Source organism: Amblyomma americanum, chromosome 2, assembly GCF_052857255.1.
Source record: "Amblyomma americanum isolate KBUSLIRL-KWMA chromosome 2, ASM5285725v1, whole genome shotgun sequence".
NCBI lineage: Eukaryota > Metazoa > Arthropoda > Arachnida > Ixodida > Ixodidae > Amblyomma > Amblyomma americanum.
In genome coordinates this window covers 227,758,935-227,903,113 of record NC_135498.1, presented here as the reverse complement: position 1 = coordinate 227,903,113, position 144,179 = coordinate 227,758,935, and the positions used below count along the sequence as shown (strand labels likewise).

Genomic DNA, 144,179 nt, shown 5'->3' with positions numbered 1-144,179 from the left:
TGAGATTTCAGCTGAAAATGTGGATCCGAGGAGCAGTCCAGGTACTGAACAAGTGGCACTTTTCACGCACCGAAATCAGGGGATACAATCGTCGCGGAAATGCGCTCGCTCAATGCGCTGCTCCTTCTTCTGCTCAAGCTGCTCGTGTGTGTGATATTTCAACTGAAAATGTGGATGCGAGGAGCAGTCCATGTCCGGAGCAAGTGGCACTTTTCCGCACCGAAATCAGGGGATACAATCGTCGCGGAAATGCGCTCGCTCAATGCGCTGCTCCTTCTTCTGCTCAAGCTGCTCGTGTGTGTGATATTTCAACTGAAAATATGGATGCGAGGAGCAGTCCAGGTCCGGAGCAAGTGGCACTTTTCACGCACCGAAATCAGGGGATACAATCGTCGCGGAAATGCGCTCGCTCAATGCGCTGCTCCTTCTTCTGCTCAAGCTGCTCGTGTGCGTGATATTTCAACTGAAAATGTTGATGCGAGGAGCAGTCCAGGTCCGGAGCAAGTGGCACTTTTCACGCACCGAAATCAGGGGATACAATCGTCGCGGAAATGCGCTCGCTCAATGCGCTGCTCCTTCTTCTGCTCAAGCTGCTCGTGTGTGTGATATTTCAACTGAAAATGTGGATGCGAGGAGCAGTCCAGGTACGGAACAAGTGGCACTTTTCACGCACCGAAATCAGGGGATACAATCGTCGCGGAAATGCGCTCGCTCAATGCGCTGCTCCTTCTTCTGCTCAAGCTGCTCGTGTGTGTGATATTTCAACTGAAAATGTGGATTGCGAGGAGCAGTCCAGGTCCGGAGCAAGTGGCACTTTTCACGCACCGAAATCAGGGGATACAATCGTCGCGGAAATGCGCTCGCTCAATGCGCTGCTCCTTCTTCTGCTCAAGCTGCTTGTGTGCGTGATATTTCAAATGAAAATGTGGATGCGAGGAGCAGTCCAGGTCCGGAGCAAGTGGCACTTTTTTCGCACCGAAATCAGAGGATACAATCGTCGCGGAAATGCGCTCGCTCAATGCGCTGCTCCTTCTTCTGCTCAAGCTGCTCGTGTGTGTGATATTTCAACTGAAAATGTGGATGCGAGGAGCAGTCCAGGTCCGGAGCAAGTGGCACTTTTCACGCACCGAAATCAGGGGATTCAATCGTCGCGGAAATGCGCTCGCTCAATGCGCTGCTCCTTCTTCTGCTCAAGCTGCTCGTGTGCGTGATATTTGAACTGCAAATGTGGATGCGAGGAGCAGTCCAGGTACGGAGCAAGTGGCACTTTTCACGCACCGAAATCAGGGGATACAATCGTCGCGGAAATGCGCTCGCTCAATGCGCTGCTCCTTCTGCTCAAGCTGCTCGTGTGTGTGATACTTCAACTGAAAATGTGGATGCGAGGAGCACTCCAGGTCCGGAGCAAGTGGCACTTTTCACGCACCGAAATCAGGAGATACAATCGTCGCGGAAATGCGCTGGCTCGATGCGCTGCTCCTTCTTCTGCTCAAGCTGCTCGTGTGTGTGATACTTCAACTGAAAATGTGGATGCGAGGAGCAGTCCAGGTCCGGAGCAAGTGGCACTTTTCACGCACCGAAATCAGGGGATACAATCGTCGCGGAAATGCGCTCGCTCAATGCGCTGCTCCTTCCTCTGCTCAAGCTGCTCGTGTGCGTGATATTTCAACTGAAAATGTGGATGCGAGGAGCAGTCCAGGTCCGGAGCAAGTGGCACTTTTCACGCACCGAAATCAGGGGATACAATCGTCGCGGAAATGCGCTCGCTCAATGCGCTGCTCCTTCTTCTGCTCAAGCTGCTCGTGTGTGTGATATTTCAACTGAAAATGTGGATGCGAGGAGCAGTCCATGTCCGGAGCAAGTGGCACGTTTCCGCACCGAAATCAGGGGATACAATCGTCGCGGAAATGCGCTCGCTCAATGCGCTGCTCCTTCTTCTGCTCAAGCTGCTCGTGTGTGTGATATTTCAACTGAAAATGTGGATGCGAGGAGCAGTCCAGGTACGGAACAAGTGGCACTTTTCACGCACCGAAATCAGGGGATACAATCGTCGCGGAAATGCGCTCGCTCAATGCGCTGCTCCTTCTTCTGCTCAAGCTGCTCGTGTGCGTGATATTTCAACTGAAAATGTGGATGCGAGGAGCAGTCCAGGTCCGGAGCAAGTGGCACTTTTCACGCACCGAAATCAGGGGATACAATCGTCGCGGAAATGCGCTCGCTCAATGCGCTGCTCCTTCTTCTGCTCAAGCTGCTCGTGTGTGTGATATTTCAACTGAAAATGTGGATGCGAGGAGCAGTCCAGGTACGGAACAAGTGGCACTTTTCACGCACCGAAATCAGGGGATACAATCGTCGCGGAAATGCGCTCGCTCAATGCGCTGCTCCTTCTTCTGCTCAAGCTGCTCGTGTGTGTGATATTTCAACTGAAAATGTGGATTGCGAGGAGCAGTCCAGGTCCGGAGCAAGTGGCACTTTTCACGCACCGAAATCAGGGGATACAATCGTCGCGGAAATGCGCTCGCTCAATGCGCTGCTCCTTCTTCTGCTCAAGCTGCTTGTGTGCGTGATATTTCAACTGAAAATGTGGATGCGAGGAGCAGTCCAGGTCCGGAGCAAGTGGCACTTTTTTCGCACCGAAATCAGAGGATACAATCGTCGCGGAAATGCGCTCGCTCAATGCGCTGCTCCTTCTTCTGCTCAAGCTGCTCGTGTGTGTGATATTTCAACTGAAAATGTGGATGCGAGGAGCAGTCCAGGTCCGGAGCAAGTGGCACTTTTCACGCACCGAAATCAGGGGATTCAATCGTCGCGGAAATGCGCTCGCTCAATGCGCTGCTCCTTCTTCTGCTCAAGCTGCTCGTGTGCGTGATATTTGAACTGCAAATGTGGATGCGAGGAGCAGTCCAGGTCCGGAGCAAGTGGCACTTTTCACGCACCGAAATCAGGGGATACAATCGTCGCGGAAATGCGCTCGCTCAATGCGCTGCTCCTTCTGCTCAAGCTGCTCGTGTGTGTGATACTTCAACTGAAAATGTGGATGCGAGGAGCACTCCAGGTCCGGAGCAAGTGGCACTTTTGACGCACCGAAATCAGGAGATACAATCGTCGCGGAAATGCGCTGGCTCGATGCGCTGCTCCTTCTTCTGCTCAAGCTGCTCGTGTGTGTGATACTTCAACTGAAAATGTGGATGCGAGGAGCAGTCCAGGTCCGGAGCAAGTGGCACTTTTCACGCACCGAAATCAGGGGATACAATCGTCGCGGAAATGCGCTCGCTCAATGCGCTGCTCCTTCCTCTGCTCAAGCTGCTCGTGTGTGTGATATTTCAACTGAAAATGTGGATGCGAGCAGCAGTCCAGGTCCGGAGCAAGTGGCCCTTTTCACGCACCGAAATCAGGGGATACAATCGTCGCGGAAATGCGCTCGCTCAATGCGCTGCTCCTTCTTCTGCTCAAGCTGCTCGTGTGTGTGATATTTCAACTGCAAATGTGGATGCGAGGAGCAGTCCAGGTCCGGAGCAAGTGGCACTTTTCACGCACCGAAATCAGGGGATTCAATCGTCGCGGAAATGCGCTCGCTCAATGCGCTGCTCCCTCTTCTGCTCAAGCTGCTCGTGTGTGTGATATTTCAACTGCAAATGTAGATGCGAGGAGCAGTCCAGGTCCGGAGCAAGTGGCACTTTTCACGCACTGAAATCAGGGGATACAATCGTCGCGGAAATGCGCTGGCTCAATGCGCTGCTCCTTCTTCTGCTCAAGCTGCTCGTGTGTGTGATACTTCAACTGAAAATGTGGATGCGTGAAGCAGTCCAGGTCCGGAGCAAGTGGCACTTTTCACGCACTGAAATCAGGGGATACAATCGTCGCGGAAATGCGCTCGCTCAATGCGCTGCTCCTTCTTCTGCTCAAGCTGCTCGTGTGTGTGATATTTCAACTGAAAATGTGGATTGCGAGGAGCAGTCCAGGTCCGGAGCAAGTGGCACTTTTCACGCACCGAAATCAGGGGATACAATCGTCGCGGAAATGCGCTCGCTCAATGCGCTGCTCCTTCTTCTGCTCAAGCTGCTTGTGTGCGTGATATTTCAACTGAAAATGTGGATGCGAGGAGCAGTCCAGGTCCGGAGCAAGTGGCACTTTTTTCGCACCGAAATCAGAGGATACAATCGTCGCGGAAATGCGCTCGCTCAATGCGCTGCTCCTTCTTCTGCTCAAGCTGCTCGTGTGTGTGATATTTCAACTGAAAATGTGGATGCGAGGAGCAGTCCAGGTCCGGAGCAAGTGGCACTTTTCACGCACCGAAATCAGGGGATTCAATCGTCGCGGAAATGCGCTCGCTCAATGCGCTGCTCCTTCTTCTGCTCAAGCTGCTCGTGTGTGTGATACTTCAACTGAAAATGTGGATGCGAGGAGCAGTCCAGGTCCCGAGCAAGTGGCACTTTTCACGCACCAAAATCAGGGGATACAATCGTCGCGGAAATGCGCTGGCTCAATGCGCTGCTCCTTCTTCTGCTCAAGCTGCTCGTGTGTGTGATACTTCAACTGAAAATGTGGATGCGTGAAGCAGTCCAGGTCCGGAGCAAGTGGCACTTTTCACGCACTGAAATCAGGGGATACAATCGTCGCGGAAATGCGCTCGCTCAATGCGCTGCTCCTTCTTCTGCTCAAGCTGCTCGTGTGTGTGATATTTCAACTGCAAATGTGGATGCGAGGAGCAGTCCAGGTCCGGAGCAAGTGGCACTTTTCACGCACTGAAATCAGGGGATACAATTGTCGCGGAAATGCGCTGGCTCAATGCGCTGCTCCTTCTTCTGCTCAAGCTGCTCGTGTGTGTGATACTTCAACTGAAAATGTGGATGCGTGAAGCAGTCCAGGTCCGGAGCAAGTGGCACTTTTCACGCACTGAAATCAGGGGATACAATCGTCGCGGAAATGCGCTGGCTCAATGCGCTGCTCCTTCTTCTGCTCAAGCTGCTCGTGTGTGTGATACTTCAACTGAAAATGTGGATGCGTGAAGCAGTCCAGGTCCGGAGCAAGCGGCACTTTTCACGCACCGAAATCAGGGGATACAATCGTCGCGGAAATGCGCTCGCTCAATGCGCTGCTCCTTCTTCTGCTCAAGCTGCTCGTGTGTGATATATTTCAACTGAAAATGTGGATGCGAGGAGCAGTCCATGTCCGGAGCAAGTGGCACTTTTTCGCACCGAAATCAGGGGATACAATTGTCGCGGAAATGCGCTCGCTCAATGCGCTGCTCCTTCTTCTGCTCAAGCTGCTCGTGTGTGTGATATTTCAACTGAAAATGTGGATGCGTGAAGCAGTCCAGGTCCGGAGCAAGTGGCACTTTTCACGCACTGAATTCAGGGGATACAATCGTCGCGGAAATGCGCTCGCTCAATGCGCTGCTCCTTCTTCTGCTCAAGCTGCTCGTGTGTGTGATATTTCAACTGCAAATGTGGATGCGAGGAGCAGTCCAGGTCCGGAGCAAGCGGCACTTTTCACGCACCGAAATCAGGGGATACAATCGTCGCGGAAATGCGCTCGCTCAATGCGCTGCTCCTTCTTCTGCTCAAGCTGCTCGTGTGTGTGATATTTCAACTGAAAATGTGGATGCGAGGAGCAGTCCAGGTCCGGAGCAAGTGGCACTTTTCACGCACTGAAATCAGGGGATACAATCGTCGCGGAAATGTGCTGGCTCAATGCGCTGCTCCTTCTTCTGCTCAAGCTGCTCGTGTGTGTGATACTTCAAATGAAAATGTGGATGCGTGAAGCAGTCCAGGTCCGGAGCAAGTGGCACTTTTCACGCACTGAAATCAGGGGATACAATCGTCGCGGAAATGCGCTGGCTCAATGCGCTGCTCCTTCTTCTGCTCAAGCTGCTCGTGTGTGTGATACTTCAACTGAAAATGTGGATGCGTGAAGCAGTCCAGGTCCTGAGCAAGTGGCACTTTTCACGCACCGAAATCAGGGGATTAAATCGTCGCGGAAATGCGCTCGCTCAATGCGCTGCTCCTTCTTCTGCTCAAGCTGCTCGTGTGTGTGATATTTCAACTGCAAATGTGGATGCGAGGAGCAGTCCAGGTCCGGAGCAAGTGGCACTTTTCACGCACTGAAATCAGGGAATACAATCGTCGCGGAAATGCGCTGGCTAAATGCGCTGCTCCTTCTTCTGCTCAAGCTGCTCGTGTGTGTGATACTTCAACTGAAAATGTGGATGCGTGAAGCAGTCCAGGTCCGGAGCAAGTGGCACTTTTCACGCACCGAAATCAGGGGATACAATCGTCGCGGAAATGCGCTCGCTCAATGCGCTGCTCCTTCTTCTGCTCAAGCTGCTCGTGTGTGTGATATTTCAACTGAAAATGTGGATGCGAGGAGCAGTCCAGGTCCGGAGCAAGTGGAACTTTTCACGCACCGAAATCAGGGGATACAATCGTCGCGGAAATGCGCTCGCTCAATGCGCTGCTCCTTCTTCTGCTCAAGCTGCTCGTGTGTGTGATATTTCAACTGAAAATGTCGATGCGAGGAGCAGTCCAGGTCCCGAGCAAGTGGCACTTTTCACGCACCGAAATCAGGGGATACAATCGTCGCGGAAATGCGCTCGCTCAATGCGCTGCTCCTTCTTCTGCTCAAGCTGCTCGTGTGTGTGATATTTCAACTGAAAATGTGGATGCGAGGAGCAGTCCAGGTCCGGAGCAAGCGGCACTTTTCACGCACCGAAATCAGGGGATACAATCGTCGCGGAAATGCGCTCGCTAAATGCGCTGCTCCTTCTTCTGCTCAAGCTGCTCGTGTGTGTGATATTTCAACTGCAAATGTGGATGCGAGGAGCAGTCCAGGTCCGGAGCAAGTGGCACTTTTCACGCACTGAAATCAGGGGATACAATCGTCGCGGAAATGCGCTGGCTCAATGCGCTGCTCCTTATTCTGCTCAAGCTGCTCGTGTGTGTGATACTTCAACTGAAAATGTGGATGCGTGAAGCAGTCCAGGTCCGGAGCAAGTGGCACTTTTCACGCACCGAAATCAGGGGATACATCGTCGCGGAAATGCTCTCGCTCAATGCGCTCCTCCTTCTTCTGGTCAAGCTGCTCGTGTGTGTGATATTGCAACTGCAAATGTGGATGCGAGGAGCAGTCCAGGTCCGGAGCAAGTGGCACTTTTCACGCACCGAAATCAGAGGATACAATCTTCGCGGAAATGCGCTCGCTCAATGCGCTGCTCCTTCTTCTGCTCAAGCTGCTCGTGTGTGTGATATTTCAACTGAAAATGTGGATACGAGGAGCAGTCCAGGTCCGGAGCAAGTGGCACTTTTCACGCACCGAAATCATGGGATACAATCGTCGCGGGAATGCGCTCGCTCAATGCGCTGCTCCTTCTTCTGCTCAAGCTGCTCGTGTGTGTGATATTTCAACTGAAAATGTGGATGCGAGGAGCAGTCCAGGTCCGGAGCAAGTGGCACTTTTCACGCACCGAAATCAGGGGATACAATCGTCGCGGAAATGCGCTCGCTCAATGCGCTGCTCCTTCTTCTGCTCAAGCTGCTCGTGTGTGTGATACTTCAACTGAAAATGTGGATGCGAGGAGCAGTCCAGGTCCGGAGCAAATTGCACTTTTCACGCACCGAAATCAGGGGATTAAATCATCGCGGAAATGCGCTCACTCAATGCGCTGCTCCTTCTTCTGCTCAAGCTGCTCGTGTGTGTGATATTTCAACTGCAAATGTGGATGCGAGGATCAGTCCAGGTCCGGAGCAAGTGGCACTTTTCACGCACTGAAATCAGGGGATACAATCGTCGCGGAAATGCGCTGGCTAAATGCGCTGCTCCTTCTTCTGCTCAAGCTGCTCGTGTGTGTGATACTTCAACTGAAAATGTGGATGCGTGAAGCAGTCCAGGTCCGGAGCAAGTGGCACTTTTCGCGCACCGAAATCAAGGGATACAATCGTCGCGGAAATGCGCTCGCTCAATGCGCTGCTCCTTCTTCTGCTCAAGCTGCTCGTGTGTGTGATATTTCAACTGAAAATGTGGATGCGAGGAGCAGTCCAGGTCCGGAGCAAGTGGAACTTTTCACGCACTGAAATCAGGGGATACAATCGTCGCGGAAATGCGCTCGCTCAATGCGCTGCTCCTTCCTCTGCTCAAGCTGCTCGTGTGTGTGATATTTCAACTGAAAATGTGGATGCGAGGAGCAGTCCATGTCCTGAGCAAGTGGCACTTTTCCGCACCGAAATCAGGGGATACAATCGTCGCGGAAATGCGCTTCCTCAATGCGCTGCTCCTTCTTCTGCTCAAGCTGCTCGTGTGTGTGATATTTCAACTGAAAATGTGGATGCGAGGAGCAGTCCAGGTCCGGAGCAAGTGGCACTTTTCACGCACCGAAATCAGGGGACACAATCGTCGCGGAAATGCGCTCGCTCAATGCGCTGCTCCTTCTTCTGCTCAAGCTGCTCGTGTGTGTGATATTTCAACTGAAAATGTGGATGCGAGGAGCAGTCCAGGTACGGAACAAGTGGCACTTTTCACGCACCGAAATCAGGGGATACAATCGTCGCGGAAATGCGCTCGCTCAATGCGCTGCTCCTTCTTCTGCTCAAGCTGCTCGTGTGCGTGATATTTCAACTGAAAATGTGGATGCGAGGAGCAGTCCAGGTCCGGAGCAAGCGGCACTTTTCACGCACCGAAATCAGGGGATACAATCGTCGCGGAAATGCGCTCGCTCAATGCGCTGCTCCTTCTTCTGCTCAAGCTGCTCGTGTGTGTGAGATTTCAGCTGAAAATGTGGATCCGAGGAGCAGTCCAGGTACTGAACAAGTGGCACTTTTCACGCACCGAAATCAGGGGATACAATCGTCGCGGAAATGCGCTCGCTCAATGCGCTGCTCCTTCTTCTGCTCAAGCTGCTCGTGTGTGTGATATTTCAACTGAAAATATGGATGCGAGGAGCAGTCCAGGTCCGGAGCAAGTGGCACTTTTCACGCACCGAAATCAGGGGATACAATCGTCGCGGAAATGCGCTCGCTCAATGCGCTGCTCCTTCTTCTGCTCAAGCTGCTCGTGTGCGTGATATTTCAACTGAAAATGTGGATGCGAGGAGCAGTCCAGGTCCGGAGCAAGTGGCACTTTTCACGCACCGAAATCAGGGGATACAATCGTCGCGGAAATGCGCTCGCTCAATGCGCTGCTCCTTCTTCTGCTCAAGCTGCTCGTGTGTGTGATATTTCAACTGAAAATGTGGATGCGAGGAGCAGTCCAGGTACGGAACAAGTGGCACTTTTCACGCACCGAAATCAGGGGATACAATCGTCGCGGAAATGCGCTCGCTCAATGCGCTGCTCCTTCTTCTGCTCAAGCTGCTCGTGTGTGTGATATTTCAACTGAAAATGTGGATTGCGAGGAGCAGTCCAGGTCCGGAGCAAGTGGCACTTTTCACGCACCGAAATCAGGGGATACAATCGTCGCGGAAATGCGCTCGCTCAATGCGCTGCTCCTTCTTCTGCTCAAGCTGCTTGTGTGCGTGATATTTCAAATGAAAATGTGGATGCGAGGAGCAGTCCAGGTCCGGAGCAAGTGGCACTTTTTTCGCACCGAAATCAGAGGATACAATCGTCGCGGAAATGCGCTCGCTCAATGCGCTGCTCCTTCTTCTGCTCAAGCTGCTCGTGTGTGTGATATTTCAACTGAAAATGTGGATGCGAGGAGCAGTCCAGGTCCGGAGCAAGTGGCACTTTTCACGCACCGAAATCAGGGGATTCAATCGTCGCGGAAATGCGCTCGCTCAATGCGCTGCTCCTTCTTCTGCTCAAGCTGCTCGTGTGCGTGATATTTGAACTGCAAATGTGGATGCGAGGAGCAGTCCAGGTACGGAGCAAGTGGCACTTTTCACGCACCGAAATCAGGGGATACAATCGTCGCGGAAATGCGCTCGCTCAATGCGCTGCTCCTTCTGCTCAAGCTGCTCGTGTGTGTGATACTTCAACTGAAAATGTGGATGCGAGGAGCACTCCAGGTCCGGAGCAAGTGGCACTTTTCACGCACCGAAATCAGGAGATACAATCGTCGCGGAAATGCGCTGGCTCGATGCGCTGCTCCTTCTTCTGCTCAAGCTGCTCGTGTGTGTGATACTTCAACTGAAAATGTGGATGCGAGGAGCAGTCCAGGTCCGGAGCAAGTGGCACTTTTCACGCACCGAAATCAGGGGATACAATCGTCGCGGAAATGCGCTCGCTCAATGCGCTGCTCCTTCCTCTGCTCAAGCTGCTCGTGTGCGTGATATTTCAACTGAAAATGTGGATGCGAGGAGCAGTCCAGGTCCGGAGCAAGTGGCACTTTTCACGCACCGAAATCAGGGGATACAATCGTCGCGGAAATGCGCTCGCTCAATGCGCTGCTCCTTCTTCTGCTCAAGCTGCTCGTGTGTGTGATATTTCAACTGAAAATGTGGATGCGAGGAGCAGTCCATGTCCGGAGCAAGTGGCACGTTTCCGCACCGAAATCAGGGGATACAATCGTCGCGGAAATGCGCTCGCTCAATGCGCTGCTCCTTCTTCTGCTCAAGCTGCTCGTGTGTGTGATATTTCAACTGAAAATGTGGATGCGAGGAGCAGTCCAGGTACGGAACAAGTGGCACTTTTCACGCACCGAAATCAGGGGATACAATCGTCGCGGAAATGCGCTCGCTCAATGCGCTGCTCCTTCTTCTGCTCAAGCTGCTCGTGTGCGTGATATTTCAACTGAAAATGTGGATGCGAGGAGCAGTCCAGGTCCGGAGCAAGTGGCACTTTTCACGCACCGAAATCAGGGGATACAATCGTCGCGGAAATGCGCTCGCTCAATGCGCTGCTCCTTCTTCTGCTCAAGCTGCTCGTGTGTGTGATATTTCAACTGAAAATGTGGATGCGAGGAGCAGTCCAGGTACGGAACAAGTGGCACTTTTCACGCACCGAAATCAGGGGATACAATCGTCGCGGAAATGCGCTCGCTCAATGCGCTGCTCCTTCTTCTGCTCAAGCTGCTCGTGTGTGTGATATTTCAACTGAAAATGTGGATTGCGAGGAGCAGTCCAGGTCCGGAGCAAGTGGCACTTTTCACGCACCGAAATCAGGGGATACAATCGTCGCGGAAATGCGCTCGCTCAATGCGCTGCTCCTTCTTCTGCTCAAGCTGCTTGTGTGCGTGATATTTCAACTGAAAATGTGGATGCGAGGAGCAGTCCAGGTCCGGAGCAAGTGGCACTTTTTTCGCACCGAAATCAGAGGATACAATCGTCGCGGAAATGCGCTCGCTCAATGCGCTGCTCCTTCTTCTGCTCAAGCTGCTCGTGTGTGTGATATTTCAACTGAAAATGTGGATGCGAGGAGCAGTCCAGGTCCGGAGAAAGTGGCACTTTTCACGCACCGAAATCAGGGGATTCAATCGTCGCGGAAATGCGCTCGCTCAATGCGCTGCTCCTTCTTCTGCTCAAGCTGCTCGTGTGCGTGATATTTGAACTGCAAATGTGGATGCGAGGAGCAGTCCAGGTCCGGAGCAAGTGGCACTTTTCACGCACCGAAATCAGGGGATACAATCGTCGCGGAAATGCGCTCGCTCAATGCGCTGCTCCTTCTGCTCAAGCTGCTCGTGTGTGTGATACTTCAACTGAAAATGTGGATGCGAGGAGCACTCCAGGTCCGGAGCAAGTGGCACTTTTGACGCACCGAAATCAGGAGATACAATCGTCGCGGAAATGCGCTGGCTCGATGCGCTGCTCCTTCTTCTGCTCAAGCTGCTCGTGTGTGTGATACTTCAACTGAAAATGTGGATGCGAGGAGCAGTCCAGGTCCGGAGCAAGTGGCACTTTTCACGCACCGAAATCAGGGGATACAATCGTCGCGGAAATGCGCTCGCTCAATGCGCTGCTCCTTCCTCTGCTCAAGCTGCTCGTGTGTGTGATATTTCAACTGAAAATGTGGATGCGAGCAGCAGTCCAGTTCCGGAGCAAGTGGCCCTTTTCACGCACCGAAATCAGGGGATACAATCGTCGCGGAAATGCGCTCGCTCAATGCGCTGCTCCTTCTTCTGCTCAAGCTGCTCGTGTGTGTGATATTTCAACTGCAAATGTGGATGCGAGGAGCAGTCCAGGTCCGGAGCAAGTGGCACTTTTCACGCACCGAAATCAGGGGATTCAATCGTCGCGGAAATGCGCTCGCTCAATGCGCTGCTCCCTCTTCTGCTCAAGCTGCTCGTGTGTGTGATATTTCAACTGCAAATGTGGATGCGAGGAGCAGTCCAGGTCCGGAGCAAGTGGCACTTTTCACGCACTGAAATCAGGGGATACAATCGTCGCGGAAATGCGCTGGCTCAATGCGCTGCTCCTTCTTCTGCTCATGCTGCTCGTGTGTGTGATACTTCAACTGAAAATGTGGATGCGTGAAGCAGTCCAGGTCCGGAGCAAGTGGCACTTTTCACGCACTGAAATCAGGGGATACAATCGTCGCGGAAATGCGCTCGCTCAATGCGCTGCTGCTTCTTCTGCTCAAGCTGCTCGTGTGTGTGATATTTCAACTGAAAATGTGGATTGCGAGGAGCAGTCCAGGTCCGGAGCAAGTGGCACTTTTCACGCACCGAAATCAGGGGATACAATCGTCGCGGAAATGCGCTCGCTCAATGCGCTGCTCCTTCTTCTGCTCAAGCTGCTTGTGTGCGTGATATTTCAACTGAAAATGTGGATGCGAGGAGCAGTCCAGGTCCGGAGCAAGTGGCACTTTTTTCGCACCGAAATCAGAGGATACAATCGTCGCGGAAATGCGCTCGCTCAATGCGCTGCTCCTTCTTCTGCTCAAGCTGCTCGTGTGTGTGATATTTCAACTGAAAATGTGGATGCGAGGAGCAGTCCAGGTCCGGAGCAAGTGGCACTTTTCACGCACCGAAATCAGGGGATTCAATCGTCGCGGAAATGCGCTCGCTCAATGCGCTGCTCCTTCTTCTGCTCAAGCTGCTCGTGTGTGTGATACTTCAACTGAAAATGTGGATGCGAGGAGCAGTCCAGGTCCCGAGCAAGTGGCACTTTTCACGCACCAAAATCAGGGGATACAATCGTCGCGGAAATGCGCTGGCTCAATGCGCTGCTCCTTCTTCTGCTCAAGCTGCTCGTGTGTGTGATACTTCAACTGAAAATGTGGATGCGTGAAGCAGTCCAGGTCCGGAGCAAGTGGCACTTTTCACGCACTGAAATCAGGGGATACAATCGTCGCGGAAATGCGCTCGCTCAATGCGCTGCTCCTTCTTCTGCTCAAGCTGCTCGTGTGTGTGATATTTCAACTGCAAATGTGGATGCGAGGAGCAGTCCAGGTACGGAACAAGTGGCACTTTTCACGCACCGAAATCAGGGGATACAATCGTCGCGGAAATGCGCTCGCTCAATGCGCTGCTCCTTCTTCTGCTCAAGCTGCTCGTGTGTGTGATATTTCAACTGAAAATGTGGATTGCGAGGAGCAGTCCAGGTCCGGAGCAAGTGGCACTTTTCACGCACCGAAATCAGGGGATACAATCGTCGCGGAAATGCGCTCGCTCAATGCGCTGCTCCTTCTTCTGCTCAAGCTGCTTGTGTGCGTGATATTTCAACTGAAAATGTGGATGCGAGGAGCAGTCCAGGTCCGGAGCAAGTGGCACTTTTTTCGCACCGAAATCAGAGGATACAATCGTCGCGGAAATGCGCTCGCTCAATGCGCTGCTCCTTCTTCTGCTCAAGCTGCTCGTGTGTGTGATATTTCAACTGAAAATGTGGATGCGAGGAGCAGTCCAGGTCCGGAGCAAGTGGCACTTTTCACGCACCGAAATCAGGGGATTCAATCGTCGCGGAAATGCGCTCGCTCAATGCGCTGCTCCTTCTTCTGCTCAAGCTGCTCGTGTGCGTGATATTTGAACTGCAAATGTGGATGCGAGGAGCAGTCCAGGTCCGGAGCAAGTGGCACTTTTCACGCACCGAAATCAGGGGATACAATCGTCGCGGAAATGCGCTCGCTCAATGCGCTGCTCCTTCTTCTGCTCAAGCTGCTCGTGTGTGTGATATTTCAACTGAAAATGTGGATGCGAGGAGCAGTCCAGGTCCGGAGCAAGTGGCACTTTTCACGCACTGAAATCAGGGGATACAATCGTCGCGGAAATGCGCTGGCTCAATGCGCTGCTCCTTCTTCTGCTCAAGCTGCTCGTGTGTGTGATACTTCAAATGAAAATGTGGATGCGTGAAGCAGTCCAGGTCCGGAGCAAGTGGCACTTTTCACGCACTGAAATCAGGGGATACAATCGTCGCGGAAATGCGCTGGCTCAATGCGCTGCTCCTTCTTCTGCTCAAGCTGCTCGTGTGTGTGATACTTCAACTGAAAATGTGGATGCGTGAAGCAGTCCAGGTCCTGAGCAAGTGGCACTTTTCACGCACCGAAATCAGGGGATACAATCGTCGCGGAAATGCGCTCGCTCAATGCGCTGCTCCTTCTTCTGCTCAAGCTGCTCGTGTGTGTGATATTTCAACTGAAAATGTGGATGCGAGGAGCAGTCCAGGTACGGAACAAGTGGCACTTTTCACGCACCGAAATCAGGGGATACAATCGTCGCGGAAATGCGCTCGCTCAATGCGCTGCTCCTTCTTCTGCTCAAGCTGCTCGTGTGTGTGATATTTCAACTGAAAATGTGGATTGCGAGGAGCAGTCCAGGTCCGGAGCAAGTGGCACTTTTCACGCACCGAAATCAGGGGATACAATCGTCGCGGAAATGCGCTCGCTCAATGCGCTGCTCCTTCTTCTGCTCAAGCTGCTTGTGTGCGTGATATTTCAAATGAAAATGTGGATGCGAGGAGCAGTCCAGGTCCGGAGCAAGTGGCACTTTTTTCGCACCGAAATCAGAGGATACAATCGTCGCGGAAATGCGCTCGCTCAATGCGCTGCTCCTTCTTCTGCTCAAGCTGCTCGTGTGTGTGATATTTCAACTGAAAATGTGGATGCGAGGAGCAGTCCAGGTCCGGAGCAAGTGGCACTTTTCACGCACCGAAATCAGGGGATTCAATCGTCGCGGAAATGCGCTCGCTCAATGCGCTGCTCCTTCTTCTGCTCAAGCTGCTCGTGTGCGTGATATTTGAACTGCAAATGTGGATGCGAGGAGCAGTCCAGGTACGGAGCAAGTGGCACTTTTCACGCACCGAAATCAGGGGATACAATCGTCGCGGAAATGCGCTCGCTCAATGCGCTGCTCCTTCTGCTCAAGCTGCTCGTGTGTGTGATACTTCAACTGAAAATGTGGATGCGAGGAGCACTCCAGGTCCGGAGCAAGTGGCACTTTTCACGCACCGAAATCAGGAGATACAATCGTCGCGGAAATGCGCTGGCTCGATGCGCTGCTCCTTCTTCTGCTCAAGCTGCTCGTGTGTGTGATACTTCAACTGAAAATGTGGATGCGAGGAGCAGTCCAGGTCCGGAGCAAGTGGCACTTTTCACGCACCGAAATCAGGGGATACAATCGTCGCGGAAATGCGCTCGCTCAATGCGCTGCTCCTTCCTCTGCTCAAGCTGCTCGTGTGCGTGATATTTCAACTGAAAATGTGGATGCGAGGAGCAGTCCAGGTCCGGAGCAAGTGGCACTTTTCACGCACCGAAATCAGGGGATACAATCGTCGCGGAAATGCGCTCGCTCAATGCGCTGCTCCTTCTTCTGCTCAAGCTGCTCGTGTGTGTGATATTTCAACTGAAAATGTGGATGCGAGGAGCAGTCCATGTCCGGAGCAAGTGGCACGTTTCCGCACCGAAATCAGGGGATACAATCGTCGCGGAAATGCGCTCGCTCAATGCGCTGCTCCTTCTTCTGCTCAAGCTGCTCGTGTGTGTGATATTTCAACTGAAAATGTGGATGCGAGGAGCAGTCCAGGTACGGAACAAGTGGCACTTTTCACGCACCGAAATCAGGGGATACAATCGTCGCGGAAATGCGCTCGCTCAATGCGCTGCTCCTTCTTCTGCTCAAGCTGCTCGTGTGCGTGATATTTCAACTGAAAATGTGGATGCGAGGAGCAGTCCAGGTCCGGAGCAAGTGGCACTTTTCACGCACCGAAATCAGGGGATACAATCGTCGCGGAAATGCGCTCGCTCAATGCGCTGCTCCTTCTTCTGCTCAAGCTGCTCGTGTGTGTGATATTTCAACTGAAAATGTGGATGCGAGGAGCAGTCCAGGTACGGAACAAGTGGCACTTTTCACGCACCGAAATCAGGGGATACAATCGTCGCGGAAATGCGCTCGCTCAATGCGCTGCTCCTTCTTCTGCTCAAGCTGCTCGTGTGTGTGATATTTCAACTGAAAATGTGGATTGCGAGGAGCAGTCCAGGTCCGGAGCAAGTGGCACTTTTCACGCACCGAAATCAGGGGATACAATCGTCGCGGAAATGCGCTCGCTCAATGCGCTGCTCCTTCTTCTGCTCAAGCTGCTTGTGTGCGTGATATTTCAACTGAAAATGTGGATGCGAGGAGCAGTCCAGGTCCGGAGCAAGTGGCACTTTTTTCGCACCGAAATCAGAGGATACAATCGTCGCGGAAATGCGCTCGCTCAATGCGCTGCTCCTTCTTCTGCTCAAGCTGCTCGTGTGTGTGATATTTCAACTGAAAATGTGGATGCGAGGAGCAGTCCAGGTCCGGAGCAAGTGGCACTTTTCACGCACCGAAATCAGGGGATTCAATCGTCGCGGAAATGCGCTCGCTCAATGCGCTGCTCCTTCTTCTGCTCAAGCTGCTCGTGTGCGTGATATTTGAACTGCAAATGTGGATGCGAGGAGCAGTCCAGGTCCGGAGCAAGTGGCACTTTTCACGCACCGAAATCAGGGGATACAATCGTCGCGGAAATGCGCTCGCTCAATGCGCTGCTCCTTCTGCTCAAGCTGCTCGTGTGTGTGATACTTCAACTGAAAATGTGGATGCGAGGAGCACTCCAGGTCCGGAGCAAGTGGCACTTTTGACGCACCGAAATCAGGAGATACAATCGTCGCGGAAATGCGCTGGCTCGATGCGCTGCTCCTTCTTCTGCTCAAGCTGCTCGTGTGTGGTACTTCAACTGAAAATGTGGATGCGAGGAGCAGTCCAGGTCCGGAGCAAGTGGCACTTTTCACGCACCGAAATCAGGGGATACAATCGTCGCGGAAATGCGCTCGCTCAATGCGCTGCTCCTTCCTCTGCTCAAGCTGCTCGTGTGTGTGATATTTCAACTGAAAATGTGGATGCGAGCAGCAGTCCAGTTCCGGAGCAAGTGGCCCTTTTCACGCACCGAAATCAGGGGATACAATCGTCGCGGAAATGCGCTCGCTCAATGCGCTGCTCCTTCTTCTGCTCAAGCTGCTCGTGTGTGTGATATTTCAACTGCAAATGTGGATGCGAGGAGCAGTCCAGGTCCGGAGCAAGTGGCACTTTTCACGCACCGAAATCAGGGGATTCAATCGTCGCGGAAATGCGCTCGCTCAATGCGCTGCTCCCTCTTCTGCTCAAGCTGCTCGTGTGTGTGATATTTCAACTGCAAATGTGGATGCGAGGAGCAGTCCAGGTCCGGAGCAAGTGGCACTTTTCACGCACTGAAATCAGGGGATACAATCGTCGCGGAAATGCGCTGGCTCAATGCGCTGCTCCTTCTTCTGCTCATGCTGCTCGTGTGTGTGATACTTCAACTGAAAATGTGGATGCGTGAAGCAGTCCAGGTCCGGAGCAAGTGGCACTTTTCACGCACTGAAATCAGGGGATACAATCGTCGCGGAAATGCGCTCGCTCAATGCGCTGCTCCTTCTTCTGCTCAAGCTGCTCGTGTGTGTGATATTTCAACTGAAAATGTGGATTGCGAGGAGCAGTCCAGGTCCGGAGCAAGTGGCACTTTTCACGCACCGAAATCAGGGGATACAATCGTCGCGGAAATGCGCTCGCTCAATGCGCTGCTCCTTCTTCTGCTCAAGCTGCTTGTGTGCGTGATATTTCAACTGAAAATGTGGATGCGAGGAGCAGTCCAGGTCCGGAGCAAGTGGCACTTTTTTCGCACCGAAATCAGAGGATACAATCGTCGCGGAAATGCGCTCGCTCAATGCGCTGCTCCTTCTTCTGCTCAAGCTGCTCGTGTGTGTGATATTTCAACTGAAAATGTGGATGCGAGGAGCAGTCCAGGTCCGGAGCAAGTGGCACTTTTCACGCACCGAAATCAGGGGATTCAATCGTCGCGGAAATGCGCTCGCTCAATGCGCTGCTCCTTCTTCTGCTCAAGCTGCTCGTGTGTGTGATACTTCAACTGAAAATGTGGATGCGAGGAGCAGTCCAGGTCCCGAGCAAGTGGCACTTTTCACGCACCAAAATCAGGGGATACAATCGTCGCGGAAATGCGCTGGCTCAATGCGCTGCTCCTTCTTCTGCTCAAGCTGCTCGTGTGTGTGATACTTCAACTGAAAATGTGGATGCGTGAAGCAGTCCAGGTCCGGAGCAAGTGGCACTTTTCACGCACTGAAATCAGGGGATACAATCGTCGCGGAAATGCGCTCGCTCAATGCGCTGCTCCTTCTTCTGCTCAAGCTGCTCGTGTGTGTGATATTTCAACTGCAAATGTGGATGCGAGGAGCAGTCCAGGTACGGAACAAGTGGCACTTTTCACGCACCGAAATCAGGGGATACAATCGTCGCGGAAATGCGCTCGCTCAATGCGCTGCTCCTTCTTCTGCTCAAGCTGCTCGTGTGTGTGATATTTCAACTGAAAATGTGGATTGCGAGGAGCAGTCCAGGTCCGGAGCAAGTGGCACTTTTCACGCACCGAAATCAGGGGATACAATCGTCGCGGAAATGCGCTCGCTCAATGCGCTGCTCCTTCTTCTGCTCAAGCTGCTTGTGTGCGTGATATTTCAACTGAAAATGTGGATGCGAGGAGCAGTCCAGGTCCGGAGCAAGTGGCACTTTTTTCGCACCGAAATCAGAGGATACAATCGTCGCGGAAATGCGCTCGCTCAATGCGCTGCTCCTTCTTCTGCTCAAGCTGCTCGTGTGTGTGATATTTCAACTGAAAATGTGGATGCGAGGAGCAGTCCAGGTCCGGAGCAAGTGGCACTTTTCACGCACCGAAATCAGGGGATTCAATCGTCGCGGAAATGCGCTCGCTCAATGCGCTGCTCCTTCTTCTGCTCAAGCTGCTCGTGTGCGTGATATTTGAACTGCAAATGTGGATGCGAGGAGCAGTCCAGGTCCGGAGCAAGTGGCACTTTTCACGCACCGAAATCAGGGGATACAATCGTCGCGGAAATGCGCTCGCTCAATGCGCTGCTCCTTCTGCTCAAGCTGCTCGTGTGTGTGATACTTCAACTGAAAATGTGGATGCGAGGAGCACTCCAGGTCCGGAGCAAGTGGCACTTTTGACGCACCGAAATCAGGAGATACAATCGTCGCGGAAATGCGCTGGCTCGATGCGCTGCTCCTTCTTCTGCTCAAGCTGCTCGTGTGTGTGATACTTCAACTGAAAATGTGGATGCGAGGAGCAGTCCAGGTCCGGAGCAAGTGGCACTTTTCACGCACCGAAATCAGGGGATACAATCGTCGCGGAAATGCGCTCGCTCAATGCGCTGCTCCTTCCTCTGCTCAAGCTGCTCGTGTGTGTGATATTTCAACTGAAAATGTGGATGCGAGCAGCAGTCCAGGTCCGGAGCAAGTGGCCCTTTTCACGCACCGAAATCAGGGGATACAATCGTCGCGGAAATGCGCTCGCTCAATGCGCTGCTCCTTCTTCTGCTCAAGCTGCTCGTGTGCGTGATATTTGAACTGCAAATGTGGATGCGAGGAGCAGTCCAGGTCCGGAGCAAGTGGCACTTTTCACGCACCGAAATCAGGGGATACAATCGTCGCGGAAATGCGCTCGCTCAATGCGCTGCTCCTTCTGCTCAAGCTGCTCGTGTGTGTGATACTTCAACTGAAAATGTGGATGCGAGGAGCACTCCAGGTCCGGAGCAAGTGGCACTTTTGACGCACCGAAATCAGGAGATACAATCGTCGCGGAAATGCGCTGGCTCGATGCGCTGCTCCTTCTTCTGCTCAAGCTGCTCGTGTGTGTGATACTTCAACTGAAAATGTGGATGCGAGGAGCAGTCCAGGTCCGGAGCAAGTGGCACTTTTCACGCACCGAAATCAGGGGATACAATCGTCGCGGAAATGCGCTCGCTCAATGCGCTGCTCCTTCCTCTGCTCAAGCTGCTCGTGTGTGTGATATTTCAACTGAAAATGTGGATGCGAGCAGCAGTCCAGGTCCGGAGCAAGTGGCCCTTTTCACGCACCGAAATCAGGGGATACAATCGTCGCGGAAATGCGCTCGCTCAATGCGCTGCTCCTTCTTCTGCTCAAGCTGCTCGTGTGTGTGATATTTCAACTGCAAATGTGGATGCGAGGAGCAGTCCAGGTCCGGAGCAAGTGGCACTTTTCACGCACCGAAATCAGGGGATTCAATCGTCGCGGAAATGCGCTCGCTCAATGCGCTGCTCCCTCTTCTGCTCAAGCTGCTCGTGTGTGTGATATTTCAACTGCAAATGTGGATGCGAGGAGCAGTCCAGGTCCGGAGCAAGTGGCACTTTTCACGCACTGAAATCAGGGGATACAATCGTCGCGGAAATGCGCTGGCTCAATGCGCTGCTCCTTCTTCTGCTCAAGCTGCTCGTGTGTGTGATACTTCAACTGAAAATGTGGATGCGTGAAGCAGTCCAGGTCCGGAGCAAGTGGCACTTTTCACGCACTGAAATCAGGGGATACAATCGTCGCGGAAATGCGCTCGCTCAATGCGCTGCTCCTTCTTCTGCTCAAGCTGCTCGTGTGTGTGATATTTCAACTGAAAATGTGGATTGCGAGGAGCAGTCCAGGTCCGGAGCAAGTGGCACTTTTCACGCACCAAAATCAGGGGATACAATCGTCGCGGAAATGCGCTCGCTCAATGCGCTGCTCCTTCTTCTGCTCAAGCTGCTTGTGTGCGTGATATTTCAACTGAAAATGTGGATGCGAGGAGCAGTCCAGGTCCGGAGCAAGTGGCACTTTTTTCGCACCGAAATCAGAGGATACAATCGTCGCGGAAATGCGCTCGCTCAATGCGCTGCTCCTTCTTCTGCTCAAGCTGCTCGTGTGTGTGATATTTCAACTGAAAATGTGGATGCGAGGAGCAGTCCAGGTCCGGAGCAAGTGGCACTTTTCACGCACCGAAATCAGGGGATTCAATCGTCGCGGAAATGCGCTCGCTCAATGCGCTGCTCCTTCTTCTGCTCAAGCTGCTCGTGTGTGTGATACTTCAACTGAAAATGTGGATGCGAGGAGCAGTCCAGGTCCCGAGCAAGTGGCACTTTTCACGCACCAAAATCAGGGGATACAATCGTCGCGGAAATGCGCTGGCTCAATGCGCTGCTCCTTCTTCTGCTCAAGCTGCTCGTGTGTGTGATACTTCAACTGAAAATGTGGATGCGTGAAGCAGTCCAGGTCCGGAGCAAGTGGCACTTTTCACGCACTGAAATCAGGGGATACAATCGTCGCGGAAATGCGCTCGCTCAATGCGCTGCTCCTTCTTCCGCTCAAGCTGCTCGTGTGTGTGATATTTCAACTGCAAATGTGGATGCGAGGAGCAGTCCAGGTCCGGAGCAAGTGGCACTTTTCACGCACTGAAATCAGGGGATACAATTGTCGCGGAAATGCGCTGGCTCAATGCGCTGCTCCTTCTTCTGCTCAAGCTGCTCGTGTGTGTGATACTTCAACTGAAAATGTGGATGCGTGAAGCAGTCCAGGTCCGGAGCAAGTGGCACTTTTCACGCACTGAAATCAGGGGATACAATCGTCGCGGAAATGCGCTGGCTCAATGCGCTGCTCCTTCTTCTGCTCAAGCTGCTCGTGTGTGTGATACTTCAACTGAAAATGTGGATGCGTGAAGCAGTCCAGGTCCGGAGCAAGCGGCACTTTTCACGCACCGAAATCAGGGGATACAATCGTCGCGGAAATGCGCTCGCTCAATGCGCTGCTCCTTCTTCTGCTCAAGCTGCTCGTGTGTGATATATTTCAACTGAAAATGTGGATGCGAGGAGCAGTCCATGTCCGGAGCAAGTGGCACTTTTTCGCACCGAAATCAGGGGATACAATTGTCGCGGAAATGCGCTCGCTCAATGCGCTGCTCCTTCTTCTGCTCAAGCTGCTCGTGTGTGTGATATTTCAACTGAAAATGTGGATGCGTGAAGCAGTCCAGGTCCGGAGCAAGTGGCACTTTTCACGCACTGAAATCAGGGGATACAATCGTCGCGGAAATGCGCTCGCTCAATGCGCTGCTCCTTCTTCTGCTCAAGCTGCTCGTGTGTGTGATATTTCAACTGCAAATGTGGATGCGAGGAGCAGTCCAGGTCCGGAGCAAGCGGCACTTTTCACGCACCGAAATCAGGGGATACAATCGTCGCGGAAATGCGCTCGCTCAATGCGCTGCTCCTTCTTCTGCTCAAGCTGCTCGTGTGTGTGATATTTCAACTGAAAATGTGGATGCGAGGAGCAGTCCAGGTCCGGAGCAAGTGGCACTTTTCACGCACTGAAATCAGGGGATACAATCGTCGCGGAAATGCGCTGGCTCAATGCGCTGCTCCTTCTTCTGCTCAAGCTGCTCGTGTGTGTGATACTTCAAATGAAAATGTGGATGCGTGAAGCAGTCCAGGTCCGGAGCAAGTGGCACTTTTCACGCACTGAAATCAGGGGATACAATCGTCGCGGAAATGCGCTGGCTCAATGCGCTGCTCCTTCTTCTGCTCAAGCTGCTCGTGTGTGTGATACTTCAACTGAAAATGTGGATGCGTGAAGCAGTCCAGGTCCTGAGCAAGTGGCACTTTTCACGCACCGAAATCAGGGGATACAATCGTCGCGGAAATGCGCTCGCTCAATGCGCTGCTCCTTCTTCTGCTCAAGCTGCTCGTGTGTGTGATATTTCAACTGAAAATGTGGATGCGAGGAGCAGTCCATGTCCAGAGCAAGTGGCACTTTTTCGCACCGAAATCAGGGGATACAATTGTCGCGGAAATGCGCTCGCTCAATGCGCTGCTCCTTCTTCTGCTCAAGCTGCTCGTGTGTGTGATATTTCAACTGAAAATGTGGATGCGAGGAGCAGTCCAGGTCCGGAGCAAGTGGCACTTTTCACGCACCGAAATCAGGGGATACAATCGTCGCGGAAATGCGCTCGCTCAATGCGCTGCTCCTTCTTCTGCTCAAGCTGCTCGTGTGTGTGATATTTCAACTGAAAATGTGGATGCAAGGAGCAGTCCAGGTACGGAACAAGTGGCACTTTTCACGCACCGAAATCAGGGGATACAATCGTCGCGGAAATGCGCTCGCTCAATGCGCTGCTCCTTCTTCTGCTCAAGCTGCTCGTGTGCGTGACATTTCAACTGAAAATGTGGATGCGAGGAGCAGTCCAGGTCCGGAGCAAGTGGCACTTTTCACGCACCGAAATCAGGGGATACAATCGTCGCGGAAATGCGCTCGCTCAATGCGCTGCTCCTTCTTCTGCTCAAGCTGCTCGTGTGTGTGATATTTCAACTGAAAATGTGGATCCGAGGAGCAGTCCAGGTACGGAACAAGTGGCACTTTTCACGCACCGAAATCAGGGGATACAATCGTCGCGGAAATGCGCTCGCTCAATGCGCTGCTCCTTCTTCTGCTCAAGTTGCTCGTGTGTGTGATATTTCAACTGAAAATGTGGATGCGAGGAGCAGTCCATGTCCGGAGCAAGTGGCACTTTTCCGCACCGAAATCAGGGGATACAATCGTCGCGGAAATGCGCTCGCTCAATGTGCTGATCCTTCTTCTGCTCAAGCTGCTTGTGTGCGTGATATTTCAACTGAAAATGTGGATGCGAGGAGCAGTCCAGGTCCGGAGCAAGTGGCACTTTTTCGCACCGAAATCAGAGGATACAATCGTCGCGGAAATGCGCTCGCTCAATGCGCTGCTCCTTCTTCTGCTCAAGCTGCTCGTGTGTGTGATATTTCAACTGAAAATGTGGATGCGAGGAGCAGTCCATGTCCGGAGCAAGTGGCACTTTTCCGCACCGAAATCAGGGGATACAATCGTCGCGGAAATGCGCTCGCTCAATGCGCTGCCCCTTCTTCTGCTCAAGCTGCTCGTGTGTGTGATATTTCAACTGAAAATGTGGATGCGAGGAGCAGTCCAGGTCCGGAGCAAGTGGCACTTTTCACGCACCGAAATCAGGGGATATAATCGTCGCGGAAATGCGCTCGCTCAATGCGCTGCTCCTTCTTCTGCTCAAGCTGCTCGTGTGTGTGATATTTCAACTGCAAATGTGGATGCGAGGAGCAGTTCATGTCCGGAGCAAGTGCCACTTTTCACGCACTGAAATCAGGGGATACAATCGTCGCGGAAATGCGCTGGCTCAATGCGCTGCTCCTTCTTCTGCTCAAGCTGCTCGTGTGTGTGATACTTCAACTGAAAATGTGGATGCGTGAAGCAGTCCAGGTCCGGAGCAAGTGGCACTTTTCACGCACCGAAAGCAGGGGATACAATTGTCGCGGAAATGCGCTGGCTCAATGCGCTGCTCCTTCTTCTGCTCAAGCTGCTCGTGTGTGTGATACTTCAACTGAAAATGTGGATGCGTGAAGCAGTCCAGGTCCGGAGCAAGTGGCACTTTTCACGCACTGAAATCAGGGGATACAATCGTCGCGGAAATGCGCTGGCTCAATGCGCTGCTCCTTCTTCTGCTCAAGCTGCTCGTGTGTGTGATATTTCAACTGAAAATGTGGATTGCGAGGAGCAGTCCAGGTCCGGAGCAAGTGGCACTTTTCACGCACCGAAATCAGGGGATACAATCGTCGCGGAAATGCCTTCGCTCAATGCGCTGCTCCTTCTTCTGCTCAAGCTGCTTGTGTGCGTGATATTTCAACTGAAAATGTGGATGCGAGGAGCAGTCCAGGTCCGGAGCAAGTGGCACTTTTTTCGCACCGTAATCAGAGGATACAATCGTCGCGGAAATGCGCTCGCTCAATGCGCTGCTCCTTCTTCTGCTCAAGCTGCTCGTGTGTGTGTGTGATATTTCAACTGAAAATGTGGATGCGAGGAGCAGTCCATGTCCGGAGCAAGTGGCACTTTTTCGCACCGAAATCAGGGGATACAATTGTCGCGGAAATGCGCTCGCTCAATGCGCTGCTCCTTCTTCTGCTCAATCTGCTCGTGTGTGTGATATTTCAACTGAAAATGTGGATGCGAGGAGCAGTCCAGGTCCGGAGCAAGTGGCACTTTTCACGCACCGAAATCAGGGGATACAATCGTCGCGGAAATGCGCTCGCTCAATGCGCTGCTCCTTCTTCTGCTCAAGCTGCTCGTGTGTGTGATATTTCAACTGAAAATGTGGATGCGTGAAGCAGTCCAGGTCCGGAGCAAGTGGCACTTTTCACGCACTGAAATCAGGGGATACAATCGTCGCGGAAATGCGCTCGCTCAATGCGCTGCTCCTTCTTCTGCTCAAGCTGCTCGTGTGTGTGATATTTCAACTGCAAATGTGGATGCGAGGAGCAGTCCAGGTCCGGAGCAAGTGGCACTTTTCACGCACTGAAATCAGGGGATACAATTGTCGCGGAAATGCGCTGGCTCAATGCGCTGCTCCTTCTTCTGCTCAAGCTGCTCGTGTGTGTGATACTTCAACTGAAAATGTGGATGCGTGAAGCAGTCCAGGTCCGGAGCAAGTGGCACTTTTCACGCACTGAAATCAGGGGATACAATCGTCGCGGAAATGCGCTGGCTCAATGCGCTGCTCCTTCTTCTGCTCAAGCTGCTCGTGTGTGTGATACTTCAACTGAAAATGTGGATGCGTGAAGCAGTCCAGGTCCGGAGCAAGTGGCACTTTTCACGCACCGAAATCAGGGGATACAATCGTCGCGGAAATGCCCTCGCTCAATGCGCTGCTCCTTCTTCTGCTCAAGCTGCTCGTGTGTGTGATATTTCAACTGAAAATGTGGATGCGAGGAGCAGTCCATGTCCGGAGCAAGTGGCACTTTTTCGCACCGAAATCAGGGGATACAATTGTCGCGGAAATGCGCTCGCTCAATGCGCTGCTCCTTCTTCTGCTCAAGCTGCTCGTGTGTGTGATATTTCAACTGAAAATGTGGATGCGAGGAGCAGTCCAGGTCCGGAGCAAGTGGCACTTTTCACGCACCGAAATCAGGGGATACAATCGTCGCGGAAATGCGCTCGCTCAATGCGCTGCTCCTTCCTCTGCTCAAGCTGCTCGTGTGTGTGATATTTCAACTTAAAATGTGGATGCGAGGAGCAGTCCAGGTACGGAACAAGTGGCACTTTTCACGCACCGAAATCAGGGGATACAATCGTCGCGGAAATGCGCTCGCTCAATGCGCTGCTCCTTCTTCTGCTCAAGCTGCTCGTGTGCGTGACATTTCAACTGAAAATGTGGATGCGAGGAGCAGTCCAGGTCCGGAGCAAGTGGCACTTTTCACGCACCGAAATCAGGGGATACAATCGTCGCGGAAATGCGCTCGCTCAATGCGCTGCTCCTTCTTCTGCTCAAGCTGCTCGTGTGTGTGATATTTCAACTGAAAATGTGGATCCGAGGAGCAGTCCAGGTACGGAACAAGTGGCACTTTTCACGCACCGAAATCAGGGGATACAATCGTCGCGGAAATGCGCTCGCTCAATGCGCTGCTCCTTCTTCTGCTCAAGTTGCTCGTGTGTGTGATATTTCAACTGAAAATGTGGATGCGAGGATCAGTCCAGGTCCGGAGCAAGTGGCACTTTTCACGCACTGAAATCAGGGGATACAATCGTCGCGGAAATGCGCTGGCTCAATGCGCTGCTCCTTCTTCTGCTCAAGCTGCTCGTGTGTGTGATACTTCAACTGAAAATGTGGATGCGTGAAGCAGTCCAGGTCCGGAGCAAGTGGCACTTTTCACGCACCGAAAGCAGGGGATACAATTGTCGCGGAAATGCGCTGGCTCAATGCGCTGCTCCTTCTTCTGCTCAAGCTGCTCGTGTGTGTGATACTTCAACTGAAAATGTGGATGCGTGAAGCAGTCCAGGTCCGGAGCAAGTGGCACTTTTCACGCACTGAAATCAGGGGATACAATCGTCGCGGAAATGCGCTGGCTCAATGCGCTGCTCCTTCTTCTGCTCAAGCTGCTCGTGTGTGTGATATTTCAACTGAAAATGTGGATTGCGAGGAGCAGTCCAGGTCCGGAGCAAGTGGCACTTTTCACGCACCGAAATCAGGGGATACAATCGTCGCGGAAATGCCTTCGCTCAATGCGCTGCTCCTTCTTCTGCTCAAGCTGCTTGTGTGCGTGATATTTCAACTGAAAATGTGGATGCGAGGAGCAGTCCAGGTCCGGAGCAAGTGGCACTTTTTTCGCACCGTAATCAGAGGATACAATCGTCGCGGAAATGCGCTCGCTCAATGCGCTGCTCCTTCTTCTGCTCAAGCTGCTCGTGTGTGTGTGTGATATTTCAACTGAAAATGTGGATGCGAGGAGCAGTCCATGTCCGGAGCAAGTGGCACTTTTTCGCACCGAAATCAGGGGATACAATTGTCGCGGAAATGCGCTCGCTCAATGCGCTGCTCCTTCTTCTGCTCAATCTGCTCGTGTGTGTGATATTTCAACTGAAAATGTGGATGCGAGGAGCAGTCCAGGTCCGGAGCAAGTGGCACTTTTCACGCACCGAAATCAGGGGATACAATCGTCGCGGAAATGCGCTCGCTCAATGCGCTGCTCCTTCTTCTGCTCAAGCTGCTCGTGTGTGTGATATTTCAACTGAAAATGTGGATGCGTGAAGCAGTCCAGGTCCGGAGCAAGTGGCACTTTTCACGCACTGAAATCAGGGGATACAATCGTCGCGGAAATGCGCTCGCTCAATGCGCTGCTCCTTCTTCTGCTCAAGCTGCTCGTGTGTGTGATATTTCAACTGCAAATGTGGATGCGAGGAGCAGTCCAGGTCCGGAGCAAGTGGCACTTTTCACGCACTGAAATCAGGGGATACAATTGTCGCGGAAATGCGCTGGCTCAATGCGCTGCTCCTTCTTCTGCTCAAGCTGCTCGTGTGTGTGATACTTCAACTGAAAATGTGGATGCGTGAAGCAGTCCAGGTCCGGAGCAAGTGGCACTTTTCACGCACTGAAATCAGGGGATACAATCGTCGCGGAAATGCGCTGGCTCAATGCGCTGCTCCTTCTTCTGCTCAAGCTGCTCGTGTGTGTGATACTTCAACTGAAAATGTGGATGCGTGAAGCAGTCCAGGTCCGGAGCAAGTGGCACTTTTCACGCACCGAAATCAGGGGATACAATCGTCGCGGAAATGCCCTCGCTCAATGCGCTGCTCCTTCTTCTGCTCAAGCTGCTCGTGTGTGTGATATTTCAACTGAAAATGTGGATGCGAGGAGCAGTCCATGTCCGGAGCAAGTGGCACTTTTTCGCACCGAAATCAGGGGATACAATTGTCGCGGAAATGCGCTCGCTCAATGCGCTGCTCCTTCTTCTGCTCAAGCTGCTCGTGTGTGTGATATTTCAACTGAAAATGTGGATGCGAGGAGCAGTCCAGGTCCGGAGCAAGTGGCACTTTTCACGCACCGAAATCAGGGGATACAATCGTCGCGGAAATGCGCTCGCTCAATGCGCTGCTCCTTCTTCTGCTCAAGCTGCTCGTGTGTGTGATATTTCAACTGAAAATGTGGATGCGAGGAGCAGTCCAGGTACGGAACAAGTGGCACTTTTCACGCACCGAAATCAGGGGATACAATCGTCGCGGAAATGCGCTCGCTCAATGCGCTGCTCCTTCTTCTGCTCAAGCTGCTCGTGTGCGTGACATTTCAACTGAAAATGTGGATGCGAGGAGCAGTCCAGGTCCGGAGCAAGTGGCACTTTTCACGCACCGAAATCAGGGGATACAATCGTCGCGGAAATGCGCTCGCTCAATGCGCTGCTCCTTCTTCTGCTCAAGCTGCTCGTGTGTGTGATATTTCAACTGAAAATGTGGATCCGAGGAGCAGTCCAGGTACGGAACAAGTGGCACTTTTCACGCACCGAAATCAGGGGATACAATCGTCGCGGAAATGCGCTCGCTCAATGCGCTGCTCCTTCTTCTGCTCAAGTTGCTCGTGTGTGTGATATTTCAACTGAAAATGTGGATGCGAGGAGCAGTCCATGTCCGGAGCAAGTGGCACTTTTCCGCACCGAAATCAGGGGATACAATCGTCGCGGAAATGCGCTCGCTCAATGCGCTGATCCTTCTTCTGCTCAAGCTGCTTGTGTGCGTGATATTTCAACTGAAAATGTGGATGCGAGGAGCAGTCCAGGTCCGGAGCAAGTGGCACATTTTTCGCACCGAAATCAGAGGATACAATCGTCGCGGAAATGCGCTCGCTCAATGCGCTGCTCCTTCTTCTGCTCAAGCTGCTCGTGTGTGTGATATTTCAACTGAAAATGTGGATGCGAGGAGCAGTCCATGTCCGGAGCAAGTGGCACTTTTCCGCACCGAAATCAGGGGATACAATCGTCGCGGAAATGCGCTCGCTCAATGCGCTGCTCCTTCTTCTGCTCAAGCTGCTCGTGTGTGTGATATTTCAACTGAAAATGTGGATGCGAGGAGCAGTCCAGGTCCGGAGCAAGTGGCACTTTTCACGCACCGAAATCAGGGGATATAATCGTCGCGGAAATGCGCTCGCTCAATGCGCTGCTCCTTCTTCTGCTCAAGCTGCTCGTGTGTGTGATATTTCAACTGCAAATGTGGATGCGAGGAGCAGTCCATGTCCGGAGCAAGTGCCACTTTTCACGCACTGAAATCAGGGGATACAATCGTCGCGGAAATGCGCTGGCTCAATGCGCTGCTCCTTCTTCTGCTCAAGCTGCTCGTGTGTGTGATACTTCAACTGAAAATGTGGATGCGTGAAGCAGTCCAGGTCCGGAGCAAGTGGCACTTTTCACGCACCGAAAGCAGGGGATACAATCGTCGCGGAAATGCGCTCGCTCAATGCGCTGCTCCTTCTTCTGCTCAAGCTGCTCGTGTGTGTGATATTTCAACTGAAAATGTGGATGCGAGGAGCAGTCCAGGTACGGAACAAGTGGCACTTTTCACGCACCGAAATCAGGGGATACAATCGTCGCGGAAATGCGCTCGCTCAATGCGCTGCTCCTTCTTCTGCTCAAGCTGCTCGTGTGTGTGATATTTCAACTGAAAATGTGGATTGCGAGGAGCAGTCCAGGTCCGGAGCAAGTGGCACTTTTCACGCACCGAAATCAGGGGATACAATCGTCGCGGAAATGCGCTCGCTCAATGCGCTGCTCCTTCTGCTCAAGCTGCTCGTGTGTGTGATATTTCAACTGCAAATGTGGATGCGAGGATCAGTCCAGGTCCGGAGCAAGTGGCACTTTTCACGCACCGAAATCAGGGGATTCAATCGTCGCGGAAATGCGCTGGCTCAATGCGCTGCTCCTTCTTCTGCTCAAGCTGCTCGCGTGTGTGATACTTCAACTGAAAATGTGGATGCGAGGAGCAGTCCAGGTCCGGAGCAAGTGGCACTTTTCACGCACCGAAATCAGGGGATACAATCGTCGCGGAAATGCGCTCGCTCAATGCGCTGCTCCTTCCTCTGCTCAAGCTGCTCGTGTGTGTGATATTTCAACTGAAAATGTGGATGCGAGGAGCAGTCCAGGTCCGGAGCAAGTGGCCCTTTTCACGCACCGAAATCAGGGGATACAATCGTCGCGGAAATGCGCTCGCTCAATGCGCTGCTCCTTCTTCTGCTCAAGCTGCTCGTGTGTGTGATACTTCAACTGAAAATGTGGATGCGAGGAGCAGTCCAGGTCCGGAGCAAGTGGCACTTTTCACGCACCGAAATCAGGGGATACAATCGTCGCGGAAATGCGCTCGCTCAATGCGCTGCTCCTTCTTCTGCTCAAGCTGCTCGTGTGTGTGATATTTCAACTGAAAATGTGGATGCGAGGAGCAGTCCATGTCCGGAGCAAGTGGCACTTTTCCGCACCGAAATCAGGGGATACAATCGTCGCGGAAATGCGCTCGCTCAATGCGCTGATCCTTCTTCTGCTCAAGCTGCTTGTGTGCGTGATATTTCAACTGAAAATGTGGATGCGAGGAGCAGTCCAGGTCCGGAGCAAGTGGCACTTTTGTCGCACCGAAATCAGAGGATACAATCGTCGCGGAAATGCGCTCGCTCAATGCGCTGCTCCTTCTTCTGCTCAAGCTGCTCGTGTGTGTGATATTTCAACTGAAAATGTGGATGCGAGGAGCAGTCCATGTCCGGAGCAAGTGGCACTTTTCCGCACCGAAATCAGGGGATACAATCGTCGCGGAAATGCGCTCGCTCAATGCGCTGCTCCTTCTTCTGCTCAAGCTGCTCGTGTGTGTGATATTTCAACTGAAAATGTGGATGCGAGGAGCAGTCCAGGTCCGGAGCAAGTGGCACTTTTCACGCACCGAAATCAGGGGATACAATCGTCGCGGAAATGCGCTCGCTCAATGCGCTGCTCCTTCTTCTGCTCAAGCTGCTCGTGTGTGTGATATTTCAACTGCAAATGTGGATGCGAGGAGCAGTCCAGGTCCGGAGCAAGTGGCACTTTTCACGCACTGAAATCAGGGGATACAATCGTCGCGGAAATGCGCTGGCTCAATGCGCTGCTCCTTCTTCTGCTTAAGCTGCTCGTGTGTGTGATACTTCAACTGAAAATGTGGATGCGTGAAGCAGTCCAGGTCCGGAGCAAGTGTCACTTTTCACGCACCGAAATCAGGGGATACAATCGTCGCGGAAATGCGCTCGCTCAATGCGCTGCTCCTTCTTCTGCTCAAGCTGCTCGTGTGTGTGATATTTCAACTGCAAATGTGGATGCGAGGAGCAGTCCAGGTCCGGAGCAAGTGGCACTTTACACGCACCGAAATCAGGGGATACAATCGTCGCGGAAATGCGCTCGCTCAATGCTCTGCTCCTTCTTCTGCTCAAGCTGCTCGTGTGTGTGATATTTCAACTGAAAATGTGGATGCGAGGAGCAGTCCAGGTACGGAACAAGTGGCACTTTTCACGCACCGAAATCAGGGGATACAATCGTCGCGGAAATGCGCTCGCTCAATGCGCTGCTCCTTCTTCTGCTCAAGCTGCTCGTCTGTGTGATATTTCAACTGAAAATGTGGATGCGAGGAGCAGTCCAGGTACGGAACAAGTGGCACTTTTCACGCACCGAAATCAGGGGATACAATCGTCGCGGAAATGCGCTCGCTCAATGCGCTGCTCCTTCTTCTGCTCAAGCTGCTCGTGTGTGTGATATTTCAACTGAAAATGTGGATTGCGAGGAGCAGTCCAGGTCCGGAGCAAGTGGCACTTTTCACGCACCGAAATCAGGGGATACAATCGTCGCGGAAATGCGCTCGCTCAATGCGCTGCTCCTTCTTCTGCTCAAGCTGCTTGTGTGCGTGATATTCCAACTGAAAATGTGGATGCGAGGAGCAGTCCAGGTCCGGAGCAAGTGGCACTTTTTTCGCACCGAAATCAGAGGATACAATCGTCGCGGAAATGCGCTCGCTCAATGCGCTGCTCCTTCTTCTGCTCAAGCTGCTCGTGTGTGTGATATTTCAACTGAAAATGTGGATGCGAGGAGCAGTCCAGGTCCGGAGCAAGTGGCACTTTTCACGCACCGAAATCAGGGGATTCAATCGTCGCGGAAATGCGCTCGCTCAATGCGCTGCTCCTTCTTCTGCTCAAGCTGCTCGTGTGTGTGATATTTGAACTGCAAATGTGGATGCGAGGAGCAGTCCAGGTCCGGACAAGTGGCACTTTTCACGCACCGAAATCAGGGGATACAATCGTCGCGGAAATGCGCTCGCTCAATGCGCTGCTCCTTCTGCTCAAGCTGCTCGTGTGTGTGATACTTCAACTGAAAATGTGGATGCGAGGAGCAGTCCAGGTCCGGAGCAAGTGGCACTTTTCACGCACCGAAATCAGGGGATACAATCGTCGCGGAAATGCGCTGGCTCGATGCGCTGCTCCTTCTTCTGCTCAAGCTGCTCGTGTGTGTGATACTTCAACTGAAAATGTGGATGCGAGGAGCAGTCCAGGTCCGGAGCAAGTGGCACTTTTCACGCACCGAAATCAGGGGATACAATCGTCGCGGAAATGCGCTCGCTCAATGCGCTGCTCCTTCCTCTGCTCAAGCTGCTCGTGTGTGTGATATTTCAACTGAAAATGTGGATGCGAGCAGCAGTCCAGGTCCGGAGCAAGTGGCCCTTTTCACGCACCGAAATCAGGGGATACAATCGTCGCGGAAATGCGCTCGCTCAATGCGCTGCTCCTTCTTCTGCTCAAGCTGCTCGTGTGTGTGATATTTCAACTGCAAATGTGGATGCGAGGAGCAGTCCAGGTCCGGAGCAAGTGGCACTTTTCACGCACCGAAATCAGGGGATTCAATCGTCGCGGAAATGCGCTCGCTCAATGCGCTGCTCCTTCTTCTGCTCAAGCTGCTCGTGTGTGTGATATTTCAACTGCAAATGTGGATGCGAGGAGCAGTCCAGGTCCGGAGCAAGTGGCACTTTTCACGCACTGAAATCAGGGGATACAATCGTCGCGGAAATGCGCTGGCTCAATGCGCTGCTCCTTCTTCTGCTCAAGCTGCTCGTGTGTGTGATACTTCAACTGAAAATGTGGATGCGAGGAGCAGTCCAGGTCCGGAGCAAGTGGCACTTTTCACGCACCAAAATCAGGGGATACAATCGTCGCGGAATTGCGCTGGCTCAATGCGCTGCTCCTTCTTCTGCTCAAGCTGCTCGTGTGTGTGATACTTCAACTGAAAATGTGGATGCGTGAAGCAGTCCAGGTCCGGAGCAAGTGGCACTTTTCACGCACTGAAATCAGGGGATACAATCGTCGCGGAAATGCGCTCGCTCAATGCGCTGCTCCTTCTTCTGCTCAAGCTGCTCGTGTGTGTGATATTTCAACTGCAAATGTGGATGCGAGGAGCAGTCCAGGTCCGGAGCAAGTGGCACTTTTCACGCACTGAAATCAGGGGATACAATTGTCGCGGAAATGCGCTGGCTCAATGCGCTGCTCCTTCTTCTGCTCAAGCTGCTCGTGTGTGTGATACTTCAACTGAAAATGTGGATGCGTGAAGCAGTCCAGGTCCGGAGCAAGTGGCACTTTTCACGCACTGAAATCAGGGGATACAATCGTCGCGGAAATGCGCTGGCTCAATGCGCTGCTCCTTCTTCTGCTCAAGCTGCTCGTGTGTGTGATACTTCAACTGAAAATGTGGATGCGTGAAGCAGTCCAGGTCCGGAGCAAGTGGCACTTTTCATGCACCGAAATCAGGGGATACAATCGTCGCGGAAATGCGCTCGCTCAATGCGCTGCTCCTTCTTCTGCTCAAGCTGCTCGTGTGTGTGATATTTCAACTGAAAATGTGGATGCGAGGAGCAGTCCATGTCCGGAGCAAGTGGCACTTTTCCGCACCGAAATCAGGGGATACAATCGTCGCGGAAATGCGCTCGCTCAATGCGCTGCTCCTTCTTCTGCTCAAGCTGCTCGTGTGTGTGATATTTCAACTGAAAATGTGGATGCGAGGAGCAGTCCAGGTCCTGAGCAAGTGGCACTTTTCACGCACCGAAATCAGGGGATACAATCGTCGCGGAAATGCGCTCGCTCAATGCGCTGCTCCTTCTTCTGCTCAAGCTGCTCGTGTGTGTGATATTTCAACTGAAAATGTGGATGCGAGGAGCAGTCCAGGTACGGAACAAGTGGCACTTTGCACGCACCGAAATCAGGGGATACAATCGTCGCGGAAATGCGCTCGCTCAATGCGCTGCTCCTTCTTCTGCTCAAGCTGCTCGTGTGCGTGACATTTCAACGGAAAATGTGGATGCGAGGAGCAGTCCAGGTCCGGAGCAAGTGGCATTTTTCACGCACCGAAATCAGGGGAGACAATCGTCGCGGAAATGCGCTCGCTCAATGCGCTGCTCCTTCTTCTGCTCAAGCTGCTCGTGTGTGTGATATTTCAACTGAAAATGTGGATCCGAGGAGCAGTCCAGGTACGGAACAAGTGGCACTTTTCACGCACCGAAATCAGGGGATACAATCGTCGCGGAAATGCGCTCGCTCAATGCGCAGCTCCTTCTTCTGCTCAAGTTGCTCGTGTGTGTGATATTTCAACTGAAAATGTGGATGCGAGGAGCAGTCCATGTCCGGAGCAAGTGGCACTTTTCCGCACCGAAATCAGGGGATACAATCGTCGCGGAAATGCGCTCGCTCAATGCGCTGATCCTTCTTCTGCTCAAGCTGCTTGTGTGCGTGATATTTCAACTGAAAATGTGGATGCGAGGAGCAGTCCAGGTCCGGAGCAAGTGGCACTTTTTTCGCACCGAAATCAGAGGATACAATCGTCGCGGAAATGCGCTCGCTCAATGCGCTGCTCCTTCTTCTGCTCAAGCTGCTCGTGTGTGTGATATTTCAACTGAAAATGTGGATGCGAGGAGCAGTCCATGTCCGGAGCAAGTGGCACTTTTCCGCACCGAAATCAGGGGATACAATCGTCGCGGAAATGCGCTCGCTCAATGCGCTGCTCCTTCTTCTGCTCAAGCTGCTCGTGTGTGTGATATTTCAACTGAAAATGTGGATGCGAGGAGCAGTCCAGGTCCGGAGCAAGTGGCACTTTTCACGCACCGAAATCAGGGGATATAATCGTCGCGGAAATGCGCTCGCTCAATGCGCTGCTCCTTCTTCTGCTCAAGCTGCTCGTGTGTGTGATATTTCAACTGCAAATGTGGATGCGAGGAGCAGTCCATGTCCGGAGCAAGTGCCACTTTTCACGCACTGAAATCAGGGGATACAATCGTCGCGGAAATGCGCTGGCTCAATGCGCTGCTCCTTCTTCTGCTCAAGCTGCTCGTGTGTGTGATACTTCAACTGAAAATGTGGATGCGTGAAGCAGTCCAGGTCCGGAGCAAGTGGCACTTTTCACGCACCGAAAGCAGGGGATACAATCGTCGCGGAAATGCGCTCGCTCAATGCGCTGCTCCTTCTTCTCCTCAAGCTGCTCGTGTGTGTGATATTTCAACTGCAAATGTGGATGCGAGGAGCAGTCCAGGTCCGGAGCAAGTGGCACTTTTCACGCACCGAAATCAGGGGATACAATCGTCGCGGAAATGCGCTCGCTCAATGCGCTGCTCCTTCTTCTGCTCAAGCTGCTCGTGTGTGTGATATTTCAACTGAAAATGTGGATGCGAGGAGCAGTCCAGGTACGGAACAAGTGGCACTTTTCACGCACCGAAATCAGGGGATACAATCGTCGCGGAAATGCGCTCGCTCAATGCGCTGCTCCTTCTTCTGCTCAAGCTGCTCGTGTGTGTGATATTTCAACTGAAAATGTGGATGCGAGGAGCAGTCCATGTCCGGAGCATGTGGCACTTTTCCGCACCGAAATCAGGATATACAATCGTCGCGGAAATGCGCTCGCTCAATGCGCTGCTCCTTCTTCTGCTCAAGCTGCTCGTGTGTGTGATATTTCAACTGAAAATGTGGATGCGAGGAGCAGTCCAGGTCCGGAGCAAGTGGCACTTTTCACGCACCGAAGTCAGGGGATACAATCGTCGCGGAAATGCGCTCGCTCAATGCGCTGCTCCTTCTTCTGCTCAAGCTGCTCGTGTGTGTGATATTTCAACTGAAAATGTGGATGCGAGGAGCAGTCCAGGTACGGAACAAGTGGCACTTTTCACGCACCGAAATCAGGGGATACAATCGTCGCGGAAATGCGCTCGCTCAATGCGCTGCTCCTTCTTCTGCTCAAGCTGCTCGTGTGCGTGATATTTCAACTGAAAATGTGGATGCGAGGAGCAGTCCAGGTCCGGAGCAAGTGGCACTTTTCACGCACCGAAATCAGGGGATACAATCGTCGCGGAAATGCGCTCGCTCAATGCGCTGCTCCTTCTTCTGCTCAAGCTGCTCGTGTGTGTGATATTTCAACTGAAAATGTGGATGCGAGGAGCAGTCCAGGTACGGAACAAGTGGCACTTTTCACGCACCGAAATCAGGGGATACAATCGTCGCGGAAATGCGCTCGCTCAATGCCCTGCTCCTTCTTCTGCTCAAGCTGCTCGTGTGTGTGATATTTTAACTGAAAATGTGGATTGCGAGGAGCAGTCCAGGTCCGGAGCAAGTGGCACTTTTCGCGCACCGAAATCAGGGGATACAATCGTCGCGGAAATGCGCTCGCTCAATGCGCTGCTCCTTCTTCTGCTCATGCTGCTTGTGTGCGTGATATTTCAACTGAAAATGTGGATGCGAGGAGCAGTCCAGGTCCGGAGCAAGTGGCACTTTTTTCGCACCGAAATCAGATGATACAATCGTCGCGGAAATGCGCTCGCTCAATGCGCTGCTCCTTCTTCTGCTCAAGCTGCTCGTGTGTGTGATATTTCAACTGAAAATGTGGATGCGAGGAGCAGTCCAGGTCCGGAGCATGTGGCACTTTTCACGCACCGAAATCAGGGGATTCAATCGTCGCGGAAATGCGCTCGCTCAATGCGCTGCTCCTTCTGCTCAAGCTGCTCGTGTGTGTGATACTTCAAATGAAAATGTGATTGCGAGGAGCAGTCCAGGTCCGGAGCAAGTGGCACTTTTCACGCACCGAAATCAGGGGATACAATCGTCGCGGAAATGCGCTCGCTCAATGCGCTGCTCCTTCCTCTGCCCAAGCTGCTCGTGTGTGTGATATTTCAACTGAAAATGTGGATGCGAGGAGCAGTCCAGGTCCGGAGCAAGTGGCCCTTTTCACGCACCGAAATCAGGGGATACAATCGTCGCGGAAATGCGCTCGCTCAATGCGCTGCTCCTTCTTCTGCTCAAGCTGCTCGTGTGTGTGATATTTCAACTGCAAATGTGGATGCGAGGAGCAGTCCAGGTCCGGAGCAAGTGGCAGTTTTCACGCACCGAAATCAGGGGATTCAATCGTCGCGGAAATGCGCTCGCTCAATGCGCTGCTCCTTCTTCTGCTCAAGCTGCTCGTGTGTGTGATATTTTAACTGCAAATGTGGATGCGAGGAGCAGTCCAGGTCCGGAGCAAGTGGCACTTTTCACGCACTGAAATCAGGGGATACAATCGTCGCGGAAATGCGCTGGCTCAATGCGCTGCTCCTTCTTCTGCTCAAGCTGCTCGTGTGTGTGATACTTCAACTGAAAATGTGGATGCGTGAAGCAGTCCAGGTCCGGAGCAAGTGGCACTTTTCACGCACTGAAATCAGGGGATACAATCGTCGCGGAAATGCGCTCGCTCAATGCGCTATTCCTTCTTCTGCTCAAGCTGCTCGTGTGTGTGATATTTCAACTGCAAATGTGGATACGAGGAGCAGTCCAGGTCCGGAGCAAGTGGCACTTTTCACGCACCGAAATCAGGGGATACAATCGTCGCGGAAATGCGCTCGCTCAATGCGCTGCTCCTTCTGCTCAAGCTGCTCGTGTGTGTGATTTTTCAACTGCAAATGTGGATGCGAGGAGCAGTCCAGGTCCGGAGCAAGTGGCACTTTTCACGCACCGAAATCAGGGGATTCAATCGTCGCGGAAATGCGCTGGCTCAATGCGCTGCTCCTTCTTCTGCTCAAGCTGCTCGCGTGTGTGATACTTCAACTGAAAATGTGGATGCGAGGAGCAGTCCAGGTCCGGAGCAAGTGGCACTTTTCACGCACCGAAATCAGGGGATACAATCGTCGCGGAAATGCGCTCGCTCAATGCGCTGCTCCTTCCTCTGCTCAAGCTGCTCGTGTGTGTGATATTTCAACTGAAAATGTGGATGCGAGGAGCAGTCCAGGTCCGGAGCAAGTGGCCCTTTTCACGCACCGAAATCAGGGGATACAATCGTCGCGGAAATGCGCTCGCTCAATGCGCTGCTCCTTCTTCTGCTCAAGCTGCTCGTGTGTGTGATACTTCAACTGAAAATGTGGATGCGAGGAGCAGTCCAGGTCCGGAGCAAGTGGCCCTTTTCACGCACCGAAATCAGGGGATACAATCGTCGCGGAAATGCGCTCGCTCAATGCGCTGCTCCTTCTTCTGCTCAAGCTGCTCGTGTGTGTGATACTTCAAATGAAAATGTGGATGCGAGGAGCAGTCCAGGTCCGGAGCAAGTGGCACTTTTCACGCACCGAAATCAGGGGATACAATCGTCGCGGAAATGCGCTCGCTCAATGCGCTGCTCCTTCCTCTGCCCAAGCTGCTCGTGTGTGTGATATTTCAACTGAAAATGTGGATGCGAGGAGCAGTCCAGGTCCGGAGCAAGTGGCCCTTTTCACGCACCGAAATCAGGGGATACAATCGTCGCGGAAATGCGCTCGCTCAATGCGCTGCTCCTTCTTCTGCTCAAGCTGCTCGTGTGTGTGATATTTCAACTGCAAATGTGGATGCGAGGAGCAGTCCAGCTCCGGAGCAAGTGGCACTTTTCACGCACCGAAATCAGGGGATTCAATCGTCGCGGAAATGCGCTCGCTCAATGCGCTGCTCCTTCTTCTGCTCAAGCTGCTCGTGTGTGTGATATTTCAACTGCAAATGTGGATGCGAGGAGCAGTCCAGGTCCGGAGCAAGTGGCACTTTTCACGCACCGAAATCAGGGGATTCAATCGTCGCGGAAATGCGCTGGCTCAATGCGCTGCTCCTTCTTCTGCTCAAGCTGCTCGCGTGTGTGATACTTCAACTGAAAATGTGGATGCGAGGAGCAGTCCAGGTCCGGAGCAAGTGGCACTTTTCACGCACCGAAATCAGGGGATACAATCGTCGCGGAAATGCGCTCGCTCAATGCGCTGCTCCTTCCTCTGCTCAAGCTGCTCGTGTGTGTGATATTTCAACTGAAAATGTGGATGCGAGGAGCAGTCCAGGTCCGGAGCAAGTGGCCCTTTTCACGCACCGAAATCAGGGGATACAATCGTCGCGGAAATGCGCTCGCTCAATGCGCTGCTCCTTCTTCTGCTCAAGCTGCTCGTGTGTGTGATACTTCAACTGAAAATGTGGATGCGAGGAGCAGTCCAGGTCCGGAGCAAGTGGCACTTTTCACGCACCGAAATCAGGGGATTCAATCGTCGCGGAAATGCGCTCGCTCAATGCGCTGCTCCTTCTTCTGCTCAAGCTGCTCGTGTGTGTGATATTTCAACTGCAAATGTGGATGCGAGGAGCAGTCCAGGTCCGGAGCAAGTGGCACTTTTCACGCACTGAAATCAGGGGATACAATCGTCGCGGAAATGCGCTGGCTCAATGCGCTGCTCCTTCTTCTGCTCAAGCTGCTCGTGTGTGTGATACTTCAACTGAAAATGTGGATGCGAGGAGCAGTCCAGGTCCGGAGCAAGTGGCACTTTTCACGCACCAAAATCAGGGGATACAATCGTCGCGGAAATGCGCTGGCTCAATGCGCTGCTCCTTCTTCTGCTCAAGCTGCTCGTGTGTGTGATACTTCAACTGAAAATGTGGATGCGTGAAGCAGTCCAGGTCCGGAGCAAGTGGCACTTTTCACGCACTGAAATCAGGGGATACAATCGTCGCGGAAATGCGCTCGCTCAATGCGCTGCTCCTTCTTCTGCTCAAGCTGCTCGTGTGTGTGATATTTCAACTGCAAATGTGGATGCGAGGAGCAGTCCAGGTCCGGAGCAAGTGGCACTTTTCACGCACTGAAATCAGGGGATACAATTGTCGCGGAAATGCGCTGGCTCAATGCGCTGCTCCTTCTTCTGCTCAAGCTGCTCGTGTGTGTGATACGAGGAGCAGTCCAGGTCCGGAGCAAGTGGCACTTTTCACGCACTGAAATCAGGGGATACAATTGTCGCGGAAATGCGCTGGCTCAATGCGCTGCTCCTTCTTCTGCTCAAGCTGCTCGTGTGTGTGATACTTCAACTGAAAATGTGGATGCGTGAAGCAGTCCAGGTCCGGAGCAAGTGGCACTTTTCACGCACTGAAATCAGGGGATACAATCGTCGCGGAAATGCGCTGCCTCAATGCGCTGCTCCTTCTTCTGCTCAAGCTGCTCGTGTGTGTGATACTTCAACTGAAAATGTGGATGCGTGAAGCAGTCCAGGTCCGGAGCAAGTGGCACTTTTCACGCACCGAAATCAGGGGATACAATCGTCGCGGAAATGCGCTCGCTCAATGCGCTGCTCCTTCTTCTGCTCAAGCTGCTCGTGTGTGTGATATTTCAACTGAAAATGTGGATGCGAGGAGCAGTCCATGTCCGGAGCAAGTGGCACTTTTCCGCACCGAAATCAGGGGATACAATCGTCGCGGAAATGCGCTCGCTCAATGCGCTGCTCCTTCTTCTGCTCAAGCTGCTCGTGTGTGTGATATTTCAACTGAAAATGTGGATGCGAGGAGCAGTCCCGGTCCGGAGCAAGTGGCACTTTTCACGCACCGAAATCAGGGGATACAATCGTCGCGGAAATGCGCTCGCTCAATGCGCTGCTCCTTCTTCTGCTCAAGCTGCTCGTGTGTGTGATATTTCAACTGAAAATGTGGATGCGAGGAGCAGTCCAGGTACGGAACAAGTGGCACTTTTCACGCACCGAAATCAGGGGATACAATCGTCGCGGAAATGCGCTCGCTCAATGCGCTGCTCCTTCTTCTGCTCAAGCTGCTCGTGTGCGTGACATTTCAACTGAAAATGTGGATGCGAGGAGCAGTCCAGGTCCGGAGCAAGTGGCACTTTTCACGCACCGAAATCAGGGGATACAATCGTCGCGGAAATGCGCTCGCTCAATGCGCTGCTCCTTCTTCTGCTCAAGCTGCTCGTGTGTGTGATATTTCAACTGAAAATGTGGATCCGAGGAGCAGTCCAGGTATGGAACAAGTAGCACTTTTCACGCACCGAAATCAGGGGATACAATCGTCGCGGAAATGCGCTCGCTCAATGCGCTGCTCCTTCTTCTGCTCAAGTTGCTCGTGTGTGTGATATTTCAACTGAAAATGTGGATGCGAGGAGCAGTCCATGTCCGGAGCAAGTGGCACTTTTCCGCACCGAAATCAGGGGATACAATCGTCGCGGAAATGCGCTCGCTCAATGCGCTGATCCTTCTTCTGCTCAAGCTGCTTGTGTGCGTGATATTTCAACTGAAAATGTGGATGCGAGGAGCAGTCCAGGTCCGGAGCAAGTGGCACTTTTTTCGCACCGAAATCAGAGGATACAATCGTCGCGGAAATGCGCTCGCTCAATGCGCTGCTCCTTCTTCTGCTCAAGCTGCTCGTGTGTGTGATATTTCAACTGAAAATGTGGATGCGAGGAGCAGTCCATGTCCGGAGCAAGTGGCACTTTTCCGCACCGAAATCAGGGGATACAATCGTCGCGGAAATGCGCTCGCTCAATGCGCTGCTCCTTCTTCTGCTCAAGCTGCTCGTGTGTGTGATATTTCAACTGAAAATGTGGATGCGAGGAGCAGTCCAGGTCCGGAGCAAGTGGCACTTTTCACGCACCGAAATCAGGGGATATAATCGTCGCGGAAATGCGCTCGCTCAATGCGCTGCTCCTTCTTCTGCTCAAGCTGCTCGTGTGTGTGATATTTCAACTGCAAATGTGGATGCGAGGAGCAGTCCATGTCCGGAGCAAGTGCCACTTTTCACGCACTGAAATCAGGGGATACAATCGTCGCGGAAATGCGCTGGCTCAATGCGCTGCTCCTTCTTCTGCTCAAGCTGCTCGTGTGTGTGATACTTCAACTGAAAATGTGGATGCGTGAAGCAGTCCAGGTCCGGAGCAAGTGGCACTTTTCACGCACCGAAAGCAGGGGATACAATCGTCGCGGAAATGCGCTCGCTCAATGCGCTGCTCCTTCTTCTTCTCAAGCTGCTCGTGTGTGTGATATTTCAACTGCAAATGTGGATGCGAGGAGCAGTCCAGGTCCGGAGCAAGTGGCACTTTTCACGCACCGAAATCAGGGGATACAATCGTCGCGGAAATGCGCTCGCTCAATGCGCTGCTCCTTCTTCTGCTCAAGCTGCTCGTGTGTGTGATATTTCAACTGAAAATGTGGATGCGAGGAGCAGTCTAGGTACGGAACAAGTGGCACTTTTCACGCACCGAAATCAGGGGATACAATCGTCGCGGAAATGCGCTCGCTCAATGCGCTGCTCCTTCTTCTGCTCAAGCTGCTCGTGTGTGTGATATTTCAACTGAAAATGTGGATGCGAGGAGCAGTCCATGTCCGGAGCATGTGGCACTTTTCCGCACCGAAATCAGGGGATACAATCGTCGCGGAAATGCGCTCGCTCAATGCGCTGCTCCTTCTTCTGCTCAAGCTGCTCGTGTGTGTGATATTTCAACTGAAAATGTGGATGCGAGGAGCAGTCCAGGTCCGGAGCAAGTGGCACTTTTCACGCACCGAAGTCAGGGGATACAATCGTCGCGGAAATGCGCTCGCTCAATGCGCTGCTCCTTCTTCTGCTCAAGCTGCTCGTGTGTGTGATATTTCAACTGAAAATGTGGATGCGAGGAGCAGTCCAGGTCCGGAGCAAGTGGCACTTTTCACGCACCGAAATCAGGGGATTCAATCGTCGCGGAAATGCGCTCGCTTAATGCGCTGCTCCTTCTTCTGCTCAAGCTGCTCGTGTGTGTGATATTTCAACTGCAAATGTGGATGCGAGGAGCAGTCCAGGTCCGGAGCAAGTGGCACTTTTCACGCACTGAAATCAGGGGATACAATCGTCGCGGAAATGCGCTGGCTCAATGCGCTGCTCCTTCTTCTGCTCAAGCTGCTCGTGTGTGTGATACTTCAACTGAAAATGTGGATGCGAGGAGCAGTCCAGGTCCGGAGCAAGTGGCACTTTTCACGCACCAAAATCAGGGGATACAATCGTCGCGGAAATGCGCTGGCTCAATGCGCTGCTCCTTCTTCTGCTCAAGCTGCTCGTGTGTGTGATACTTCAACTGAAAATGTGGATGCGTGAAGCAGTCCAGGTCCGGAGCAAGTGGCACTTTTCACGCACTGAAATCAGGGGATACAATCGTCGCGGAAATGCGCTCGCTCAATGCGCTGCTCCTTCTTCTGCTCAAGCTGCTCGAGTGTGTGATATTTCAACTGCAAATGTGGATGCGAGGAGCAGTCCAGGTCCGGAGCAAGTGGCACTTTTCACGCACTGAAATCAGGGGATACAATTGTCGCGGAAATGCGCTGGCTCAATGCGCTGCTCCTTCTTCTGCTCAAGCTGCTCGTGTGTGTGATACTTCGACTGAAAATGTGGATGCGTGAAGCAGTCCAGGTCCGGAGAGGGTGGCACTTTTCACGCACTGAAATCAGGGGATACAATCGTCGCGGAAATGCGCTGCCTCAATGCGCTGCTCCTTCTTCTGCTCAAGCTGCTCGTGTGTGTGATACTTCAACTGAAAATGTGGATGCGTGAAGCAGTCCAGGTCCGGAGCAAGTGGCACTTTTCACGCACCGAAATCAGGGGATACAATCGTCGCGGAAATGTGCTCGCTCAATGCGCTGCTCCTTCTTCTGCTCAAGCTGCTCGTGTGTGTGATATTTCAACTGAAAATGTGGATGCGAGGAGCAGTCCATGTCCGGAGCAAGTGGCACTTTTCCGCACCGAAATCAGGGGATACAATCGTCGCGGAAATGCGCTCGCTCAATGCGCTGCTCCTTCTTCTGCTCAAGCTGCTCGTGTGTGTGATATTTCAACTGAAAATGTGGATGCGAGGAGCAGTCCCGGTCCGGAGCAAGTGGCACTTTTCACGCACCGAAATCAGGGGATACAATCGTCGCGGAAATGCGCTCGCTCAATGCGCTGCTCCTTCTTCTGCTCAAGCTGCTCGTGTGTGTGATATTTCAACTGAAAATGTGGATGCGAGGAGCAGTCCAGGTACGGAACAAGTGGCACTTTTCACGCACCGAAATCAGGGGATACAATCGTCGCGGAAATGCGCTCGCTCAATGCGCTGCTCCTTCTTCTGCTCAAGCTGCTCGTGTGCGTGACATTTCAACTGAAAATGTGGATGCGAGGAGCAGTCCAGGTCCGGAGCAAGTGGTACTTTTCACGCACCGAAATCAGGGGATACAATCGTCGCGGAAATGCGCTCGCTCAATGCGCTGCTCCTTCTTCTGCTCAAGCTGCTCGTGTGTGTGATATTTCAACTGAAAATGTGGATCCGAGGAGCAGTCCAGGTACGGAACAAGTAGCACTTTTCACGCACCGAAATCAGGGGATACAATCGTCGCGGAAATGCGCTCGCTCAATGCGCTGCTCCTTCTTCTGCTCAAGTTGCTCGTGTGTGTGATATTTCAACTGAAAATGTGGATGCGAGGAGCAGTCCATGTCCGGAGCAAGTGGCACTTTTCCGCACCGAAATCAGGGGATACAATCGTCGCGGAAATGCGCTCGCTCAATGCGCTGATCCTTCTTCTGCTCAAGCTGCTTGTGTGCGTGATATTTCAACTGAAAATGTGGATGCGAGGAGCAGTCCAGGTCCGGAGCAAGTGGCACTTTTTTCGCACCGAAATCAGAGGATACAATCGTCGCGGAAATGCGCTCGCTCAATGCGCTGCTCCTTCTTCTGCTCAAGCTGCTCGTGTGTGTGATATTTCAACTGAAAATGTGGATGCGAGGAGCAGTCCATGTCCGGAGCAAGTGGCACTTTTCCGCACCGAAATCAGGGGATACAATCGTCGCGGAAATGCGCTCGCTCAATGCGCTGCTCCTTCTTCTGCTCAAGCTGCTCGTGTGTGTGATATTTCAACTGAAAATGTGGATGCGAGGAGCAGTCCAGGTCCGGAGCAAGTGGCACTTTTCACGCACCGAAATCAGGGGATATAATCGTCGCGGAAATGCGCTCGCTCAATGCGCTGCTCCTTCTTCTGCTCAAGCTGCTCGTGTGTGTGATATTTCAACTGCAAATGTGGATGCGAGGAGCAGTCCATGTCCGGAGCAAGTGCCACTTTTCACGCACTGAAATCAGGGGATACAATCGTCGCGGAAATGCGCTGGCTCAATGCGCTGCTCCTTCTTCTGCTCAAGCTGCTCGTGTGTGTGATACTTCAACTGAAAATGTGGATGCGTGAAGCAGTCCAGGTCCGGAGCAAGTGGCACTTTTCACGCACCGAAAGCAGGGGATACAATCGTCGCGGAAATGCGCTCGCTCAATGCGCTGCTCCTTCTTCTTCTCAAGCTGCTCGTGTGTGTGATATTTCAACTGCAAATGTGGATGCGAGGAGCAGTCCAGGTCCGGAGCAAGTGGCACTTTTCACGCACCGAAATCAGGGGATACAATCGTCGCGGAAATGCGCTCGCTCAATGCGCTGCTCCTTCTTCTGCTCAAGCTGCTCGTGTGTGTGATATTTCAACTGAAAATGTGGATGCGAGGAGCAGTCTAGGTACGGAACAAGTGGCACTTTTCACGCACCGAAATCAGGGGATACAATCGTCGCGGAAATGCGCTCGCTCAATGCACTGCTCCTTCTTCTGCTCAAGCTGCTCGTGTGTGTGATATTTCAACTGAAAATATGGATGCGAGGAGCAGTCCATGTCCGGAGCATGTGGCACTTTTCCGCACCGAAATCAGGGGATACAATCGTCGCGGAAATGCGCTCGCTCAATGCGCTGCTCCTTCTTCTGCTCAAGCTGCTCGTGTGTGTGATATTTCAACTGAAAATGTGGATGCGAGGAGCAGTCCAGGTCCGGAGCAAGTGGCACTTTTCACGCACCGAAGTCAGGGGATACAATCGTCGCGGAAATGCGCTCGCTCAATGCGCTGCTCCTTCTTCTGCTCAAGCTGCTCGTGTGTGTGATATTTCAACTGAAAATGTGGATGCGAGGAGCAGTCCAGGTACGGAACAAGTGGCACTTTTCACGCACCGAAATCAGGGGATACAATCGTCGCGGAAATGCGCTCGCTCAATGCGCTGCTCCTTCTTCTGCTCAAGCTGCTCGTGTGCGTGATATTTCAACTGAAAATGTGGATGCGAGGAGCAGTCCAGGTCCGGAGCAAGTGGCACTTTTCACGCACCGAAATCAGGGGATACAATCGTCGCGGAAATGCGCTCGCTCAATGCGCTGCTCCTTCTTCTGCTCAAGCTGCTCGTGTGTGTGATACTTCAACTGAAAATGTGGATGCGTGAAGCAGTCCAGGTCCGGAGCAAGTGGCACTTTTCACGCACTGAAATCAGGGGATACAATCGTCGCGGAAATGCGCTCGCTCAATGCGCTGCTCCTTCTTCTGCTCAAGCTGCTCGTGTGTGTGATATTTCAACTGCAAATGTGGATGCGAGGAGCAGTCCAGGTCCGGAGCAAGTGGCACTTTTCACGCACCGAAATCAGGGGATACAATCGTCGCGGAAATGCGCTCGCTCAATGCGCTGCTCCTTCTGCTCAAGCTGCTCGTGTGTGTGATATTTCAACTGCAAATGTGGATGCGAGGAGCAGTCCAGGTCCGGAGAAAGTGGCACTTTTCACGCACCGAAATCAGGGGATTCAATCGTCGCGGAAATGCGCTGGCTCAATGCGCTGCTCCTTCTTCTGCTCAAGCTGCTCGCGTGTGTGATACTTCAACTGAAAATGTGGATGCGAGGAGCAGTCCAGGTCCGGAGCAAGTGGCACTTTTCACGCACCGAAATCAGGGGATACAATCGTCGCGGAAATGCGCTCGCTCAATGCGCTGCTCCTTCCTCTGCTCAAGCTGCTCGTGTGTGTGATATTTCAACTGAAAATGTGGATGCGAGGAGCAGTCCAGGTCCGGAGCAAGTGGCCCTTTTCACGCACCGAAATCAGGGGATACAATCGTCGCGGAAATGCGCTCGCTCAATGCGCTGCTCCTTCTTCTGCTCAAGCTGCTCGTGTGTGTGATACTTCAACTGAAAATGTGGATGCGAGGAGCAGTCCAGGTCCGGAGCAAGTGGCACTTTTCACGCACCGAAATCAGGGGATACAATCGTCGCGGAAATGCGCTTGCTCAATGCGCTGCTCCTTCTTCTGCTCAAGCTGCTCGTGTGTGTGATACTTCAACTGAAAATGTGGATGCGAGGAGCAGTCCAGATCCGGAGCAAGTGGCCCTTTTCACGCACCGAAATCAGGGGATACAATCGTCGCGGAAATGCGCTCGCTCAATGCGCTGCTCCTTCTTCTGCTCAAGCTGCTCGTGTGTGTGATACTTCAAATGAAAATGTGGATGCGAGGAGCAGTCCAGGTCCGGAGCAAGTGGCACTTTTCACGCACCGAAATCAGGGGATACAATCGTCGCGGAAATGCGCTCGCTCAATGCGCTGCTCCTTCTTCTGCTCAAGCTGCTCGTGTGTGTGATACTTCAAATGAAAATGTGGATGCGAGGAGCAGTCCAGGTCCGGAGCAAGTGGCCCTTTTCACGCACCGAAATCAGGGGATACAATCGTCGCGGAAATGCGCTCGCTCAATGCGCTGCTCCTTCTTCTGCTCAAGCTGCTCGTGTGTGTGATACTTCAAATGAAAATGTGGATGCGAGGAGCAGTCCAGGTCCGGACCAAGTGGCACTTTTCACGCACCGAAATCAGGGGATACAATCGTCGCGGAAATGCGCTCGCTCAATGCGCTGCTCCTTCCTCTGCCCAAGCTGCTCGTGTGTGTGATATTTCAACTGAAAATGTGGATGCGAGGAGCAGTCCAGGTCCGGAGCAAGTGGCACTTTTCACGCACCGAAATCAGGGGATACAATCGTCGCGGAAATGCGCTCGCTCAATGCGCTGCTCCTTCCTCTGCCCAAGCTGCTCGTGTGTGTGATATTTCAACTGAAAATGTGGATGCGAGGAGCAGTCCAGGTCCGGAGCAAGTGGCACTTTTCACGCACCGAAATCAGGGGATACAATCGTCGCGGAAATGCGCTCGCTCAATGCGCTGCTCCTTCTTCTGCTCAAGCTGCTCGTGTGTGTGATACTTCAAATGAAAATGTGGATGCGAGGAGCAGTCCAGGTCCGGAGCAAGTGGCCCTTTTCACGCACCGAAATCAGGGGATACAATCGTCGCGGAAATGCGCTCGCTCAATGCGCTGCTCCTTCTTCTGCTCAAGCTGCTCGTGTGTGTGATACTTCAAATGAAAATGTGGATGCGAGGAGCAGTCCAGGTCCGGAGCAAGTGGCACTTTTCACGCACCGAAATCAGGGGATACAATCGTCGCGGAAATGCGCTCGCTCAATGCGCTGCTCCTTCCTCTGCCCAAGCTGCTCGTGTGTGTGATATTTCAACTGAAAATGTGGATGCGAGGAGCAGTCCAGGTCCGGAGCAAGTGGCCCTTTTCACGCACCGAAATCAGGGGATACAATCGTCGCGGAAATGCGCTCGCTCAATGCGCTGCTCCTTCTTCTGCTCAAGCTGCTCGTGTGTGTGATATTTCAACTGCAAATGTGGATGCGAGGAGCAGTCCAGGTCCGTAGCAAGTGGCACTTTTCACGCACCGAAATCAGGGGATTCAATCGTCGCGGAAATGCGCTCGCTCAATGCGCTGCTCCTTCTTCTGCTCAATCTGCTCGTGTGTGTGATATTTTAACTGCAAATGTGGATGCGAGGAGCAGTCCAGGTCCGGAGCAAGTGGCACTTTTCACGCACTGAAATCAGGGGATACAATCGTCGCGGAAATGCGCTGGCTCAATGCGCTGCTCCTTCTTCTGCTCAAGCTGCTCGTGTGTGTGATACTTCAACTGAAAATGTGGATGCGTGAAGCAGTCCAGGTCCGGAGCAAGTGGCACTTTTCACGCACTGAAATCAGGGGATACAATCGTCGCGGAAATGCGCTCGCTCAATGCGCTGCTCCTTCTTCTGCTCAAGCTGCTCGTGTGTGTGATATTTCAACTGCAAGTGTGGATGCGAGAAGCAGTCCAGGTCCGGAGCAAGTGGCACTTTTCACGCACCGAAATCAGGGGATACAATCGTCGCGGAAATGCGCTCGCTCAATGCGCTGCTCCTTCTTCTGCTCAACCTGCTCATGTGTGTGATACTTCAACTGAAAATGTGGATGCGTGAAGCAGTCCAGGTCCGGAGCAAGTGGCACTTTTCACGCACTGAAATCAGGGGATACAATCGTCGCGGAAATGCGCTCGCTCAATGCGCTGCTCCTTCTTCTGCTCAAGCTGCTCGTGTGTGTGATATTTCAACTGCAAGTGTGGATGCGAGAAGCAGTCCAGGTCCGGAGCAAGTGGCACTTTTCACGCACCGAAATCAGGGGATACAATCGTCGCGGAAATGCGCTCGCTCAATGCGCAGCTCCTTCTGCTCAAGCTGCTCGTGTGTGTGATATTTCAACTGCAAATGTGGATGCGAGGAGCAGTCCAGGTCCGGAGCAAGTGGCACTTTTCACGCACCGAAATCAGGGGATTCAATCGTCGCGGAAATGCGCTGGCTCAATGCGCTGCTCCTTCTTCTGCTCAAGCTGCTCGTGTGTGTGATACTTCAACTGAAAATGTGGATGCGAGGAGCAGTCCAGGTCCGGAGCAAGTGGCACTTTTCACGCACCGAAATCAGGGGATACAATCGTCGCGGAAATGCGCTCGCTCAATGCGCTGCTCCTTCCTCTGCTCAAGCTGCTCGTGTGTATGATATTTCAACTGAAAATGTGGATGCGAGGAGCAGTCCAGGTCCGGAGCAAGTGGCCCTTTTCACGCACCGAAATCAGGGGATACAATCGTCGCGGAAATGCGCTCGCTCAATGCGCTGCTCCTTCTTCTGCTCAAGCTGCTCGTGTGTGTGATACTTCAACTGAAAATGTGGATGCGAGGAGCAGTCCAGGTCCGGAGCAAGTGGCACTTTTCACGCACCGAAATCAGGGGATACAATCGTCGCGGAAATGCGCTCGCTCAATGCGCTGCTCCTTCTTCTGCTCAAGCTGCTCGTGGGTGTGATACTTCAACTGAAAATGTGGATGCAAGGAGCAGTCCAGGTCCGGAGCAAGTGGCCCTTTTCACGCACCGAAATCAGGGGATACAATCGTCGCGGAAATGCGCTCGCTCAATGCGCTGCTCCTTCTTCTGCTCAACCTGCTCATGTGTGTGATACTTCAACTGAAAATGTGGATGCGAGGAGCAGTCCAGGTCCGGAGCAAGTGGCACTTTTCACGCACCGAAATCAGGGGATACAATCATCGCGGAAATGCGCTCGCTCAATGCGCTGCTCCTTCTTCTGCTCAAGCTGCTCGTGTGTATGATATTTAAACTGAAAATGTGGATGCGAGGAGCAGTCCAGGTCCGGAGCAAGTGGCACTTTTCACGCACCGAAATCAGGCATAACATCGTCACGGAAATGCGCTCGCTCAATGCGCTGCTCCTTCTTCTGCTCAAGCTGCTCGTGTGTGTGAAATTTCAACTGAAAATGTGGATGCGAGGAGCAGTCCAGGTCCGCAAACTAAAGCGAATGCTTCAGGGCTGGTCGGTTCAGGTTTTCAAGGCGGAATACTTTTTAACGAGTGAAGCTGAGATTTGGGCTTAACGGAATAATGGCGCAGATCAAGTGACAGGACAGCAGGGGAGCACAAACACACACAAGCGGGAACTTACAACTTTATTGTTTGGCTGCCAATATGCCGAATTTATACCAAGCAACACGCCCAAACTGTGAACAATAATCAAACAGTGACACACATGGACGCGATGTGCGAAGCGGCAACTCATGATATCGCACAAGGCAAACAACATGACGAGTGCACTAAGCTCTACCGCAGCACGTGGAACATCTCTGTCTCAGATGACTAAATGGAAAAACAAGAGGTAAAAGACGGGACGACACAAGCTAAAACCTAAACTAATCACGAACATATCACCGAAGAAAAATTATGACGGAAGGCCACGTCACAAAACCAGTGTAATGACAAAGGAGGACTAAAAGGGCTAAAAACATGAGAATGAAACCTGAACCGTCAAGAGAACAAGGCAAAGACTCAGTGTAAAACAAGACGCATAAAACAAAACTACAAAGCCAACAAAACACGGCTAAATTCGATGAAAGTGAATAGCTAGGAACCTGGTGTAAAAGCGCAAAAAAAAACACTAAGCATGCTGACACGACCTCGGGGCCCCGTATGGCGAGAAAAGGACAACAAAATCAAAACCCTTCAACTAGGTCTGCCACCTCCAAAGTGCTCTCTTTCGGTGAGGAAGGTTAATTCTTTTTTCGTTAGGCAGATTGATGCCGCACTGATACAAGTCTTCTCGGCTCGCGCTATTTCTTGCGCTTCTACAATTTCGCGGGTAAGCTGATCTTTGTGCTTGTAAATAACAGAGCATTTCTTCAGTAGCGCCCTGAACTTGCAGGACCTGCACTTGCAGATTTGGGCGAGCTGGTAAGCATCAATGGTGGGTAAACAGCCTTTGTCTTGCCTTTGTCCCGCTTTTGTTGCACGTGAACGCGAAGTATTCACGCGGGTTATCAGTGCACTCACTGGCCAGCGAAGCTGATCTGCTCGCGCCGCCCAAATGGAAGTTGATGAAGTCAACGATACCGAGAGTATGTCGCAGTTGAACAGGAGTTAGAACCCACCAGTGTTGCTCTCCCGCGTGCTCTAGTTTTGCCGTTATTATGTGCAGGTGTGAAGCAATCGATTTCTGCCGATTTTTGGCCGATCCCCCAGTATGGGTATGAGCCGCCTTTTGTAAGGCCAATGACGACAACACGTGACGAGGCATGATCGGCTGCGGCGACAGCGAGAAAGACGAAGACGGCGTTCCGAACAGTCGGGTTTTTTGCATCAGCAGGTGATATTCACGCTCTTTATCAAACCTTGCAAAATTACGTGAATGCTCTTGACAGCTAGTTAGGAAGAATTCTTCTGTCCCTCAATGTGAAGAAATGCGCATTGTCAGTATTTTCGGTTTCTGTTATTGTAAATATCTTCCTGGTCTATAGGAATAACATATTTCCTCAAGTTCAGACGGTAAATTATCTCAGTAATATACCACACTACTATATACTGGCGGCCACACATTGGGCAAGTTTCCGAAAAAGGAGTTCGGGCCATTGGCATCCTGCGCAGGCTTTGTAGTGCTCAGTCAGGCATGAGTAGGCACACACTTCTGATGATTTATAAAATGTACGTCCACCCAATTTTAGAGTTCGACTGTGTTTTATGCTCAGGAGCTCCTGCCTGTAAGCTTCGCCCTCTTGTGATCTTGGAGCGTAAGGCGTTGCGCGTCTGTCTGGGGCTTCCAAAATATGACGCCAATGCTGTTCTGAACCTTGATGCGCAAATCCCATCGTTATCAGCTAGCGAATGCCATCTTTATCACTTCACAGTGCCGCCGGCATACCATCGTAATCCGGCCCCTCATAGTCGCAAATTGCACTTTATGGAGCACAACGCCGTAGAATGTTGGCAGCGCTTCTGTAGTCCCGGCAGAAAACAGCTCAACGGCCGTGCAGCCGAGATCGTTTCGCATACGCAAAACACAAGTTTCACAATGCTCTCGTCGCACTCACGGACGGCGGTTGTCTAACAGAGCACACATGAACTACGATCGATATCGGTGATGGCTACCCCGCAGCACACGACTTGTGCTCGCCATCACTGCAACCGCTGCAACGAATGCGACTCGCTGCAGAGCACGAAGTTCATTTCGTCACGTCGAACTCACGGCAGTTCTCAATTTGAGTACACGCGCGTGCACCGGAACCAGGATCTGCTGTACAGCTCGCAGTTCATTTCAGCACTCGGAAAACAAGGCGTGCTTAGTAAGCTTTTCAAACGTAATTGTACTTGCAGGCGATATCACAGACTGACGCAAAAGCACTCGTTCCGACTGCAATCACTTTCACTACAATGACGCTTCTCCCTGCGCTGTGAAGCTTGCTGTACGCGCAGGAAATTCCCCCTGGGGAGCTGCTTCTCGCTGCTGTTCGTGAAGATCCTCGCGCGAATAAAGAAAACCTTTAACTATCACAAACGGCTCCAAATAAACACTTCGCGACACAGGCACTGTTAAGTCTTGCGTAGGCAGCGTAGGTCTGAAGGCCGCTCGGTCAACTCAGTGTAGACGGCGACAAAACAACTTGGGGGAAATTGCCGCTTGCCGCTGCTGCACACGGTGAAGCTCGAAGTCGCTGTCAACAGTCGTAATACTCGCATGCGGCCAATATTATGTGTTTCTCGGCACAGCTACCACCTACTCCACTTCGCAGGCGGCCATCTTGCCGAGGAGGCGCAGGCTGGCACCGCTGCGCTGCCACGTCACGGGACAGCAGCCAATGGCGTGATGCGACCATCCGCTCGTGTGGCAAAAAGTTGAAGTTGACCAACTTCGTGCGCACAGGCGGATGCGTTCATGCGCCCCATTGTTCTGCCCTTGCGCAGCCCTTGCGCACTGTCGCAACGACGCGTGTGCATGCGGAAAAAAAAGCGATCGTACAGAGGTCTTGAACTGGCGAGTGGGAGCCAACGTGGCCCCGCCGAGAGCTGTGTCTTTACCGTGAAAGCGGCGCTGCCTTTCGAGGTTCCCTAAGGCATCCCGCTGGCGGCAGAGAGATTGAAGTTCTCGCTAACCAGCAGCACGCGCCCATTGGCGCGTAGTGAAGCCCTCTCCTGACCTCCTCACACTTCGCCCGCAAGAAGTGCCTTGATTCTGCTTGACCGGCCGCTTTTGAGCCGATGCCAGAGCATGGAAAATATAGAAGGCTATGGTCCACGACACTATTGCCGCCCCTCGGTGCACTTGCCGCCGCTTGTAATCAAATCCCTCCAGACAACGAAAACCTCTTAAAGACGTCCTTATTTCCAGTAGTGCGTTCTCTGTACCTTTGGAGTCCATCATGGCCAAATGTCCCCAAACGGATGCCCTGAGCTTGCTCCCGGCAGAACGACACGAGGGTCAAAATTTCTGACATCTCCTGCGAACCCGCTGAGCACGAAACTTTCTTCACACACCTTCGAACATTAAGTGAACATTGTGTACCTAGAGCTTGTCGAAACGTGTGCGAGGTGTATTTCCCCCGAAGAAATACTTAGCGAGACCAAAACACGTACAGACAGGACACACGCACACAGCGCAAAGTTCCAACAATGGCTTATCGCACATAGGAAAAGGTGGTTTTCATGCCAGTCACAATCTGGCCACCGGAGGACAAACGAGAGAGGTTAAGAAAAGTATTTACGGGCGATTGATGCCGTGGAAATGCGATAGCATGCTTCATTCTATCGCCAATCTCTTCTAGTTCTGATTCTATTCCAACTCCGAGCTCGTTATCTTTCACTCCCCAGTGTACTTCATTTCTGATTGTGTCCCATTTGTGACTACGCAACTACGCAAAATGTGTCACACTGCTACATCGCTGATAGTGCTCATGCCACTACCGGTGGCTGTTTCAAACACAACCACTGGTCGGGGCTGTGAGACCCAGGTTGGGGGTATGGGGGGGGGGGGGGGGGCTCTTCCCGAGCAATGCAAGAAGGAATAACTCCCGAAAGTTTTATTTTAGCACATACAGGGAGTTTCAGTTGTCTTTAAAACAATTTCAAAAATCGGCTTTTTGAGTTAGAAGAGCGCTTTTTTTCGGCATAGCATTGTCAGCGGTGTAGCACATCATAATACGGCTAAGACGTGCTAACGAACAGGCAGGTTGACTAATATTAAGTAGTTGACTTTTTAACTATTATTATTAAGACCCTCATTTAGTGAGAGGTAGGTAGCCAACCGTAAGTAATATCCCTATCAGTTTTTAGAAACGCGGTGACCCTCGGCGCTGTGGCTTAACTAATTTTGGCTGCTACAGAATGGAATAGGCTTGGGCAGGTTGGTACTTCAATGTAACACAGTAATCATAGCGAAGGAAGAACGCAGACGAGCAAGACAAGCGCTCTCTTTTTTATAAGGAGCATATATACGCAACTGATACGGACAACGGAAAGGAGATGAAAAACCATAACAAAAGTGCGACATGCCGTCATGCCATAAAATAGCGCTTGTCCCGTCTCGTCTTCGTCCTGCATTCTTCCCGCGCTATGCTTACTGCGTTACAGTTGGCTATTTCGACGAGTTACCTGCACTGAAGACTTTCCTTTGCCTGCAAGCTTCTCGAAAGCGCCTGCATTTTGGCCCGATGTAGCCAAAATTTCTTGAGGCACAGTGCCGAAAGGTAACCGAGTTTTCGTAATTCTAAAAGCTGATATGGATATTCATTACTGAGGGCTACCCGCCTCACAATAACTAAGGAGCCTAACGGTAATAGTTAAGAAGATAAGCACTCAATATTGCTCAACCCGCCAGTTAGCACGTCTGAGGCGTATTCTGATGTATTACACAGCTGACAACGCTGTGCCGAAAAAAGCGCTCTTCTAACTCAAAAAGCTTGTTTTTAAAATTGTGTTAAGTCTTAGGTGATTGATTGATTGATCGATTGATTTAAAACATCTTTATTTACTGAATATTCGTAGAACATGTGGGTGGGCCGCTTAGTCCGGTAGTCCACTGGCTATTGCTGCTGCGCTATCCCTCCCCACCAGGTAGCCCTGGTCCTGTTGTTTTCTTTCCTTGTTGTCCTCGTCTTTTGCGCTATTTTCCCTGACGTATATGTACCAACCACCCGTCTTGTACCAACCACCAAATCGCCCGTCTTGCCATCCTCCCCACCAGCCAGTGTTGACGGTCAGGATCTTCGCTGAGCCGAATTTGACTAGAATTTGACTAATTTTGACTAACAGAGAGCAATTCGTCTATGCTAACAAATCGTCGCCCGCTCGTTCTCCGGTTACTTCAGGTGTTTCTCAAGGCACAGTGCTCGGACCCTTGCTTTTTCTCATTTACATTAACGATCTTCCTTCCAACATTACCTCTAACATCTGACTATTTGCCGATGATTGGTCAATTTACCGCCCGATTCCTACAAGCACTGAACCCGACATCCTTCAACAAGATTTAACCCGAATTGAAACTTGGTGCAAGCTTTGGTTAATGTCCCTTAATATTGCTAAAACATGTATGGTTTCTTTTCATCGCAGGCAATCCCATATTTCCTCGAAATATGTTCTTTTTGGTTCTGAAGTGTGTTTCGTTCTTACGTGTAAGTATTTGGGCATTACTTTAATTCATACCTTAACATGGTCTTCTCATATAACGATAACCCCTAGTGACGCTAACCGCACCCTTGGCTTCCTACGTCGAAATCTTCGTTTTGCTGCCCCTTCCATCAAATTATGAGCTCACCAAACTTTTGTACGGCGTAAATTAGAATTCGCTTCAGCAGTATGGGACCCTCATCAGTAAAACCTCTCAGTAATGCTTGAAAAAATACAAAATCGCGCTATCCGCTTCATTCACTCTGATTATTCATATTATACTAGTGCGTCTTCTCTAAAATGTAGAGCCTCCTTGTCTAGTCTTCAAACAAGAAGAAAGATATCTTGATTATGTCTGTTCCATAAGTTTTACCATTCATCTTTAGGAGCAGCAATAACATCAGCAGCACATTGTCTCTCCAGCCGCATTCACTACAGCAAGACCGTGTACCCTCTTCCTGCAAGAACTATATCTCACTTCCGATCTTTTTTTTTAAAGCATCTCGGAACTAGAACGATCTGCCGCCAGAAGCCATACACCTTACCAACCCCATCAAATTCAAGAAAAAGATTGAGGCCATCATCTTGTAGTCTGTCATGCCCATTCCTAATGTTATGATCCCTATCCGGGGTCTCTGAGGATATAAATAAAGAATAAATAAATAAATAAATAAATAAATAAATAAATAAATAAATAGCCTCACACTGCTCCTCTGAGGGGTTTGGAATGGGGTCAACTATGGGATTAAATTGGCATGGCCACACCACGTGGTAGAGGTTAGCTACCTCTCCACAGTGTGGGCACTGCGGAGAGTATAGTGTAGGGTACCACTGGTGCAACTTAGCTGGCGTTGGGTATGTGTTGGTTTGTAGTCTCCTAAGGGTGTTCTCTTCTAACTTATTGAGGGATTTATGTGGTGCTGGGTACTACTTTCTGGCCGTTCTGTAAGGCGCGAGATTGTCAGCAATGCATATACTGCTAAAGCTATTAGGTGGCAACACCCTTTATGGTCATCAGGGGGAGACGCCCGGTATAGAAGAGCTCGGGCATGCCTTTGAGCGGCTTCGTTTTCTCCTGGCAGGTCCAGGTGACCGGGAAACCAGATGACAGAGGCTTGGCTGGGTGGATGCTTAATCAGCAATGATAACCCTGACCTGTGAATCAATTCGTTATTGAAGTTGCGACAGGCGTTCTAAGTCTTAAGTGAAACACCCGGTACAGTTCTTCCAGAGGCTGCACATTTTGCATGTTGGCTGAGTCATTTTCTTTTTAGTCATTTTCATTTCTTGTTCATCTGGCATCTCCAGCCTCTTTCCTACAATTTAAGAGGAGGAGAGGGACGGTTGACAGATGAAAGGTGGAGAGAGGGAGATTCCCTTACACCAAGCATCTACTCGCTTGACACAGATACTCTACTCAGAAGCGAGTAGATGCTGACACAGAAGCATCTACTCGCTTGACACTGTCTGCAGCCCTCATTTCCTTGCTGGGGACTTTCGCGATGAGACGCATGTTGAAGCCAGGTACTGTGCCCGGCGTTTTTTCTCAGTACCCTTCTCAGCTCAGGCCAGAATCGTCGAAGCCGCAACGTGACAAAAGCATTGCGAAAAGAAAGCGGGAATGTTCACCAAAAAAGTCAGCGTCAACGTTGTCTATGGACTGTGCGGATGTATCCGCGTCTGACAATGGCAGTGGCACCTCTTCATGCAACAATGCTGCACGTCCCATGCCAGCCACATTTCCTTCAACTAGCGAAGAGACATTGCCACAACCTGGCATAAGTCACCAGGTCGTTTGGCACGAGCTTTCTTGCAACGCAAAATGTGGCGCCAGAAAGGAAAGGCATTGAAGGCGCAAAATGAAAGGCTCCGTTCTACGGTTGATGCATACAAGAAGGAGCTTGAACGGAGGAAGGACGAATACCATGTTGGACAAGTTTCTTACCTTACTTGGTGAAAGACTCGGAACTTGCGTGCACGAAGGCCACAATAATTTTAGATCAAGTACTCAGTTATAAGGACAAGAACCCTAAATGGTCAGAAACGACTATTAGGCAATGCACGATTTTGCGCCATCTTTCCGCCAAATCTTGCGAACACGTGAGAACCGAGAATCTGCTCTCCTTTCCATGCAGAAATACATTGAAGGAGCACCTCGGAAGTTCATCAGGCGAAGTTGGGTTCAGCGACCTCGTCAAGAAATGGCCGAGTGCTGAGCTAGAATGCCTTGCAACGCTCTAATCAAAACTAGGTAGCCTCGTTGTGGATGAGATGCATTCGGCAGAAACTTGAGAACCATAAGCAGCGAGATGCATTTTATGGAGATACTGACACGGGTGCTGAACTCAGTCATCTTTTGTCATCTGAAAAAGGTCAGCTTGCGAATTCCCTCTTGTGCTTCTTGCTGTGTGGACTGCATGCAAGCTTCAAGATTCCAGTCGGGTACATTTTTACGAACGGATGTTCCGGGGAATCGCTTGCAAAAACAGTACTGCATGTTATTAGGAAAACAGACGAGGTAGGGTACAAGATTGTACGTCTGGCAACGGACAGCAACAAAGTAAACATCGTAGCGATGGAGTCAGTGTCGTTGGGACATCTACAAACTCGCATGTGCCACTTGGCTGACCCTTCAAGGTACGTGCTTCTAGCCTTTGATCAGAGCCATATTATCAAGAATATTCGCTCCCAGTTCCTCTGTAAACACATGGCAGGTCAGCATAAATATCATTTTTCTACACAAACGACCTGTACAGAATGCAACAAGGCTCCTCAGCTAAGCCAGTATGGTTCCTAATACAGAAGCATGTACACCCGACAAACATTGAAAACATGGGTGTAAAAATAGCAATCAAATTTTTTCACTTCCTGTCACAGCTGCCCTGTGTTTCTTGAAAGGTGAAGCAGGGCAGACTTGTGATGCCAAGTATTGAAGTGTGGGACCCAAAGTGGAGTTTATTACCAACATGTCAGGTGGTTTGTTTTAATGGATGTCAGCAACTGCCAACGACATATTCACCAGAACCGAGACATGAGACAGTTTTAAGATCCTGAAGATCCTCGAGTTCATTGGCTGGAGCTCGTTTTTATAGAACAAAAACAGCCCATCAACAGGGACAACAAAGAAGACCGGACAGGCGGTGACTAGGAACTGAAGGTTTATTGAAGAAGAACACGCAAAATATACTCTCTGTACGACTAACGGCGTGCATGAGCTGCGCCAACAACACTGATAAGCTGACAACTGACAACTTCAGTCATGCTGATCGAGATGCAATAGTCCACAGTCATGAACGAATGAACGAGGACGAATATCGCGGTTTTTGTGGATATGAAATGCTTCGCTAATTTCTCTAGTTAGTTTACCTTTGTGAATGTACAAGATCTTAGAATTGTTAAAACGTGGAGTACATGGTTCCTCATTAGGCTTGCTCTTACGACGGCATTCTTTGTAGTGCAGGGCTAGGTTTGATGAAGGGGCCGCTTCCACGAAAGCGTTGTGCTCATGTAGGCGGGTATTCAGGCCCCTTCCCTCCTGGCCTATATAGCTCTTCCCGCACGTGAAGGGAACGCTGTACACAACACCCTTGGCACAAGGGACACAACTTCAAGTCATGATTTACTTGGCACGCTTTATCGTTTTCCCTCTTTTTCGTACTTTCTTTGTTTTTCTTCTCTCGTTTTCCTATCCATCATTGCGCAAATTTTGCTGAGCTTATTAGGTGCAAAAAAAAACATCAACCTCATATCTACGGCCTACCTGCTTTAAACGGTCGGACAACTGTTGAACGTAGGGCAAGACAGCAAATTTCTTTTTCTCTTTACTTGAAGCATCTGGTGGGCCGTGGCTGCAAGATGATTTGATCTTTTTAATTACCTTACTACATGCAAGTAATGTAGCCTCATCCGGAAAGCCTGCTGACCTCAGCCTCTCAATGTGTTGATTAAAACTCCAACTGATAGCATTCACACGACTTGTCAATCGCAGAACCTAAACATGAAGCATATATACCATATTTGACCATCTTGGAGTGCCCAGGACGGTCAATGAGCAGGGTTTCTTTTATCTCTGAAAGACCAGCAAACTTGGTCTGGCTGTGAAACCAACCTTATATCTCGTAATTGCCGCTCATTCCTGTCCGGTGTTTCAAATGTGAATTTTAAGCCTTGTCCGCAATCCTCAAAGATCTTAAAAATGCCATCTATCTGTCCCTGGAAGTCACTGTTGTCAACAAAACGAAGATAATCATCGACATACCAGAAGATCTGTTTTGTTTGAGAGCCCAAAATACCTTCAGTAGCTTTATCTATATAACAAAGAAAAATATTACTGAGCGCCGGTGCCACTTTCGACCCAATATATACGCCCGATTTTTTAGTATAGTCTTCTTGCCATTCAAGAATAGTATTTTTAAGATAAAAAGACATCGGTTGTAAAAAGGTTGTAAAAAGACAGAGATTCCTCATTTCGAAATGAATTCCTCTTCATCTTTTATACATTTGCTGACACATTGTAAAAGGTATTGTGCGGATGAGAGTGAAATAATTCCAGTAGATCAATGCTAAACACGTTAGACAACCCCGAATTATGGCACTTAAAATATTCAGCAACCTCCAAAGAATTACACACTAGACGTGGATCGTCTATTGCCAAAAAAGTCAGGTTCCTTTGTGAAAAAACTTGAAACCTCATATTGCCAGGTAGCGGAAGAGCTCGGGAGAGACAGTCAGCATCGCTATGGTTCTTACCTGACTTATACACGATTGTGGCGTCGAACTCCCTCAATCAGCGAGGTTCCAGCGAGCAAGCTGCCCCGATGGATCTTTCCGGTTCGCAAGGCAACACAAGGAGTGATAATCGCTCATGACTAGAAAAGAGCGACCGTACAGGTACGGACAAAAATTCGTGACTGCCCACGCAACAGCCAGACACTCATTATGAAAAAACCTGGCGCTATCACACGACGACACAGAGGGGACACATCATCGCCTTCATCGTACGTTCATCGCCTTTCACACGGGATTAAGAAAGTTGCCAGCAGGTATGGAATCCCTGTCATGTTTTCGGCTCCCAAAAAACTTTCAACGTTATGCCCTGCTATTGCAGCTAGGGTGGAGCAGAGTGCAAAGAAAAGAAAAGGAGGATGTGCTGTCAAACATTTATCACCATACGTCGCTTGCAAAGTGGGCACAGTGTACAAATTTCCGTTGTCGTGCGGAAAGGTGTATATAGGCCAGAGTGGTCGATGTTTGAATGTGCGGCTGATGGAGCATGCTGGAGCTTTGGAAAGAGGTGACACTTCAAATAGTATGGTTATCCATTGTCGTGACTGCAGCAAGCGCAAGAAGAAATGTTCTCCCATTTTTTCCAAAACGTGTGTTCTTTTTCGTCACCGAGATCGTGTAACGCGGGAGATTGTTGAAGCCTATCATATCGCGGAAACGGGGCATACATGTGTCAGTGACCCTTCAGTTGGATTGTCTGAAGGAGAGATAAGTTATTTGAAAGAGCGATTGAAATCCGTGTGTTAATCTCTTCCTGTACTTCGGTCGGCAAGTGGCGTGCGATTACTTTGGGTTGTTTTGGTTTTTGTTGTATATATAGAAGCCTCTGAATAAAATTTCTTGTAGTTGCGAGTAGCGCTGTGTCCCCTCTGTGTCGTCGTGTGATAGCGCCAGGTTTTTTCATAATGAACGTGTACCAACTAGCTCAACTTTCTGCCCTGTTGCAGCCAGACACTCCTTTTCTGTAGTGGAATAACTTGCGTACTTCAGAATGGGACGAAGTACGACTTGCGTATGCGGTCACACATTCTACACCGTCTCGGAGTTGCACAATCACCGCACCGAGGCCAACATTGCTGGCATCTGTGTGCAGTTCCGTGTCGGCCTCCTCGTCGAAGTGGCCAAGGATAGGCGTAGATTGCAGGCAGGCTTTAAGCTCTGTGAAGGCTTTTTCCTGATCCGGGCCCCAGAAAAAGGGTTCGGCGTCTTTCGTCAGGCGAGTTAGCGGCTCTGCGAGCTTGAAGTTTTGAACGAATCTCCGATAATAGACGTAGAGCCCCGGAAAACGACGCAAGCTACGTTTAACTGTTGACTGCGGGTATGCAGCAAGGGCAGCAGTCTTTTCTGGGTTGGGGCTAACGCCCGGAGCGCTCGCGATTTGGCCAATAAACTAGATCTCCCTAAATGCGAAGTGGCACTTTCCAGACTTGAGAGACAAACCTGCGGAACGAATCACCTCGGAAAGAGCGCACAACCGTTTCAGCTGCTCCTCGAACGTGTTGGAGAAAACCACGACATCGTCGAGGTACACAAGGTAGGACAGCCTCTGCAAGTCAGATAGCACGGTGTCCATCACACGTCGAAACGTTGCAGGGGCTGAACAAAAGCCGAAAGGAAGCACCTTAAATTCGTACATTCCATCAGGAGTAACGAAGGCGGTATTTTCTCGGTCACGTTCGTCGACCTCGATTTGCCAATAACCGCTACGCAGGTCGAGTGACGAAAAGTAGGTAGCATGGTGGAGGCGGTCTAAGGAGTCATCAAAGCGCGACAGCGGATCTACATCGTTTTTGGTAGCGTTGTTGAGACATCTGTAATCTATGCGGAACCATAGGCTGCAGTCTTTCTTTGCAACGAAAACAGGTGATACCCAGGGGCTCGTCGATGCTTGTATGATGTCGTGGAGCATTTGGGCAACTTGGCGGCAGACGAATCACGTTCCTTGGAGGAAACAAGATAAGGAGGCTGACATAGAGGTCTTTGGTCAGGTAGTTATTGCCGTCTGGCGAACCTTGGAGGTTGGCGCAAAGCAGTTGCGAAAGAGTCAATAGGCTTTCCACGCGGCGTCTGCGATTGATCAGAAGGTACAGGTTCACGTCGGTCTTAAAGGGACACTGAGGAGAAATTGAAGTTGGCTTGCATCGATAGAATACCAGCTCCTGATCACAAAAACGCCACTCTTCCTGAAAACAAAGCTCTTGTAATGTAGAAAATAGCAAGAACCAAAATACAGGTATCGCCGCCACAGGCCAATCTCCCAAGTACAAGCGTGATGACTTCCTTGGACAAGAGGCGCCACCTTGGAGGAATTTTCCTTACTTCATGGAAGTCCCGAATCTCTGAGGCTTGCAAAGGAAGGTTGCGCACAGCACCGCTAGCCGTCAGAAATCAGGGAGTCTGCGTTTACGTCACGGCTCACGTCACTCCGTTCTGTGACGTCATAAGAGTTGCCGTGGCGTCATAAGAGTTTCATGAGTTTGAATCAGAGGGGCGGGAAAAACTTTTTTCAACTTCGAATCCAAATTTCTTTGAAATAAATGCATCTTTCGCATCCGGACAAGCGGCAACAAAGCCATGAAATGGCGAATTGTCAGATTTTGCTAACAAAAAAAAATTGATAGAGTTCTCCTCAGTGTCCCTTTAATGGCTGCTGCCGTGCCCTGTTCCAGGATCCGTTGTGGTGGATAAGGTACATTGGAAGGCATGCTCCCCAAGTTCTTCAAAATGAGCAATCCCTGTTTTTTTTCGTAAAATGTTGGGGTTCACAAGTAAAGTTGGTCACTAAGAACTCGCTACGCCCGTGAACAGGGTCGACAACGGCACGAGCAACGCAAACTTGCCTAGACAGTAGCAGCGACATGTTCGCGTCGGCAATGCCCCGAGTGCCGAAGCTCGTGCAAAACTACACCGTGACAAGCTTGCTTGCTCTCGGCACTACGCGTCAGAGACACATAGTGCTGCTCTGTGCGACTCGGGATCAGTGTCATCGGCTCGCTGTGTCTAAAACGATACCAACTGCTCCTGCAGACTGATGACCGCCCCATACTCTTTAAGGAAGTCAATGTCGAGAGGCAGTACTTTGGAGCACTCTCGTAGCTCGGCAAAGGAGCCAATGAAAGTGGCACCGCGGATCTCTATGCGGCAGGTTCAGACGCCAATCGCTGTTACCACATCGCAACCAGCAGTGCGTATCTGCGGCCCAGGCCAAGGTGTTAGAACCTTTCTGAGGGTCGTGGCTAGTTGGCTGCTCATGACAGAAAAGTCGCCTCCGGTATCCACCAGTGCTGTCACGTCATAGCTGTCGGCGGCAACTAGAATTTCGGCGGTGGAAACCATTCTTTTACAACTCTGCAACTCATCAGTGACGACGTCGGTGTTCGAGTTGTCGCATCAAATCGTCAGATGGAGGCTGTTCACTCTCTGCCGCAGCGGCCGTCCAACCCCCGGAGGACGCAGTCTTCAGTTTTCCCGGCGGGGAAAACGATGATGTGCGACTGGGCGAAGCAGCCAGCCTTGGAGACTCTGACCTGGACTGACGTCATGGTGGCACGTGATCGGCCAGGTACTGTTCGATGTCCCGCGGTCTCACCATAGCGCGATCGAGATGCACCCGGTAGAAATCCTTTTAAACACATCCTCCGGTATGGGAAATTGCGGAGGACATGACCTGGCTCCCCGCAGTGGTAGCGTAGCGGTCGGTTGTTAGGTGTACACCACACTTCCGCTTTTCGTAGAACAGGGCACGGGTCACGCAGCTCGACAGGGGGATGGTACCGCTGCATTGGTTCAGCAGCAGGACGGAATGCATGTGGCACTGGTGCAGGTTTTCGTAGGGCTTCGCTGTAGCTCATGATGTACGGCTCCGGCTGTGGTGTCCATAGGTTCGCTGTAGATCATGAGGTCTCCGGCTGTGGTGCTGCCTGCACCACTCGCCGAATTTCGTCACGGATGCCATCGGCTACAGCTGCAACACTTGCAGGTGAAGCATGTATGCGGAGTTTGCGCAGTTCTTCGCGGACCACACGGTGCACAAGCTCCCGAAGCTCCTCGTCCCCGGCGACAGGCACTGACGCACAGGAGTTGGTGGCTGCAACACTTCCCTGATGACCGTACTGCGCACTGCATTCCTGCAAGGAACATTCCGTACCCATGGCTTCTTTGGAGCAGAAGTCAGCGATGGTTGTTGGAAGGTCGCGTATGAGGCCAGCGAAGGGCTGCTCCTTCACACCATGCATGAGGTGGCGTACCTTCGTTGCTTTGGGCATGGCAGGGTCAGTCCGAATGAAGAGATGTCTCATATCTTCTATAAACATGGCGATGCTTTCGTTCGACTGCTGTGACCTGGAGCGAAGGGCGATTGCGGCATTTTCTTTTTGTTCGTTTGTGCTCAAGCTGGTGAGCAACTCACGGCGGAACGCTTCCCAGTTGGTAAAGGAAGCCTCATGGTTCTCAAACCATGTCTACCATGTCTTTGCCGAGTCTTGGAACGCAAAATACACGTTTCGCAGCTTGCCCTCGTCGTCCCATTGGTTGAAAGTGACCACACGGCCAAAGCTGGCCAACCAGTCCTCCACATCCTCGAACCTTTTGCCGTGGAAGGATGGTGGCGAGCGAGGTGTAACGAGTAAGACCGGTGGGACGGTGTCGGAAGGCTGACCTGTCTGACGTTGTGGACGTCATGGTACCCGCCGACGTCATCAGTTGCTGAAACTCAGGTTCCAGGCCTTGCAGGGGTGTGCACTGGCACTGCTTGCTGGTCTCGCAACGTCTGATCGCTGACGTCACAAAGGCATACTCGCCCCGCGTCGCGTGCATGTTTTCTTCCCAAAAACATGCACCCCATGCGGGGCGAGTATGCCTTTGTGACGTCAGCGATCAGAGGTTGCCAGACCAGCAAACCATCCGCAAAATAAAAAAATTTCGTTTTAAAAATATCTACCGCACAGAACCAACTCAAACTTCCGAGAATTGTTGAAAACTAAGTGAAATAAGCACGGTATGCGTGCAAATGGACTGTCATAGCCCCTTTATAGGTGTCCACTTTCCCAGGCGGCAACCCAATAAAGAGGAACGGAGACAAAAAAAAAGGCGGAAGCGCTTACGAAGCACATGGAAAATAAGAAACCTGAAGAAGTTGCCTATGTAGACGCAGATAGGGGAAAGTCGGGGGCGGCAGTCTCCACGGTGGTCAACGGCCGTGGCGTACCAGTCGCCGCTGCATCAATTAGATGCCAAAACATAGCTGAGGAAGTTGCAACAGCCCTTGCTTGCGTTGGAACGAAAGTAAACATCATAATTAACGATAGCAAAACGGCTGTCTGGAGTTTTCGCAAAGGAAGGGTCTCGAAAGAGGCAGACAAAATTTTAGCAAGTTCTGAATTCAACCGTAAAATTACGATAATCTAGACCCCCACACACGAATCAGTCCCAGGCAATAAGGCGGCACACGAGTTAGTTCGAGCTCTCTACATCCGGGTAACCGTAGAGCCGCACGACTGTCGGGGACTGGACGAGCGCTCAAACCTACACTGCAATCGTTGAGAACTATAGAGTTGGAAGAAGTTTTCTGCCACCCCCAGACCGAAGTTTAAAGGGACACTGAGGAGAACTCTATCAATTTTTTTTTGTTAGCAAAATCTGACAGTTCGCCATTTCATGGCTTTGTTGCCGCTTGTCCGGGCGCGAAAGATGGACTTATTTCAAAGAAATTTGGATTCGAAGTTGAAAAAAGTTTTTCCCGCCCCTCTGATTCAAACTCAGGAAACTCTTACGACGCCACGGCAACTCTTATGACGTCACAGAACGGAGTGACGTGAGCCATGACGTAAACGCAGACTCCCTGATTTCTGACGGCTAGCGGTGCTGTGCGCAACCTTCCTTTGCAAGCCTCAGAGATTCGTGACTTCCATGAAGTAAGGAAAATTCTTCCAAGGTGGCGCCTCCTGTCCAAGGAAGTCATCACGCTTGTACTTGGGAGATTGGCCTGTGGCGGCGACACCTGTATTTTGGTTCTTGCTATTCTCTACATTAAAAGAGCTTTGTTTTCAGGAAGAGTGGCGTTTTTGTGATCAGGAGCTGCTATTCTATGGATACAAGCCAACTTCAATTTCTCCTCAGTGTCCCTTTAAACAACAAAGAGGCTGTCGCTTGGCGACGGCTGCAAGCTGGGAATTTCCCAAATCCAGTCTGCCTGTTCCTCGCGTGAATAGAAAATAGACCTGATGATGAATGTAAAATCTGCAGACAAAGGGGTGCTCTTGATCATAAAATCTGTCAATGTCAAGAACATTAAAAGTAGAGACGCCAGGCAGGCATTGTTGCTCATGGCGGCTGTTTTCTGATTGCTGAGGAAACAAATCGATGGACGCCTGCTTTGTCATTTACAATTGGAAGCACATTATCTTTATGTTACAAGTGTGGTCTCTTTTCAGCAGCCAGGCGCATATGTGAAAACCAACACATGCCGTGCGTGCCTTCACCGATGTGTGATGTTCGATTCTGGTGCTGGCTACCAAGTCCTTGCCTGTTATTTGAAGGCTCGGCAATTAAACTCAGGTTGTCACGAGGCAAAACTAGAGCAATCTTGCGGCACGAAAGGAGCAGAGAAAAGTGCCGAATGCGACAACTTCACCACTGAATGTGTGCGTAAGTCGAACATGCATTCAGTTCGCATCATATAGATCTACCCTTTTGCAGGAACCAAGCCGCTGGAAAAACCTAACGCAACTCGAATGTTTCACTGTCCGCACCGACAAATAGTCGCTGCCGACTAAATGTGTGCTTCAAGAAAATAGTACGTGATTTAGCATTACTGTGCGTGCGCAATCCCCCAGGAATATGACGATTATACAACTGCAGCCCCGCGACGAGGTTATTTATGCATAGCTGCACAAACAGTACCGCCCGGTTGGTTGGCATGAAACGCAAAGTGTCCTCTCCTTATCCTAAATAATATCTACACTTGCTCATAAATTGTAGTTTTACTCCTTTACACACTACGATAACATGTAATAAGCACCGATGATGCTATCGCCTGCTTAGGAAACACTTCGCTGGAGCAGCACTTCCCACTAATCCTTCCTGTGATATCGCCAATACTTGATTTTAGATCGCCTTACTGGGATGTATGTTCTCAGAAAAAAATAAATATTGCAGTGCTGGCTCGCGACTAAGTGACCTGGTATTATTACTAACGAATGGAGTATGAATGTTACCTAACCTTCAAACATTGCAGACAATTGGCCTTCGCAAGTGCGCTGAATTTTTTTCTTTTGCAACACCCGCGCTCCGTGAACTTTTGCTACAAAGTACATCGACACTCCTTTAGGTCAAGCGACAAGAAGTTGACAGGTTCGGCAGCACGCATGATTTCAGAACTGCTAAAAGAGCAGAAAAATTACACAAAGGGGCCATTTTAGGGGCCCTGTAATCAATATGTTGGGATCTATGTGTACACATGCAAAATAGGTGCCACGTATGCAATGTGGATTGGGGCTGTAAAATAGAACACATATTCACAGGAGAAATGATGTGGACTCGGGACACATTCTTTTACGCATAATATTGCAGGGGGAAAAAAAGCCGAGATTCCCAAAATTGACCATTTTGCTCTTTGTAGGACAAATGCGGCTGTGGCAATGCACTCATTACAGCTGCGTGCCTTACCACGACAACTGCGCCACTGCCGCTGGCGCTGTCATGTGGCACTCCGAAAGGCCGGTTTTCACACCTCCCCAATCTAGCCCCCCTACAAAAGGCTTCACCGCACGTGATGAATCGTGTAAATAGATGGAAGCACAGGAAGCATGCACCGCTACAGTGAAATTTCCAGTTCACTGTACGCAGCGCCAATCAGCTTGGTGGGCTGGCTCATGCGTGTCCGCAACCAAAACTGCGACCGCGGCACAACAAAAACCCTGCAACAGTTTGCACCAGAGCATTGGTGGTGGCCACGAAGACCATGGTATGGCACCGAATGGAGTGTGCATCTCACGGGCAGCTTGTTTTTCTTTTTGCTGTTGCGGGTCTGTAGAGAATTTGCAGCACATTGGTACTCGCTATGGGCTTACTTCTCTCTGCCAGAAGCCAGGGGTTCCTTGTTCAAACTAACTATAACTTCGAACTCAAATTAATGAGCTTTTACTGTAAACATTAAGAGGCAATTTCGTTAACTGCTGCAGTAGGTCAACAGAGTAATCCCATTGTTATGAACTGCCGTTTTATTAAGTTGTATTGTGCCATAATAACATTGAGGAGTAGAGTTTTGCTCTTTAAAAAATATGATGTCCTCGCTAATATATCACTCTGCAACCTGCTGCAATCGTGTAAAATTTTGAAATGTTCATATGTATAGCCTTGCAATGCAGAGAGGTAACAGGGGAGACCATTTAATGTTGGTGTACAGAAACCACATTTTGTGATTTGTTTGTTTTCTGCATTTCTGGAGTACCAAATGACAAAATAAATTAAACCATACCATGTCATATGTACCACCTGCTTGGATTCTGAAGCACTTACCAAGTTTAGCTGGAATAGCAAATGGGCAGAGGCTCACCATATTGCATTTTTCCCCTGAAGCACGACGAAGTGTTCACGCTCGCATGCACAATGCGCTGTGGTGTAAAAGGTGTGCCCCGTTTTATGCCACTGCCCTTTTGTTGCAATTCTGGCTGGATGCGGCTGTAATTAGCTTGTGTTAGTCTGTGCAGTGCATTTCATGAACAGCAGAGTGCCCCATTGACCAGCCAACAACGTCGTTTGCATTTGCTGATGTCACAGCACTTTTCCCAAGCTGAAATGAGGCAGGCACAGCATGCGAGCCACAAGACGCATCCATTATAAAACCAAGAACTTTAATTCCCTAAAAAACAGAACATTTATATGCTTCATGTGTGTGTGTGTGTTGCGTGCGCATGTGTTTTAGTTCGTGAACATATATATATATATATATATATCGCAGGCTCTCCAACAACAGCTCTCAGCAGCAAAGGCTTGGAAGCAGTAGCGCATCAACAGGGGTCTTCTCGTCTGAACAGTGGTTCCTCCGACCATTCTCGGAGGCATTAACGCAATAATTACTATGACGGAAGATATCATCTCCGGCCTCACGACGACAGGTAGATGGTGGGGCAGCGGTCCCACTGGCCCTGCTCCTTGCAGGCCCAGTACTCGTTCTGGTAGACGTGGATCGGGTTGCCCGTGATGGGGTCCGTCTCCTTGCGGAACCAGACGGGCTCGTACCCCACATAGGGGCGGCCCTGGGCGGCTGCGGCCTCGGCTTCAGCCTCGCGCTGCCGGCGCGTGGCACGCTGCTTCTCCTCCAGCTGAAGCTTCACCTGCATACACACCATGTGCACTGTCTCAGAGGTATGTTTAAACATCAATGACACATGAAGTGCGAATAGGAGAATGTAAATGCAAGCAGAAAAATATCAAGTTACTTCAGGTGATGTGTACTGCCCTTTCAAAGTGACACTGTATACTGCCAGGTTACTTGGTTCTGCATGTTACCTTTGGAGCAAGGCCTTACAAGAACACATCCAAAAAGAGAGAGCAACAGGCACCCCTTATGAGACAAGCAGTGAGAAGTGGGCCCGTGGCCATCGTGTCCTTGGTTTTTGTCTCTGTCTATGCAACGCCATGCTCAAAAATTTATTACACTGTATACTGCAATGCACAAGTTGACTGAAAATTAAGTGACCCCCTCGGCAATTTGCAAACAAGTCGACACCCCTGCTTTTCACTGGACATATTACTGCATATAAGTATAGGTTTGAAAAAAAAAAAAAAAAGCAGCCATCTGGAATTGTGTGGTTGACCTATATACGGAGTCAACCTATTTGGAAGCGGGGGTAGCACGTGCCTCTTGCCAGTGCCCGTTCCCAACAGGATGCATGGAGCTCCACGAGTAAAAAAAAAACCACTAATTCGAGTGCAAATCCATTCGAACTACCTATGCACTGTTTGCCCACTTGCTCACATTGGCAGTTGCTTTCCACGATGAGTGCTAGACAAAGCAAGGGCAAACTTCCAGTAACCTCCGCAGCAGATGTCAAACCAGAATCTGGAACTACAGGACCGTTGACATTTCTGTCTGCCGCTAGTCAGCAGGCCGCATGCAAGCATACAAGGCAGGACAGAGGCCTGTTTCATAGCCTTTTACCTGCATTTTCCTCTGACTGGCAGCCTTGCGATCACTTCATTCGCCATTTCTTGCTTTGAGCTACGAAGCACAATGCCATCCCCTGGTGATTGGGGAGGGGGAGCAAGAAGCGTCCACTTATATTTGAAGTAAACATTCTTTTGCCAGCAAGGGCTGCAAGTTGCAGGGCCAACTTATATTCGGAGTTGGCTTATATGCAGCAATATGCGCTAGTCAGATAATAAGGTCGCATGGCTAGTGCAGCATGTCCTTACAGGTTTAGTTCTCACCGATTCCATGCTTGCTTATTTTTTCCTTCATAAACAACCAGCACAGTCTCTAACTTTTCCTTCAGCACTTTGACAAATGCATGTTTCCCACAACATGGCATCGCGGAGTGTGCTCACTACTGAATGTCCCAAAACAACAGACACGCAACAATGGCACCGCAAGGCCAGCCCAACGTTTTTCGATAGGCTTCAGTAAGCACAACCATTCTGTCACTATTCGAGAGGTGGCGCGTCTCCTTGAAATCTACGCAACTGCCATAAGGACGTTTGGCAGCTAGCATGGTTTCAGTATGCAGTTGTATGTGCTCCGGCTTCAGTTGGCATTCAAGAACAACGTGCACGTATTGCGCTCACATTATTAACTAAATGCTGTGAAGGTACAGGAGAGGTTTTGAACATGCTCATGTGCAATAAGCCAGTACGCACTCGGGATATGCTGTGGCGGAGACAAGTTTTGCGCAGTGGCATTTTCTCAAGCGTTGCATGGATAAATGGTTTTCTATGCAAATAACTTAAGCAGCTGAGGCCATATTCTATATCTGTGGCAATGATTATGAGCCTCCTCAGAACATCAAAAGCTACTACGAACATGTTGCTAGTGGCTCCATTAGTACGGTTCCGTTGCGACTAAAACTCTGCAAGGCAGGCTGAGGAAGGGCACGAGGCAGTATTTTCATCTGGGCCACCTTGAAACACCCAAGGCAACAGAACAGGAACACCCAATGCATCTCTTCGCGCTTTCCTTTAAAGGAGTATGGACACCTAATTTTGCTGGCATGTTTTCTTCTCTACAATGATGCAGAAACACTACTAAGCATGAATCACCATGTGATATTCGCCTACGGCCGCTAAATAATTTATAATCGAATTTTTTCTGTCATGCTATCTCGGTTTCGGTTTCAAGAGCCAAACAATGGCTGCTACGTCAAAGAGTGCTTTTGTGTCATGTGCAGCATGGAAAAACGTCTATATAATCGTTGCTTCATTGTTTTAGTTCACTGCAGTGCTGAAGCTAGCCTTCCTCAAGAGCCGGAATGACGAATGTGGAAGCAGTGATTATATTGCAATTTTTCCATGTCTCACGTGGCCTGTAAGCACACATTGACATCGTAGTCCTCATTCGGTTGTTGTTCGGTTGTTGAAACCAAAACCGAAACAGCACGAGAAAGAAATGCAATTATAAAATATTTAGTAGCCGTAGGAGAATACCAGGTGGTAATCCATGCATAATAAAGCCTTACACATCATTACAAACAAGAAAACACGCACCAAATAGTTAGGTGTCTATACTCCTTTAACACGATCGCATTCCTTGTCAGTGCTTTATTCTGCCCTAATTTTTGTGACAGGCGACAAAGTAGGAAGCCGGTGTGATGCTGCGCAAGATGTCAAACATGCCAAGGTAACACAGAGACTTGTGCTATAAAATGTTCCCCCTCTTATACAGAAATAATCTAAGGTCTGCCACCATACAATATTTTCGTCCTCTTGCTGCACCATGGAGCTTACTAACAATGTTCACCTGAGTACAAAAAAAGCACCCATATGATAAGAAACCCTGGTCAGAGCAAAGGAAAGGCATGGTAATCCTTCACAAATTGCAAGCACAATTAATGCATTTCTGCAACAATTTACACCCAGCATTTCACCTGAGTGAGTGAGGGAACAAGGGAGCGCGTGTCCGTGCATGCGTGCGCTGCCATTTTATTTTGCAAGATGCTGCCATTTTTATTTTTGCAAGACGCAATACCTAAAAGGCACGATCGACCAAGTTCTGCTGGAATATACAGTGAAAAGGGCATTGTACTCCAACAAAATGCATTTTTGGAGACACACAGATGACTGCAGAGGAGTACTTGTCCTGGCAAGTAGCTTTGTGGAGCTAGGTCAGAAATTGGAAAAATAGGAAGATGCTTAAGCTTCGCCTTTAAGAGTGGAACGTGACAGCGTGTTGCAGCGCTGCCAGGGAGTCCACGGAATGACATCGCCTTGCCCGTTGGACAAATTGGTCAGAGTCTCTAGGAGGCCTCTGAGACAACACAGATGCTGTTCCACACTAGCACTCGTAGACAGCTGCGGTTCCATCACACCTGTTCAGAAATGAATGGCGCTACTCCAACGCAGAAAGGTTGCCTACGCATGCGCCATCTGTCTGGCCAGCGCCGTGCATGGCGAAGGGGGCTTTCAGTGGGTGCCACACGATGGCGCTACGACTGCACGCCAAGCACAAAAGAAATTTACCGGAAACGCATGGTACTCGCTTAATTCCAACATCTGTAATATACATGCTCATAATTATTCATGTACGCCTCAATACAGATCACGAAGATGCGTGTCTAAGAAACCCGTGCGTTCACTAGATACCCATTTAAACATGTTCAAATGTCAAGCCGTCTTGGCGGAAAGGAAGCATCCCCGTCTCGAACGCCAAAGGCCCTGGTTCGATTCCCGGCCGAGGCCCTAACTTTTTCATTCATTGAGTGTGCGTACCCTCTGATTTTTACGCAGCCCCCGAATATTTTCCGACGCACGGTGCCGACAGCTACAACTACTACTACTACGGACACCAACGGCTTTTCGACAGAATGAACTGTATACGCTGTCGCATAATAACGTAATGACATTGCTTCAACGTATCAGCTCCTGAAAGTTTGCAAGAGCAGCCACAGCGAGCTTTTCTCCAGTGTTTCAACCATGCATATCATATCATATCATAGCATATCCTAAATTGTCACAACCCAGGGCAAGCCGTGCAGGTAGGTGTAGAGGAGCACCCAAGAACGAGGTCTGTCCCGTTTAATCCCAGAGCCAGGTCTAGCCCGAGCACGCCTCTCGAGCTAACCACCACATCGTTGTCAGTGGAGGTGCGATCAATGCTCCTGTCTCAAAAAGTTGAATGGCGCAAGGGAACAAACACAGGAAGACACAGAGACAGAAGGACCGCCTACTACCAACTGAGTTTATTGCGGAAAACACCACCTTTATATGCCAGTACATAATCACCACCAGTGCGTTACCATAGCCAGGACAAGCTAACAAGAAAAAATATATGTACAGAAAGAGATTACATTTATGCATAAAAGCCAGAGAATTGCTACTCACAGAACAAGGCATGAAAAATTTACGAACATGATAGCAAGATTAAATGACAAGATCTACACATGACCATCTAAATAATCCAGTTGCTGCCCGCTGAGTTTGACCGACGAAGTGCTTCTGCACGTGGGCCCACCTTTCTGTATGTGAAGTGCTTCTATAACTTCCCTTTCAACTCGCGCTCTGCCTCTGGTGATAAACTTTGCCTCTTCCAGCCCCGGTCCGCAATCTAGGCAATCTCTGCAGTGATCGGGAAGGTTTCCCCTTTCATTGTTCTTTATTGTCCGTTTATGCTCAATCGCTCTCTCATTGAAACAACGGCCGGTCTGCCCAATGTAGACCCGCCCACACTTGAACGGTATCTCATAGATGACTTTAGACCTGCAATCGTATTTCATTTCATTTCATTTTATTACCTTAAAGACCCACGAGGGGTATTACATAAGGGGTGGGCACATATATTTTGGTAAGCAAGTGTAAACACAACGAAACATGATTGGTAACATTATTGGGAAAGTTGGATGAGCATGTGATCGCTGCGATGTCGTTGGATAGGTCGTTCCAGTCTGCTGCAGTTCAGTAGCCTCAGCTTTTCCGAATTGTAAAAATAAAATTATTATGAGAATGTCGATGAAAAAAGCTTGTTCATGTAGGGCAATATAGGCTGAAAGCAGCTCATACTTTCTTGAGTGCCCATCTCACACGCACGTCAGCAGCCATTTTCCAATGTGTTTGGGTAATATACTAACTGAAATGCGACTAAGCAATCTTGTTCCAGCAATGCGAATGAAATCAATAGTAACACTGTGTTATCTACCCTTTAGACGCTTGTTCCTTTGCATACGAGTACCTGCCTGCCGACATACCTCAGGAAGGGAGGTAGCATGACAAGAGTGAGCCCACAACTGCAGTTCTGCCGCCTAAGCAGTGGTTGTTTAGACCTGCTCATTACCCTACTTAAAAACTATAGGGATGCTTAATTACATCACATGCGGGGGGATCGCATTAGAATCCACAAATTTTATGACAGACCACAATGCCAGGTACTTTCCGTGACAAGGCTATCACATTACAATGCTGGTGGGGGCAAATAGAGATCGAAGCCTGCAGAATGGCACATGCCTTTCACAGTCGTCCCTACTGACAAGCGGGAAACTGAAGTGCCAATGTCCCGGCAGGCTCTGATTCTGGAGCATTGCATTCCAGAGCACTTGGGAGGTTTGCACTCTCGCTGCCTACCCCATGGAAGCCACCACCAGCGCTTGTGAGCTGGGGAAATGGCTGTGGCAGCGCACACATTCGGAATTCATAGCAGTAGCAATGTCCAAAAACCCGGCAGTGATTTCATACCCGAGAAGTTTTGGAGAAAGTGGTGTCAGCGCTGTGGTGTCTTGTCTCGCTTCGTCCCCGTCTTTATTCGCGCTGTATCGCATTATAGAAAAATACCAACTAGCCCGATCTGCCACTCTTGCAAGTGGAGAGAGAAGGAAATAGTGGGGATGACGAAACTTAAGAGGGGCACACGTGGAGACGGGGAGGCACTGCTCAATTTAATTAGAAATCCCAATTTACGAATCTATGCAGAAAATTGACACGGTTCAACTATGCAAACAAACCACAAGCTGGAACTACAGGAAGCAAAAAATGATCTATCAAGCACCCAGCGCCCTAAATAATTTTTCGGATGATATTGACTTTAGGGTTCCTCTGAAACATTTTAATGCAATAACCAATGGCTACTTAATCAACATGACATGTTAAATCCTCAAACTTTTGCGCACCGACGTTCTGACACAACCTTAGCTTACCTAATAATACAGCCCCTTTTTGTGTCTGAACACTATTATTAGCATTGAAAAGTCTTGCGTATTTCACCTATTTGTTTTCAGCGCGTATGCAAAGTCTGGTTTTATGTCATTTTTGTTGCTCCGCTGTGATCACGTTTCATACAAAGTGCGAGCCTCCTTCTCTTTACTTTGTTCTGTAATATGCTTAATGTTTGTTTGATTTGTAACATGTCCAATTTTTTTTACCACTGCACTGTACTGCAAACTGTACAAGGAAGCTGAGGCCCCGTCAGGCGCTACAGGCCTTTTGCCTCAGCTTCCTCTTTCTTCGTTAGGAAGAAACAAAAGACTTTGAATCTTTGAAAAACAGTGCTGTTACAGTGAACGCAAATGGGGTCTGTGAAATCGAGCTATCAGCTGGAGCGCAAAACCTTTATCGAGGCCCTATGCTTACCTTAAGGTGACCTGTGACGGTGCAGCACAAAAGAAAATAAATCTAGCAGGACAAACATTTAGCTAAAATGGCGAGAATTGGGCTTAGTAGGTTGTTCATGATGGTTCAATGCGCTTAACTTTTTACAGAAAAAGAGACAAAACAAGAACACCAACACAGACTATCTGAGCCTATTTGAGCCTCTTAAAGGCAATTTTTTTCTTTGTGTGCGCATTCCCAGTGTTCCTGCCTGACAATGTTGACGGTGCTGTCCAAGCAAGCAGATAAGCAAAAGCCGTGCATGCTGTGTTGTACTGAAATGAGGCGGTACAGGGCTGCACAACAAAAAGAGATGACGTTGGATTCCACCAATCATCTCTGTTGCCACATATGTGTAGAAGGAACCAAGAGTCAAGCCTCTACAGTAGCCTCAGCGTTATCACATGTGCCGTGGCTCTCAGTTGTTGTAATAGAATTGTGGCGTAGTTTCAGCAAAAAACACCAATTTGTAGGAGCATATAGCAGGTCTAATGTAATGACAGAGGTTGGCGCAACTGCTGCAGCATTCCCACCACTGTTTTATTCCCTTCCATTCTGCTGCGCGTACTTGCATGGGTTTTGTTTGTCCCTGAAGGCCCATGTATGTGAACTCTCAATGCTAGTAGGATGCTTGTTCCATAGTGGGAGCAACCACTGACCTGGTTAGCCTCGTCCCAGTTGCCCTCCTCCATGAGTCGCTGATCGGGCCGCAGCCGGCTGTCAGTGGGCGCCACACCTTCCTCTGGCTCATTCAGCTGGCAGGCTAGCACCGTGAAATTGTACATGCGCTCGTACTCCGCCCTGCACATCACCAGGCAAAAGAAGTGCCTGCTCTCACCATGACTGCCGAAAAAGCACCTGGAAAAACGCAGGTCTCCGGACACAGTGGATGCCGCAACTCTTAAAACAGTGAAGACTAGCTATATATGACTTCAAAACACAAGAAAAAATTTTAATGACCTCCCCCCTCCAAGAAATAAGAAGAAAATTGTCAGGACGGTTACCACTGCTTAATGCAAGATTCAGCAACAGCTGTTAAGGTATTTGTATTTTACGATATGTTGTGGTTGAAAATATGACAGTGACGTCGCATGTGCATAGTTCTAGGGCGCTCTTTTTAGTTGTCCACACATAGTCGCTGTTCGTCAAGGTCTGCTCTCCAGTTCGCTGCTCTAGAAGTGCAGTGCCACTGCCGATCCTTGATGAGTTTCCCAGCAGTTGTTGCAGATGGACCGTGCTACACTCCTCTGCTCTCGCCATACCCTTCTTCCTCCATCCACGGTAACCACGTTCCGAATGGTTACCGTGGTGCGCCTCCCTCCATTCACCTCCTCCTCCTAGGCTAGCCACTCCCCTGTTGCTTCCACAGTCACCACCATTCTCTGGTTGTGCCTTCCTACGCTCTCGCCGCCAAGCCTGCTTCCTCGTCACAGAGACAGAATGAATATGAGAGAGGACACTCCCCCAGCGGCTGGTGAGAGCCTTTCGGATTGCTCGCATGCCGCTCAAATCCATTTTAAAGCACCAAGTGGTTGATGAAGGAGGAGCTGGCCGAATCTTTCGGTTCAGTTTCGCTGGATCGAATTTCAGATTGCTTACGCGCCGCCCGATGGATTTTAGTGCAACACAGCAAAGTGGGCGAGTTGGTATTGCATCTTAGGGTATTGCATCTTAGTGCACCCAGTGGTTGGTGAAGGCAACTGGCCCTCGCTTACCGTTTCTGTTCCACTGGCACATATTTTGAAGTGCTTGCGTGTTACCCACGTTTGGCTATGGCCGGAGGTGGACAGAATGTCTCGTTTAATCCCTTCTGCGAATTTCGTCGCACGGAAATTATTTCAATGTAAGTTCTACAGAAAAAATTACCAATAATACAGGCAGGTATGGATTCATAATTCAACAAGGGCTCTTTCTATCTTGTGCACTTTTCATCTGTTTGGAGCAATTGGTCATTCAGCATGCAGTATTTAAAAATGAGACAGGATGGCGAGGAAACTGTTTTATTCCAGGGCAAGATAAAGATTGAGCACACACAGGCTAGATACAAATCAAGACCAGCATGATAGAGAAATAATGGATACAAAGGTAACCGCATTCCCTAATACAAGCAAATCTGAAAATAATAGCAGAGAGAACACAAGATAGGCAGTCAACACATCGTTAGTGCTTGCATAAAAAAAAAAAAACAAGCTGGGCGTCCTGAAACTGCAGTGTTTTGCAGCTGGCAATGAGGCACTGAGCAATGAGTGCATGCTGTATTCATTCGTGCCCTGGCACTCCCATTCCAACCCCTTACTTTTGCAAACAAACCACCCACACGGGTGCTGTGCGACTTGTGCCGTATGCGAACAGCTCACTGCAATGTAAATACACAACAACAGCCTGTGCTACTGTTTATGTTGGTGTTTTCAAGAGCACTATTGTGAAAACGTGTCTCACCTGTTGCCCAACACGTGAAAAGTTGTTCGGTGCAAAACAGCAACACCGACACAACCAACGCCCTCAATCACGTGCTGCAATGCAGACGAAAAAGCTCCGGATCGTTTTTCAATACGTTATATCTTCACATATATGTTAAAACAGTGGCGTAGAAGCATAAGATGATTCTTTAGCAGCAAGAAAATTGTGCGCTTGCTGATAAGAACATTTTTACACTCCTGCATCTTCTGGCGTCTGCTGAGAATACCAGACGCTTGCACATGTCAGCCGAGAGGACACTCTATGTTTTCTTTCTCTATGTCCTCGTCTTTCCAGGATAACTACCCTCCGGGTGGTATCCGTGGCAACCGCTGGCTGGCTGTGCCCTCTTATGTCTGCCAGGGTAAACATCCTCCGGTTGGGGATTCCTGATCTCTTGCGATAGTACCCTCCTCTTGACACCTTCCGGATGCCTTGCACGCTAACCACTCTCCAAGTGGTTCCCTTGCAACGCACCCACCAATTACGCCCATGAATACAACAGACAATCACAAAGTCGAATCCACTTATGACAATATTCAAGTGCCACGAAAATTCCATAGTTATAACCTATAATTGTTATAAACGGGGTGCACGAAAAAAACCACAAAAACTGCAAAGAGGGGTCACGGAAAGCAAGTGACATGCGAGCTCCGCTGAGGCATCGTGTTGGTGGCCCCGAAAAGGGCCTTGTAAAAAATACGAGAAGGTTGCTGCGGCTGCCTCTCAGCTTGAGAAATCCCGAAGAAACGCAAGGGTGAAATCGCCACAAGCAACTCGCCACGTACTTCTCAGTGGATTGCACGAGAAAAACCCATGTCCATCAGCCTTGCTTGTCCCATGCAAAGCTTGTCGACATCGTTCTCTATGACATCCAGGCACTCCACGTGGTGCAGCGGAAGGTCCCTCGCAGAAACAAAGACCCGGAGGGACTGAATAAACTGCAGGGCCTCCTGCGAGGATAACGTTGAAGTCGCCTGCCCTACCGCGTCATCGCTGCCGTCGCCGCCGTCAGTGTCACCGTCACTGTCCGATTCAAGCACATTCGCGACGATCACCTCATCGGTAGGAAGTTCTGATGTTACTAATGCGTCGTCCACATGCAGAAACTCTTCGAGTCGTGACGCATCCTCACCGACTGCGGACCAAAGTTCTGGCATCACTTTGTCAGTGGAAACTTTGCAGGCTTTGTCAAAGTCATTCCTGCCTCGGATAAAGCACGCTTTCTTAAAGCAGTTCCGCACCGTAGAAGCGCCAACTTCGGACCACGCACCAAGTATAAACCACACGGCCATCACCAGATTGATTTTCAAGTCTGGTCGTTCCCTGCTTCTTGTCCGTGCGGCCACGTCCATCAACAAGACTAACTTGCTCAGGACGCGGTAACGATACATCACCTTAAAATTGGCAATGACGCCGGTGTCCATATGCAGCATGCAAGCCTGCCGCAGTGTTCGGAGGCAGGAAAAAAACTTCCACGTTTGAGAGGTTGGGCATGGAGTGGTGGGCACTACAATTAACCAGGAGGAGTGCCACATTCCTTTGCAGTCGCTCGATGCACTGATCAAACTCCAACAGCCACTCTCGAAAAAGTTCTCGTGTCATCCAAGCCTTGCGATTGTTAGAATAGTTATACTGGTATCCTGGCAGCACCGCAGAAGCAGCGGGGATTTTTTGACTTCCCAATGACAAATGCGAGGCACGTGTTGCTTCCGTTCATAATGGCGTACAAAAACACAGTGACGAGCAGCTTGCTGTTTTTGCCGCCCTTGCACGTGTCTCCTTTCAGTGCATGCGTCTTGGAGGGCAACATCTGGAAAAACAGCCCCGTTTTGTCGCGCCAACGTCGGCGTCAACGTAGTTGTCGAGGATGCGGGGCAGCGTTTCCTACAGCCACTTCTCCTTCGCCTCCACGTCAAGCGAAGCTCCCTCGGTGGTGACGGCTTTGTAGACAATGCAGTGCCTTTCCTTGAAGCACTGTATCCAGCCGCCACCTGGCTGGAAGTCCACATTGTTAATCAGCAGGGCAAACTGCTTTGCCTTTGTGGCCAGAATCGGCCCGGTGATAGGCAAGTTCTGGGCACGGGCACCAAGAAACCGCTCGTAGAGGGCCTCCTCCACCCCCTAATAGACAAGCGTCATGTTTGTAAACAAAGGTGGTGCTGCGGTTGGCAGTGACGCGGGGTGTAGGCAAAAAGCAGCACGCCTACACTGCGCCAAGCGACGCTGCCTTCAAAACCAACTGGTGCATGCGCATATTTCAAAGCATGCGCGTCGCTTGTGGTTAGAAACATTTTTGTTGATGCTCGGTGAGTAGTTTTGCACTTTTTCAGCCTGTTCGCCAGAAGGAATTAGTAGGTGGTGCACTGCATCGGGTGCTTCTCCGCTCCTAGTTTGCGACAAGTAAAAGCGCAGCGCTACGTTGGGTGAAAACGTGAGGTATGGGGTGGAACTAATCGTCCACAGTTCTCAAATTATGGGGCGATAAAGCATATCCGATTGCTAGTGCAAGATATGACGACGTGATGCACGACGCGAATCAGCTTTCTCAGACGACGAACCTTGTAATGTGCTTCCTATTTTCATCGAGCCGCTTCACTCCGGAGACCTTGGAAATTAATGAACACTATAGCTGCTTTCAACAAGGCAAATGCGATCCGAGAGCTCCAAGAGCGCATGCATAGACGTTTTCCTCGAGCTCTAAACGATATTTACGCTCGATCGCTCGGCAAAGCTAAACTTTTGCTTCTTATTTTAGAATTTATTCATGTGTGTGCATTCTGCTTTATCGGAGTGGCTTTTGGTGTGGAATTTGCTGTGTTCGCCAGGTTCTGATCGACCTACAATGTGAAAATTCAAATAATTTGGGAAATAACACTGCGCGACTTTGTCGCAATCCTAGCGTCGTTGGACCAGTGTTGAAACGACACCCTTGTTGAAATTCGCGAAAAATCGTCGTGCGTGCTACTACCCGAGTCGGGTGCTTCTTCAAGCATGGCACAGAGTGAACGCTGAAGGCAACAGGCGGCAGCTTTTTGTCTTTTTTTTTTGCGCGAAGTGATGCTCGGGACGTTGTCCAGGTGATAAGCATCTGAAAATGGCCCCCTAAGTTTAATTTACAATCCCAAGCACACGTAACATCGCATCTAAACTTATGCTGAGAGCACGACAGAATGAGAACGTGTTACAGTCGTTACTTGATTTTTGCACTGTTCCCCACGCGACCGCACAGCAACGATGCGAAGTCAGAGACACGAACCAACTTATTAGACGTGAACGCAGAAACGCAATATAATAACCCAACGGGTGAAACGAGCTTGGCGCAATAACCCATGAGCTCGGCAGTTATAATTAGCAGCGAAGCCGATCTGTCGGCGAACTTGTCTTGCCCTTCAACCCCTGCCCATCGTTTTCGCGCCTATCTGACTGCAATAAACTTGTGGAAACTTATGCTGCTTCCTTTCTTCTGCATTGCAGCTCAACCAACTGCACCACAATTTGTCGGCACGCCGTGAATTGTGCCCAAAAACATGCAAGCGTGGTGAACCCAATGCAAAAGGTCCCGCTATTTTCCTACACAACGAAAGTCACTGCTGACGCTAGCGCCGCCGCATCTCTTTGACGTCACGGCTTGAAGCTTGTCTATAGGCACCTTGTCGAACACGTTTGCGCTCACTGTCAAGCGAGCACTTTTCTTTGTCGAACTGCTCAGCAGAGTGGATGATCGTCGACACCGTCGGTTGCGTTAGTGCGTACTCCTTACCAAGACACACTTTCTTACCGTCTTTGTAGTCCTTCACAATACTGCACTTCGTCTCCAAATCAATAGCCGTGCGCTTTCTTTTCACTGGCAACGTCGTCCGATAATCAGCTGGCGGATCAGCCATCTTCCGTTTCGGTGGCGATTCAAACGAGACGGAGAAGCCACATCAACACAAACAACAAAATCCGTAGGCAGAACTGCCCAGAATCAGGGGCGAGCGAGCAGATCAGCACTGTCGGCGCGTTGGCGAGGCCCATTCGTGTTTCGGAGGGTGGCGCGACGTAGACCTATGGATACCGCCCACTTGTGTTCGGAGGGGTGGAAGGGTGGCGGGAGAGAGGCGCGAGAGGCTGGCGATGCGAAGGCAGGAAAACAGGGGCTAGATTATGTAACTGTCAATTAGGAAAATTGTCATAAACTTGTCACAAAGGTGTCAATAAGCCTCGCTCCTATTGGTCGGTTGTGGCCAGCGGCCATATTGCTTTTTTGCGCCACGGGTGGCTGCTGACGACGTCACGGATATGACAGAAGTGATGACGTTGCACACTTAATTATGCAGGCGGTTATTGACAGTTTTTTGTCCCAGTTTTGAGGCTGTCAATTTGACCGTTGAGTTTGTGACAGAAAATGGCGGCGGTGTACGCAGCGATACGACTGAGGCGGATGCGCTGGCGCGATCAACGGCGAAGGAGGGCGCACGAAGACGCGTTTGACTTGCCGGACGAGCTGTTTCGACGCCTTTTTCGACTGGAGAAGCAGACTGTGGAGCGGTTGTGCGACGAACTCGGCGATGAACTGGGAGGTTCGCGTGCGAGTGCGCTGTCGGTGCGGCGGCAGGTGCTGTGTGCACTGCGGTTCTTTGCCACGGGCGGCTTTCAGGCTGCCGTTGGTAGCGAGGCGCACGTCGGCATCGCACAACAGACAGTGAGCAAATGCGTGCGGCAGGTATTGGAGGAAATTTGTAAAGTTAGTGCGCAGAAGGGGTGGGTTCCGTCGTCACCTCTTTGACACACAGCTACATATAAATAAGACACGCTTATAAGCTAGCAAAGCACTTTATTTTTCCCAGCAAATGGCACTTCATGGTCGTCTTCTATTTCCCAAGGGGAAAGAAACAAACAACCACTCATCACATACTGCAACGCCTCACCTTTTGGCATTTTTGTCATCAATCGAAGGAGCTGAACAACACAGACTTCAACAAGTTGTCTTCATCGCCTTCGTACCAAGCGCTTCTTGCAAGTTTGCTCGATAGTCACATAGCCTTCACTGCATTTATTGAAATTTTTCTGCGCACTTAGGTCAACCGCACAGTAGCTCGATTCCAGACGCCGCGCTAAAAACAATAACACGGCGTGAAACAGCTGCTTTCGTGAGAAGCGGCCTTTTTACCACCGTCAGCACACCCCTGCGGCACCGAAAGTTACCCACCAGTCAATTTAATAGCACAACTTCAAACGCTTTTTGTTTTGCTTAATATTTTCGAACGTTAAATACAATGTTTTGACAAAATAAAAGTTATTTTCATCGCTGCTTATTTCTTATTTCTTTTTACAAAAAATTAAGCAGACGGTCCCTCAAATGCTCTCAGGGCACCGTCCTGCTGTAATTGGCTGATTCCTCGTTGCATCACGTGGTGACATCTCATCGTGACGTCATTTTGACGTCACTGTCAATAACTTGTGACAGAATTTGTCACAGTTGCGTAATCTAGCCCCAGGTTCTACTGTATGAGCATGCGACAGGGAGGGTGCAGCGGCTGGAATTTCTTTTTTTTTTTGAAGGATTTCGCATTCCACTACCTTCTGGCACGAGCACTGAGCAGCCAGACTTTTGTTATAGCCTATAATGTGGCATGGGGGCACTGTAGTAAGCGGGCTATTTTATCATACAAAACATACAAAAGTGGATGGTGCAGCAGCTTTTCATTGTTGTAGCTGATATACTGTTAGAACCAGTATCATTATAAATAGGTTCGACTGTACTGCTATGACGCGAATCCCGGGCATGGGAGCTTAAAGGTGCCTTGCAACATAGATCAAGCATGATGTCTTTATTCACTGTATGCAAAGTAAGAGATATTGTGACGCCTGAACGCCCAAAGGGATCATCGAAATTGTAATATTAGGAATTTTAACCTTCTCCAGAAACGCCAATCAAGCCAATGGCGTCTCAAAGCAGCAGCCATTCTCGGAAGCGGAAATGAGGTGGCACCTAGATTGGGAGCTGTCTTTCTGTTTTGATGGGCGTCCAGTTGGAACCTACCGTAAAAACCGGACTATAGGTTGGACTGGAATATAGGTCGACCCCCCCAACTAACCAATTCTAAAAATGAAAAAAATCTTTTTCAATGAAAAAAGTACCAAAAGACACCCTTACCTTGAAACAAATGTGACTCGACAGATTGCACAATGGTGACAGTATTTATTTTCATTTATATGCTGCTCATATGTACACCCGGCCAATTCTTTAACAGTATCGCGCACCCATCGACCCGCGTGTTTGTTTCTGGCACACGCAAGTACGGCGCCGTAGAGCAAAGCCCTCCTCTTCATGAATCGCCGCAACCAGGATGGCGAGCCTTTGAATTGCACCCTTGTGAGTCTAGATGCACGCGCGATCTCTACCGCTTTCACGCAGATGCATTCGGCAGTCACAGGCAGCGATCTTGCACGCAGCGCAACCTTCCCTTCCAATTCTAGACATGCTGCGATCCGCTCATGAAATACTGTTTTCTTCTGGTTGCTGCAAGTTGTAATACGCAGCCTCTGCCTCCGCCAGTACTGAATGCTCTTTTCGGATACTCCAAATGCGTGCTGTGCCGCCAGGTTCCCGTGAGCTTCCGCGTACTCAATCACGTTTTTCTTGAACGCGACAGTAAATTGCCGTCGGCTTCCACTTTGCACCTACGAAAGCGCAAAATGGCGGCCCTGCTGCTGATGGCGATGGAGGCTGTTGACTTCAGTCGCCCATTGTTGCAAGACTTCCATAGTTTTTCCGCCAATGACCGGTAATAAGACGGAGGTCGAAATTTTCACCATGGTTTTTTGAAAAAGAGTGCGACCTATATTCCGGTTTTTACGGTAGTTCCTTTATACTTGCAAAATGGATCCAAAATATTATGTCTCTCAATGCTGTAAGCTTTTTGCATGACACAAAAACTGAAAAGAAGCAGTGAAAGCAAGCGAAAAGTAACAAGAATAACGTTAGGGGTGACACTTTCCATTTCGCTTCAAAGCAAACCAAGAAGGCAGCAAAAAAAAAAGCAAACATTTCCCAAAAATGTGAAGGGAGAAGCCAGACAGATTGGAGGAGACCTTACATCTTGGCAACAAAGAAACATCAGGGAGCTTCGTTTGTGGAGTTAGTCATCCTTGCACTGTCTACGGTGCACACATGGGGGCACGACAGCATCAAAATGTGTACCTGTGGGCAGCCCTGGCAAAGCAACAATTGCACGCAAGCTTCCGCTGCATGTGTGCTAGGCATGGTTCTGACTGGTAGCGCCCAATCTCAGCAATAGGCAGGTGAAACGCGTTTCTGTCTGGCCTTTTTATTAATGCAATAGCATTAAAGGCCCCGAAAATCCAGTGTCGGCATTGTTAGCGATAAATAGGGTTGCATAGGGTGGGTCAGGCAGCCACCCCCAGAGAAGTAGCCTAGATGGGCAAGCTAGATCACGTGACCTTTTGGTGTCTCCACCAAAACCTACCCACCGGACTGTGAGAAAACTAACCACCCTGGCAGGTGGCAATTACAATAATGGTTGATCGCGAGAGGTTGGTACAGAGGAGCAACCTGGGTCGCACAAGACCTACCGGTGGCAGCACCTGCCACCACAGGGCAGTGGTGCATCTCTCAACTGCTGCACCATTGTGCAAGGAATAGCGTGAGGGCTCCAGGGACAGGTGACTGTAAAGTTGGGAATGAAGAATTTTGCATATATGGGTATTAACTCATTAATGCTATCGCATCACATCTGTAAGGCAGAGCTTAAGGGGGCACGCAGGTTTTGAAGTGCGAAAAAAAATACAAAATATTCAGTTTTAAGTGCTCACGCGACTAAAAATGAATAGATCAGATTAATAACCACTGAGGAAAACATCATGGTGCCCCTTTAACTGTTGTCCCTGTAAAACACCAACACCGTTTGCACTACAGCCACGGTGTAAGATATATTTAGGTGTCGATACTGTGCCCGGCGGCGCAACCAGATCCCCACATTAATGGAGAGATTTAGCACAGAACAATCAGCTTCTGCATGCTGCCAGTGTGCACATGCTGAATGGTGCATTAGGGCAGGTGTGCAAACATCTGGCCGGCACCCTCTGGACGATCTGCGCATGCACAGTGGCTCACCGCAGAAGCGGATTGCGCTATGTTAAATCTCTTTCAATCGGAGACGCGTGGCTCCCTTGACTTGCGCACAATGAGTCTGAGCTGAGTGCAGCTGTTGCAGCCACTCTGCTCCGCAAGAAATTTGTTGAACAAGTGGGATAATGCAAGCACGAAGGGGAGCTAGCATGAGACACATGGAGATGGGTGCCCCTTTCAGACATTGGGCGGCATTGGGCGTGTGGTGCGTACGCCTAGCAGGGGTCATGGAGTTACCGCTTAAAAGCAACAACTGCGCAACAACGCAGTCACAACTAAGAGCAGCAGTAGGATGCCCGACACATAGGTCACACACCACACTGATATGTCCGCACTACGTGTAGGTCAGCTCCTCCAATTTCCGATGGCCACTTTTGCAGAATGGCGACACAACTTCAATGAGTCTGACAAAGCTTCAATGCATTCTTCTTTCTTTTTTTCAAGTAATGGCCTTGCGTATTAAAAATATGCATGATTTTGAAATGTGCCAAAAGTACTGGCACATGCCTACCTTGTGTGCTATCAAGGCTGCACTGCCCATACACCTCCTTCCTTCCTGCAAAAGGCGCTGTACGGAAGGAACTCACCCGGGCAGGCGCCGCTTCCAGATGACCTGCAGGCTGCCTGACTCGACGAGCGGCCTCCCCCCGGCCGTGTTGGCAGGGGTGGCGGACAGGACGCGGGCGCACTCCAGCTGTCCATCCCAATTGCCCTGCAGGAGCCAGGTGGCTGCGCCGTCGGCGTCTGACACGAGGCCCGTGACACGCCGCGGAGGCTCACGCGAGAAGTACGAGTACGGGTGGAACTTGAGACGAGCCACATGGCCTCGCGTGTGGTTACGGATCTCCATGTCCCCCTGGTGGTCCACCCACAGCTTGCCCACAATGATGTTGTGCACCACAGTCGTCACCTTGCGCCACGTAAAGTGACTGCCGGCCAGGTCCAGGTGCACCACGCCCAGCGGCACCACCTGACACCATGCGGATGTGTGCAAGGGCAGCAATGAAGTCAGGAGCTTGTTTTTGGCTGATTTGACTGTAGGTGCACTCTTTATACGGCACTACTGACAAGTGTCAATGTATGGTGCTGCCACTAGGGTGCAAACAAACCCACCAACCCGGTTGCAATTCCAAAAGCCCAAACCAACAGTGCAATGTATCTAATCTCCTCCCCATGGCAATGACTCTTGCTCCTCTGACCATGATCTGGCAGCAGCCCCATTTTCTGCCACTCAGCCAATTGATAATGGTCAGGACGGTGGTTAGAAGGGGCCACCCAACTAGCCACATAACACCACGCAAACTGCACAAGCTGCCATGTACTAGATAATTTTAAGTTGTGGGGTGCATCATCCCGAAACAGCACCTTGGGGGAAAGGGCTAACAAACGCTGATATCACACAGCCCCTCCATCGAAATGCGGCCAGGAATGGACCCAGGCCCTCAAGCTCAGTAACCAAAGCCCCCCAACGGCTGAACCACTGCGGCAGGTAAGACGAGACAAAGCAGCAATTGACAAACGCTCGTAAGTGGAGTGGTTGGTCAGGCTAGCTGGTGCTCAGCAGAAACCATTGTCGTCATCATCATCATCAGCCTGACTACACCCACTGCAGGGCAAAGGCCTCTCTCATGTCTCTCCAAGTGACCCCATCTTGTGCCAGCTGCGGCCACCCCATCCACACAAACTTCTCTATCTCAAGGAGAACTCTAGTTTGGGCTAGTTGGTTCATGACTCACAAAGAAAATGGCACGAAGTAGGGGGCAGAATAGAAACAAACACAACAGGACCAGCGCCAACTTACAACTGAATTTTTTTTTCTCGCGTAAAACCTGCCTTTTTGTAAGCCACCATGCCGTAACAACCGTGCAATCAGGCATTCGCAAAGTCAAGAAGCCAACACACGCCGTACAACAGATCACTGAAAGAGATCTAATACATGAAGCATGATAAGTAACCAATGAACACATTTTATCATGGCCATCCGGAAGAAAAACCCAAACGACACAAACAGCTCTACAAACCTCTACAGCATAACAAACAAAGCTCTACAGTACACCTCTACAAAGCTCTACAGTATAACAAACAGATCTACACAGGTATGAAAATCAAACGATCATGACCAAGCAAACCCTTAACAACCGAAAACTATACCACCGCATGAGGAGTGATGCCAGATGACCAACAAGAAATGTGGAAAAATGTGCAGAATGAAGATTTAAGACCAAAGCCGCCTCAAAGGTAAAAAAAAAAAAAGAAATTGTGACAGGCGTGAAGAGTGCCAAACCCTTTAAAAACCAGGACTGGTCAGCCAGCAACCATATGAATGATATCCAATGACCGACCAGAAACATGGAAAAAGTGAAAAAAGTGGAAAAGTGATAAAGAGGCTTGGACCAAGGCTCGGACAAAACTACCTTCTTGAGGAGTGGAAAGGACAGATTCGAGAGAGAGGTGGTGGAAGCCTATTATATCAGGAAAGAAGGGAGCAGGTGCATCAGCATGCCATCCATTACGCTTAGCAACGAGGAGTTCACTTTGCTAGAACGTTTTTTGTAGGTTTATCATTTTGTCGTGCACTCCCTTCGATTCTTTGTGACGATGCGCCATTGTTTGCACGGATTCCTGTTTGCATTTTATGCCTTTGACGCAGACTTTGGTCCGAGCCTCTTTTTCACTTTTTCCATGTTTCTTGTTGGTCATCGGATATCATTCATATGGTTGCTGGTTGACTGGTTTCTGGTTGTTAAAGGTTTTTGCACTCTTCACTCCTTTCACCTATTTTTTTTTACTTTTGATGCGGCTTTGGTGTTAAATCTTTATTCTGCACTTTTTTCCACATTTCTTGTTGGCCATCTGGCATCACTCCTCATGCGGTTGTATAGTTTTCACTTGTTAAGGGTTTGCTTGGTCATGATCGTTTGATTTTCATACTTGTCTAGAGCTGTTTGTTACATTTTTCTTCACGTCGTTTGGGTTTTTCTTCCAGATGGCCATGATAAAATGTGTTACGTGGTTACTTATCGTACTTCATGTATTAGATCTTTCAGTGGTCTGTTGTACGGCGTGTGTTGGCTACGTGACTCTGCGAATGCGTGATTGCACGGTTGTTACAGCATGTTGGCTTACAAAAGGGCAGGTTTTACGGGACAAAAAAAAATTCAGTTGTAAGTTGGCGCTGGTCCTGTCGTGTTTGTTTCTCTTTTGTCCCCATATTTCGCGCCATTTTCTTCGTGAATTCTTTACCTCATCTGCCCCTTAACTTTCTGCCGCCCCCTGCTACGTTTGCCTTCTCTTAGAATCCATTCAGTTACCGTTAAGAACCAGCGGTTGGTTATCCTGCCTTTGCATTACATGCCCTGCCCAAGCTCATTTCTTCCTCTTGATTTCGACTGGGATGTCATTAACCCGCATTTGTTCCCTCACCCACTCTGACCGTTTCCGGTCTCTTAACGTTACACCTATCATTTTCCTTTCCATGGCTCGTTGTGTTGTCCTTAAGCCGAACCCTTTTCGTTAGCCCCCACGTTTCCGCCCCGTAGGTGAGTACCAGAAAGATGCAGCTGTTGTATTCTTTTCTCTTGAGGAGTACAGTACAATCTCGGTGGTATGAATCTCATGGGGTTGCAAAAAAAATTGTATCATCCGAAATTTGTATCATACAAACGAATAAAATCTGCATGCAAAAGCATGAAGAATACAATAACGCAGATCTGTTCACGGCTGACGAAATTTATTCACTGCGGTGTGGCCACAGCACTACGCGCGGTGCGTACTGCGCGATTAGCGATCGCGACTTTGGCGATGTACGGGCCGCGCATATGCCGCTGAGTGTGCACGCAGTGTGTACCGCGTGATTAGCGATTGACTTTGGCGATGTGTGGGCAGCACTTAGTGCGAGAGGGTGCAGTCGCAGCTAGCGCGTTCGTATCATCCATTGAGGCGAGGGAGAGAGTTCGGAACATCCAAAATTCTGCACATCGTACACAATGCACTCTGGCCGGGGAATTTTGCGAATTCGTATCAACGTGTTCGTATCACTGAGATTCCACTATATTGGTAAACTGCCATTCATGATCTCAGAGAACCTGCCATATGCGCTCCACCCCATTCTTATTCTTCTAGTTATTTCCTTCTCATGATCCAGATCAGTGGTCCCTACCTGCCCTAAGTAGACATATTCCTTTACCACTTCCAGCCCCTTCCTAAAAATTGTGAACTGCTGTTCCATTGCTAGACTGTTGAACATTACTTTGGTTTTCTGCATGTTAATTTTTAGACCCAGCGTTCTGCTCTGCCTGTCTGACCCATTTATTATGCCTTGCAGTTAATCTTCTGAGTGACTTCGCAAGGCAATGTCATCGGCGAATTGATGCCTGGTAAGGTATTACTACGGATTACTGAGGTAAGAGAATAGGGGGAGCACAAAAAAACTGAAGCGGGCCAAACCAGCGATCAGTACTACATCCAAATACTTTATTCACTGAAACTGTACAGTACAGCTGTACAGCAAAACCTCGTTAATTAACTCTCGTTAGTTTAGACTGCGAGAACAGTCCAAGCCAATGCCCATTTTTCAAGTCTGTCACGTTGGACACTTGCTGACTCATTCACGACAGGTATCGCACCGCTTAATTCATGTAGGCTTCCACAAGAGGCTTTTTCTGTTTGTTTTTTTCCTTGGAGAAAAGTGACAATCAAAGTGTGTTGCATGACACCAGGAATGTGGCACCAGGGTGGGTCACAGCATGCACGACCACTGCACATGGCCAGGCACCACCAGAGGATGGCAGTTGCGCAGTGTGGGAGCACGGAGTGATGGTTCACCGCAACTGGTACAAACAGGCACACAGCACTCAAAGCAGCACTGACCTGGAGGTACTTGCCCCGGAACTTGCTGGACATGGAGAACTCCTGCCAACAGCGCCACCCACGGCCCTCACAGTACTGTGCCAGCATGGGTGGGTGGTGGCTCACCTGCACACAGTTGCACCCCTTCCTCAGGGACAGCGCAGCAGACATCAACCAACAAACCCGGATGTCGATTTTAACAGGAAGGTCCCAAAACATCTGCATTTCCCAGTGCACACAGATAGGTGATGAACAGGCTTTTTAACTCAGCTGATAGCATCAGTGTTTTCTTCCCTCTTGGTCAGATATCCTTTACATCACTAAAGCTCCTGGCCATTTTCAGAACATCCACGAACACCGCCCATCTGTTGAGTATTTTTGCCTGCATTATACTGTAGGCCAAGCCTGCTGAACCTCACGGGAATATTATACCCTTGTCATGGTTTTGATCCTAATTCAACCCCATGTGCATCGAGGTCTTCGAACAGCATCGCTCAAACAGTGCTTCTTGCTGCAGGTTTGTAAGCATTCTTTGCGCAATTATGGGAGTTTACCAACATCCCTCAAGAGAAAAGTGCACAACAGCTGTATCTTACCGGTAATCACCTACGGGGCAGAAACGTGGAGGCCAACGAAAAGGGTTCAGCTCAAGTTAACGACAACACAGCGAGCTACAGAAAGAAGAACGATAGGTGCAATGTTAAGAGACCAGAAGTGGCCGGAGTGGGTGAGGGAACAAACGCGGGTTAATGACATCCTAATTGAGCTCAGGAGGAAGAAATGGGCTTGGGGAGGGCGTGTAACGCGCAGGCAAGATAACCGCTGGTCCTTAAGGGTAACGGAGTGGATTCTGAGCAAAGGCAAGCATGGCAGGGGGTGGCAGAAGGTTAGGTGGGCGGACGAGATTAAGTCTGCAGGCATAGGGTGGCCGCAGCAGGCGAACGACAGGGTTAATTGGAGAGACATGGGAGAGGCCTTTGCCCTGCAGTGGGTGCAGTAAGACTGATGATGGTGAAGCGATTCTATGTTGTTCAGATAATTGTGGTAACTTTGCGTGCTGTATCTCAAACGTTTGCTATCAGCTTTAAACTGAGCACAGCTGAGAGCGGGCATTCTGTTAGACGACCGTCGAGCACGCTTGTTGCTATGCCACCGCCAAGCCATTCAGTTCTTTGTGGGCGCAGGTCCGCTCAATAAACAATTTCTGTTAAAGCCCTTTTTGCTGTCTTCCTGACCACTGGACTGCTGTCACCACTACGTAACAATATATTGATGCTGCATCTGCCATTGTGACACTGTCCTCTAGATAGCTAATCCACGCCCCGGTAGCACGCCCACTGGATAATGTTATGCAAGCCTCAAAAGCCTGTAATCAGCTTACCTAAGCTTTCACTAGTAACATGTAGCATCCCCACCAGCAAACTGAACTGTTCTCTTACTTAGAATAACAATGGCAGTGGCATCTTACTTCTAAGTTTTAACATAAATTAGGTTAAATTCGGACGCTGTTGATCACGAGGTTCTAACTGACACTGAGAATTTTACTACACAGCGAAAAGGTCTGGAAAAGGGGTGGTGGTGTCCCGGTCACAACTAAAACAGAGATCAAACATTTTCCTGCTAATTTCCTCCTCTTTGGAGATCTTGTGGATCTGCATTCCTTCACAAATGCACAAGTCTATCCCTGGTTTAGTGATAACCTTAGTTCAGTTCAAATAAAATTCTCGACTGCTCACATCTCCCTTTTGGGCAATTTCAACTATCCTGACACTGACTGAAACAACCTAACATCATGTTCTACAACCTAACATCATGTTCTAGCAACTCTAATGAATTTGTTGGCCTTACTATAGGTTCCTCTCTTGTGGAGATACAGTTAATAAATGTACCCGTGGTGATAATATCTTGGTTGTGAAGAAGGAAGTGCAAAAAACGGACGAGGGACAGAGTAGGGGACACAAAAACACGTTCACGAGCGCTAACTACCAACTGTTTATTCATGCTGTAGTACAGGGGATATATAAGAACAGAATATCGAGCATGCGCGTAGAGAAGGCACAAAGGCCGTACATCAGTCAAGCGCACAAGTGAATCAAAAAACGAATCTAAAAAAGCACATTCAGATGAATATACATGTAAAGACGTGTCACTGACACAACGATCGGACAGCTTTCAGATATAATAAGCCTCTAACATGAGCCTAGCCTTATCATTACCGCTCTTGCCAAGAATCGTGGTCTTATCCAATCTTGCCCTGCATGTGCACGAGGCAAGGTGCCGCACGGGATTCGCACTAGTGTCATTATTTTCTATGTTTCTGGCATGCTCCCGTAGCCGGTCATTAATACAGCGGCCAGTTTGGCCAACATATGAAGCCCCACATGAGAGGGGAATGCAGTACACCACACCTACTGCACATTTTTTTTTTTTCCAATTCAAGGATTTTATTTATGTTTCTTTCAAAATACAAAACAGTTGCTGGACCCATAGCCATTCGCTAGTAAAGAGTCCAGTGATGAAATACAATACAAATACTAACACAGCAGAGGAGGAATGTAATTAACAAATCAAAATTTATTCTTGATGCGCACATCATAGGCAATGCAATAATATTGTGTCACAATTTGATTTAAACATTACAATAAGTTTCAAAAAGGTATTTCTTTAGAACTGTTCTGAAGTTATTGGCTTGCTTGATGTGTACTGGCAAAGAATTCCAGATCAAGGCCCCGTTAAATTCTATGAGCCTTGTCCCGTGAACATTATGACATGGGGGCAGGTTAAAGTTATGATTAGTTGCAGCTCTTGTATTTCGTAATGGGAGTTTAAACAATGTTATGGGGAGAGGATCATTAGTCTCTAAGATACTATGTATAGTTTGTGCAATTTTTAATTTGTACAATGCATTGAATGGCAGCACAGGGACAAAATTACACAAAGATCTACTGGATTGACCACGACTTGAAAATGTAATAGACGGATTACAGGTTCGAGATAAGTTGTGAAAGTGGCACCCCAAGACTCAATGCAGTAAGAGAGATGACTATGAAAGGAAAAGTAAAGAATGCATATAATGGGGTATGCAAAACATTCACGAGCATTAAGTAAAACATAACAGGTGTAAGCGAGCTTCAAACAAAGGTGTTTAATATGTGATTTCCAGTGCATGTCTGATTCAAATAAAATACCTAAATATTTGTATGAGCCAACTTGTTCTATTTTTTGGCCGCTCAGTTCCTCAGTATTTATTTCCTTTTTCCTGGAATGAAAAACTGTATACTTAGTCTTACTGAGATTAAGGGTTAATTGATTGGACGTGAACCACGTAAAAACATTGTCTAGCTCTGCATTTATTTTATCCTGTATTTCATCCAAATTCTCTCCCATAAATACAAGAGCGGTATCGTCAGCATTCATTAAATGTTGGGAATACTTAAGGATAGCAGGAAGATGATTTATGTACAGTGAGAATAGCATGGGCCCAAGAACCGATCCTTGTGGCACGCCAGTTAATACGGTTTGAGAAGTAGATGTATATTTTTCAATTACTGTATGCTGCTTGCGGTCGCTAAGATAGCTTTTGAGTAAGTTCAGGAACTTACCCCTGAATCCATAATTGCTAACTTTGTTGAGTAAAATCTTGTGGTTGACTGTGTCAGAGGCCCTCTTTATATCAATATATACAACGATAGCAATTCTATTCTCATTGAGAGCTGTATTTAGCATTTGTGTTAGGTTGAGAACCGCAGATGAAGTAGATTTATTAAGTCTGAAACCGTGCTGGTGGGGGATAAGCACATTGTATACGGATATAAATTTGTTTATACGTGTATTCAGTATCTTTTCGAAAACGGTATTGATTGATTAGCGTAGGCGATCCCATGTTTATTGTTGCAGCCCCTGCCAGCACAACCAGTGATGCGAGGGCATAGCTTAGACAGCTTGCTGGGTGCTGAGAACACCACGGGCACATGGTGCCTCTGCCAGCCACTTTTTTCAGGTTGTGGGAGAGTTGGTGTGCATAAGGGACCACCACCGGCTCTGCAAAAAGGGTTTCAGATCTTTTCTGGGCACCATTATGCTTCTGCAGGAGGGTTTCAGCGACAGCGCGGTCACTTGAACGCGACATGAGCAGACAAAATAGAAAGGTTTGTTTGTTCTTGGGCAATTGTTCAGCGCACCACATATACGACGTCAAGCTGTCAAGTGTGGAGCTGAAGTTATTCCCGCCGAACTGTACCTCAATCACTGAACCCCTGGACCAAGGCATCATCCGGAGCATGAAGTCTTCCTACTGGGAGAGGTTGATCCAGCGGCTTCTCCTGAACACCGACACTGGTAGGGAGGCGAAAGCCAATCTTTTGAACTATACCTCAGTCATTCAACCCCTGGACCAAGGCATCATCCGGAGCATGAAGTCTTCCTACTGGGAGAGGTTGATCCAGCGGCTTCTCCTGAACACTGACACTGGTAGGGAGGCGAAAGCCAATCTTTTGAACTATACCTCAGTCATTCAACCCCTGGATCAAGGCATCATCCGGAGCATGAAGTCTTGCTACTGGGAGAGGTTGATCCAGCGGCTTCTCCTGAACACCGACACTGGTAGGGAGGCGAAAGCCAATCTTTTGAACTATACCTCAGTCATTCAACCCCTGGATCAAGGCATCATCCGGAGCATGAAGTCTTGCTACTGGGAGAGGTTGATCCAGCGGCTTCTCCTGAACACCGACACTGGTAGGGAGGCGAAAGCCAATCTTTTGAACTATACCTCAGTCATTCAACCCCTGGACCAAGGCATCATCCGGAGCATGAAGTCTTCCTACTGGGAGAGGTTGATCCAGCGGCTTCTCCTGAACACCGACACTGGTAGGGAGGCGAAAGCCAATCTTTTGAACTATACCTCAGTCATTCAACCCCTGGATCAAGGCATCATCCGGAGCATGAAGTCTTCCTACTGGGAGAGGTTGATCCAGCGGCTTCTCCTGAACACCGACACTGGTAGGGAGGCGAAAGCCAATCTTTTGAACTATACCTCAGTCATTCAACCCCTGGACCAAGGCATCATCCGGAGCATGAAGTCTTCCTACTGGGAGAGGTTGATCCAGCGGCTTCTCCTGAACACTGACACTGGTAGGGAGGCGAAAGCCAATCTTTTGAACTATACCTCAGTCATTCAACCCCTGGATCAAGGCATCATCCGGAGCATGAAGTCTTGCTACTGGGAGAGGTTGATCCAGCGGCTTCTCCTGAACACCGACACTGGTAGGGAGGCGAAAGCCAATCTTTTGAACTATACCTCAGTCATTCAACCCCTGGATCAAGGCATCATCCGGAGCATGAAGTCTTGCTACTGGGAGAGGTTGATCCAGCGGCTTCTCCTGAACACCGACACTGGTAGGGAGGCGAAAGCCAATCTTTTGAACTATACCTCAGTCATTCAACCCCTGGACCAAGGCATCATCCGGAGCATGAAGTCTTCCTACTGGGAGAGGTTGATCCAGCGGCTTCTCCTGAACACCGACACTGGTAGGGAGGCGAAAGCCAATCTTTTGAACTATACCTCAGTCATTCAACCCCTGGATCAAGGCATCATCCGGAGCATGAAGTCTTGCTACTGGGAGAGGTTGATCCAGCGGCTTCTCCTGAACACCGACACTGGTAGGGAGGCGAAAGCCAATCTTTTGAACTATACCTCAGTCATTCAACCCCTGGACCAAGGCATCATCCGGAGCATGAAGTCTTCCTACTGGGAGAGGTTGATCCAGCGGCTTCTCCTGAACACCGACACTGGTAGGGAGGCGAAAGCCAATCTTTTGAACTATACCTCAGTCATTCAACCCCTGGATCAAGGCATCATCCGGAGCATGAAGTCTTCCTACTGGGAGAGGTTGATCCAGCGGCTTCTCCTGAACACCGACACTGGTAGGGAGGCGAAAATTGATCTTTTCATGGCTTTAGAAATGATGGCTGTGGCATGACCCACAACTGCTTCAAGCACGCCGGGTTTTTCGACAGCAAGGCGACCAGCACGACTGCAGCCGTGGAAAGTGTACCATCGTCATCGACTCCGGGGATTAACGTTACTTCGAAATCGCTCCAGGAAGCTGGAAACGTCCCTGCTGACATAGCGCTGCACGATTTCCTCGACGCCAATGCGGACGTGATTGTCCACGAGGAACGAAGCGATGAAGACATCATCAAAAGCGTTTGCGAGCCGGAAGAGCCGTCCGATCATGAAGACGACTCCACTCAAGGTTTACCTGCCTCGGCAGCCTCATCGCAGGTACTGGATGCCTTCGACGTTATTAGAAAATTCCTTGGCACACACGATGCGATGTCGCTGTTAACAGAGTGCGAGAGTCGCGTGACGCCGCTGCTGGCAGTGAAACGCAAGCAGGTTAAGCTCACAGATTTCTGGCAATAAAACTATGTTTTGCTAGAGTTATTGCCTTACATTTTTGGTTGATTTCTCGACAATGAAATTTCTCGCGCGTCTCGTTGATTTCGTTGTAGCGGGATTCAACTGTACTGCACTTCCAACGTAAACATCCATTTTCCCATCAGCATAAAAATCCGTGAAGCAACTTTTTTTCTTTAGCGCAAGAAATTTTTGTATGATATGAGGACAAAACAGTGCAGAAAAAGGTGACCGACTATTTTTCTCGACAATAAATCGCTTTACTGTGCGTGCAGTGCAGCCACAGCACGTTTCAGAGGTTTCTTTGCATGCTGGAATAGGAGTTTCGACGTAAAGAAATTTCAATGTAATGAAGCAAAGTGCCGACTTTTAGACTTCGTTATATCGAAGTTTAACTGTATTTTCTTTTTTGCTATGAAGTGCTCGACATGAACCACTCAGCGAACAGTGATGTGTCATTCCTATATCCCCCTTCTAAACTAATGGCTAGTGGCACACTCGTTGAATAAACAAAAGTCATTTGTTATTCAAATCTTTGTGTTGGGGTTGTAGTGTACGAAAGCATACCCCCAAAGCACCGAAACTTGCCATAATGAATGGCAGCCGCACGTCAGAAAGACTAATGTGAAACTTAATTGGTGAGATTCATACCAGCGCAAGCAGCCTTCCCCAGGCACAGATTTCGAAAGCTATACCTAGTAAGCAGTTTTGTTTGCAGTGTACACGTCACACCTTTATTACCATATTCTCAGGTCACCATGCTCTCTCCAAAGAAGGGGAATTGCGTCACAGGGACTGGAAGACGCTCTTCGGTCATTGGCCCCACAGGAGGCGCGAGGTTTTCAACGGCAGCGACGATTCTGTGGCTCCTCCTCGTTCGCTGTTGCCATGTTTTGTGACCATGCTTGTTCTTTGCATCTGAGACACAGTGCCTTTGCCGTAATACATGTTCTGATGGTAGCACTGCCCTCATTCACAATAAGCAAGCGTTCGTTATAACTGCGGCTGTTATAAGTGGGCTTGATTGTATTTCCAGGGCATGCATCGCACTGGAATCCGAAAACTACAGGACCACTTGCAGTTCAGTATGTTGCTTTAAAGGGGCACTGAGGAGAACTCTATCAATTTTTTTTTGTTAGCAAAATCTGACAGTTCGCCATTTCATGGCTTTGTTGCCGCTTGTCCGGGCGCGAAAGATGCATTTATTTCAAAGAAATTTGGATTCGAAGTTGAAAAAGTTTTTCCCGCCCCTCTGATTCAAGCTCAGGAAACTCTTATGACGTCACAGAACGGAGTGACGTGAGTCGTGACGTAAACGCAGACTCCCTGATTTCTGACTGCTAGCGGTGCTGTGCGCAACCTTCCTTTGCAAGCCTCAGAGATTCGGGACTTCCATGAAGTAAGGAAAATTCCTCCAAGGTGGCGCCCCTTGTCCAAGGAAGTCATCACGCTTGTACTTGCGAGATTGGCCTGTGGCGGCGATACCTGTATTTTGGTTCTTGCTATTTTCTACATTAAAAGAGCTTTGTTTTCAGGAAGAGTGGCGTTTTTGTGATCAGGAGCTGCTATTCTATGGATACAAGCCAACTTCAATTTCTCCTCAGTGTCCCTTTAACCGATGGACTGCACGTGAGTGTAGAGGCAGGGTAGAACACCGTTTTTTTTTTTTTTTTCACTTTTGATTTCCACTGGCTCCAGACTGCTGTCCTTATGACTGCATTATTACGCGTTATGGGTTTGTTGGTCTGAGTTCACGAGCGCAGCAATGCCATCCCGCAGGAAACTACAAAACAAAATGTGGCGGCGGACTGAAGCACATGGAACGGTGAGGGAGGGGGGTATGTGCGTCACTTATATTTGGAGTCAACTCTCTTTTTGCCCAGCAAGGGCTACGAGCTGAATATTCAACTTTTACGCGGCAATATATGGTGACAATATATGGCAATTGCAAAGTTCGTCCAGTAAAGGCACCGTGTTCCCCCCCCAATATTTTTTGCCTGGGTGCATTTTTTTCCCCTAGGGTTGGTTAATTCAAAAACTGTTAATTAGAATATTTTTAGCGGTCCCAATGACTTCGAATAAACGAGGTTTTACTGTTGAGTTAGGTAAGAAGATTGCTGCGCTTGGTCTATTCCAGAAAAGAACCTGTGCCAGCATCCTACTACCCTTCCACTTGCTGAACCACATCACACATTCCATCGTCTTTATAATTAACTCACCTTTAGGCGCTTATTCCGTCAAAGGACAGTTTTTAATTCATCAGCGCTTCCGCGACCCATAAGCTACTGGAATGATCTTCCTGATCACATCGCTACCATTCATGACCTTGCTGTTTTCACAGCCCAAGTACTAATCTAGTTTTCTTAGTTTTTTATGCCCTGTCTTGTACCTCGCTGACCACCTATTAGTCACCTTTGTTTGTTATCTGCTAGTCAGCTTTTAAATCTTCCTTTAAACAATTCAAATATTGTGTAATATTCTGCCCACCCTTACATTTGTAGCTTTGTACTTGGTACACTGTTCTGGATCATGGGAAATGCTGTAATTTATCTATTGTATATTGATGCATGAGCTGCTTCTTTTGTGTCCTTCTTGTACACACCCCCTTCACATAATACCCCCATGAATGAGAAGCAGCAAATGACAGAGTGGAGTCAGGGAGAAGAACTGGGCCCTTAGGGTAACCGAGTGGATTCAGGGAGGGGAGGCAGAGATTGGCTACAGCTAGTGCAGATGGTCAGTGGGGCACAGTTTAACAACAACTCCTGAATAAATCTGGGAACAATTTCCAGGACAAGCAAGGTCATGTCCATCCACGCAATGAGGATGGTTGGTGAACCATCAGCTACACCAAAAACACAAACAGAGCCGCCTTTCTCCTGCAGTTAGAGACACTCACCTGCTCCGAGATGGACCGCCAGCCAAAGTCATCACGGCGGTCACACTCGTATGTCTCTCCAAGCAGTGGGTTGAAAGGCTTGCCCGTGCGATTGGCCGTAGTGGCGTAGGAGGACACGGCAAATGCTGCCACATACACGAGCTGCAGGGCCGCGTCCTCTCCGCACTGGGCTGCCCGGTCGAGCAGCTCCGAGTACTCATAGTCTTCCGTCAGCCGCTGGAGCGTCGACAACGGCTCATTGAAGTTCACCTGCATGTGCACGTCATCCAATGCATGCCTTTAGTGCACAATGCAAAAAAATTTATTTACTTGCTACGAACGGCTGCAGGTTAAAAGTGGGTTCAAAGATTGCTGGTAAATGTGTTCCATGTGCTTCTGAGCATTTGCACTAACTTCGAGCCTTGGAATGAAGCTGACAAAGAACGTACGACTTAGTCCGTCCGCATTCCGTTTATTTGAAACAGCCCGTTAATTCGAACGTGAATGGGCTATGCCACCAATAATTCGAACAACGCGCCACCACACCTAGCGCCAAGGAACACTCCCTCTTTGGAGGAGAAGAGGGTAGAATTGGCAGAAGAGGGGGTTCTCCTTCCGTGCTAGCAGCATCAACTAACCGAAGAAGGACATTCTGGCGGGCTAGTTGGTTCATAATGAAGCAAATGAGTACAAACTGCGGGAACAAGACGGGACGTAAGGCACTTTGTCTGTCCTTTTGTGTGCCTTATGTCCTGTCTTGTTCGCGCAGTTTGTACTCATTCGCATCAACTAACTGCATGACCTTCAAGATTTGTAGATGTTCATCTCAAAGGCTTCAGTTGCTTGCTGTGTTAGCGACCAGTGACAAGACACACACAGCGAATCAGACGCATTGCAGTGTCTCCAACACTCTGAATCCAAAACAATGCAGTCATGCCCGAAACCGCGACGTGCACGAAACGAATGAATGGAGCTTCGGCTGATGTTTGCTGCGAGTCTGCCTTGGTTTTCCAGCGCCCTTTGCGTACGATTGGTAGCAGCTGGAGCAGTCAATCTACATGGTGTGACGCGGTGTAGTAATTTGAAAATGTTGTCAGTCTGCAGTAATTACCTACCAAAACGCTTGAAGAAGATCAAAACCATGTGCGAAGTCGGCGCCGGTGCGTTGTCGAAGCAGGATATCGCCAAAAAGCATGCTCATTGGTTTCGCAGTTTGCTACTCCAGCTCAGGAAGGCTGCAAAGTCGGGCAATGTACGCGCAGCCATCCTGGAAACTTCCACGAGTCGCAAATGAGAATGGAAGCTGCACTATGTCGCTTTGGTCGAAATCGGCAGTCGCAGAACAGTTGTACGCTGCTCGATTTTCCAGCCTTGCGACCATGCTCACAGGCAGTTGCACGACCTTTGAGACTCCAGTGTGGCCCTCCGCTGCAAAAGTTTTGATGCGCTGCACGCTACTTAAAGGGACAATGAGGAGAACTCTATCAATTTTTTTTTTGTTAGGAAAATCTGATAGTTCGGCATTTCATGGCTTTGTTGCCGCTTGTCCGGGAGCGAAAGATGCATTTATTTCAAAAAAATTTGCATTCGAAGTTGAAAAAGTTTTTCACGCCGCTCCGATTTAAACTCGAGAATTCTTATGACGTCACGGAGAACTTTTACGACGTCACAGGACGGAGCGACGTGAAACGTGACGTAAACGCAGACTCCGTGATTTCTGGCGGCTAGCGGTGCGGTCTATCAGCTGCCGAAATGAAGGCTACCGCCGCCGCCAGTCGAGGGCATATCACGCACTGACTAGCCCAGTCATGCGTGCTGCACGCTACTTAAAGGGACAATGAGGAGAACTCTATCAATTTTTTTTTGTTAGGAAAATCTGATAGTTCGGCATTTCATGGCTTTGTTGCCGCTTGTCCGGGAGCGAAAGATGCATTTATTTCAAAAAAATTTGCATTCGAAGTTGAAAAAGTTTTTCACGCCGCTCCGATTTAAACTCGAGAACTCTTATGACGTCACGGAGAACTTTTACGACGTCACAGGACGGAGCGACGTGAAACGTGACGTAAACGCAGACTCCGTGATTTCTGGCGGCTAGCGGTGCGGTCTATCAGCTGCCGAAATGAAGGCTACCGCCGCCGCCAGTCGAGGGCATATCACGCACTGACTAGCCCAGTCATGCGTGCCTTTTTATTGACCGACACAGTGGTGCCCTCCAGTGATCAATAACGTCATATCCTTCCCACCCTAAGTTAATAAAAAAAACAATTATAAGGTGATTAAGTGTAACAATGGCCGCACTTGAGTTATGGGGAGTAGCGCTGTACAGGCCGACGAACCCTGGTGCCCCGTCGGGGAGGCGTGGTGACAGGCGTTTGACGAGGGGACGCTGTACCTTCTGCAGCCCTTGGCTGCCTTGGTTCCTCAGTTGATACCCCTGGACAGGAGATTTCAGAACTCTGATATCTGGATATGACGGGACTGGGCCCAGGAACATCAGGGTCTGTGACTGTGCTGGACGGTTGGTTATACTCAACCTGGGGTAGCGGGTATGCCTGCCGGAGATGATCATGATGGCGCGTCCAACGTCGTCCGTCTGCTAGTAGGAGGTGCGATGAAAATGCTCCCCGGGCTATGACTACAGCTGGCACCCATGCATGCCCTGGCCGAATGTTTCTGACGAATACCTGATCCCCAGGCAGTCCCTGAATCCGAGGTTTCGTTTGCTGGTCGCATCTGATCTTCTGTTTGAGCTGTTTTTGCTGTACGGTGGCCCTTACATCTGTTCGGAGCAGGTCCATTGCAGTCTTCATTTCTCGTCCCAGCAGTAGCTCTGCGGGACTGCATCCCGTGACTTCATGTGGTGTCGTTCGATAAGTCAGCAAGAAGCGTGCAATTTGTGCCCGAAGGTCCCCATGACCAGCCTTCTGCAACTTCTGCTTTACGGTCTGAACGGCACGTTCTGCAGCGCCATTAGACGCTGGATGGTATAGCGGTACTAGCTTCCGTCTCACCCCATTCTTCTTCAAGAATGTTGCATACAGGTCACTAATAAATGCTATACCACTGTCGGACACAACAATGTCGGGTAACCCCTGGTTTGCGAACATGACTCTCAAGCATGCAATGGTGGCTTCCGCAGATGGCGAAGAAACAGGGAACACCTCAATCCATTTGGAAAATGCATCCTCTGCAATGAAAGAATAAGTGTTCTGGTATGGCCTAGCATAGTCCACATGAAGTCTTGACCAGGGTGTGTCCGGGAACGGCCAGGGCATGACGGGTATTGGCCGTGATGCTCGCTGCTGCTCCTGGCACGTTGGGCGTTGGGCCCCCCTAGACGGCAGCAACAATATAGTCATCCATTGCAGGCCACCATACATGGCTGCGTGCTACAGCTTTCATCTTGGATATCCCTGGATGGCCCTCATGAAGCAGCCTTCAATACGTCGCCCTGGAGTGACGCAGGGACCAACACACAGTTGCCACAGAGCACGCAGTTCGTTTGCACACTCATCTCGAAGAACCTTGTTTCATACGGTTTCTCCTCAGGCCCCATGTCCAGCTGGCAGTAGTCCACAAGGCTTCCCTCACTCGCAAAACCACTGGATCTCTCAGGCAGTGGCGTCAGAAACAGCAGCTGACAACAGCGTTCGCGGGTATACTCCCGCCAGCATGAAGACGTCAGCAGGGCAGTCCACGGAAAACTCTGTTGTGGGAAGTGGCAGGCGACTCAGTCCGTCCGCATGTGCTATGTGGCTACCAGACCTGTAGCTTAGCGTATATCGGTACCCACACAACAGCACGGCCCATCGTTGCACCCTGGGGGAGCAGGACTCTGGGACAGGTCTGTCAGCTGCGAGCAAGCCTTGTAGTAGCTTGTGGTCAGTGATGGCTCCGAACAGACGACCCCACAAGTACTGTCTGAACTTTGTGACCCCAAACACGAGCGCTAACGCTTCCTTGTCCAACTGGCTGTAGTTCTTTTCTACAGCCGCCAGACTTCGAGATGCAAAAGCAATGGGACGCTCTTCCCCCGAAGTCTCGCGCTGTGCCAACACTGCCCCCAGCCCGTAAGGTGAGGCATCTGTGATCAGGACAGTCGGCCTTGCAGGGTCAAAATGTGCTAAAACTCTAGCGGACGTAAGCAGCTCTTTTTTTTTCCAGAAAGCTTACTCCTCTTCGGACGTCCAGCAACACGCTAGACAGGTTCGGCATGAACAGTCTATAAATGTTGATCAGGCCTAAGTAGCTCTGTAGCTCCTTCACATTCCAAGGCACTGGTGCTGCCAGCACGGCTTCGGTCTTGGTTGGGTTCGGTTGAAGACCAGCTGCACTGATCACGTGCCCTAGATACTCCACCTTAGGTACCAGGAACTCGCATTTAGAAAGCTTCAGCCACAGCCCAGCTCTCCTCAGTTGCTCCATGACTCGGCACACATTAGCCCAATGGTCGCTGTCGTTGGCGCCGGTCACCAGTATATCATCAAAGTATACCGTGACATGGTCAAGATTGGGTACGACTCCAGCACCGTCACTGGGTTGACTGTCATGTTGAAGTCGCCGCACAGGCGAACGCGGCCATCCCGCTTTACAACGGGAACGATGGGCGCGGCCCATTCAGACATCTTTACAGGGTGGATGACTCCCTCACGCTCCATCCTCTGCAACTCCTTGGCAACTCTGTCTCGTAGCGCGAACGGGACGACTCGCGGTTTAAAAAATCTTGGCTTAGCACCCTCTTGCACAGTAATTTGGGCAGTCAGGCCGTGGGTGCCCAGTCCCTCGGAGAATACCTCATGGAATTGACTCACCACTTCTTCCACAGACGTCACCGCATTGACTGTTTCTGGCTTGCCGATTCCTAGCTGAAATTCTTTCATCGAACTTCTTCCGAACAGCGTTGGGCACGGGCCGTTCATGACAAACAAACGCAGCACACATTCGCTCTCACCGAGCTTCACGGCTGCCAGGAACTTGCCTACCACCGGCTTCGTGTCGCCGAAAAATCCTGAGCTGTACCTCCGATGCCTCCAGTCTCGCCGAGGGAAACAGCTGCGCAAACTTCCTCTAACTGATAGTGGACACACTGGAGCCAGTATCAAGCTCCATGTCCAAAGTCACCCCATTGATGGAAACTTCAACACGCACTGGCTCTGGCCCGGCCACTTGAAGCGTCCATAGGTCATACGTTCCCTCCTTCTCCGGCCTGTATTCCGCCACCACCAGCTCGTCGTCCAGGTTGTGGACAGGTTTCGGTCCATTCCGGAACCTCGCTTTTGCAGTCTGTGATGTGCTTGACCGGCATACTCTGGCCAGATGACCTCTCTGCTCGCACTTGAAGCAAACGCTGCTCATGTGATGGCATTGGGGTGCCTGATGATTCCCCTCACAGTGAAAACAAGACCCACTTGCCTGCTGCTTGGTTTTCACAACATTCGCAGACTCCTCGGATTTTACTGGCGTCACTTGGGGTAGCTGAGTACATAATGCACGGCAATTTTTATATGCAGCCTCCATGGCAATGACGGTATTTTTTGCAGTCTCAAGCTCCAAATCTTCCATTTCCAGTAGCCGAGTCTGCATTGTGACGTCGTTGATGCCGCTCACAATTTGGTCCCGCAGCATCCGTTCTCGAAACGATGCGAACTTGCAGTCTTCGGCAAGCTTCTTTAGTGATGCGATGAAGTCGCTAACTGACTCTCTGTCCCACCGGTGTCAAGAAAGAAACTTGAAATTGGCCACAACCTCCGATACCTTTGGCAAGTAGTGCTTGTTCAGAGCGTCGAAAATTTCAGCCAAGGTGGTGCCGGCAGGTTTCGTAGGGGCTAGCAGGCTCCGCAGCAGTGAGTACGTTTCTGATCCACAGCACGTCAGAAACACAGCAGATTTCTTCGCTTCAGCGATGTCGTTCGCTGCGAAGTACAGTTCCACCCATTCACGATACTCGGTCCAATCCGACGTACCCGGTTGGAATGGTTCCACCTTCCCGACAACAGACATGGACTATACAGAGTGGGCGGATAACGCAAACGTGACCGTGGTTTATCACTTGTCGACAGTTGTGATAAGCCGAGCCGGAAACATTTCCCGGCTACGAGTGAAAGACAACATGCCAGTCGAGGGCATACCACGCACTGACTAGCCCAGTCCATGCATGCCTTTTTATTGACCGACGTGGTGGCGCCCTCCAGCGATCAATAACGTCACAAAAAGCTCACCTGATAACTATCACCCTATCTCGTTAACATGCACATGCTGTAAATTACTTGAACATATTATCGCTTACCACAATTACAACCATCTAGAACGTAAAGACTTTTTCTTTTCTAATCAGCATGGTTTTAGGAAACACTATTCATGCGATACCCAGTTATTTGAATTTACTACTGACTTGCATTTTAACATGGACAATAACCAGCAAACAGATTGCATTTTTTTAGATTTATTAAACGCATTTACTAAATTATCTACCCTTTCTCTTGATTCTCTCACATTATCTTGGAGAATAACGGGACCCGTCATTCTCCTTTCTATGTGATTCCTTGTTGCGCTTGATTTCTGGAAAGCATTCAAGAAATGCTGAATTTATAATGCTATGAATGCCGCTCAAGACAAGGTAATGTGGTCGGAGAGTGACAAGGAGCTTTCCAAGAGCGACAGAGAATGAAGTTCAGGTGAATAAACAGCCTGTTTCCATTTGAAAATATAAAAACGTTTGCATATTTTTTTTCTTTCGCAGAAATTACAGGAACATTGAAAGCGGGGCTTAGGTTTTATTTTCTTCGGTCACGGAAATAAGGTACGCATTAGAATCAGGGCTTGCAATTTTTTATTTCAGTTGTGTAAATCGGGTGCGCGTTGGAATCAGGGGCCTGCTAGACTCGGGTGAATACGGTACTGACAGAACCATTCGCTGAGGCAGTTACGGTAAACTGATTTGAAATGGTTTACTATTCGACGCATAAGAGTAAATATACGCGCAAACAGAATCACAGGTGGTAATTGGCTTGCTATAGATGTAGTGACAAGAAGCAAGGTGGACCAGAACTAGCTACTGCTACATAAAATACCTTGCCGCTAAACATTAAGAACATGCAAAGAGCCATGTAATGAAGTTTCAGACTGGAGAGCTGAGTCAACTGTTTTGATCTGTTCTAGCACATCACACCCAGCAAAATATTGCCACTCTCTGCCTTGTCCCTGGCAGCTGGACCTTCGCTTATAAGTGCTCGTTACACCTGCAAGTACGGCTCAGAGAGACAGTGTTGTTGGCTACACTTCTCATGCTTTCGCTCGTGGTACACCCTGCAGAATTTTTCAACGCACCTGAGAATGTCCCCAGCCAGAGACACCCTTGTAGCATCCATGAATGCCCTGGCTGAGGGTGGAAACACTTCTTATGGACAAAGTACTTGGGAGGTGGACCACTTGTTTGTTCTCACTAAATCCCCGTTCCCCTCAGCAGTCTTAGTATTCCTTGGGTATTCAGCCTGATGATGCAGAGGACTGTAAGCCAAGTTCTTTCAGTTGCAAACCAGTAGCACCTGCAAATGACTCTTGGTCCCAAGGACCTGCTTCACGAGAACCAACCTTTCGTCCTAAAAGAAGAAGTTCCTTGCTTTGGTAGAGTGTCTGAAACAGGTCAAATGTCTGAGCAGTGTTTCGAAGGAAAAACAACTTTGCTCGCAGTGTTTTGTGAGAAAATGCACAAGGCAGACGACTGTGCCTCACAGATGAACACCTTGGCTGTCCAGCTTTGGAGAAGAATGCCATGAGGGCACCATATGCCTTTAGCACTTGCTCAACACTACGAAGCCATCTGCTGTTCACGTGCCGCAATAACCCTAGGTGGGGCATTCAGCAGCTCCTTCATGTCTGCATGCCTTGTAACAAACTTGAAATAGTAGTGAACGTCAGTTACAGGAAACTCCACTTCAGCACAGAACATATCCAGCCCAGCAGCAAAAGCGTTGCCAACTTTATGGAGGCCACATTCACCCATGTTGGGTCTCACTTGAGTCTTTAGCCTTCACTTTCATTGCATTAGGGCTGTCGCAGTAAAAATATAGTATCATGTTCTTCTTGTAAACATCACTGAGGGCATCCTCGAAAGCAAGAAAAGGGCATCAGCGGCTGCATGGACTATATGCTCCACTACAACATTTCTAGCGTTGGCACTGTAGTACTGGACAAGCACATCCAGCAGCTGCCCCTTGGCCTTAGCGATCCTGATGCTGTGAAATGTGTCGGGCAGCATGTCAAGCACTACTTTTGGCTTGAAAGATGGCCCCAGACCATCAGAAATAATGCACAAAGGCTGCTTGCATTGACATTGGAATCTTTTTGCTGTTTCTGAAACTAGTGAGGGTATGTTTCTACATCCCCAAATGTGTAGGGGAGGTTGTTTGCTACCACAGAGAGGGCATTAAAGGGGCTATGACATGGTCGTTCCTCATATCGCAGTTTTGTGCTTCAGTAACTAATACAATAGCTTATGATTCAGTTCCCGAAATTTTGCTGCCCTGGACGCGCTGTATAATCCAAAAAAAGGCATCGAAATTGAGAACGGGAAACTCCTCCCACCAGCAGCGACCGCCATACTGAATGCGATCGTGACGTCACCAGGGCATACACGGAGCAACGTCGTCTGCTCTCGTTGCTGCAATGTGCGAAGCAAGGTCTCTTGTCCCCTGTACTTCCACGGGCGATCGAAGTAGTAGTTGTCCACATAATAGGTACACATAATAACGCCGTAGCCAGTAGCTGCAACATAAAAGCATGATTTGTTGATAGACTATGCCTTGACACCTTTAAAAGGACACTGAGAAGAAATTGAAGGGGGCTTGTATCGATAGAATACCAGCTCCTAATCACAAAAATGCCACTCTTACTGAAAACAAAGCTCTTGTAAAGTAGAAAAAAGCAAGAACCAAAATACAAGTATCGCCGCCACAGCCCAATCTTGCAAGTACAAGCGTGATGACGCCATAGGACAAGAGACGTCACCTTGGAGGCATTTTCCTTCCTGCAAGTTTTCCACAAATCTCTGAGGCTGACAAGGGAAGGTTGCGCAGTTCAATATTGAAGTAAGCTTTGTTTTGAAACCGATAGTGTGCACTTTTATCGCACAAGGAAAACCGGCGAAAGACAGCCTGAAAGTTGGAAGCAAAGAAAACCGATGCTTGGTGGTGCCCCAGGCTGCCAGGAGAGTTTCGGTTTGTTATGGCGCTTCGCGTCTATGAGCTTTACATGCCCCGTGGTTTTGTTTTTGACGCGCCTTGATTTACAAGCGCCGAACAGCAGAAGAACTCCAAGTGCCACTTCAAGTTAGCCTTTGAAGGAGCCTGTTAAGGCTGGTCAGATAATCACCACGGTCGATGAAAAACTATGATGGCATGATGGTCAGTGATCGTGCAAGGCAGTTCGCAGTATAAAGAGCACTTGTGTCTTCGCACACTCGCCCGGTGAAACATTCCCGGCTGTGCCAGTCAACTTCGAACTACTCAACGGAAATCGTTTATTAGAGATGGGAGACAAGATACAAGGCAGTTAAGAAAAAGAGATTTGGAACCTGCTGAGACCGTGACTCCGCGCTCCTCCAACTCCATTCTTTGCGGCTCCATTCAATAGTTTCGGCAGTTGGGCGGAGCTGTTCTATTCGAGCTCTCGGCTAATTTAATCCATTCAGAGTACACATCTGAAGGCACATGCAAGTGAGCGAGAGAGCCCAATCCAGTGAACACGTACCTCTGGAAACACGCTGAACCTGGTGAAGAGTCGTGCGTCGGCTTTACTTTCAAGCCGCCAACTTTAAACACGAGCGCCCTTGAGCACCCATCCATTTTTTGTGGGAAAAAAATAAATAAACTGGCCCTAGCAACCGTGGAAAACCTCCTCGACGCCGCCTGCTGCACCGTGCAACGACGCTGTTGAAGGAATCACAATCCACTGGCCCCAAAGCCTCGGACAGCCTCTGATGCGGAAGACGCTCCGACCTTGTCCTCGCCCCTCGCGACTCCCCGCAGTGGGGTTACATTTAATTAGCAACGGGTGCTAACAGCGAAAGGGGGAAGCGACCCACCGGCGCCTAGCCTAACCATGCTCCCTCAAAAGCATCGCAAGCTCTCTGGGAGCTAAGGTCGCTGAAATGCAGGCCAGAGTTTTTGTGAGAAGTTCGTTGTTGGGTTCGGGAATGGGACCCATCGTAACACTGGCAAGACGCTGGTGCAAGCGTAAACGAAGCGACGGCAGTGACCCCTGATATAGTTGAATCCCGCTACAACGAAATCGACAGGACGCGCGAGAAATTTCGTTGTCGCGAAATTTTCGCTGTCGAGAAATTAACCAAAAATGCAAGGCAATAACTGCAGCAAAACATAGTTTTATTGCCAGAAATCTGTGAGCTTAGCCTGCATGTGTTCCACCGCCAGCAGCGGCATCACGCGACTCTCGCACTCTGTTAAGAGTGACATCGCAACGTCGTCACCATGTGTGCCAAGGAATTTTCTAATATTGTCAAAGGCATCCAGTACCTGCGATGAGGCTGCCGGGGCATGTAAATCTTGAGCGGAGTCGTCTTCATGACCGGACGGTTCTTCCGGCTCACGAACACTGTTGATGTCTTCATCGCTTCATTCCTCGTGGACAATCACGTCCGCGTCAGCGTCGAGGAAATCGTCCAGCGCTATGTCAGCAGGGACGTTTCCAGCTTCCTGGAGCGATTTCCAAGTAACGCCAATCCCCGGAGTCAATGACGATGGTACACTTTCCAAGGCTGCAGTCTTGCTGGTCGCCTTGCTGTCGAAAAACCCGGCGTGCTTGAAGCAGTTTCGGATCACGCTGCACCATATTGCCCTCTATGCCGCAGCCATCATTTCTAAAGCCATGAAAAGATTGGCTTTCGCCTCCCTACCAGTGTCGGTGTTCAGGAGAAGCCACTGGATCAACCTCTCCCAGTAGGAAGACTTCATGCTCCGGATGATGCCTTGATCCAGGGGTTGAATGACTGAGGTATAGTTCAAAAGATTGGCTTTCACCTCCCTACCAGTGTCGGTGTTCAGGAGAAGCCGCTGGATCAACCTCTCCCAGTAGGAAGACTTCATGCTCCGGATGATGCCTTGGTCCAGGGGTTGAATGATTGAGGTACAGTTCGGCGGGAATAACTTCAGCTCCACACTTGACAGCTTGACGTCGTATATGCGGTGCGCTGACCAATTGTCCAAGAGCAAACAAACCTTTCAATTTTGTCTGCTCATGTCGCGGTCAAGTGCCACCACCCAGTGAGCAAAAATGGCACGGGTCATCCATGACCGGCTGTTTGCCACGTACTTGACAGGTAGGCTCCTACTCCCCTTGAAGCAGCGCAGTTTAGCACTTTTGCAAATAACTAACGGGGAGCGTTTGTCAGACCCATCCACATTTGTGCCCAGCAGCACAGTCACTCGTTTCTTGCTATGTTTGCCCCCGTGGCAACGCTGCCCTTTAAACTCAAGCGTCTTCGCTGGCAGCATCTCATAGAAGGGGCCCGCCTCACCTACATTATAAATATCAGACGGAGAGTAACTGCTCATTATGTCAGTCATGTTGTCCGCCCATGCTAATGCGCCGTCAACGTCTGCAGATGCCGGTTCACCACACAAAACCTTGCCGACGATGTTATGCCTTTCTTTAAGGCTATTCAGCCATCCTATGCTTGCCTTAAAGGGACACTGAGGAGAACTCTATGAATTTTTTTTTGTTAGCAAAATCTGACAGTTCGCCATTTCATGGCTTTGTTGCCGCTTGTCCGGGCGCAAAAGATGCATTTATTTAAAATAAATTTGGATTCGAAGTTGAAAAAGTTTTTCCCGCCCCTCTGACTCAAACTCAGGAAACTCTTACGACGCCACGGCAACTCTTATGACGTCACAGAACGGAGTGACGTGAGTCGTGACGTAAACGCAGACTCCCTGATTTCTGACGGCTAGCGGTGCTGTGCGCAACCTTCCTTTGCAAGCCTCAGAGATTCGTGATGAAGTAAGGAAAATTCCTCCAAGGTGGCGCCTCTTGTCCAAGGAAGTCATCACGCTTGTACTTGCGAGATTGGCCTGTGGCGGCGATACCTGTATTTTGGTTCTTGCTATTTTCTACATTACAAGAGCTTTGTTTTCAGGAAGAGTGGCGTTTTTGTGATCAGGAGCTGCTATTCTATGGATACAAGCCAACTTCAATTTCTCCTCAGTGTCCCTTTAAAGTCGTTCAGCCCTAGAAACAGGCATAATTTAGGGCCTTCTGCTGTACAATTTTACCACTCAGGGGCATGTTTGTTGCTCACGCATCGAAGAAACCAAGCATACACAGCCTTGTCGAGCTCTTCACACGTTGGTTGAGTCACTTTCTTGTGCTGCGCTGAAGTGCCCGATGAAAGTGCCTTCCTAATGCTGTCCTTATTCTTCAAAATTGTCGCTAGCGAACTCGGCGCGATGCGAAAATCTGCGGCAATAATTGCCTTCTTTCCCGCTTTCCGCTTCGGCGATAATTCTATCCTTTTCTTCTAGCGAAATAAACTTCCGCTTCTTCGTTAGTGGCGACATGGCAGAGGCGATCGACGAGATCAGGCTGCAGCCAAAGATCGACGATCAACACACACCAACACATGAGAAAATGGCGGCAAGGGCTGTGGAGCAGGCGGGGAGGGGAGGCTCCTCGCTGCTTCCCTATGACGAATAAACGACTCTCAATCAAATTTTTTAATAATGAATACATGAAAATATAATAAACATACATTCCATGCATTATTTAGCTGCTCCAAGCCTCTGCTTTAGCAGGGAATAATCTCGTAGAGCACCCAACTTTTGAAGAAAGGTGGGCCACTGACCGGTGAAGGCTCGCGAGAAATTTGTAGAAGCGAATACGTGCTCACAAAGTAATTTCGTCCTCGAGAGAATTTTAATACATTAACTCCTATGGGGATTTCGCGGGGAATGAAAAATACTTAGTTGTGGCAAAAATTTCATTGAAGCGGCATTCGTTGTGCCGGGATTCAACTGTAGATGCCTTCAACATGCAGCGGCGGTAGCTTTCATTTCGGCTGCTGCTAGACCGCACCGCTAGCTGTCATAAATCATGGAGTCTGCGTTTACGTCACATTTCGTGTCACGTTTCGTGATGTCATAAGAGGGCGCCGAGTTTGAATCGGAGCGACGGGAAAAACTTTTTCGACTCTGAATCCACATTTCTTTGAAATAAATGCGTTTTTCACTCCAGGACAAACGGCAACACAGCCATGAAATGCTGAACTATCAGATTTTGCTAACAAAACAAAATTGATAGAGTTCTCCTCACTGTCCCTTTAAGCAATGTGCCACTGCCCTGCAATGGCTGCCACCAGTGAGGCGACCCAGGTTGCTCTTCCCGAGTAACCTCTGCTACCAATCATTAACTGCCGCCACTCTTGGTAGGCACGTTGCGAGGTATTTGTCACACACACATACACCGGGGCAGGCTTCAGACAAAAACACAAACGCACTATGGCTAAATATGGGTAATGGCCAGTGTAAGTGCTAGTGTACTAAAAAACTTAACCTACCATCAAAAGTACCATACGATAGCATTAGAGATCCCTCCCATGCTCTGTCACCCAAGCTCTGCATACCCGCCCATATATGCAGATTTGGTCATTCTATGCCTTATGTTACCTCCCCCCCCCCATGGCTGGCTGCTCACAACCCAGTGGGCAGGTTGCCGGCCATAGTCGGCAGGTTGCGATGATGTCACAAAGTCATTTGACCTGTCTCGACCAATCATTAAATTTCCACCTGCCACAGTGGGCAGGCTGCAATGAAGTTCCTCAATGTAGAACACTGGGCCAGTTGGTACTTCATTCTTTCCATTGTCAAACTGCGCACAAAAAGCACCAGGACACTGGTTTTATGTTTATGGCACGTGCAGAAATGATGTGCGCATTCTCACCAAAGGATTGAGTGTTTTTCGCTTTACTCTTTAGTTGCTAGTGCACTCTTGTCCGTGTCGTTCTTTCTTAAAGGGACACTGAGGAGAACTCTATCAATTTTTTTTTGTTAGCAAAATCTGACAGTTCGCCATTTCATGGCTTTGTTGCCGCTTGTCCGGGCGCGAAAGATGCATTTATTTCAAAGAAATTTGGATTCGAAGTTGAAAACGTTTTTCCCGCCCCTCTGATTCATACTCAGGAAACTCTTATGACGCCACGGCAACTCTTATGACTTCACAGAACGGAGTGACAAGAGTCGTGACGTAAACGCGCACTCCCCGATTTCTGACGGCTAGCGGTGCTGTGCGCAACCTTCCTTTTCAAGCCTCAGAGATTCGCGACTTCCATGAAGTAAGGAAAATTCCTCCAAGGTGGCGCCTCTTGTCCAAGGAATTCATCACGCTTGTACTTGCTAGATTGGCCTGTGGCGGCGATACCTGTATTTTGGTTCTTGCTATTTTCTACCTTACAAGAGCTTTGTTTTCAGGAAGAGTGGCGTTTTTGTGATCAGGAGCTGCTATTCTATGGATACAAGCCAACTTCAATTTCTCCTCAGTGTCCCTTTAATATCCTGGTGTTTTTTGTGCACCGTTTGATGATGAAAAAAAAGAAAGTTCCGATGACATCATAAGGTCATGTGACCAATGAGCAGACATTGCTCCCGACGCCAACTCTATTGCTATTGCTTTGAGACTGGGAAAGAGGAGCTACCCAGTCTGAACGTGGAAGAAGCCATACGCACGGGCATGGGGATCTTGGTGAGCTCCTTGCCGATGCAGTTCTTCATAATGGACCAGAGCGACAGGCTGCATGATGGCTTCTCCGGAATGCGGGTGCGGCGCTGGCGGCCCCCAGCCGTCGCAGGCAGAGGAAGAGGAGGAGGAGGAGGAGCGCCCTCGGAGCGGTCCACCGTAGGCCCACCGGTGGCGGACGGAGACGACACTGGCGGCGGCGGTGGTTCCAGCTCAGAGTCCGAGTCCGAGGGGCCGCTGCTGAGTCCCGAGGCCGAGCGGCGATGCTTGGGGCGGTGGGGTGGCTCCGACGCTAGGAAGTGGTGGTGTTCGCCCCCAGGTGAGGAGTGCTCAGGTGCGTCGAAGAACTCCTCATCGTCCGAGTGTGCACCGCTGGCCTCCTGGGCGGCACGCTCCAGAGATGAGTGCTGCTTGGCCAGCTGCTCCACCATCTCCTGGAGCCGTAGGCACTGCTCATGTTCATGCTGGAGCATGCGCACCCACTTGCGCCCCTGGCTCTGTGCCAGCTGCACATACTCGCTGCATGCCTGCAGTGATGGTGCCCATAATCAGACAAGTAAAGTATGGCACATGGGCACTCATTGCTTAGGAGCAATAAAATGATGAAATACCACCCCGCATTATAGCCTGCCTCCGTCCTGTGTCTTTTGTGATTTTTCATCATTATAGCCTCTACTGCATTTCACCTTCATCAAAATACATCCACAAAGCCAGGATTCCATTCTATGCACTAAACTGCCAACACCATAGCAGTAGCCACCGAGACTGCGCAAGATGCAATTGCCTGAGCAGAATAGATGTGGATGTGCAAAGCACTAAAACGTCCTGCTGATGACATGGGAGGAATGCCAGCTTATTTCACCATAACACAATTTGAAGGCAGTGCAAAAGGGACGACACAGAAAGCGCATCTTGCCGCCAAGATTTACTGTTCACATATGTTCGCCTTTATATACAAGGCAACCGAGCCATATCACAAATGCCCCTCAACACAACATGAAAACCATGTACAACCTAACAGAACACAACAACCTTCCAGTCATGGCTACAACACGTCAACAAAAGAGCTAGCGAGATGGAAAAGGAAATCGCCCATCTGTAACACAAGAGACTAGTACGAAGCAAGAACACAGGAAAAACACAAGTTCAATGACACACCAAGCGTACACATGTGATAAACCCAAAAAAACCAAAAACATGAATTAAAACCATGTCAAAGAATGATGATGAATGGTTGAACACCTTGCATGCAGCACTAGGCTGTTTTAGGAGTCTGTCTCCATCGAAATGTGGCCGTGACTCAATCCCTCAACCTTGGGATTAGTAGCCACTGCCACTGAGCCACCGCAGCACATAATGTAAAAGAGGGACTCTGGCTATGAGGGATACCGTAGTAAAGAGCACCGGATAATTTTAACTACCTGGGCTTTTTGACGTGCGCAGACACGGCATAGCACATGGGTCTCAAGCATTTCATCTCCTCCAAAACTAGAGTGCCGCTGCCAGGCTCGAACTCGCATCTTTCGGGTCAGCAGCCGAGCACCATAACCACAGAGCAGCCCCGGCAGCTCGAAAGTTTGTATTTTAATCAGCTGTAAATAGACCGAAGAACTTTACGCCCATGTCACACGGGCACGGCTGAACTCCTTTCAACACCCTTCAACCAAAGTAGCCCTTGGAGCAGCCAAAAGTGCTTTCTGGCACCGAAAAGTGAGGGTGTGGCACAAAGATGTAACACATTTTTTAGTGTATAAGTGACAATTTCTTTCTGGATTTTTTTTATGCAACTTATTTACGGCAAAAAATTACGTGCCATAGCCTGCCATCTTTTGTTGTACGCAGTAAATATGTCTTAAAGGGACACTGAGGAGAACTCTATCAATTTTTTTTTGTTAGCAAAATCTGACAGTTCGCCATTTCATGGCTTTGTTGCCGCTTGTCCGGGCGCGAAAGATGCATTTATTTCAAAGAAATTTGGATTCGAATTTGAAAAAGTTTTTCCCGCCCCTCTGATTCAAACTCAGGAAACTCTTATGACGCCACGGCAACTCTTATGACGTCACAGAACGGAGTGACGTGAGTCGTGACGTAAACGCGCACTCCCCGATTTCTGACGGCTAGCGGTGCTGTGCGCAACCTTCCTTTTCAAGCCTCGGAGATTCGCGACTTCCGTGAAGTAAGGAAAATTCCTCCAAGATAGCGCCTCTTGTCCAAGAAAGTCATCACGCTTGTACTTGCGAGATTGGCCTGTGGCGGCGATACCTGTATTTTGGTTCTTGCTATTTTCTACATTACAAGAGCTTTGTTTTCAGGAAGAGTGGCGTTTTTGTGATCAGGAGCTGCTATTCTATGGATACAAGCCAACTTAAATTTCTCCTCAGTGTCCCTTCAAAAGAAAATCGATGTGTGAAAGAAAAAATGAATCAAGACATTAGAGAGTTTCAGTGCCTTCATGCTGCGTTTAACGCATGCAGTGCATGCGCTTCATGCCGCCGTCCAGTCTAGTCAAATTCTAGAAAGTTCTGATTTCAGCATCATACTCGTACAGTGTTTCATGCATCGCATATTGTTCGTTCTCAACATGACACTGCCAGCGAGGCGAAGCTTTGACGCAAAACTGAAGTTCCATGGTGTTGAATATGTGCTGCAGAATGGGAACCGGGCAGCAGGGAGATAGTTCATCATCCTCATCATCACGACTACGCCCACTACAGGACAATGGCCTCTGCCATATCTCTCAAATTAACCCTGTCTTGTGCCAGCTGCGGCCACCGTAATCCCGCAAACTCCTTATCCGCCTGCCTAACTTTATGCTGCCCCCTGCTATGCTTACTTTCTCCTGAAATCCACTTTGTTACCCTTAAGGACCAGCGGTTATCCTCCCTTCGCATTACATGCCCTGCCCAAGCCCATTTCGTCCTCTTGGTTTCGACTAAGATGTGAATGAGAGAATTCAATGTAAGTGAAAAAACTATCAAGGACAGGTGCAAGCCTGCAAGAATACTCTGGTTGATGAAGCCAACAAACAAAGGCACGCGTGTCAGACTGTCTGCGCACGGCAGCTGCTGCAGACGTCCATTCATCCCTCTCACCAACAAAGCAATCCTCTGCACATTTTTATAACGCAGACCGAATTTTCTAGACACCAATTTTTGTCGCAGATTAGAGAGGGTACCACCATATTTACACAATTGCAAGTCAACTAGAATGTAAGTCAACCCCACCCCTCCCTTATTGCTCCAGGAAAAAAAAAATAGGCATACCCACGGGCACATTTTAAAACTAAAATTTATTAGTCACTGGACTACTCAACCACACTTGCACCACCATCCTCACTAGCACTGCCATCGTCATCGCTGCTGCAGTCCCACATATGTAGTTCTAACACTGTCGTCCAGCAAAATCCCCTACTTCACAGACAACCGCACCACGACATAGCGTGGAATCGCACCTCAGCATCATGAGAGGCGGCTCAATCACACTCACACTCATGGCCACTCGCACTCACATCCACTCACTCACACTCATGTCCAGTCACACTCACTCGCACTCATGTCCTTTCAAACTCATGACTCACACTCACTACCACTCAGTAACATTCACACTGATGTCCACTCGCACTCACATTTCACATTCATGACCACTCACACTCACAACCACTCACACTGATGTCCACTTGCACTCGCCACTCACTCACACTCATATCCACTCACTCATAGTCATGAACACCCGCACTCACAACCACCTTCTGGGCAATTCCCGTGACAGCTACCCACTGGTCATGCCTTCCCAAGCTCTCACTATGCCCTCCTCCTTCCACGGTAACCATCCTCCAGTTGAGGACCACATTAAAGATCCCCGGGGGGGGGGGGGGGGGGGGGGGGGGGGGGGGGGGGGATTATTCCAGAGCCCTCTACTACGGCACTTCCTTGTCTTTTCCTTCCCTTCCTCCTCTTTTCCATGATAACCAACCTTCGGATGCTTCCACCCACCGTTACACATTCCTCCGACATACTGCCTACCACTCATCCTCACCATCATCAGCCTGACTATGCCCACTGCAGAACAAAGGCCTCCTCTACCATATCTCCACAATTAACCCTGTCCTGTCCAGCTGTGCAAACCTCATAATCTCATCCACCCAATTAACTTTTTGCCGCCCCCTACTACGCTTCCCTTCTCTTGAAATCCACTGTTAACCTTAAAGGCTGATTCACACAACGGACCGTTTGCCCACGGCCCCCGCATCATGTGTTCGTGCATCACCAAATTGAGAGGCGTGCTGTCGGCCCCGCGGACTACACAACCAAGGAAGTTCAAATGCCTCTCCCCTCGCGGGAATTAGCGGCAGCCCGCGAAGATGCTCACGCTAGCTATCTCTGGCAGCCATCGTTCTTGCTAATATTTCGGCTGCCGCATTTCGCTGCGTGACGTTAAGCTGGTGTGCTCTTTTGACAAGCTGTACTGCGTTCGCTACCATGACAAAGCGATCGACTGGGCTAGCAAGATGGCCCAGGCCACTGAGGATTTGGACAAAGGGCCGCACCTGCACCATTCAGTCGCAGTCATGGGTCGGGAGGAAAAACCAGTTTGACCAGCATTGACAAACACTTTAAAATAATCTGGCAACAGTGGTATACCCAGCGCGTCGTCTGCTCGTTTGGTCCATCGCATCCGCTTGACGTCATCTGATCGCAGGCCAGTTTTTAGTGGCGCATGAACACGTGATGCGCGGGCTGCGGGCGAATGGACCATCGTGTGAATCGGCTTTTAGGGCCAGCGGTTATCTTGCCTTCGCATTACATGCCCTGCCCAAGCCCCCTTCTTCCTCTTTATTTCAACTAGGATGTCATTAACCCTAGTTTGATCCCTGACCCACTTTCCCCTTTTCCCGTCTTTTAACGTTACACCTATCATTTCTCTTTCCATAGCTCGCACCACTGTCCTTAATTTGAACCCTTTTCATCAGCCTCCCCGTTTCTGCCCCATAGGTGAGCACCAGTAAGATACTACTCCTATTACTACCACCACTGCTACTACTACTACTACTATTACTACTACTGCCACTGCTACTGCTATTACTATGACAATGCGAAAGCCAGCAACAGGTGCTAAAAGCTGTTGCTATAAACCAGATGCATAACAAATTGAACCTGGACTGCCTAACAGCAATTCCACGAATGAAGTTCCGTCTACTACTAGAAGGCAAAATGGCTTCACATCGTACTGGCTTGTTGGCTAGAATGGGACAAAATCACTACCTACTCACACTGAGCATTTAATAATTCATTTACTCATTAACAATGTGCCTGTGGTTAGAAGACCAAGCAAAACGACCAAATTTTGTGCGCTTTATTCTCTCTCTTATGTTGATTCAAAATGATGTCAATCATTGTTCTTCAAGAATAATTATATTCATAACGTCGCTTCCGTTCTATTCGGCTACAAATTTGGTGCTAAGATTCAATATCATGGCCACTTTCAGCTCAAGTTCTGGCTCTTTTTAAGATGTGCCCAACGGCAATCACCCTGCTCTGCACCTATGCAGGCATGTGAAAGCAGTCAATGTAATCACTCACATTCATCATGGCGGTGGAGGTGATGCGGAAGAGGGTGGCACGCTCGTTAACAGCGCGCACGCGAGTGGCCAGCTCTGCCGCTCCTCCTCCTGGGTCGAGCTGCTCGAGCTCGGAGAGGGAGCGCTGCAGGGCCGTGCCATGCTTGTTTATCAGTTCACTGCACATGGAGAGGTCCTCTAGCTTGACGTGCAGCAGCCGCAGCACCGTAAGCAGCTCACACTTGTCCAGCTGCGATGGCATGTCCAGCTCCTCGTCTTCCTCTGCACCAACACAGCATGCCCATTTTTTCAGTGCCATCGTTCTCACCAACCACAGGCCAGTGATGCCGTAACCTCCTATTTCAGGTCCCTACAGCAGCTTTAAAACACCGTGAAGATTGCATGACGACCAAATTTCATTCCCAAAATTCTATGAAAAAGTAAAAATCCCACTGCAAACATAGGGGCTACCTACACATTCTGCAACTGTCTGTCCCAGGCAGACTACAAACGTCTGCATTTAACAGGAAGCTGTAATTAACCATATTAAAACTATCCTTAAGGGAGCACAACTCCATCAAATTTCTGGTTGTGTTGATGTTTGCTCAGCAGACACATTTATGACTAAGAAGAAAACTGCACTACTTCAACTCCTTCCCGCCACTCAACTAAAGGCCCATTCGCACCATTCCAAAGCTCCAGTGAGTGAAGCAGATTCAGCCGCTTCCGATTCGGACCAAGCTGGAAAGCGGTGCAGCAAGGGCGATCAGTTGCTTTGCCACCGTAGTGGGAGGTTGCAATTTTGGCATCGCATTCTGCCTAATATAAATACATCAGCCAGCATATCCATGAAGCAGCTGACACATGAAATAAAAAAATACCCCATCTACAAGACGCACCTACACTTTCAAGGACACTGCATTCAAAGACCGCCTTTGGGACAAGCTCAGAACTTAAACTTTCAAGGACACTACATTCAAAGACCACCTTTGGGACAAGCTCAGATCCAAGGCTTTCAAGACCAGTGCATTCAAAGACCACCTTTGGGACAAGCTCAGAACCTAAACTTTCAAGGACACTGCATTCAAAGATCGCCTTTGGGACAAGCTCAGAACCTAAGCTTTCAAGACGAGTGCATTCAAAGGCCGCCTTTTGGACAACCTCAGAACCTAAACTTTCAAGGACACTGCCTTCAAAGACCACCTTTGAGACAAGCTCAGAACCTAAACTTTCAAGGACACTGCCTTCAAAGATCGTCATTGGGAGAAGCTCGAACCTAATCTTACAAGGACACTGCATTCAAAGACCACCTTTGGGAGAAGCTCAGAACCTAAACTTTGTGGAAATATGGGGGACAGACTTCCGCCCCGCACTCCCACTCTGCGGATGCCGCGTTCCCACTTGCTAACCGCGAAGGGGTTCGTGCTCGAGGGAACAAAGAGAAGGACGACAAAGCGTGAACACTCATATTGTTACGTGACAGCAAACAGGTGAAAGCAGCACTACATGACAGATGGCGATGGAATGATTTAATGACGGTGGGCCTAGCGTGAGCGCTCCGTGCCGCGTCACTGCCCACTTTGTCGTTTTCTAGTCCAAAACACTGCCCGGGCTGCCAAGTGATTGTCCCGATCACGCGAACTAAAATAATGGCCGTGAAGACGAAGCGTAGGAGGTGACGATGGGCGTGACAGGAGGGATGAACACAGAAGAGAAGAAGATCCAGGGCTTGCCGTCACGATGAGAGAGATGAGCAGGTCATGATCAGATGAGTGCTTGTCCAGGAAGCTTCCGGGCCGTGCGTAGGTCACCTTGAGCCGACGGCCGAGGACCATGAACACACCGAATGGCATGGGCAGCGGCTGTGTTCGAATATGTTGGCGGCTTCTAGGGTCGGTGGGGTCATAGGTTCCAGTTGCATCGGCGTTGTCATGTCGTTGTGTCTTCTGGTCAGGGCAGGGGATGGGGCTAGGGCGAATGGCGTGGTCGGTTCTGGTCTGGTGGGCTGGGGCACTGCCGGGCGGTGCGGACAGGAACACACGATCGATGACCTTGGCACACGCAGGACACCGAAGCTCCAGGACCAGGATGGGGATTTACCCCGCACCTCACACCAAATGTTATGTGACGGCAAGCAGGTGAAAGCAGCACTACATGACAGATGGCGATGGAATGATTTAATGGCGATGGACCTAGTGCGAGCGCTCCGTGCCGCGCCACTGCCCACTTTGTCGTTTTCTAGTCCGTGACAATATCCTATTCATTACACTTGCAAATAATACACAGAGCGGGCCAACTAGCTACAAAACGTCAACGAGGCATTCCTTGGAAGTAGAAGGCTATGTAAGAAGGGCTTCCGACTTACCAGTTGGGGCAGGGGCGCGCTTCGGAGGTATTGACGGCGAACGTTTGTATGCGCCGACAATGGCGGCCGGGTCTTCCCGTGCGCGCCGCTTTCTTGGGGCAAAGCCATCCCCGAGCATTTGCTGGGAAAGGTGCCAAATGCGCACATTTGCCGAGCTCACTTCGCTGCCTGGAAACATACGTCCAGCGGCAAGGCACAACGGATCCCCCCCCCCCCTGCGTGCACCTGCCGCAGAGGGTGACGAGAGCCTGCGGCTGCAACCGGTCGCGACACTGTTCAGATCCCGAAGAGACTCTCGCCGGCTCCGCGGAAATCTGCGCAATCTACGAGGTGGCGCTACCGTCACTGCTTTTGTTTCCCCCATGAGGGAGACTTCAATCCTTGCCCAGCCGATGCCGTCCTGACGCACGATGGTGAACGCAGGCCACATCGAAATGGAGGGGGGAAACAGGTTCTCCACAACTTTCAAGGACACTGCACTGTAAGACCGCCTTTGGGAGAAGCTCAGAAAATAAATTAGTGGCACATGATGCAGCTTTTGACACTTGCATTGTGCCATGCTCTACAGAATTCGGCAGCTATAATATAGTGCAAACTAAAAAACTGAGCGCTTCATTAGTGTGTATGCGCCAAATGCAATATTTCTGGTGAAGCGGTAACATATCCTATTTTCCGAGTTTTTCATGAGTCACCCTTGTGCATGCAAGGAGATAATGTCAGGGCGTCTACCAAGTTGACTGTTTCCAAATTCCCCAAATTTTCCAGGTTTTCCCTGAGTGCATTTGTAAAATTCCCTGAGTGACACAGTACTTTGTTTTATGCGAAAACAAGCTGACACAAAGCTGCCTGATGGTATCACTCTCCAGTAAGCATGTCAAAAAATAAAAACATTGATTTAACCCTATTTGAATACTAAGGAGTAGTGTTTATTTCATTTTAAAATAAGAGGGAAGAGATTAGCAAAATGCGCAACAAATCGAATACCTTAAAAAAAATGCTAAAACAAACTGCGAATCGAATTGAACATTTTCAAATATGAATTAAAATGAAGACGCATGCGGAAAAAACTACTTTCAAATAGGGGATATTTCTATCTACTGCTAGTAACTGCAATGGTGAGGGACCTGAACTTTAGCATCACAAGTGTGATTTTCTCTCAGCAATTGGCTATTCAGATGAACTACAGATTAATGAAACCTTAGTTTGTAGAAGTGAGAGTGACAAACCTCAAAGTAACACTGGAAAGCCAACCTCAAGTTCGTGCACAACGCTTCAGTGTTGTTTCACTGCTTTAGAGAGTTTATTTTCATTTGGATGAGGGACACTTGCATCTCGGCGTCAGCCAACACTTTGGGTGACCAAAGATTGCTCCTTCTGATTTTCAACAAGGCATTCCTTGTTAATAAAAAATCACCGCTCGACAAGCACACCGTGCGAAAAAGACAAAATCACCTTCACAAATGTGAACAGTTCTTTGTTCGAACCACAGATGCCTGCCCAAAGGGCATCCAGCCGATGCATGCTCCTACTGAAATTTTTCAGTGCCGCTTGCGTCGAGGCTAGGGAGCATACATGGTTGTAGGACCGCATCGCCCAGTCAGCTTCTGTTCCCATCATCCACTGGTGCTCCGTTAGAACTTTAAGTGCATCATTAAGATGCCGTTCCCCGAGATCGAGAATCAGTACGAACACGGGATCCAGAGCTGACGATCCCCTTGCCACCTTGAACCTCAACGGTGACCTCTCCGCTATCTTTTTGGCGCAGTTCTTCACGAAAGTGAGGCAGTCCCTTCTGAACCCTAGGATAGCCGAATCTGAAAGTTTCGGGGCCCTTCGGAGCGCATTCTTTGTAGCAAACCCAACGGCAACCTTGGGCGTCGCAACTACGTTCGCAGTAAGGTCCATGTCCACCTTGATCAACTTCAACGGACTGTTCGCCGCCATTATTACTTCTTTCTTTACTATTCTACTCATTAGTGATCATAGAAGGTTCTCCAATACTGCGCCAAGAAATGGAAGCATAGGCGAATCGGTCTGGAACTGAGCCAGGAATGGCTGCAGTTCCACCGTGATGCCAAGCATAAAGGTTAGCTTTGCAGGCAGGAGAGGATCGCGAATGGCTGTTTCGACCATGCAGTAGCTGGAGCTGATCGGTCGGCTGTTCTCGTTTCGACACGACTCCACGTACACTTTTAGGTACGGCAGAATCTCAATAGCTCCTGAAATCACACAAACATTTTCAAGCCACCGCACAGCGCAAATCTTCATAGGGTAAATGTTGTTCCCGGCTATGCGTGCGTATTCAGCACGTCTGGCAGGTACACATTTGAATAAGTTGTACAAAGCACGAAGAAATTCCACGAGTTGCCAACCTGTTGCCGCGTGTCCGGTTTTGAAAGCACCGTTCACAACATGAACGCCACAGCTACCAACTTCGAAAATGCGACGGCCGTCGCTGGATTCAGAAAGTTCTTGTTGGATCTCACGGAGGAATTTTATACCTACATTTGGCCCATCCATTGAGATCTTAAGAATTTTTGATCGAGAAAGTCCATCTGAGTTTTAAAAGCGGACACAAATTTTTCCGGCTGCATGCGCCCCAGAAAGCATGAAGTCAAGTAGTACGTTTTCACGCTCTGCTCTGCATCCGACCAAAAGCGAACCAACACATCCATTTGCTCTTTTTGTGCAACTTTGTTTAACGATTCATCAAATACCACGACAAGGTGGGAGGCTTGGCTTACTTCCGACCTTGAAGAAAGGTGCGAGGCCATAGACAAAAGTATATATCCTACCTTGTCTTTGCTAGGCTGCATTTTCTTGGCTGTAGCTGATGATGGGAACATAAAAGGGAACAGAGAAGCTGATGCCGCACCAGCACGGAGTGATGTGTGCGTCATAACAGCATTGACGCACATCACTTCAGCATTTATGACCTCTAAATCACGCTGAAAGATATCCTTTGCTGTACGATGGGGTTGGACGTCCATCGCAGTAGTTGAAGCACTTGAAGGATGTGCAGAAACTGACGGCACTGGCCCGGCATTGGTCCCAACAGTGGTCGGTGGTGTCAAAAATGACGCTACAGAGGGTGTCCCGGCTCCAGTAATGACCAGTCAGTGCTTCTTACTTTCAGTGTGACTTGTCTCCGCTTTTCTTCCCATGTCGCTGAGCGAAAACTGCTCTCTGCATAGCGCACAGTACGCTGCATTCCAGTTACTTTCGACGGGCCTAATCCAGGCTGCAAACTCGCAGTGATTCGCATTCGTCCAGTCCTGGATGAAAGTGCACTTGAAGGCCGTCATGCTTGACACGTCGCAGACAGCTTGCCTGCGGCACCACAGCAGTCATTACAACGAAGTCGGTTCAAAACAGCGCAGCTAAGTACGGACAGAATTCGTTGCTTTGCTAACGTCGGCAGATCGCGAAAAGGCGCGAAACTATTTCCCTTTCTCCGAAAGCTGCACTGCCTGCATCGCGTACGTGCACCCCTTGCGGCAGAAATGGACGCATCCATCAAGGAGATGCGCAGGGAGGAAGAGTTCATTTGGGACCATCGCAAGTTCCCACGTTTTCTGCCGCCTTGTTGGAGCTGTCCACTTGGAAACACAGGAAAACAAGAGGAGGCTGCTGGCCATCGAACAGCGCACGTGCGAACCGTGGAAGCACGGGAAAGTGTCCGCTTTCGACATAGTACGCTTCGAAATTGGAAGCGCCGCTGGCCCCGCAAAGCTTTTTGCAGCCTTGCTGGGATGCTCCACTTGACAGCACAACGTTGGAGGCCAGCGGTCACTGAGGAGAGGACACGTAACGCCGCACTGGTCAATCCGTGCAATGCCAGTCTGCACTGTTCACATGAGGCAGCGTTATTGCGACTTTAGTTCCTTTTATGTAGAACTGCAGCTAATTTTCCCTGATATAAGCACAAATCCCCTGAGTTTTCCCTCCCCGAGTTTTTCCAGATTATCCAAATTCCCTGAGAATTCCCACTTTTCATGGTTTTCTCGGTTGCTAGACACCCTGAGTGTTTTTTTCATTTCATTTCTCTTTTTTTTTTTCATTTATTTACCCTAAAGGTCCATGTGAGGGGGGAACATAAGGGGGGGGAACATCATGCAAGGAATACAAAAAATAAAATACAATACTAATATAACGACACTTAAAGAGCATGCAGGAACACATAATAAAGGTTTAAGCAGTCAGCAATAAGAAATACAATATGCCTGAAATAAAACATGCAAGCATGTAATACAACTTACTCAAAGACTTTTGAAGAAAAACACACACACACACACACACAAAAGCACCAAGAATGCAAAACAGACCAGTCAAAAGATAAATCTTACATACATACTATGTCAGACTATCTTTTAGTACTAAAAGAAATTGATCTAGATCAATAGTGTTAGCTACAGAATGGGGGAGGGCATTCCTGTCTCTTATCACCAGGTGAAGAAACGAAAATCTGACTGCGTCTGTTCGCGCAATAGAGGTTCAATTTTTTTATTGTGGTCAAGTCGATGAAATGTGCGCATGGCAGGTCTAGTTAGCAGTGCGGGGTAGGGTTTGGGGTCAAAATATAATTTATGAAGAAAGGCAAGGCACGATACCTTATGTTTGCTTTCCAACGTAGGGAGGTTAAGGTTTTCTTTTATTACAGTGACGCTTGAGAAACGCAAGTACCGACATGCGATGAATCGACTGGCCCTGTTCTGCAATGTCTGTAACTTGATAATAAGGTAGTGCTTATGAGGACACCAAATGAATGACGCATATTTGAGCTTCAGTCTAACCAACACAGTGTAAGCAATTAGTCATGTATCTTTGTTAGCTTTGCAAAGTGACCAGCAAATAAAGCCTAAAGTTTTATATGTGTCAGTCAGAACATGATTGATATGAGTGCTCCAGGACTGATTAGGGGTTAAATACACTCCTAAGTATTTTAAAGATTTAACAGACTCTATTTCAGTATGGCTGATGGTGTAGGTGTTTGACAAAACGTCACAGCGGGTACTGAAACGCATTAACTTAGCTTTTTTATTGCTAATGGTCATTTGCCATTCACAGCACCACCTACCTAATTTAGACAAAGTGTTCTGTAACATAACAGTCAGTGAGGTTACAGATTGGATGGTAAATTGCACAATCATCGGCAAACAATCTCACTGATGACATAATGCTACATGCAATATTATTTATGCATATTAAAAATAATACTGGGCCAAGCACAGATCCTTGGGGGACACCAGATTTTAGGGCTGGGGAGGGGATTTAACGTCGTCGGTGATGACTGATAGAAATCTGTTGTGGAGGTACTCTCCTGCCTACCTCATAACTTTATTATTTACGTTAACCCTCTTCATTTTACATATCAAGCGATTATGAGGCACACGATCACACGCCTTTGCGAAATTGATGAAAACGGCATCAGTTTGCATTAACTGTTCTAAATTGCGGTAAAGGTCTGTAGTCGGTTCGAACAGCTGGGATTCACAAGAATTCCCGCGCTGAAATCCATGTTGGTTTGAAAAAAGGATATGATTTTCACTGATATATTTCATTATGTGTGATGATATAACATGTTCAATAATTTACAAACAACTGATGTCAAGAATATGGACCCATAGTTAGTCAGGTTATCTTTATCCCCTCCTTTAAATATGGGTAAAACATGAGCAAGCTTCCAATCAACACAAATCTCGGTCGTATCAAGCAATTGCTGAAAAGATATGTGCCAGGATGCGTGATGTGTAGGTTCTTGTAATTTTTAGAAGTTTTGTACTAATTTCATTGGGGCCTGGACTCAAAAAAGTAGGCAAACGTTTAATATCCTTTATACCCTAGGAATGTATTTTTATACAGGGCATTGGGAATTCAGTGCTAGATACACGTCCAAAAATAGACACAGGCTTTTTTTGTTCAAAAATGCTACAGAAAAAAAGAGTTAAAATGATCGCACATATCAACTGGGTGTATTGAGGTACCATCTGCAGAAACTAAGTGCGGGAGTTCCTTTTTTGGTACAGGAAAAATCACTTTCCAAACCTTTTTGAGGTTGTTTTTTCAAGCCACCAGTTAAAAACCTATTTCTCCTGCTAATTTTTCAACATCACAGAAAAGTACCCGGTTTTCAGACATACTTCAATTAGAATATGTACACTCAAAGAAATAACAGTAGCTATCAAGGTCATCATTAATACTGTTTGTCTGCTTTAGCAAAATCACAAAATCGATTTTTTAGATCCAGATACCTTCGGAATGGCTGACTGGAAACCACAGTGAACAACACCCGGTGGTCTCCGATACATTCAAGTACAGCCACAGAGGCACGTACGAGGGGAGTTGTAAAAACTAAATCAAATACGGCGTCAGCACTTGTCGTAGAAGAAACAAGCTGCATCAGTTGAAATAAATGCAGCTAATTGAGAAAATCATGAAGTACGGCAAAGAGCAAGAAACCCACAAAATTTCAAGTCCACTATCTACAATGATAAGTGTGCTTAACAGCACACTCGAAGCAATACCCCTTGCTTTGGAATGAAACAGTTGTTATGGCATATTTCAGTACATTCACTGGTGACAAATGTGGCATCAGGATTTTGCGTTGTCCTATCTCGCATATGACAATATGTACGAGTGATGAATTTGCTTTTTCATTTCGTGATTCTGCCGCCAGTAAAAAAAGAGGAAGTAAAGAAAGCTTTAGGAGCAATGCAAAGGGGGAAAGCAGCCGGGGAGGATCAGGTAACAGCAGATCTGTTCAAGGACGAAGGGGAGATTGCACGAGAAAACCTAGCCACCCTGTATACACAATGCCTTATGACTTCGAACTTAGCAGAAGGAAGAACGATGACATTATCTTCATTCATAAGAAAGAAGACGTCAAGGACTTGAAAAATTGCCGACTGATCAGCTTACTGCCCATTGCCTACAAGGTATTTACTAAGGTAATCGCTAATAGAATCAGGGCAACCTTATACTTTAATCAACCAAGTGATCAGGCAGGCTTTCATAAAGGATATTCCACAATAGACCACCATATTCATACGATCAATCAGGTGACACAGCAATGTGCAGAATATAACCAACCTCTATATATGGCTTCCTTGATTATGAGAAAGCCTCCTTGAAAGTTCTTGATTACAAGGAAACCTCAGCTGTCATGCAGGCATTGCAGAATCATGGTGTAGAAGTCTTGTGAAAATACTGGAAATATCTACAAGGACTGTACGGCCACCATAGTCCTCCATAAAGTCAGCAATAAAATTCCAATAAGGAAGGGCATCAGGCAGGGAGACACGATCTCACCAATGCTATTCACGGCGTGTTTACAGGAGGTATTCTGAGGCCTGGATTAGGAACAACAGTTGGGGATGAGATTTAATGGAGAATACCTAAATAATCTGAGATTTGCTGATGACACTGCCTTGCTGAGTCACTCAGGAGATTGCAAATCATGATCAATGAGCTAGACAGGAAGAGCAGCACGGTGGGTCTAAAAATTAACATGCAGAAAACCTAAGTAATGTTCAACTGTCTAGCAATGGAACAGCAGCTCACAATTGGTAGCGATGTGTTGGAAGTAGTAAAGGAATATATCTACTTAGGGCAGGTAGTGACCGCTGATCCGGATCATGAGACGGAAATAACTAGAAGGATAAGAATGGGGTGGAGCGCATATGGCAGGCTCTCACAGGTCATGCTTGGCAGTTTAGCAATATCCCTCAAGAGAAAGGTATACAACAGCTTTATCTTTCCAGCAATCACCTACAGGGCAGAAGCATACAGGCTAACGAAAGGGTTCAGCTTAAGTTAAAGGGAAGCTGAAGCACTTTTCGGAAAAAATAAGTTCTCAACGTCATTTTGTAGCTTTTAGTCCACTGAAAAAATATCTCATTCAAAAAGAGCGGAAAAGCTGTTTTTTAGAAGAAAATGCGCCCCATCGCCTAAGGGCGCCAAGCGAACGCCGCTCTTGCCCGCGATTGGCCGGGGCCGTCGTGACGTCATCCACGGGGATCTCCGGCCGGCACAGACGGCGTTGCTGTGTAGCGCGTTGCTTCAGCTGGCTTTTAAGGACTACATTTTGGGATTAATGGATAATTCAAGCAGTGTTGAACAGTTTGGACTTTTGTCATACATGTTCGAGCCATCAGCAGCTTCAGAAAACGGCGGAACCAACGACGCCGCGGAGTGTGCCGGCAGCGAAAGTCAAGTAGCGACATTTTCACGTGTTGGAAACCTCGACTGGATGGATGGGTAGATGACAGCTTTTATTTCCACCGGAAATGGAGACCCCTTACTACTCACCGCCCCTGGCAAGCAGGGCTGGAGGGCGGGGGCCGAGCCACCGTGACTAAAGGCTAACAACGAGATTTTATCTCTTCACGGCATCAGCCGCCAGGCGAATTGGCTTGTTTCTGCCGAGCGGGTTCTTCGTTGCGCAGCAGGGCTTCCCAGCTTTCTCTGCTATCAATATCTTCGTCGACTCTGGGGTAGTCGGCGCATTCCCATATTCTCTGCTTCCGGGTAACCGTGGAACCGCCGGACTGTCAGAACGTGGACGAGCGCGCGCAAACCTGTTCCGAAATCGTTGAGAACTACAGACTAAACAGAAAACTGGTGCCACTGCCTGATAAGAAGCTAAGTGATAGAGAAGCGACCACATGGCGGCGCCTGCAAGCCGGAAATTTCGTTAACCCAGTATGGGCCTTTCACGTCCTACCAGGGTAACACCAAAGCCAAATCTGGACTGATACGTATGTTTTGCGTAGGTGCATGTGTAGACATATCATTTGTGTAGGTGCAAGTGGTAACAAAAAAAGTAAATTACGCCGAAAAGTTTTTGTGTACCGCTGCTGCATAAAAACCTGGCCACCAAATTATGTAACGCCTGTAAACGTGATCTAATTCAGATCACTGAGAAGCTTACACAAGTCGCGCGAGGTAAAGCATTTGTTTGCACATTTATTTATAGTTACTTGCCTAATTACTCCCGAAGGCCTTTTATAACTACAAAAGAATGCCAAACTGGATGAGTTGGAGTGGGTGCACTGCTGTACTGCAGCACGAAGAGACGAGGCGACCGGGAGGAAGCTCCCGTGTGTGCTTTCCTTCTGTCGCATGTTCGGGCTACTGTTCAACCATGAAACTTCTGCACTTACCCCCGTATGTTGTTTTTTCTTTTTGCATGCTGAACACGCTTTTGAACAATAATTATGGCTGCGTTTCGGAGCTCGCAGTGCTGCTCATCAAAACTAGTGTGCTGTGAGATATAGTTGCTGCTGTTGCGTATCGAGGCAACTAGCAGAATTACTTGCGGCAGATATATGCGTAACACGGCTCGACAACTTTGCCGTTCTGACTAAAGGACAAATTTGCATGAATTCTGGCGCCATTGTCAATCGTCAGCCATGACCAAGCACTCATGAATGCAAATGTTTGCTTTGCTCAAGTATACTAGGTTAATACAATCAGTTTTTTTGTTCAGTTAGGTGCAGCTGCATGTGCTGCGCGCTGATGAAAGATTAAGAGAATTGCTTGTGCTGCCATGAGGTGCAAGCAATCAGGAAAAAGCCAAAAGGGGCAGAGTGCGTAACGAGCTCAAAAGAGTTCAAGACTGTGGGCCTCAAAGACAGTGCCAGAAGTGGCCTTAGCTCAGCATGGATGTGAACCAGCTGGAAAAGGCAAGTAGTTTACAAACAGGTAAGAAAGAAATATAACGAAAAGGAGAACAACCGGCTGATTCTACCACGCTGTGTGCTGAGCGCTGTTCGAAAGAAGTACCATGCTAAAGCTGGTTAATATACAGGCTTCAAGCATTACATGGAATGCCCGAACGAGAGAAAGTAAACGGCACTGGCAGAAGATTACGCTGATCTGTGGTTAGGTAAAGCACGAGCCGCAGCGAAGCAAGCGCAGCCAGACGGCCAGCGGACTCTCCGTGAATGGCGTCACTTCCGCCAGTTCTCCCTCTCTGCCATCCCCCCACCTGGCGCTTCCGGAAGCGACGAGGGCGCGCCGGCGGGAGGTTTTTAAGAAGCGATTGCAGCTCTGCTTGCGGATAGAATCGGGAAAAAATTTACACACGATTTTCAAAGTCCTTTCTTCCCAACCACAGCGTTTCATGCGATTTGAAAATCGTTTCAGCTTCCCTTTAAGGACAACGCAGCGAGCCATGGAAAGAAAAATGATAGGTGTAACGTTAAGAGACTGGAAGAGGGCAAAGTGGGTGAGGGAGCAAATGCAGGTTAATGACATGCTAGTCGAAATCAAGAGGAAGAAATGGGCTTGGGCAGGGCATGTAATGCGAAGGCAAGATAACCGTTGGTCCTTAAGGGTAAGGGAGTGGATTTTAAGAGAAGGCAAGCGTAGCAGGGGGCGGCAGAAGGTTAGGTGGGCGGGTGTGATTAGGAAGTTTGCAGGCATAGGGTCGGCGCAGCTAGCAAAGGACAGAGTTAATTGGAGAGACATGGGAGAGGCCTTTGCCTTGCAGTGGGCGTAGTCAGGCTGATGATGATGAGGAGGCCTTACAAAAAGTGTTGGTTCGTTGGCAGATATGCTTCCCGATATAAGAAAGAAACGGTGCCATTATTGCTGAAATGAACACTCGAAAGTCATCAAAACGAAAATGAAACTGCAGTGAGTCCTCGCTGGATTCGTGGAAACGCAAGTGACGGTTCCCACTGATGTGTGCATCAAAATGTTAGAATGCGCCTTTATTTTTGTTTTTCTGGCAAACGAATTTACCTCGATAGCTGGATTTTCTTAGTAGTGTGAATGAGCCTTAAAACTGGTGACATCAAGAGAGACCGAAAAAGATTGTGATCACCGACTGCACCCCACAACATAAGTTCCTAGAAACGCTATGGAAGATGGAGTCCTCCTTAGGCAATCACGAGACTTCGTTAAAACAATTTTCTTCATGCCTCATCTGCTTGCGGTGTATGTGGATATGAAACAGTATATTTCAAATATATTTCAACGTTTCATATCAACTATCTTATTAATAGCGCTTCAGCTAAAGAAGTACCAAGTTGCAAATATCTCAGGGTTGTGTTAAACTCACAACTTAAATGGAACAACCACATCGAACACATTAGATCATCAGCATTATGCAAACTTGGTTTTCTTCGCCATAAACTCAGAGGTGCACCTAGAAACTACAAATTACTAGAATATAACACTCTCATAAGACCAAAGCTCGAATATGCCGCTATCATTTGGTATCCCGATACAAAAAGGTCATAACAGAACTGGAAAAACTACAGGAACATGTCGTACAGTTTATTTATAATAGGTACAAAAGGACTGATTCTCCATCTTTATTAATGACAGCAAATAATATTGCACCACTTCATGTAAGACGCAAGATTCCCTGCCTATCTTTCCACCACCAACTAATTCATGGCAAAGTAGGCCTTTCTCCCACCCCCTATGAACAGTTTTCAGAAACGTGTCGAACTCGTCATCACCACGATCATAGCTTAGCGACATATTTCGCCAAAAATAACGCATTTAGGATTTCTTTCTTTCAGAGGACAGTTACCGACAATTTGCAAAATCAGTGGCTAGAATAATTTGCATGCAGTTAGCATTTAAATATAGCTCCATGCTATCAGCTCTAATGATGCAAATGTGCCTGAAATCATGCAAAACAGTGCCCTTTCTTTCCCTTCCCCCATTTTGACAGGGACAAATAAAGTGACCAATTTGGTAAAAACTTTAGGTTAATTTTTTTTGCAACCCCACCAAGTTTGCATTTCTTGCGCGACGAAAATTATAGCAAAATATGTATAAAAATTTAGGAAATCACGTATTTTCCATGTGTCAAAAAATCATGAAGGAACAGTGTTTCTCTAAGCATAGGGAATTCCACACGCTTCCAATGACTGAGTACCACATACTTAATAGTGCCATTAAGAGGACAGCTAAGAGCTTCCATTGATGGCAGCATTTCTGTGACCAAAAGCATACGAGGCAACAAACTTTGAGGTTGATTTCCTTCGCTTTTTCTGCGACTGCTGCCACCGAACAAACGACAAATGAATGATTTTGTTCACAGTGCACAAATCCTGAGATGTTGAGGAGCACAATAAAACTGGCAGTTTTTCTATGTACATGTGCAGTAGTTTTTGAGTTATTTTCTAAGAAATGCTTCATGCAAATATGCATGCTAGAGGGCATCTAAGAACTAAAAGCTTTATTGCACAATACAGGGCTTTGTGAACATGCTGACATGCTAATCATAGCAATTATTCATCAATAATAGCAGCCAACTTAAAATGCAGTTCTCAAATCAGCATAAAAAATAACAATTCGTGCCAAATTTCACTACATTCTATGCATAAACAACGAAAATAATTTCAACTGCTGCCCTCCAAAAGGCAATGGTGTTAATAGGTAAACAATGAAAGGCAGCTACACCTAACAGGCTTATGTGCGCAGATCTCCAGAGTCTAACAACCTCCACGCCGCGGTGGCTCTGTGGTTAGGGCGCTCGGCTACTGATCCGGAGTTCTCGGGTTCAACCGCGGAAGCTGCATTTCTATGGAGGCGAAACGCGGAGGCGTCCGTGTGCTGTGCCATGTCAGTGCGCGTTAAAGAACCCCAGGTAGCCGAAATTATTCCAGTGGGCTACGGAACCTCTTTCTTCCTTTCTTCTTTCACTCCCTCCTTTATTTCTTCCCTTACAGCCTGTTTCAGGTGCCACTGATATGCGAGACAGATACTGCGCCATTTCCTTTCGCCAAAAACCAATTTCCCAATGGGGTGGTGGCCCAACAATCGCACAGATAGCCATAACAACAAAAAGTGCACCGAGTTGTCCTGTGCCCTTTCAATGCCCATAAGGCAAGTTTCAGCATAGGTCCGACACTCGAACCGCCTCAAGAAATCAAGCTTCTCACACAACACTGCCATGGGCAGAGTGTACAGCTGGTGAAAAGAATGAGTGCTGCACAAAATCATTACCAGCGAGTGACAAGTCGGACGCAATGTTTGTGGTATACAGCACAGGTGCAAGTCTGCCCACATCTCGCAATTTGCAGAAGAATGCATGGCTTCCACACCTGCACTCGCTGACGAGCAAGAAAAACGCACACAAGCTGGACACAAGCTGGACAGTTCACAGGTCTGGAAAACGCAAGGCAAGGGAGTGTTGTCACTGGGCTCTTATCCTTGAAAATATCAGCAGCTTGTGCAAAAACAGCCAACCATCATGTGCGTACTTCCGCTATGTGTATGGTGAGGCTGGTTCAACTGGCCTGTCCAATCCTCACCTTTTCATTGTTCAAGCGTCAATACACACCACTGGGTGAAGGAATCACCACAAAAACTCAGATGAGGGCATTTTCAACTTTCAATATCAAGTGCACTGTAGTTCTTTTTGAATCTTTATGGTGCCAAGAATTTACACAAAGGTATATCTGGCATCACTTGTTGCAGCGTGCCCTTAAGTGCTGACAACTAGTTGGCCTCGTATAAAAGAACAGGAGTATACTACAATGTAATGTTATCATGCTACTGTATAACACCTTATTTTGCTCAAGACCTAACTGTTGCCCTTTAATTTGGGCACCTACGACTCAGTGTAATCTAGATAAAATTAAAGTCCCCCAAGAAAGGTCTTTAAGAGCTGTGACAAATGTTCCCCATACTTTCCCTCTCATTACTTATTTCCCATGCATAATGTACTGCCTGTAACAAAGGTTATGATTATCACTGCTGCAAGCAGTAAAAACGCAAGAACAAAAGTATTGGCCGCTTCATACTCCAATAGCAAACTTGCATATTCACTCTACCACATACAACACGAGACACACCCGAGAGATATGTTAAAAAACAGGTTGCCAAGATTGTTAAATATGCTGTATAACAAAACCATCGAGCCCGCTGCCATTAATTTCAGAGAAATTTGCAACTATTTTAATACGTAGGGAAAAATGCATAAACAAGACCACAAAGCAACATCGTTATTGTCTCATATACTATAGTTTATTGTAGTACTCTGTCCTAGCGTTAAATCATTGGGCAAAGTGTTCTCCCTTCTTGTTGAGCCAAGCTTTCCTCGTCGCTTTATTTTTGCCTTATTTGTATAATGAGCTCTATGTTTTGTTCATGCTGACTCTAAACTTTGTAAGGTGGCGTCTTCAAGTTTGAATGTCTGCCATCGTTCTGCACTAGCAAATTTGTGCCGTGCCTTTAAATGTTACTTTGCTTCCTTTCCTTGTATGCTCCATTACTGCAGTGAGTGCTATCCCTGCATGTCTATCTCTGTATTGCATGCATTTTTGTTTGTTTGTATATCTGAAATGCTGCACTGAGACTGAAACGCGATGTCGCCAGTGCGGGAGCCTGCAGCTTTGTCAAGCTGTTGATGACCCAGCTTTTTCTACTGGCCTACGGAATCATGTAAAAGCGACACAAGTCATGATGATTATTATTCCTGCATAAAGAATGCAGTCTGAAAAAGTGATGCAGCGCCAAGGCACGAGGCTTTCTGGGCTTGCTTTGCTGTTCATCATTTTGAACACACAAAAAAACTTGTAATGCCTTTCATCCAGCACTTCCCCCTCCAAAGGGCAGTGTTACTTTCCACATAGCGCTAAACAGACACAGACGCAGGCAGACCGTCCTGTTTGTCTCCCTGCGTCCGTGTCTGTTTAGCGCTATGTGGCAAGTGAACCGTCACCAACTCTCCCAAGTCTGCCAGTGTTAGGACACACAAGCTTGAAATGATGACATTCTGATGAACCAAATCCAGTGGGCGTTTGGGTGCAGCCTCTCGAGCGAAATGATCACAGCACCCGAGATGGAGATGATTGAGCGATGAATTTCCCCGCCACCACCACTGCCACCAACAACCGTGCCAGTAGCCCACAGGGGGGCCTTATGCACGTCGGAAAGACCTCAGACTGATTGCAGGAACAGCACACTACATTTGCTTACAGCTGGGCACGTAAAGGGCACGTAAAGGACACCAGAAGGGGTGAGTGCGGACCACAATTTGTTACCGTGAGAAAAAAAAAAAACATGCCACCACCGAGTTGAATGTCACAAGTTGGCCAGGAGGTGTGTCCACACTTTAGGACTGCCCCTGAAAGCAGCCATTCAGTTCCATTTTTCGCTTGCACCTGCAGGCACGGGTGAGGCCCAGTGCCTGCGCTTGCACATGCCCGATTAGCAACCGACCAGGCAGGCTGCGAACCCGCCCTTCCGGCGATAAGCAAAGCGAAAGCGGCGCTCACCGGACTCCATCATGCGCACGGCTCGGGCCTTGGCGAGCTCGAGCGCCGTGACCCACTTCTGGCGCTCGATCTCGTTGCTCGCCTTGAGGTGGAAGGTCTGCGTGCCGCCGTTGGAGATGACGAAGTTGCACGAGTCCTCCGTGTGGATCACCGCGCTCACGAGGCTGATGGTGCCCCGACACGTGTGCGCCATCTCCGCCTGGTTCCGGTAGTAGGAGAGCAGCCCGTTGGAGAGCACGAACCAGCGCTTCTGGTAGCCCTTGAGGTAGTTGGTCCACTTGGCCAGCCATCCCTTCATCTCGGGCTCGCCCTGCTGCTGCTGGCTTGCCTCGCTGCTGCTCATGGCTCGGGAGGCCCTGAGGCGGCAGCGGCCTGCTTCTTCCTCGTACGACGCGCACCGACGGCTCACGCAACAGCGGCCATGTTCGGCCGCCTCCCGGGGGACGATCCACGCCCCCGCGCGGCGGACTCGTTTCGCCACGGGATGACGCCAGTTCCTGGCAATTTTCGCAGTTCTAGTCGACGGCGATGAACGAAATTTAGGATATCCCTAGGAGGAGGTGCACGTTGCCATTTTCCTGTGTTACATGCGCAGCTAGAGCTCCCCATGGCATGAAAATTTTTCCAGTGATTTCTCTTCAAACACCCAGCCGAGGCCTCGTAAGGCAGAGCACGTCACTAAAATTGTCAAAGCAGGCTTTCCTTTTATCTAATTTTTTTTATTCGTTTAGCTGAGGCTCACTTGGGCTCAGTTCCAGAAAACCTCACCGGGCCCACAGCGAGCAGCCGGCGTTGGCAGGCGGCCATAGCTAGGTGGATTGATGTTGGGAACGTCCCCTTTGAAACGAGATGATGGCATGTAAGTGGCACTGTACTAGCTCGAAATTTTCACTTTGAAATACAAATTCATTTGATTCAATGCTATACTATTTTGAATCCTGAAATTGCATTTATAAATCACTACCCTATTTCTACCACGTTGGGAGCAACGTTACCTACCCACGGCTGGTTTCGACGAGAGCGAGCGCTCTTCCGGCCGTACGGCCTCCGCACCGTCGATTTTTTGTTATATTAACAGCAAGAAACTCTATGCGCTCCGCACCAACGTTACTAGAACAAGCTCAGTTCCACAGTTTTGGCTGCAGGCGCGAAAACACCCAAGGCAGAAAGACGGGACGAAGCGCCACTCACAACTGATCTATTCGAAGGCAACACGGACAAATATATACACACGCAAGGAATACTATCTTCAAAATTGATATGATAGCGAAGGAGTGAAAAAAAATTTGTTCTCAGCCTTATACAAAGATGTGGGCGTGTCACTGATGCACATACTTCCTTTCATTGCAATAAAAAAAAGCTTCGATTAATTCCTTGGCTTTTGTATGTTTGCTTTTTGATAGAATTCGCGCACCGGAAAAACATGGCTCACAAGTGCGTGACGGGCAGGACCTTATATGCTTAGGCATATTTGGGCCTTCTTTATCTTGCTCAACGTTTCTTTCGTGTTCCCTGGTTCGCTCGTTAAAGCAGCGCCCAGTTTGCCCCATATAGGAGCGGCCGCACGAAAGGAATTTCGTAGACAACACCATCGGCGCACTTCATGAACGATCGCCCATGTGTGGTGCCACACCCTCTCTCTTCTTTTCGTTCTCTTTCAATACGAGATCAGAGGCTTCCGAGCTTTTCTGGGCTGAAAAAAAAAAACAAGCGGCACACCATGCCTGCTCGCGACCTTTTTCAAGTTGTGGGCTAACTTGTGCGGGTAGGGCACCACGTACCACAGGTCACACCACCTCTTCTCGAGGGACATCTTCCCCAGCTCTCACAGCCTTTCTCTTCATCTTCTGTAGCAGGCTTTCAGCGACCGCCGTTACGAGCGAACCAGGGAACCCAGCTGAAAACAGCCTGGTGTTACGTCTCGCCTACCTACGACGCGCGGTATAGCCGGCGCGGATGCAACGGACGCCGCGGCTTCGTTCATCGCGGCCGCAACGCCTCCCGCCAAGCGCGTCCAGGCATGTTTCAGTGCCACGTGTCGTCGTGCGTGCGTGTGTGTGTGTGTGCAGGTTTTGCCCACGCTTGTCAAAGCGCGGCAGCCGGGGAGAGGAGCTCCTCAACTGGGAGGCGAGGAGGTCTGACCGGCGCCGGCCTGGCGGACGCGCCCGTCACGCCTGAACATGTTCAAGCGTCGCCGTATCGGATGACTCTTCCCAAGCCGTTCCTTCTTGCCCTCGACTCCGAGGGTATATAAAGAGAGCTGCCCCGGACGCCAACGAGAGACTTCGATTTCTTCCTGCGAGTAACGTGGTCGCCCTGACCGGCTGCTCTTTTGCGATGCCAGAATAAACAAGTTGTTCTGTTGCCAGTCGACTTATCCTTTGCCGGGACCTTCGGATGTTTCCAGCTTTGCCCCAGGCCGCCAGGCCAACGCTACCCTTGGGGCTTGCAACCCATTTGCAACAACTGGTTGCCAGCGGTGAGATCCCGACAACGGAGGCCAGCAGCGAAGATATGCGGTCAACTGTATGCTGAGCAGCACAACGACCATCCGGGAGCAGTGCAACGAGCCCTGTGTGATGACTGGTTGCCTGCAGCGGAACGACTGCGCTGAATTCTTGGCTGCGAGGTTTGGTGAGTGCGGGACTTTCTTCTTCTGAGTTTTGCCAGGCTTTTGTTAGTGTCAGAAACAGAGCTGGTAATTGTGGTTGTCGTTGCTGCCGGGTTAGTTTGCGGCAAGACAATAGTAGGCAGTAGAGAAAGCAGCATTCGGAGCAGCCATGGATTTGAAGTCGTTGCGCAAACCGAAATTGCTGGAGCTTGCAAGAGAGTTGGGTCTGAATGTCTCAGACAAACTCAGAAAACCAGAACTGCTAAGGGCTATTCTTGAGTTGGAGGCTGAGGATGACGAGCTGTCGGAATGCCTTGAGACCATTGAGGAGAGGGAGCAAAAAGAGAAAGACGAGCGCGAACGTAAAGAACAAAAAGAGAAAGAGAAAGAAGAGCGCGACCGTCAACACGCTTTGGAAATGAAGCGTCTCGAGGTAGAGATGGAACGCGCTCGTAATGGAAGTCAGGCACACGGTGCAGGAGAACGGGTATCGTTCAAAATGACTGACCTGATGCGGCCGTTTAAGCTTGGAGAGGACATTGGTTTGTTCCTGGTTAACTTTGAGCGAACGTGCGAGAAGCAGGGGTTCTCTCGGGAAACGTGGCCACAGCGCTTGCTCACTTTGTTACCCGCCGAGGCGGCCGACGTAGTCGCTCGCTTGAAGAGAGAGGAGGCAGAGGATTTCGACCAAGTGAAATCAAGTCTGCTAAAAAAGTACAGGCTGTCAGCGGAGGCGTTCCGTCGGAAGTTTCGGGAAAATGAAAAAGGCAGAAATGAGTCATATACAGAGTTTGCCTACAGGCTTATGTCAAACATGCAGGAGTGGCTCAAAGAAGAGAAAGCGTTTGGTGACCACGAGAAAATTCTGCAGTGTTTCGGGCTGGAACAGTTTTATAGTCGGTTACCTGAGAACGTGCGGTACTGGGTCTTGGATAGGCCAGACGTTAGTACAGTGGCTAAAGCCGCCGAGCTAGCCGAGGAGTTTGTGACGCGTCGGGCTCGCGGAGCTAAGGACGGTCAAAAGGGTGAATTTGGCTCCAAGTCTGAGAGGCCGAAGTTCACACCCATGAGAGCAAGGGGGGACACGCGTAGTGCGGATGCGAGTGAAAGCAGTCCGACCGAACGTAAGGAGACGGCGGCAGCCGAAGCCGAACGCAGAAAGCGGTTCGAGGCGAGGCAAGCGCGCGTGTGTTATACGTGCCAGAAGCCGGGTCACTTTTCGGCGCGGTGTCCAGAAACAAAAAGAGAAGTCGTGTGTTTGTCATTATGTAGCACTGACGAGAACATGAAGCTTCTCGAGCCTTACATGCGAGACTTCCTTGTGAACGGGAAAGAGTGCCGAGTGCTTCGTGATTCCGCAGCTACAATGGATGTAGTTCACCCCTCTTACGTAGAACCC

The 144,179-nt window shown here is 49.5% G+C and overlaps 1 protein-coding gene across 1 annotated transcript; it reads right to left on the bottom strand.

The window, feature by feature from the left end:
- Nucleotides 1-70,571: 70,571 nt before the first annotated feature.
- On the bottom strand, nucleotides 70,572-140,981 carry Osbp (oxysterol binding protein). The gene is made up of 8 exons (XM_077655791.1): nucleotides 140,170-140,981; nucleotides 122,582-122,841; nucleotides 116,993-117,529; nucleotides 102,282-102,530; nucleotides 92,986-93,090; nucleotides 88,704-89,086; nucleotides 78,182-78,323; nucleotides 70,572-71,071 (listed from the first exon to the last, which is right to left on the bottom strand). The coding sequence occupies exons 1-8, from the start codon at nucleotides 140,510-140,512 to the stop codon at nucleotides 70,841-70,843; spliced, it is 2,250 nt and encodes a 749-aa protein (XP_077511917.1). The 5' UTR covers nucleotides 140,513-140,981; the 3' UTR covers nucleotides 70,572-70,840.
- Between the last annotated feature and the right edge of the window lie 3,198 nt (nucleotides 140,982-144,179).

Excerpts from the sequence above, each read along its gene's own strand:
- Osbp (XM_077655791.1), bottom strand. The coding sequence starts at position 140,512 with ATGAGCAGCAGCGAGGCAAGCCAGCAGCAGCAGGGCGAGCCCGAGATG. Across the intron at positions 102,531-116,992 it reads TCACCAAGATCCCCATGCCC|GTGAACTTCAATGAGCCGTT; the intron begins GTGCGTATGGCT and ends GTGCACATGCAG. Across the intron at positions 89,087-92,985 it reads TCCGGGGCAAGTACCTCCAG|GTGGTGCCGCTGGGCGTGGT; the intron begins GTCAGTGCTGCT and ends GCATGGTGTCAG.